The sequence below is a fragment of the Peromyscus leucopus genome, chromosome 11, assembly GCF_004664715.2.
Source record: "Peromyscus leucopus breed LL Stock chromosome 11, UCI_PerLeu_2.1, whole genome shotgun sequence".
NCBI classification, from domain to species: domain Eukaryota; kingdom Metazoa; phylum Chordata; class Mammalia; order Rodentia; family Cricetidae; genus Peromyscus; species Peromyscus leucopus.
In genome coordinates, this window is record NC_051072.1 from 36,519,177 (window position 1) to 36,663,355 (window position 144,179).

The window sequence follows — 144,179 nt, forward strand, 5'->3', positions numbered from 1 at the left end:
TGCAGCCCCGCCCCTACTTGCCCCTGGGGTAATAAATCTCATTTGTGCTGAAAATTTGGTGTCTGGTGTGTCCTGGCTGACCCCGAGAGGACCACCGCCCCTTTCACTGACATAGGTATTTTATGACTATCTTGTCTGTAGAGCCACAACTGGAGGGCTGGGCTGACTCCCCGTGACCGGCAGCTTTAGGAGAGCGGGTCCCTTGTATTCACAACAGTGGCTTCCCCACCTGGAGCGGTGTGAGCACTGGCTCTTCAGAACTGTTGGTGTGTAATTAATCTTTATTTATGGAAAAAGAATTAAAGTAAGAGAGAGGAACTGCCCCATGAGAATAAGAGATCCAATTTATGGAAGCCTGAGTGGTTTTTCCCTTTACAGCACCCTTCTTTCTGATGGTATTTTAAAATTAAAGAAGTGAGTACATACCATGTTTGTTTTTCCGAGTCTGGGTTATCTCACTTAGGATGATATTTTCTAGTTCCATCCATTTGCCTTCAAATTTCAAGATGTCATTGTTTTTTGACATCTGAGTAGTACTCCATTGTGTATATGTACCACATTTTCTTTATCCATTCTCCAGTTGAGGGGCATCTAGGTTGTTTCCAGGTTCTGGCTATTACGAATAATGCTACTATGAACATAGTTGAGAAAGTGTCCTTGTGGTATGATTGAGCATCCCTTGGGTATATGCCCAAGAGTGGTATAGCTGGGTCATGAGTAGATTGATTCCCATTTTTCTGAGAAACCGCCGTACTGATTTCCAAAGTGTCTGTACAAGAGTAAAGTCATTGGTGATGAGTAGTTTTCTTTGCCGCCAAGAGGATGCTAGCGATGGTGGAAGGACGAGCATTCACAGCTTTAGGAGGTGAATGGACATCCTTCTCTCCTCATACTTTTCAGACATTAACAAGACACATTGTCTAGATTACACTTAACGAGGAACAGGCCTTTCCTCTTATAGTCATGTGGGTAAAATTTTAAAGTCATAGAAAGCCAAAATAGTATATTCTATTAAGTTCATTTTTAATTTTAAGTGTTCTATAGTTAAATTGCAAACATTGACAATGAGACACACCTGAGAAGATTCTAGAATGTGTTGTCCTGTGCTTCTGTCATGAGAACTAGCTGTGTGTTGAAATCACAGTAGGAGAGATGGTCTGTACTCTGCGTTCCCTGGCTTTGTGGTCACATACATTCGGATATGTGATGCTCACTGCTGACTCCTCATTCCCAGGGAACTGTGTACAAAGGTGACAGATCTAGGCTTCCCCGTCCAGAGTTCATGAGATAACAACAGTATAAACAAGTGGTTAGGAAAAACAGGAACTCAAAGACCAGGCTGTTTTGCTTTATAAAAACCGTGTGAGTGTGAGTGAGAACTGGGCGGTGGCGGCGCACGTCTTTAATCCCAGCACTCAGGAGGCAGAGGCAGGTGGATCTCTGTGAGTTCCAGGCCACCTGGAACTAAAGGGTGAGGTTTAGAACAGCCTGGGCTACAGAAAGAGGCTGTGTCTCAAAAATAAAAGCAAGGTTTGAGTGACGAGAAAGTAACTCATACTCCATTAGCACGAGGAACCCGGGGCTTTTCTCCTGTGATAAGCACTGCGAAGTTGCTGCATCCTGATGCCGCTCACCCCTCTCCCCAAGCTAATCCTCAAGGGCTGAGAACGGAGGGCCCTGACCAGATTGAAGGGGGCTGGTGATGAGGCAGGTTCTCAGGACCCCTTACACCCTCACATGTTCTCAAGACTTAGGTCTCCTTTCCCATAGGCCCACTGACTCAGAACTGGTGTGCTGACCTGAGGGATCATTGAAGAAAAAAAAGAAAGAAAGAAATTATGTTGAAAGTAGGAGAGCTTTGTAATATATCTGCGAGTTCTTTGTTCCTGACAGTAAGATGACATCTGTAAGAACATTCCAGATTTGCTCACATCCTGACCATGTAACAACAACTGAAAAAGACTGTCTCTGAGCTTCAGGACCCTGAAGAGGCACAGTGTCAACAACTTGGACTGTCTCTTGAATTTGCTTCAAGTGTTGCTTACACTCAGGATTTACTTTCTCTTACAGAGTCTTTCTGAATAGCTCAAACTGATGGCTCAGACTTGCTATATAGTCCAGACTAGCCTTCTGCCTCGGTCTCCAGAGCTCTGTGATTACCTCTATGTGCCACCAATCCTAAATTATGGTCTGTTGTGTTTTCTGGGACAGGGTTCCATGTAGCACAGGCTGGCCTCCATCTCTATGTAGCCAAGGATTACCAAGAGCCTTTGTCTCTACCTCTCAAGTGCTGGGATTACAGATACATGCTACCATGCCCAGCTATATATACACAAAAGGATTCTGTGGCTGTGACTTATGGAAGAATTAAAAAGAGAGAAGCAAGTTTAGACTTGATATTTAGTTTTATTAAAAGTAATTTTATTGGTCTCAAATCACACACACCCAAAAACCCTGAGTAAAATTCATAATGTGGACCTTTTTCTCTAGTAAGTTTAGGAAAGTCCGTTATGACTGACGGACCCTTATCAATTTGTTCTTTTTCTAGTCTGTGCCCTCTTCTTGCTGCAGAGCCAAGCAGTCAGTAAATATTTGTTGAATGAGTAAATGTACAAACGTATCACAGTCATTTGTATTTTTAGCAGGAACACAGTCCAGAGTGAGAGAGAGAGACAGAGACAGAGAAAGAGAGACAGAGAGAGAGAGACGGAGACAGAGACAGAGAGAGATTCAGGAGCTTCCTGAGCGTGGTCGAACTTGCTGTAAACCTTGTATTTGGTAAACAAGGAAAACAAGTTCATAGCCAACCTGGGCTACAGACTCAAGAAACAAACTTCCTAGATCTTGGCACTGCAATGGGATCTTTGCAGCCTTCCTGACCCATTGGGTGATGTTGTGTTGGAGCCATGCAAATTAATTTTTCTTCACGGTAACAATAGCCACCATATTGCTATATCAGCTACTGACCATGCAACTGAAACCTGTCCATATCCACTTCTGTGGGAAGAATTTACATCTTGCCTGGATATATGTGGAACCTTTGCTTCCCTGAATCAGGCCATTCTCTGTCACCAACAGCATACCTGCAGACCGGGTAAACTAGTTTATTCTGGTTCACAGCTCTGAGTCCAAGGTAGGGAAGCCGCATCGCGTGAAGACCTCTCACTGGCAGTCCTGGGGCAGCCCATAGGAGACAAGGAGTGTGGGTACATGTGTGCACGCATGTGTGTGAGTGTATGTGTGTGGCCTGTGTGCCCACCTCTTCCTCTTCTTACAAAGCCGCCGCCATTACTCATCTGCAGGGACCACTACCCTGATGACCTTATCTAGCCCAGTCAGCTCCCAAAGCCCCACCTCTAAAAAGGGGATCCCTCCTTCTCCTTACTTCATCCCACGGACACACTTGAGTCACAATCCAAACCACAGAAATTCTCTTTATTCTGGAAGAACAGACTTTAAGGAAAGCACTGTGTGGGTTTGTTTCTGGATCTGCTGTTTATTTCTGAAGATAGAAGGGGATCTGAGGAGGGGCACCCAGATTTGCTTCCTGCGTGTTAATAGCGTGAGTGGGTGAGGAGAGGTCATACTGTCTAACATGGGCCATAGACATCTCTATCAAGTCCAGGCCACTCACCTCGAACAGAAAACCGGCTAAACTGAACTGTGGCTGTTCCGAGGCTTGCAGGGTACCAGGGAGAGACAGTGGTCCCCTGTGACTACTCATTAAGGTGTGTTTGGCTCATGATGAACATCCAGGGGAAGTCCCGTTCTCCGTGTAGTGCTGACTCACACACGCAAACATTGCATAGGTTCCACTAACCGCTGGATTGAGTTGTGCCCGATGAAACGTTATTATTTAATACAACAAAACCCAGGCATGTTGTTATTGCCTTTCAAATCAACTGTCTATCGTCAGAATCACCAGAGGAAAGTCTGTACATTTTGTATTTAAAAGCCAAGTGACTTGGTGCACACTTTAAACCTCAGCACTTGCCAGGCTGAGGCAGGTGGATCTCTCTGAGTTGGTCAGTGAGCCATGAGCTTCTGACCCAATGAAGAGGGAACCTGATGCTCATAGCCCATGGATGTCTTTACATTCCTGCCACCTCTTGAGCCCTGATGGACTACAGAGGAGGAGATGTGTTTGTGTCTCTAGATCCGGGAGCCCCACCACTTTGCTGCTTTTATGGGTGTGGGTATGTGTGCGTGTGTGTGTGTGTGTGTGTGTGTGTGTGTGTGTGTGTGTGTGTGGCGTGTGTGTGTGTGTGCGTGTGTGTGTGTGTGTGTGTGAATGCAGCTGTGCATATCCTGTGGAGTGCATAGGAAAGTCAGGGGACCACCTCAGGTGTCAGTATTCGGCTCCCACCTGGTTTGAGCGTCTCCGTCTCTTTGTTCTTTGCTGCTGTGAATAGAGGCTACCTGGCCTTTGAGAGACTGGACATCTCACATTCCATGTTGCTGTGAGGACTCTGGGATGACAGATACCCACTACTGTGTCCTGGCTTTTACGTGGATTCTGGGGAGCTGAACTCAGGTCCTCTATCGATTTCACTGCAAGTTCCCACCGACCCATCTCCTCAGTCCTGTGAGCCTACATTTGAGGCCAGTCTTGTTTCTCCTTTCCCTGAACGTCTGTGTAATTGATGTTCAGTGTGCCTGACCCTCCAGAGCCAGACTGAATCGAGCAAGTTTGTAAGCCATTTTTGTCTAGCCTTGGCAGGCTAGCTTCATGTCCATGTCACTGGGATACATCTCCATAGTCAGTTTCTGGTCCACTAGCACCATGGCAGTTTATAGTCTCTATGACAACCCCTAGACTGGCCAAGAATGGCCAGAGAGTGTGTGTTCATGTGAGGGGGTGGATAGGAAAAGAGAACACTTGGAGACAAAGTGGGGACTTCCTGGAAGACTCATGAATATTTAGCCTCATTCATCCGCCCACTCTTCCCTCCCCTTCTGTCCATGGATATCTTATTGCTTTTATTTGCTAGAGTTGGGGAGGGCACATTATTTCAGGGAATGGGCGTTAGTTCCCCCCTCCACCAACACTGAGCTCCTCTGTCTGAATGTTCTCCAGCGTCATATTGGCTCTGCTGGGAAGAGAGAACCCAGTGTTTTAGGGGGAAGGTCTTCTGGGTGACATGAGGTGTTAGTCAAGGAAAGTGGATCTCTTCCTGAGACTGATCCCAGGCCTTGACCTGCTCATTACAGGGGACACATCTCTGGACTCGGATCACTTCCTCATAACTGTCTGTCTATTGTCAGTGTCTAAGTAGTCAATGTTTATACTTGGCTTATCTTAAAAGCTTTTGGGGGCAGTTTTACATCACATGGATAGAGGCAATAGAAATGATGTCCTTCATTCTTCCTACTGATTGAAGCTGCTTTTGCTAAACAACAACAACAACCAAAAAAAAAACCCAAAACACTGACTTCTCACTCAGGTCCACAGGAGAACTAAATGTTGGGAGAAGAGAAGCCTGTATCTGATGCCTTACCTCTTCAGGCGGGCATGTCAGTCACTCGGGGAGTGCCTGTCTAATCTGTCTCATACACTGTCATAAACCTCTTATCTTGACTTTAAAGCAAACTAAAACTTCCGAGGACAGACAACCTGCCAGATGAGGGCAGTTATCCATGAGGGCAAGGCTACTCCCTGGAGCAGAAATAATCATCTCCTGAGAACTCTTGTCTGCTGTGGGATGGTCCTTCTATACCCTGTGAGTGTGTGCTGCTCTCATTGGTTGATAATAAAGCTGTTTGGCCAATAGCAAGGCAGGATGAAGCTAGGAGGGACAATCAAACTGAGGACTGGGATGAAGAAGAGAGACAGACGTGAGCAAACTGTCCAAGAAGCAAGATGCTAGAGGACAGGTAAAGCCACAGACACGTGGCAATACATGGACTAATAAAACCTGGTTAATTTAAATGTAAGAGCTAGTTAGTAATAAGCCTGAGCTATAGGGCCAAGCATTCTGTAATTAATATAAGCTTCTGTGTGTTTATTTGGGACGGGGCGATAGGGACAGAAAAGCTCCGCCTCTGCTTACACTTGTCCACTCAGGCAACAAAGACTTCTTCCCCCTTCTTCTTGAAGCAGTAAGTCCTTCCTTCTTTGAGTCAGTGACCAAGGGGACCACACCTTGGCCAGATTGCTTAACTGTTCTTTCCTCCTGCCCTGCCCCCAATTTCTTTCTCTATTTAAACCCAAAGCTCCTGAGAGTACCTGGAAAATGGACTTGGGGGATCTCTGGACCCCTTCATCTCTATTCACTTCTTTGGTCGTCACTGTTACTCATGTCTTTAATGGGCAGCTCAGGATGAGTAGCCCAACCTTGCTAGTTGGTGTCATTGGAAGCCAGGCTTTTACCCTGAAAACTCTGGTTACACATCCACGCTTCTGACTCAGGTAGTCCACTGTCAGTACATGCACCGGAGATACTGGTTATCTGCATCCACTATGCATGAGTGGTCAAATACTCTGCCCTGCCCCTGCCTTCCTATCTTAGAGATGAGCTCCCCCTTTAGTGTCAACGAGTTCATTCTACCTCATCTTCCTGAGCTGACTGGAATGGCTTTCTTGTAGCCTGTAGTTTGCTAGCAACTGCAAGGCGTTTCACCATTAATGAAAAAAAAATTACAGTAGGAATTTAATGATCAACAACTCATTTCCTGTTTTTCAAACATCTGTGTGAAAACGACTTTTATCCTACTAGTCACAGCTGTGTGTATAACCTGCTGACTGGAAACGCTCTAGCTTTTGATACAGTTTACTCAACTGATTTCCCAGATTTGACTTCTGAAGATATTCTGGAACCTGGTCAATCACCCAAGAAAACCAAAGTTAGACTTGAATGGAACTTACAACAGAGGGCATTTACTTTGAGAGGCTGTGTGTGGGTGTGGGTGTGTATGTGTGCTCGTGTGCGCGCACAGGCATGCACTAGGAATCTAACCCACAGACTTGTACATGCTAGGTGTCAGGTCCAGGAGTAACCCAGGACAAATGGCTAACTGTATGGCACACGGGGCCTAGGCTCACTTCATTCACCTCAGCATCCTCTCAGCTCTTCCCATCCACCCCCTGCCTAAACCTCTCCAGCCCATGGGAGTGCTTAGCTTCCCTTCCCCCAGCTTCTGATCCCTATAAAACCCTCTTGGTCCTCTGGTTCTCTCTCCCTTTGCCCTCTCTTGTCTCCTTTGCTCTCTCTCTCTTCCTCTCTCACTCCCCCCCTCTCCTTTTACCCTCTCTCTCCTCTTGACTCTCTTGTTCCGCCCCCATCTCCTCTCAATGGCCCAGTTCAGTCCACTGTGGTCTTCAGACTACTGCTTTCTTGCTCTGGACTCTTCCAGACGCCTCTGGCTGTTCTCTCCTTATATCTACAGTTAAAACTGTCTCCTCAACCACACCTTGGAGCTATCACGTCCTCATTTCATTCATCAGGCAAACCCTCTGCCACTAAGCTACAAACAAAGTTGCTTGGCCGTCTTCATCTACCAATCTTAATTAATATTTCCATGTTAATGTCTAAGAAGTATGCAATTCTAATTGAATTACTTGATTTTAAATGTGATTTTTCCTGGGATATGCTAAGAGACTAGCTCTCTATATGCAAGAGTTGCTATCACGCTCCTTTTTAAATTTTGTTCGCTTGGGCACTATATTTCACGCTAAGGTCAAATATGATGCTTTCTTAGTTACCTCATTCTGACCCTGTCTCCAAGGGGTTGTTTTCAAGGCCACCCGCCAAGTGCCAGGAAGCATTTGCTGGAAGACAAGCATGGGTTAATTTAAAAGAACAGAGGCCAAAGCAAAATTAATGATTATGTTTGTCTTCTTTCTAACCTGTTACTTAGTGGGCTTTTCTAAATCACACTGAGCGTCAAGCTGTGTTTTGGTAGAGTTAAAATAAATAGTGTAGAGTTGCAGAAATATATTTATACTGGCTTAATTCCAAGGAGGTGAGAACAATGGAGTTACGTATTTACGAGGAGAAGTGACCCCAGTTTTAAGGCAGGTGATTTCCACAGGGAACTAAGAAATAAAGAACCGTGACTTCCCACAGCCCTGAGGATTTAACACAAAGTACTCAGTTTCTGTGTACTTTCTGCAAATAGTCACAGGAGCTTCAATTTGCCTGTGCAGATGGACAGAACGGCATAAAAGTCAAGAAGGACTTTACTGCACTATGAAATGAGAATGCATTTCTGGACCAGGAAAACGATAGTCTGGGCATTCTGTATGTGGGCTGTGGGACAAAAGAAACCTTCTCGCTAAGCCTGGCTCTGCCACTTAATAGCCATAGAATTTGGGCCAAGTTTCTTAACTTCTCTTTCTGCCTCAAATTATTTGTCTTGTAAGAGAGGGGGGCGGGGAAATGACTGGACCAATCTTATATGTTACAGAGTAAGTCAGATGAAAGAGTTTGTTTACAAATGACACGTGCTGTAGAGGGAAGTTGCTCTGTGTCCCGTCTGGTCCCGCAGTCGGGATGAATCTCTCCCACCCGCAGTCCCACAGGCGCTTATAAAATAATCACTCAGAGGCTTATATTAATTACAAACTGTACGGCCTAATGGCTTCAGCTTATATTAGCTAGCTCTTTCACTTAATTCAACCCATTCCTATTCATCTATATGTTGCCATGTGGCCGTAGCATTACGGGTCTGCTGGCGTCTTGTTGCTCCTTTAGCGGCGGGCTGGCGTCTCTCCTGACTCCACCCTTCTTCATCTCGTCTTCAGTTTGAATGTCGCGCCTAACCTTATCCTGCCCCCCTGCCATAGGCCAATGCAGCTTTATTTTTTTTATCCAATGGGAGCCACACATATTCGCAGCATACAGAAAGACATCCACAGCAACATGCCTAGTAATGAAGGGAAGTGTAAGCAATGAAACAACAAATTTTAGAAGAAAAGATGGCTTGAAACTTTTGAAAAGGACTAATTGGTGATTCCCCGCCCCCCACCTCCTGTAGTGCTGGAGATTGAATACATGGCCTCATGGGCAGGAGGCGGACACTCAACCCCTGAATTGAACGCCGACCCTGGCGAATCCTTAGTGTGTTAGTGAGCTTTCCGTTACTGTCTTGACATTCCTGAGTACTCAGCTCTAAGAGGAAAGTCTTAGTTTGACTTACGGTTTGGGAGGTCTGGCTTCCTGGTCAGTTGTCCATGCTGCTTTCTGGTCCATAGGAGGCAGCACACCATTGCTTGAGAGCGCATGGTGCCTGTCCAGGATGAGGCATACAAACAGGAGGTCCCAGCCAGGGACCCCAGTGTTCCCTTCGCGGTCCCCAATGGGCAGTAGAGTTCCTAATAAGCCCCATCCCTTTTAGATTCTGCCGCTCCCTAATAGCGCCCAACCAGAGATGACGTCTTTAAACTGCGGTGCTCAACACTGGTTTTGTCAGTTAAAGGGTAGCCGGCGATCAACCTGTGCCCTAAGCCACTTCACCTCATGGCAGGAGGGCAGCTGCTCTGTTTGAAGAGGCAGCGGTGGCAGCGTAGCACATCTTTATAGCTAACAAAATTCCTGTGCCAAGTTGAGCAAAAAGCCCAACACTGGAAAGTTCTTTGTGTGCGCACCTAAGCCAACCCAGATGTTAGGGGATGGTGGCTTTATCCATAGCTGAATACATTTAAAATTCTGTTTCGATTTATCTGCTCAGTCAGGGGCCCTCTCTGTTTAGCTGTGGTCATTGTGATGATCATTTATAAATATATATTTTTTGGTTTTTCAAGACAGGGTTTCTCTATGTAGCTTTGCGCCTTTCCTGGAACTCACTTGGTAGCCCAGGCTGGCCTCGAACTCACAGAGATCCGCCTGGCTCTGCCTCCCGAGTGCTGGGATTAAAGGCGTGCGCCCCCACTGCCCGGCATAAATATTTTTAATTCCCTCTTTTCTACAAACACAGAGAGACTGAGTGTCCGTACTCCTCCCCCATTTGAGATTAGTCACACGTCCACACAGTTTGATTTGTCAAAAGAAACGTGAGAAGAAACGGTGACTCACAGCTCATTTCCTCTGCCTTGATCACCACGGAAACCACGGCGAGATGGAATCTATACTAGCTAACTCTGTCAACTGGTATGGGACATGTACTGTGGCTGAGGAACAAAATGCCTTGACCAATGAGATGTTGGGGATGTTTATTATTGGAGCAGAAGCTGGCCTACCCCGGCTAGTCTAGGCAGTACAGGGAAAGGCATTTACTAGTGGGTGAAAATGGATTCTAAAGTAGCCTGCTGAGACACTCAACAAGTTAACAGTCTGATGCTTACAAACAGGTAAGCTTCAAAGACAAAAGCTCCCCACAAACAAAACAAAAAAAAAAAAAGAAAGAAAAAGAAAAAAGAAAGAAAAGAAAAACTCCCAGAAGCTGTATCTTAAAGTTCCTTAACCCCTCTGGTTCATACAATCCCTCCTCCTTCTATTCAGCAGGATCCCTAAGCTAGGCCCAATGTTCGGCGGTGGGTCTACACCTGTTTCTATCAGGTTTGGTTCTATCCTAGATCTCTGGGCCATCCAGCCTCTGGGTCCTGGCACTCTAGGCAGTGTCAGAGGTGGGTTCACTCTTGTGACATGAGTCTCAGGCTGGATCAGTCATTGGTTGGCCACTCCCACCTAACCCCAGCCCGCCCATGAGATCTCTCCTATTTCACCTTCCCAGGGAGCTCCATGTGTCTCCCCCTCCCTCCCAATCCCAGGCCTGCCTCTTTCTGAACAGAAACCGAGGAGGAATGGATGGGGGGCAGAAGGGAGGTGGTGGTGGGGGGAAGGGGAACGGGAATAGAGGACGGAGGGGAAACTGCGCTTGGGATGTAAAATAAATAAATAAATAAATAGCTTAAAAGAAAAGGTTCCTCTGTGAGACAGGGGATTGCTCTTCCTTAGCTTCTGCTCAGTGTAGGAGGTTAAACCATCTGCTTTTGCTTTCACAGGCTCAAGTACAACCACGACTGGATGGATTCCACCTCTTATCACTTCTTACTACCCCTGCCCTTGACAACTCCCTCTCTACATCTCTACTCCCTCCCGGGGGTGTGGGGGGGGGCGGCGTGGGGGGGCAGGTGTCAGTGTTTGAGGGTGCACATCACGTCCTGTAATATGCCGCGAGAAGAAGGCTCTATATCATAACAGCAGAGTCTAGTCTCACCAGAGAATAAACCTAATATAAAGTAGTAAATGCTACACTTGCTATATTTCCAAAACCTGCAGACCCGGCAATATAACATGGAGTGACTGTCACCTAATGTGACTTTAGGCAAGGCCTCCAGCCTGAAATTCTCTCAGGCCAGGAAGCACACGCTGCTAGCTCTCATGACCCTTCTTATTACAGGGTCATCAGATGTAGCTGAACACAACAGAAGGTGGAGATAATTAAATAACAGGGACGAGACATAAACGCCATCAAGTGACTTGGGTTTAAGCCAAGAACCAACGATATCAAAATATTTTGCAGAAGATTGTGCGTTTCAAAGCCATACACTGTGACCACAATAGGAATTTAGTACTGAATTTTAATTCAGTTTTGTTGGGCCAAGGAAGGATGGAAACAAATGTGAAGAACAAGCCTAGGTTTACTTTTCTTATATATATGTATATTTTTAATTCAGCAAAGCATATACTTAAAAATTACAGAAAATCATCTAAGAAGCAAAAAAAAGAAAAGCAAAAAACAAAAAACAACTGAGACAAAACAGGAAACATGCCACAAACATTAATGAAACATCCTAAATCTTCCTGCCAGTAATGTGTTTCGTTTCTGAATTACAGTGTGTAGGGGGCCCACAGAAACCCATTGACTTGGTAACGTTTGCACACCCAAAGATTTTAAGTGCATGTTCAGCTAGTGCATTTGTTTGAAATAAGGAATCTTGAATTATAAAACTGTGAATGGCTTGTAGAACACAGCTTACTAAGTTAAGACTTTGTTCATAGAAACTAGAGTAATCTCACCCCTAGAGAGTTGAAAAATACATATCTTCTAGATTTCCACAGAGAGCGTCTGCAGTTAGTTTTCATCTTGGGTGGAATCGGCAGACGGCTCGGCCTCTTCAGGTGGTGGGCCATGTCCTCGCTGGCTTGGGATCGCTGGAAGGACTCGGTTTGTTCTCAGGGGTTCTCCAGATAGAACTGGATTGGAGAGGATAGAATGAGAGACCTTGGAGTTTGCTTCTCCCAGAGGCTACCAGGGGATGGTACAGGGAACCCTGCCATGTCTCAAGGAGGGGGAGCTTGTTCTGAGAAGCCCGTGTTGGTGGGAGCTGGACTAAGGAGAAAAGCTGTGTGCTCACATCTAATCAGGCTTCCTACACGTGAGGGATTTGAAAAATGCACAAATACAGGATTGCAACAGCTCTGATCCCACGTGACCTGGCTGTGCGTGCCTGGCAGAGAAGTTTTCTGGGCTGCAGCAGCTGAGCACACAGATCTGAACAAGCCTGGAGACATTTGCTTTCATGCAAACCTCCAAAGGCTCTCAGGTTTCTTTCAGGAACAGTTCGGCTTGTCTGATTTCTTTGCATTCAGCAAAATTGATTAGAGACCTTTGTCTTGTCTCCTGGAATTAAATTGTGAAAGCCTCTCTGGCTTTACCAGGCCACATACAAGGCCAAGGGAGCTGATAAAGGTGAGTGCAGGCTGGAGAGTCCCCAGGGAGAAAAATCAACCCCACTTGGAGCCCTCACTTTGCCCAAGTCAGTAAGGGTGGAGGGTCGGTCTGTCAAGGAGGAATCCTGGCTTTCTCTTCTAACTCCCTGACTTTGGACAGACGGCTCCAGCTCTGAGTTGACATCACCATGAAGAGATGACATTGTGCCGTGACCCCAGAGTTTACTGCTTTCACTTGGAGTCCTAGGACTCTTGGTTGGCCCCATTCAAACTCTGGGGGAGAAAGGGCATCTTGCCAACTTACTCTGTGTCAATAAAGGTGCTAAGTGTCTCAGGCATGTACGCATGTTGTCTCATGCAATCCTGACAGTCTCATCATGCTGGCCTTATTGTTGCAGCAACAGAGGGGAAAGGGTTAGGAGCCTGTCTGGAATTGTTAGGCCAGTTCCAAAATGATCTAACTCACAGATGAATGCAGAGGGGTTTTGTGTGTGTGTGTGTGTGTGTGTGTGTGTGTGTGTGTGTGTGTGTACGTGTGTGTTAAACAGGGTAGGATTGTGTACAAAGAAGAAACTAAACTGGCTTGTTTCATGAGGTAGCGGATTAGCTTTTACACTTGTTTGTTTTATTGTTTTTGTGTGTTTGTTTGTTTGTTTATTTATTTATTTATTTATTTATTTTTTAGAGAGTATCTACATCGCTCAGGCTGTACTTGAACTAGCTACGTGGCATAGGCTGCCCTCACACTCTGTCCCCTTGCTTCAGCCTTTTGAGCACTTCCACGACAGGCAGGAGGCAACAAGCTTGGCCTCTGGCTTTGTTCCCGATTGTGCTAGGTGCTACCTACGTGATGCTGGACAAGTCCTTTCTGAACTTAGTTTCCCTGCCTGCCTAGTGGGCACACACTGGGAGAAAACCTGCCTCCTAGTATGGGTGTAAGGATCTATAAACTCATCATTTCTACATGTTGGGTCCCCTGGAATAGCATGCCAGGTGATATTTGGGCTTATTCAGTTTGAAGGTTTCTGGTCTAAGAAGAGTATGTTTTACATTATGAGAGTTTTACATAAAATATTGTGACTATAAATAAACAAAGCTAACTGAATGAAAGCAAAAGAAACTAGGCATGCTGGAATGGACTGGCAACCCTACATTTGGGAGGGTGAAGCAGGAGAATTGAGATTTTAAGGCCAGATTGGGCTCCACAGTGAGACTATGTCTCAAACAAAACAGAACCAAACCAAACACGTCAAGTACTTCCTTTCTGCTTAGGAATGTTTACTTTGCAAGTAAATAACTGCTGGGTCCCACACAGTAAAGAAATCAATCATATTCAGACTCCCTGCCTTTCTGAGAGTCGTCTCACGTAGCACAAGCAGGCCTCAAATTTCATCGTTATACATCCAAGACTAGACTTGAACTTCTGATCCTCCTGAGTGCTGGAATTAAAGCCATGTCCCAACACATCTAGCTTAAAGTACATTCTTAAAGACATTAAATAATACATAGCTAATAAACTCCAGTATTGTGTTTCAAGCAAAATTCCCTGAGGGGAGAAAAGATTTTTTTTTTTAAAGTAGACATTACTAATTTCAAGGACCTTTTAGGTTGTGCACAATTATTGGCACCTGACGTTCTTTTGAAAAACAAAAAGAAAGCGCAATGCTGCTGAGTTTGTCTAGACGTGTTAATGCTTGTGGAGGAAGCTGGGGATGAGGGTGGGAGGGGGTCTGAGTACTTACATTTTTGGTCCGGCAGAGGTGCGAGGCTGTTCCGAGTGAAAGGGAGATCCCTGAACTTAGGTCTGTTTGGGGAGAGATGCTGAAGAGTTTGTCCTGGGAACAAACACATGCATATCAATCACCTGAGACTCAACGAGAAGCAAATTACAAAGTCCATGGACAAGATAGCCACAAAAGTTGTTGAAGATCCTGTAAAGTGACCGACACAATGACAATACCAATGGCCACACTCTATTATACACCACTCATGGCTTAAATGAGAAGGCATTAAAAAATGCTTTTATTAAATTTACACACCTACGGGGGGATGGTTTGGGGTGTGTGTGCACTCACGCACCCGTGTGAGTGTGGAGTTCAGTCTTCTGAGCACTAGCGTCACAGGCGTGAGCCACTACACTTGGCCTCTGCCTTTGCTCCCTGTTGTGCTAGGTGCTAAGTAGAAATCTTCCCACCACCATCCTGGGACTAGAACTCAGGTTAGGAGACTTGTTAACAAAGCACCCTTACCCACCCAGTCATCTGGCCACATCTAGAAGCCATATTTCAATGGAACTAATCTAAATAAAATGTCATCAACAAGCACAATGAGTTGCTCTCAAGAGTTAAACTTATAAAATCTGAAGTTGGGAAAACGCCAGTCATGTAGATTAGAGGTATCACTCCTATCTTGGCATCTCTACTGAGTGTGAGTGATGGCTAGGGTATCATTTTCCTAGAACAGTGTTTCTCAATCCCTGCTGCACATACCAATGTGGGGGAGTTTAGGTTAAAGTTACTGCTGTCTTGGCCACACCCTGTTGTGGGATATTTGATCACACTGTGAATCCTGAGATTTCATTAATTAAAGAAGATCAACCATGAGTCAAGAGGCGGAGCCAGCAACTAGATGACAGGAAGTAGCCATAGAGGACCAGAGGGAGTCAGGAAAACAGATGGAGAAACGAACAGGAAGTAGTAGGGAGGGACGTTGAGCAGCCCCCCCCCCCCCTGGGAGTTGGCTAAGGAGGAAGGTCAGCTGGCTGCCCCTCAGCCTCTCTGAGCTAGCAGGTTTTCACCCCAGCATCTGACTCCAGAGTCTTTATCGGTAATATGGTAAGATTGAGATTTAGTTTAAAAACAACACCCCGACTGGATTAAGTCAGAATCTTTGCAGGTGGAGCATTAGGTTTGCACCGGTGACTCAAATGTGAAGTCAGAATTAAAAAACGACTGACCTACAAAGGATGATGCACTTGGGAAATGGCTTGTCTTTTTTTGTATTTTATTTTTTGGAGCTCTGGCTGTCCTGGAACTCAATATGTAGACCAGGCTAACCTTAAACTCATCAGAGATCCGCCTGCCTCTGCCTTCCCAAGTGCTGGGATTAAAGGCATATGCCACCATGCTTGGCCAAGAAATGGCTTATCTTTAACTTGGACGCTGGGCTTTGGTGTGCTGGAGCAATGTGTGCATGAGCACCTATTTTTTCGGAGCAGATGGTTACACTGTTGGCCCTTTAGCAAGCTTTTAAGGACACTCTGGTGCTTTGTCTGTGGCCATCAAGTGGCAATATTTCCACCACAGAAATTAACAAGCACTGACTTTTGAAGGCCAGTTGTTAAAAATTCAGCACATTATCGATCTCAAGAGATGGATTTTCCAGATATCTGAGAGCACAAGAAAATATAAAAGTTACTTTTAAAGGGGTGGGGTGGCTGGAGAGAAGGCTTTGCCATTAAGAGTGTTTTGCAGCTCTTGCTGAGGAAGAGGGTTCAGTTCCTAGCACCCATATGACAGCTCATAACTGTTTGTAACTCCGGGTCCAGCACCCTCTTTGGGCCATTCTGGGCACTGTACATGTGTGATACACAAACATACAGGCAATCACTCATACACAGAGAAAGAGTTAGGGGCTGGAGAGATGGCTCAGCAGTTAAGAGCACTGGCTGTTCTTCCAGAGGACCCAGGTTCAATTCCCAGCACCACGTGGTGTGTGTGGCTCACAGCTGGCTGTAACTCCAATTCCAAGGGAAATACCCTCTTCTGGCCTCCTTGGACATCGGGCACACACTTGGTACACAGACATATATGCAGGCAAAACACCCATAGGCATACAAATAAAAAAGTGAAAAACTATGTCCATAAAAAAAGTGACTGAAGTCCATTTTAAACATTGGTGGAATAAAATGGTGACCAAGAATTCCATCTTTGAGGCCAGTGGGGTTAGCTTGTTTTCCTGCTTCACTATGCTCTCCCTGGGTGATCTTGCTGAAGTGACATAAACCTCTCTAAGCCCCGACTTCCTAATTTGTAAAGTGATGAAAATAATTATGTCTGTCTTTCCAAACGTCCTGAGACTGAATTGGAGAAGACATGGTCGGCTTTTAGTTTAGAGCAGTGTTTCTCAACCTGGGGGTCGAATGACCCTTTATGGGGGCCAATATCCTGCATATCAGATATTTACATTATGATTCATAACAGTAGCAAAATTACAGTTATGAAGTGGCAACGAAATAATTTTATGGCTGGGGGTCACCATGACATGAGGAACCGGATTAAAGGGTCGCAGCATTAGGAAGGCTGAGAACCACTGGCTTACAGGATAAAGCACTCAACCAACCTTAGCAAAGACAAAACAAATAATAACAAAATCAACAGCCCCCCTAAATGCACACACACACACCCAATTTTATCTTTCGCCTAGTAGTCTGATAAGGAACCCAATTGCAGTGGAGTTCACTGGGTTCAAGCCTTCTATTTGGACAAAGCAATCCTTAGAATGAGGAGCTGGGGTGCATGAGCAAAGACCCCATCCACTTGAGTGGCTCCAAGGGCACGCTGTGCATGGTAGTCACCTAAGCAGTACCACATGATGGAGACTGAGCGAAGATTGGTTTCTGTGGTTCGTAACTTTGCCATTATATTTCATTCCTTTAACCTTGAAAGTAAAAAAATCCCAGAATCCATTATTTAAAGAGGTAACGTTCTTGAGTAGAATTATCTTAAATCCCCAGTGGGGTCACACTTGAGAAGAAATTCGTAACTAGATACAGCTAGTTATGGATGCTTGTAGTGGGTGGCTGTCCCAGCTTTGACCTGGAAGTACTACCCCCATTGAGGCTTCCCTCACTGTCACGCCTACAAGGTGGGGCCAAGACAGGAGCCCTTAAGACCTGAGATCTAGATGTGCTGGCTCTCTTGGTTCCGGATCCTGGACTCGGGAAGCAGATCGAGCAGAGTTCTCCAGAGAACACCGCCAGACTGCGCTACACTTTTCCCGGACCCTGTAACCTATCCCTTCACTTGTAAATTACCCCACAAAGTAAACCTCCCTTTTAACTACGTGGAGTTGCCTTAATACTACAACCAATAGATGCTATTTGTTTGTTTGTTTGTTTATTTAATTTTGTTTTTGGAGACAAAGTTTCTCTGTAGCTTTGGAGCCTATCCTGGAACTCACTATGTAGACCAAGCTGGCCTCAAACTCAGAGATCTGCCTGCTCTCTGCCTCTGGGAGTGCTGAGATTAAAGGTGTGTGCTACCACCACCTAGCATGGATGCTGTTTATTAAGTACCCTCTATTGTCAGGACTGGGCAACCTGCTGTAGGCATGGTCTCATTCTGTCTTGGCAACTATTATATTTCTCATTTGCCAAATGAGGACCTTGAGGTTTGGAGACATTCTAAATATGTTCAAGGTCATTTTCTGGGAAAGGACAGAACCTAGGCTCCAGACTAGCTGTATTTGACCTTAAAACTCACATTTTCGTATCTCCCTAGGCATGGAAGAAACATTGTTTGGATGGGAGAATGGATAGTCATTTGGAAGGTTCCATGCTGGCTTTCTGCTCTGTTCTGAGGGACAGGATGGATCTGTACATAGCCCAAATCTCTTTTATTGCTATCTCAGGAACTGTCGGAAACCTTTGCGCTGGACCCACTCCTCTCATTCCAGACCTGGCCCTCAGAAAGTTCGCCACAGGTCAGCCCCTCCCCTGGGGCTCCTCAAGACCATGCCTACAGGGTATTTAAGACCTGGTCACCAGACCTGCCACGTGCTCTCTCTCTCCTGCCTTCTGGGGGTCACCTAAGAATTGCTTCGCTCTGTTTACTAAACCTGGACTTACTAATTTGGCTTAACTGGCTTATTGCATTGCTAACGGGGACATATTTTCTTGTCAGGAAACTTCAGAGAACACACCCTGTTGGGGACAATAAAATAACAAAGTCAGTAATTGCCTGCTTAGAATAAGAATCTCTTATTCTAGATCTAGTCTATGTTTACACAGGATCCTGATGTCCCTCAGGAAGTGCTGTGACCTTGTATCAGGTCACCTCAGTAGAAAGCTGTGTGTGTGTGTGTGTGTGTGTGTGTGTGTGTGTGTGTGTGTGTGTTGCATTAGCTACTTTGTGTGTCTGTGCACAATGTTTTGGAGGACATTTCAGACCTAAGCCCTACAGAAGAGATGTTCTTGAATCCTATAGGCTCGCTTATGAGTCTGTCCCTTCCTGTTAAAAGGGAAAAAAATCAGTAGCCCTCTTGAGAGACGCTCCCTCCCCGACCCCTCCTCTAAAGGTATTTGCCGACCAGCAGTTTTAGAACTGACCAGATGTTGAACTCATGGGACGATAAGGCTGGAACAATAAATCTATATATCCTAGACTTGGTAAAAAAGGACATAGGGAGTGAAAAAAATGTATGTCTCTGTAGATACCCTGCATCCTGTTAGCCACTAGTAATTTCATGCTTATAATTCAGCCAGCAACTTCAAAGGACTACCTCACCCCCAGCCCCCTCATCCAATCCTGAGATATGTAACCCTCTACACGTAAACCTTTCCTATTCAAACCCCGTAAAGTGAGTGCTCAGGGTCGTTCTCCTCCACCCACCGTGTAGAATGTTGGACACAAACAAAGCCCTGGGCTTGTTTTGTTATTAATAAGCCCCTGTGTGCTTGCATCGGATATTGGCTCTGTGGTGGTCTTGCGACTCGGGCACAGCACTGTCTAGCTCTGAGATCTTAGGCAGATGAGCTAACCTCTGAGTCTCAAGTACTTTTTCTAGAAAGTGGGAAATGGGAATAAAAATCCTTCTCTCAGTGTACCTGGTGAAAAGTGCTCAATAAGGAGGAACCACTATGTATAGGGGTCACTGTGACTTTCAAAGAGAAGATGCTTATTGACCGGTGTAGCCCAGGCTGGCCTCCAACTCAGTGCTGGAATTACAGGTGTGTACCGCTGTGCCCAGCTCGAGCTGGCTCTTAAAATATTGTAGGAATTTGTCGCACATCATAGATAGAAGCTAAAAGAATCCAGGCAAAGATGTCGCCCAATGCAAAGGTGGTAGGTTTTCAAGGAACTGAGAGTTAGTCAGGAACTGCGGAGGGTGTGTGTGTGGTAGGGCTTTGAGATGGGAGGCATGCAGCTGAGAGTGAGGCACAGGCTAGTCCACACTGTGAGGGCTGTGTTTGCCCAGGTTAGGAATTGGCCTTTGGTCCTGGGAAAGCTCCTGGTGGGTTTAAAAGCAGGGGTTTAAAAGTTGGTGCTGACCAGCCTAGCCTGAAGAATGCATTGTTGCTGGGATAATCTCGAAAGTTCTGGAGGAAGCTCTTTCTTGAGGGAAACAAGGAAGTGAGCTCTTTTCTTTTCTTGTGACGGCCTGTAAATAACCAGGCCAGCAGAGAACACCACAGACCTCTCTGTTCCATTTTCTCTGCGTGCGGCTGGCAATGAATTATGCTGAGGCTCTCCAAACTCCAACTCATTAGGCTGAGTGCTCTTCCTCATCGCTCATGCGGCCCGCTGACGGCTCTCAATAAACACGGAGCAGTCCCGGGTACAGCTGAATGTTTGGGGTTGCTGAGTAAGCTCGGGATAGCAGCTGTCAGGAACTCAGACAGCTGCACCATGAGCTCCTATTAGTGTTGCTGAACCCAGGCAGGAGAGAAGAGATCCAAAGCTAAAGGGACCATTCAACGAAAGCCAGCACCACAGAGCTAGCCAAGGGCTTCACAAACTAAGGTTTGCTGTAAAAACCTGGAAGTTTCTTGAAAATTCAACCAGCCCAAAATAAACAATTTAACCACTTCAGTGAACCCTTTAGATTTTTAAGCAAAAATCTATCCATCCATCCATCCATCCATCCATCCATCTATCTATCTATCTATCTATCTATCTATCTATCTATCTATCTATCTATCTATCTATCTACCTACCTGTCTATCTATCTATTCATCCATCCATCCATCCATCCATCCATCCATCCATCTATCTATCTATCTATCTATCTATCTATCTATCTATCTACCTACCTGTCTATCTATCTATTCATCCATCCATCCATCCATCCATCCATCCATCCATCCATCCATCCATCCACCTGTCTGTCTGTTTACCTATCATCTATCTATCTATCTATCTATCTATCTATCTATCTGTACCTGAACCCCAGCTTGTGTGTGAGGTCAGGGGACAACCTTTGGGAGTAGGTTCTCTCCTTCTACCTTGTACTTTCCAGGGACTAAACTCAGGTCACCAGGCTTGGAGGCAAGCTCCTGTACCTTCTGCGCCACCTCACTGGCCCATGCCATTTGAATTTAAGGCAAAAGACTCAGTAGTTCTAAAAACAATGTATCAAATGGTGTTAAGATGCCCACAGGAAAGGGGCGTGGTGGCACGCTTAATCCAGCACTCAGCAGAGCCAGGCGATTCTGTGAGTTCGAGAGTGCTAAAGTACTCAGAAAGCAAAAAAAAAATTAAAAAAAAAAAAAAAAAAAAAAAAAAAAAAAAAGATGCCCACAGGAATAAAGTTCAGAAGATAGGGAAGTCTGTTCATTTGGGGAAGACATAATTGATAAAGAAAATTATGATATAGAATTGGTAAGCATGTCAACGAATTCAGTGTCAATACTTGGGCTATCCCTGTGTGGGAGTGCTGGACTCAAGTTTTGAATATATCATCAGTGGGCTGGAATATCACTGAACAAATCATTTAGCTTTTTCTAGGTCATGTGAATTATGACAAGGAAGGGCCCTTATAACACAAACATGTCGCAACCCCCACGTCTTCTTGCTGGTCCTTTGGCACCGTAGTACAGAAAGACATGTCCTGCTTTGTTAATCAAAGTCCATCTAACAGAGCCCTCTAGGCCTTTCAAAGAGGGAATTTCATACAGATGTTTGTTATAATCCTAGAAAAGCTGGAAAACCAAACACAAGCCCTAGATTGAGAGGTTGTTCCAGCCCTTGCTGGAGGGGTCGTAGGAGGAGACAAAATGCTACTACAGCCCAGAAACTGAGTGGGAGTCACAGCCCCGGCCATGTCTGTGGAGGGAGCTGAAGGAGATTGTGCCTGTGGAGCACCCTGTGGGGACATTTTGCTTGTGCGCTAACAAATAAAGCTTGCCTAGAGATCAGAGTGCAGAGCTGGCCACTAGAGTCCAGGCAATGGCGGTTCACACCTTTAATCCCAGCACTTGGGAGGAGGAAACAGGAAGTGATGTGGCTGGGCAGAGAGAGGAAGTGATAAGGTGGGGTGGGGACGGGAGCTCGGCCCTTTCAGTCTGAGGATTCCTAGAGGGAAGAAGTCTTTCTGGTGGCTGGCTGCTTCTCTGAACTTTCAGCTTTCACCCTGATATCGGACTCTGGGTTTTTTATTATAAAGACCAATTAGAATTCGCGCTGACAGCTCCCACAGGAGGCAGGGTTGCCATGGAGATCCACTGGGTCTCTACTCCTCTCATCCTCCTCCTCTTCTCTCTGTGCCTCCTACTGGATGATGCGACCTTGAAGTCAGCAGGCCAGGAGCCTGGGAAACACAGCCCTGAGGGACGGAATGGAACACGCCCTGGACATGCTTTCCCACCTCCCTTTCCTTTCTCTTTTTTGGGGGTCAGAGGAGCTGCTGAGACAGGGTCTCTCTTACCCAGGCCAGCCTTTGATTCGCTGTGTAGCCAAGGATGATGCTGATCTCCTGATCCTCATGTCTGCGCCCAAGTGCTGGGATTACAGGCATGAACTAGGCATGCCTTCCTTCTGTTAATATGCTGACCCGGCCCTTGGAGCCGCCCTGTGTCCTGACGTTGAAAGCCTCTTTTAAAGGAAACTCCGCCCCTTCCTCTCTCTCTTTCTGCTTCTCTCACACAAGGTGTGCACCCTCGATGCCCCTTACTGTCTTTTCCTATCTTTCTCTTTATTCCTCATTATAATAAACCATTTCCACGTGGATGCACGCACAGGATTCCCCCCCCCCCCGCACAATAATTGATAACACCTTTCCTCCCTCCCTCCCTTCCTCCTTCCCTCCCTTCCCTCTCTCTCCCCATTTCCTCCCCCCCCCTTCTTAGGTCTCACTATGTGGCCTATGCTACATTAATAAGAAGCCTCAGCTTCCTGAGTAGTTGTGACTATACTATCCAGGCACTCCACCACACCTGGCTTAAACCTCATTATTTTTAAAATACAGGTCATTAGTAGCTTGTTTCTAACGTGTAGTGCTTAGCACAAGGACTAATCCACCTCTATAAACAAACTGGAGGCCAGGCACAGTGTCTTACTCCTATAATCCCAACACTTGGTTGCTAAGGCAGGGGATTGCTGTGAGTTCAAGGCCACCCTGAGCTGCAGACTGGGACCTTGTCTCAAAAAACAAAAAGCAAATGAACAACCCCCAAACCAAAACATAAAAACAACCAAACCAAACTAAAGCAACACTAATACCAACAGCAAAACGTATCTGTCTAGTAGCATCTGCTAGTCACGGTGTTACTTTGTCTATACCAACTCAGTCTATTTCTGTGTGTGTGTGAGTGTGAGGGTGTATGTGTTTGTGTATGTGAGACTGTGTGTGAGTGTGAGTGTACGTGTCTGTGTTTGAGTATGTGTGTGAGTATGAGAGTTGTGTGAGTGTGTGTGTATGTGAGTATATGTGTGTGAGTCAGTGTGAAGTGAGTGTGTGTGGTGTTAGTTATTTTGCATGTGTGTAGGCACTTGTATGTATATGCATGTGGTGGCTGGAGGTTGCTGTTAATAATCATACTTGATCACTTTTACTTTATTCTTTGAGGCAGGGTCTCTCAATCAAACCCAGAGCTAGTTGATATGTCTAGTTTTCCTAGGCAGCTTGCTCTTGGGGGTTCCCTGTTTCTGTTTTCCAAGGCTTCCACACCTACTTAGTATTTTCCTGGTTTCTAGGGAATCCAAGCTCAGGCTTTCACACCTTCCTATCAAGCACTGAGCATCTCCCAGGCCTTCAACTCACTTAATCCTAACAGCTACTCCCAACCCCGTGAGTCAGGGCTTGTCTCCCACTTTGCAGGTGGGAAATGCTATGGTTTGAGAATTGAAATGTCCTCCAAAGGCTCATATGTGGAAGATGTGGCTCTCCGTGCAGCAATGTGCAGTGATCAGTCTGACATGCTACACGGATGTGATAGGAACTGAGGCGGCCAGATGGAATTCAAGGGAGTGAATCCTTAGAGCCAGCTATGCCCTCAGAGACTGGATCTCGACTTTAATCCCTATTCTCTCCTTTTCCAGGCCTATCCATAAAGTTAGCTCATATCCCCCAGTATTATGCTGGGGATGGGATGGGGTGCTTGCCTGCATTCAGGAGGTCCCAAGTTCAATTGCATGATCATCCAGCAGTTGTCTCCCTTGAAGCTCATTTATGGGCCAAAGACTCTTAGGAGATTTGTGTTACCATGAATCAGTGTCCTTTTTGTTTGTTTGTTTTTTGTTGTTGTTTTTTTTTTTTTTTTTTTTTTTTTTTTTTTTTTTGAGACAGGGTTTCTCTGTGTAGCTTTTGAGCCTATCCTGGAACTCACTCTGTAGACCAGGCTGGCCTCGAACTCACAGAGATCCTCCTACCTCTGCCTTCCAAGTGCTGGGATTGAAGGTGTGCGCCACCACCGAATCAGTGTCCTTGAATGGCTCCTAGCTATAACTAGCACTAATAAGTATTGGCTAAAATAACAAATGTGTTCCTATAAGCACTGTTCACATCCCAGACTCCCTTACTGACTTTCACTTCTTTTCATAGTTCTGCAGCCCCAGGACTTCACTGGTTACTTCTCTGGGGCCCGGCCCAGAGCAATTGTATCTAACGTTCTTTTGCTCACATGATGTAGATGCTTTGGATGATACTCCAGGCAGACTCCATTAGTTCCCTTCCCAATGTCTACTCTCTTTCTTTTCCCTGAGAAGCAGAAATCTGATTTGGAGGTCAGAACAAGGCACCCAGCTATAAAGCCTCCAGTTCCCAATCCTCTTTGTGGATAGGTGTGAGCATGTGACCCCAGTTCTGGCCAGTGAAATGCAAGCAGAAGTGAGTACCATGATGCCTCAGAGCTAATCAGTTATTGTCTCGTGAGAATGTTGGCTTCGATTTCCCAAGAGAAAGTTAGACTCTTTCTGTAGATTTTTATATAAAATGTCATGTTTTAAGTATTGGGAATTAATTTATTTAAAAGCAAACCAAGGCACCATGTGAGCAGCAGTGAGCAGAATTAGGGAGTTGTTTTACCCCTTAGAGGGGCTCAGAATCCCTTATGAATCACTTTTTTTAAAAAAATAAAAATAAGAGCTGGGCAAGAAGACATAAACTTATAATCCAGCACGTGGAGGGTGAGAGCAGAAGACTAGGAGTCAAGGTTATCTTTGGCTACAAAGTAAATTCAATGCTAACCCTCTTAAAAAGCAAAATGAAACATCAAAATGCATTGCTTAAACAGCAAAATGAATTGCTTAATGTGATGCTTTATTTATAATATGGAATATTAATATATTTAATATGTAATATTTGTATGTATATAAAATGTAAGGTTTTTTTTTTTTTTTTATTTTTTTTTTTTTTTTGAGAAAGGGCCTCACTCTGTAGCTGTGGCTGTTCAGGAGCTCTCTATGTAGACGAGGCTGGGCTTGATGTACTCATAGAGATCCACCCATTTCTGCCTCCTGATTAAAGGTGTGAGCCAACATCCTCCCCCAAATTTAAGTTCTTCACTAAGATAATTATTACAAGGGGATATGTACAGAGTTCCTGTTTATTTGCAGAAATTATTCTTAAAGCTCGGGACAAGGTTATTTGAGTGTGAGAGCAAAACAGGAGGACAGAAAAGCTGAGACTCCTCGAAGCTGTCAGGAGCAGGAGTCCGGAGAAGAGGAAAGAGAGATCTCATGTTTATAAGCATAGGCCTATACCCAAATGTGTAACATGTGTCTGGAAGTATAAGCTAAAAAAATTGAATGACATTGGTAGCTTTGGGTGAGGGGAGAGGGAGAAGAACCATGCAAGCCTTTGGTGTGCAGGGAGGTATAAACCACACATGTGCGAATATGTCACATTGTTTTCTACACAGATCCAAACAAGGTATTGGCATTTTTTTCTCACCACAGGTGTTGGTGGGATAGATCTCGGGCGGAGACTGAATGATGGCTTAAAACACACAACAAACTGCACAAGAAAATTAGCATCTAGGGAATGAGAGTGCCACAGAACTCCAATAAAGAAATCACTTTTAGAGGAAACAGCAATACTCTTTTTGTTTCTGTTGCTGTTTTTCGAGAACAGCACACTTTTACCTCAGCACACTCAGGGTGGAAAAGCTGAAAAGTTTTACTTCCCAGAAATCTTCAAACATTTATTTTGTCCGGGGGAAAAAAATAAAAGCGACTGTAGTTACTATGTAATCGCCCTCGCCTGCAGGCTACTCATCTGGCAGTTACTAGCTTAACTCTACAGGAGACACTCCATGCATGAGGGAGGCCTAATTTAGGAAAGAGAAGAAGGAAGTAAGGCTGTTGTTACCTGATGAGGGATTATGTAGATGAGGAAGATGAGGTGGCCCAGAGGGCTCCTGGTGACCAGGCTGGCCAGCAAATAGCCTGTCTAGTAACTTATCGGAAGAAGACACGGTCCAAGCCTTGGAGGAGAATGCTTGATTAGTGTCCCCCTTCAAGGGATTGTCTAGTGACATCTGGCAGCCAGTTCTATTATTTAGTAAGTCCTGTTCACTCCGACTTTTCTGAGAACGTTGGGCAGGATGTTGAGGACCAGAGCTCAGGCCAGTATGGGAAGTGGCTCCATGGGAGGCTGTCAGGAGGCTTTGGCCCAGGGTGATGGGTGGGAGACTCTGTGTTCTGATTGGTGGGAGCCCCTTCCGGGCCAGAGGTTTCCTTTCTGGCAAGAGATACTTTGAATTCTCTGAGGTCTTCTTCTTAAAGACAACCATAGCCACCTGGTCACCAGGCTGATCTTGGCAGTTGGTATCCACGACGACGCTGTCGAAGGTGGTGATGATGTCATTGACTTCCGAGGTGGTGTCCTCCTTACGCCTGTCCCTGCTGTGGTCCTTGTGATTGGCTTTCTGCTCTTCTTTCTTGTGTTTGCAGAAGATTTGGTTGAGCATGCTGAATCGTCCTTCCTTCTTTTGGGGTCGACTGTTCTGGGAAGGAAGAGGCCGAGCAGGTTCTGCTCTAGAACAGAAAAGAACGAGAGTGCCATGCAAGGACAGGAAACGGGAAAGATACTGACACCCCAACCCATTCCATCTGCTTGATCAGCTTGTCTGGGCTCATCCCCAGAGGCCTGCAGTCTTCAAGCCAAGGTTTTGCTCAAGGACCCCACCTTCTGTTAATTCCTTGTAGAGGTGGTACCTCAACACCTCTCCTCTCTCTGAGATGGAGACTCTCTACGTAGTGTAGCTTCAACTCCATAATCTTTTTGCTTCAGCCTCCTGAGTGCAGTGCTTATGGGCATGTGCTACCCACATCCCTTCATTCCTCGGGTTAGAGTCTCCTCTCATTCCCCATTTTGTTGCCCTTTGACGGTATTGTACATGTATGTAATGTAATGCTATACATGCATGTAGTACCTTTTAGTCATTTCATCCCAGCTCCCCTCTCTCTTATCCGCCTCCCTCTCCTGCTGAAACTTTTTCCTTTCCAGCACTCCCACTGAGGTTAGCTAGGGTTTCTTGAGTGTGGGAGGGAAGTTTTTTACTGGAACATAAGCAACGTATCATGGTTACACCGCTAGAGAAAATGACATCCTATCCCCTTAGCGGAGAATTCCCTAGGGAGGACCCCACCCATTCATGATGAAATCTGTTGACCAGCCCAGTCTTGCACAGGTCTTATGCAGATAACCACAGCAGCGGTGAGTTCGTGAGTGCAATGCTGTGTGATGTCTAGAAGACATCTTTCTGCTGCACATCTTTCCAGCTCCTGGCTCTTCCGTTTTCTCTTTCTCTTTGTGATGTTCCCTGAGCCTTGCTGGGTGTGGCACAGCCCTCCTATTCAGGACTCTGCACTCCACTTTTGCTTATTTTTGGCTCTTTGGCCACTTGATGGGTTTCTGCATTAAGTTCCACAGGGGCTATTTTCTCTTTTCTCCCTCTCCCTCTTCCTCCCTTTCCCTCTCCTCCTCCCTGCTCCTTCCCCGTCTCCCTACATGTGGAGGCCAGAGGTTGAGGTGTGTGCCTTCCTCTGTATCTGTCAACCTTACTTATCTACTCTTTAACAATTATTTATTGTTGTTGTGAATGACAGTTCTCTGAAAGAAGCTGCATCTCCTACTGATGCTTCTGCAATGAACGGATTCAAACTTCAGGAGCGTTTGGAATGTTACAAAGCCCAGAGTCAACTTATCTCAGGTTATTTTCAGTCTTCTTAATAGCCATGTATTGTCCTCCTCTGTTGGTGACCATCAGGTAAGTCCTTTGAAGTAAACAAGCTGATACCTAGCTCCTGTCAACCCAAAGACTAAGAATGTCAGACAATGCCAGAGGCCCAGAGCAGAAATTCCCCGCTCTGTTCTAACCTGCCTACCAATTGTTTCCATCAACGTATCTGCAAGGTTTCTTGATTCACAACTGTCCTTCTTTTGTTTCTATACAAACTTCGTCTTGGATCATGAACGCTGAAGTAACCCAAATCGATGTTGCCAGGCCACTGACCACCCATATTTGGCTCCAGAATAAACCATCTCTGATTCCTTTTGAGGAGAGATTTGTGTTTTTGTGTTGAGGTTGTATGGTGTGCCTAAGTGCCGGTGCTTACATGCCAGGACATGTCTGTGGAGGTCAGAGGGCAACTCTGTGAATCTGGTTCTCTCCTTTGACCTTTCTGTCGGCTCCAAGGATAGAACTCAGGCATAGGCTTGCATGGCTAGCCCCTTTGCCTGCTGAACCATGTCTCTGGACCAACATTATTATGATGATGATTATTTGAGGCAGGGCCTCACTGAATCTGGAGCTTGCTTATTCGGCTAGGTTAGCTGGCCAGCGGGCCACAAACACCCCCTCGTCTCCATTTCCCCAAGGTTGGGATTACAGCTCTGGGCTACTATGCCTGGCTTGTACATGGGTGCTGGGGATCCAACTCAGGTCCTCGGGCTTGTGGTGCAAGCATTTACTGGCTGAACCACCCCCGGAGCCTCCAGAGGCTAGCCTTTCAATGACCTCATGGCAATCTGTTTTCAGTTATCAACTGGTTATGCTGAAAATAGCTTAAAGTGTTCCCGCTCTCTCATCTCAGTGACAGAGGCGTTAGAGAGGAAGAATAAGGTATGAGTTCTGCCTCACAGGGCAGAAGAAGGAGGGGAGCTGCAGAGGTAACTGGCTTTACGTCTGCTCTGAGTGAGAGACCCCAGGGGGTCCGGCAGCACTGACATTATGCATCCAGCATCTTACACGTTTTATAGTTTGTTCTTTGTTATTCTTTCACATCTTAAAAAAAAAAAACACCCTAAATACAGTTATGAAAAACACTCTACTAAAGGAAACAGGCAGAGAAGAATGAGATTGAGTTTGAGTTCCAGCGGAAGAGGAAGTCATGTGTGCCAGAGGTCGGGCGTGGCAGATGTGAGCAATACTCCATTCACAAGCAAACTCAACTGAAAAAAGGTTAGCGGCAGCTGTTCGGCGGGCTTGCTCAAGCTGAGGTTCCCCGAGGCGTTGTTCTGTTCCAGTTCTTTGGAAAGTGTGTACTATTCCCTTTTGAGGCCATGGTCAAGTCCATGCTTTCTGCGTTAGGAATCAACCTCAAAACTGGACCCATGTGCAGGCTGCCAAGGGGGGTGGACTGGAATATTACTCTTCGGAATGAGATACTGTAGTCTGTTTGAAAAACACCAGCACTAAATTTGGATGCAGACGATGGATGTTTTCTCACTATGAAAACAGTTTCACCACCATGTTTTCACAAGTCTCTTTGTCCATAAATATACACGTACATATTTATATGACTATATATCCATTTATACTTTTAAATTATTAATACATTTTTATCTCCCTTTCACCATGGCAATCACATGATCAATGAGGTCCCCCCCACCCAGAATGGGGACTCCCCACGTTACTCAGGTAGCTGTGTAGCAGAATGTATGAATGAGGAAACAACACAAGAGAGGCTACAGATACTTAATGAGCCTGGACAAGAAATCAAGGCTTTCAAGAGTTTGCATCGTATTTGTGGTATTATATAAGCAACCGAGAGGAGAGGAGAGGAGAGGAGAGGAGAGGAGAGGAGAGGAGAGGGAGGGGAGGGGAGGGGAGGGGAGGGGAGGGGAGGGGAGAAAGAGAAAAGCTGACTAAATTTTGTATTTATTGCCTTCACTGTTTTTTTTTTCATAATAGTTTCTGGACTGGTGCAGTGGTATTTTGTTGCTTATGGGTTTATAAATGACTTTTTAGTGCATTTAAGAATACTCCTAGTTTTCTTGGTTTGAAATCCAATGGGTGGGACAGTTTCTTGACTTGAAAGCACGCTGATTGAATGCTTGGTTGAGGCAGCTGTCAGTCAGCTTTATCAGTCTCCTTCTGCAGTGGGTGCAGCACCTAATGACTGTCTGGAGGAACAGTGCCGAAACCGAGTTTTGTTCTTGGACAGTAACCCCGTAGATCTGATGGCCTTTTGTTGCCTTGAGGTTTGATTCCCCCAAACCTCAGTAGAATTAAGACTTCTGATGTGGAAAGCTTGCATGGATTTGCACGGAACAGAGCCTAGAGTAACCTGCCGATTGATTGGTAATCAGTCCTAGTGTGAGGAGAAGAGGGGACATCTTGGTGCCATTAATTTCTCTCTTCATTGGTGTTGGGCTTTGACCGGATGAAATTTCTATACCACAGTGCAAAATTCAATCAAAGTTGGCTTAATTGTCTAATAAGAGAGAGGTATTTACCAAGAATGGAAAAAAGTGCTGCTCTTATTATTTTCCTTGTTTCGGAAAATAGCTACCTTAAATGAAGTTAACAGTTATTTATTTATTCATTTACCAACGGTGTCTCCTTACACAGACAGCCCAGACTAGCCTCAAACTCATGACCCTCCTGCTTTTGCTTCCAGAACCCCGGGATTGCAGCTACAATATTGTTTTAATTAAAATATGGTTTTTTTATTCTAACATGCAGAGAACACAAACTTACTACTCAAATATTTTATTGAAATTTTTTTAATTAAATATTTTGACACCATAATATGATGGCTGTACCTCAGATTTTTAAAAAGCTTTTTTGGCATCTTCAGAAAGTTTCGAGAGTGTGTAAGTGTCTCGAGAAGAAGTGACCTAGGCAGAAGGAGGAGGAAGAAAGGAAAGAGGAGGTACAAGTCCTATGTGCCGTAACTGATGGATTCAAGCTTGTGACTCTTATCCTGTTCCACATAATGGAGACCATTTCACTCTATGTTAGAGGACAGCTAACACACACAATTAATTAGGTAATTAAAATGTTACTTACATTACATAATTCTGATATTATTACATCACTGTGTCCACTAGATGGATCAGTGGATAAAAATGCCTGTCACCAAGCCTGATGACCTGTGTTCCAGCCCTGGACCTCACATGATGGAAGGAGAGAAACTTCTGAAAACTCTTTTCTGACCTCCACATGTTCACACACACACACACACACACACACACACACACACACACACACAGGCAATGTTGTTATTGCTGGGTTTGCATGATGGTGCTTTGGAGAAATGTTAATGTCATACATCTTTGAGAGGAAGACAGGAGATAAACTCACCGGCCTCCTTGGGAGAGGAGCCTGACGCAGGCTGTGTGGCCGCAGTACAGAGCGTAGGCCAGGGGCGTGCTCTCGTTGATGTCCCTCAGGTTGCTGTCCATGCCCAAGTCCAGCAATGACTGGACGCACTCTGCTTTCCCGGCAGCTGCAGCCCAGTGCAGGGGTGTCCTGGAGGAATACCAGAGGAGAAACACAAGGAGCTCAATCAGAACCTTACAGACAGCTTAGCCACGGTCGGCTTCCACCCAGAGTCAGGCTCAAGGAGGACACTGCTATCCACAGAATGAAATGGTGTGTGTGAACCCGGCATAGGAATCTAGGGTGTGTAAGACGCTTCCCGCCACCTCTGTGCATTCTGTCTGCTCTCCTATCTCTGCCCTTCCTGAGAATTTCTTAGAAGAGGAAGTATGAGTGGTTTTTAAGGCTCTCTGCACACAGTGCCACCCGCCTTCCAGGATCACTGACTCAGTTTACCCTCTTACAGCTGAGTCCATGCTCCTTCTTGAACACCGAGTAGATCACCATCTTTTAAATCATTGTTAATTTAGTTGGCAAAATGATACTTTGATGTTTTCCTTTGCATCTCTTTGCTTACTAGTAAGGTTAAATTTGTCATTTGAATTTCTTCATTGAAATCACTCTTAAAGCCTTTTTTTTAAAGGTAGATTCTCACTGTATAAGGACCAACCTTCAACACATACTCTTTCTGTCTCAGCTTCCCAAGTGCGGGGCTTATAGGCATGTGCCACTATGCCAGTTTCTATTGTCTATTTTTTCTATTATAATATTACCGTTTTTCTTACTAATTTGAATGGGCTCTTTGCATACTAAAGACACTGACCATTTATAGGTCATCTATACAAACTTCAAAAAAAATTTTATTCAATCTTTAAATTTTTTAGTGATTTTCTATAAAAAAAAAAAATGGAAAGCACTCACATTCAATTACGTTTCATTTTATCTCTTTCATGTTCAGAAAGTCCTTTCTTAACCAGAAGACAGATATTCGCCAATACTTAGCCATTTGTTAGATTGTAAAACCAGTGTTTTCTGAATACAATAAAGAGGAATCAGAAAACAGGAAGAAATATTTACAAACCACATGTTCAACAAAAGGCTTATAATTAGAATACATAACATTTTTCAGTACTGAGCAATAAGAAGACAGACTCACATGAAAAACAGCAAAGGATCAAGCAGCCATTTCATCAAAAAAGATGTGTGGGTGGCGAGACACTCAGGACGAGGAGCCACAGGCTCAAAACTACTTGTCAAGCCAGCGTGGTGGCACACACCTGAAGTCCTAGTACCCAGGATCTCTGTGAGTTTGAGTCCAACCTGGGCTACATAGTGAATTCCAGGCCAGTCTGCCCTGCAGAGTGAGATCCTGCATCACCAACGACAAAATTGTCATTGGAGAAATGCAAATTAAAATGGCGAGGAGATCCCACATGCCTGTAAAAATTATTCAAACAAGGCAAAACCCAACAAATCTTGATAATAGTTGATGCTGGCAAAAAATGTAGAAGACCTGGAATCTGCCTATGATCTTAGTAGGAGTTTTACAGGATTAAATATATCCTGACTATGTGACCCAGGAATCCCACTCTAGATATCTAGGTAGAGAAAAGAGAACTTACATTAACATAAATGCCTGCTCTCAAATGTTTATAGCAACTGACCATAACTTCCCCAAATGGAAGCAAACCACCATCCTTCCAGGGGTCAATGGATAAACAGTGGTTCCTCTACACTGTGGATTATGCCTCAATGACATAAGCAACAGGCTACCAGAGCGCGACAGCAGAGCTGAACCTCAAGTGTATTCTCCTATGTGACACCAGCCAGTCTCAAAGGGTCCCACAGTGACCTTCCCTCTTCTAAAAATCTGAAGCCTGAAGTTATCTGAGCACTGACATGTTGGATGTTACAAACGGAAAATTCTATATCTGACCCTGAAGTACAAGGGCACTCAACATGTTTTATAGAATTACTCCCAGGCTGCGTGTTTAAACACACTTCGTGCTTAGATTTGGCTTCATTTCAAGATGTCTTGTTACACGTATGAAAGTCTTCTCAAGTCCCAACAATTCAGAAGTCTGAAATACTTCCCATCATAGCATGGTGGCTAAGGGACGTGCAACGCACAGTCACATCTCTGTGACATTCTGAAAAGAAGAAACTATAGAGAGAGCTAATCTGTGGTTGCCAGGGCTTAGCATGGGAGTATGTGCCACTATCACAAGGCAACATGAGTTGATGTTGGAGTCAATGGCACTGTTAGGAGTTTTGTTTGTGTTGGCATATAATCTATACATGTTAAAACTTACAGATGTGCACATATGCACACACACAAAAGGAAATTTTTAGTGGATATAGATTAAAAAGAAAGTCACTATTTGGATTAAAAATAAGAAATGTGGTATGGCATGGTGCTCACATTTATAATTTCAGCATCCAGGAGCTGAGGCAGAAGGCTTACAAATTTGAGGCCAGCCTAGGTTATAGAGTAAGTTCTTATCTCTGGGTATGTGTTTTTCTAATACATGGCACACTTTTCTCAACACCATTTATTAATGTGACTGTATATTCTTTTCTTTCTTCTGTCCTCTCTTTAAAGGCATGGCTGACTTTGTACTTAGTCTTAGAGGAGAGGTGTGGCAGGGCAAATATGATAAATCATGTTTTCCTGCATCCAAAAGCCAGACTCAGAACTGGGGACAGATCGGACTCAAGGCAACATATTTAACTGTTCATGGAAAGGGAGAGGGAGTTGGCCTCCCCAACCCTGGACAGAGAATTCTTCCTCAGATGTCAAGGCAGATGTGGCATAGGGTGCTAAAGGCCTGAGAATGTCACTCTGTAGTAGAGCAGTAGAGCATTGCCTAGCATGTGCCAGGCACTGGATTTGAACCCCAGTACCATTAAAAGAGGTTGTTAAGAACACAAGGGACGCCGGGCCGGTGGTGGCACACACCTTTAATCCCAGCACTCGGGAGGCAGAGCCAGGTGGATCTCTCTGAGTTTGAGGCCAGCCTGGGCTACAGAGTGAGATCCAGGAAAGGAGCAAAGCTACACAGAGAAACCCTCTCTCAAAAAAAAAAAAAAAAAAAAAAAAAAAAAAAAAAAAAAAAAAAACCAACAACAACAACAAAAAAAACCCAACAACAACAACAAAAAGAACACAAGGGACTACCAGGCTAAACAACAATAGACACCAGAGCTCAGCTTCTTTGGTAGAACTACTGGGAGGGCGGGGCCTGTAATGTCTGAGTCACGTGACAAGCCAAGATGACCTGTAGCCTAAGATCGCGATGCTCCCAAGTAAGGCTCAGAGAGATTGAAGGCTCATCAGACCCAAGAGGACACAGACAAGCATCAAGAGGGCCACCTCCAACCTCTACTCTTAAATATTATGGTAATTGTGAAAATTCTGTAATCAGCCGAAAGAGATGGAGGTTACGTTTTTCCACGAGTCTAAATAGATGATAAAATTGGGAAACCACAGGGCCGGTGTGATAGCTCCATGGTAGCATGCTTGCCTAGCCTACTGAGGGCGTAGGTTCAATTCTAGATTTCCATACTGGGAAAAAATGATTAAATTATAGATAATAAAAAGTGTGATAATGTCTAAAAACCTTGGTTGTGACAAGGCATTGCTACTTGACATAGTGAATATTCCACTCTTTCCCTTGGATTCACTTTACATACATTTAAGAAAAAATGAGAACATTTCACTCACTGTGTTGTACCTACTGGAACTCCTACCCCCCTTAAGGGTCTCAATCCAATGATTACTGACAGGATGATTTGACAATATCACGCTCTTTATTACATCATGGACAAAACAGTTCTGGGTAACAGTGTGCTGTGATTTTTTTTCAATGCTCCATGAGAAGCAAGAATTTGGATAGTTCATTTTGATACCCTGTTCCAGGAGGTCTTTACGTGCTCCAGTGTGCATCAGACCTTTTTATCTAAAGCAGAAGTTTGAGTCTCCAGCTTAGCTAATGTGCATACAGAGTTAACCTTGGGTAGGGGTGGAGTGAGAGTGTCGTCATATCTCTGTATACACTGCAGACAGAGTGTATTCACTGTAAATAAATACTTCTCCCTTAGCCGTGGCTATGTGTTGTCCTGTGCTCATGTGGTTTCGGATGTTGTAGACTTGTAATTGCTTGGAAATGTCCATCAGATCAGAGGTGATGAGTAGCCGTGGCCCTTAGGCAGAGGTGATGAGTAGCCATGGACATTAGGCTTCTGGAAAATACCGTGTAAAGGGACCAGACACCTGAATCTGCTATAGTTTTAGTCAAGATTGGATAGGCCATATTTTGGATGATGCAATGTCACACTATCAGGTTCTGGTTTCTCCCCCCCACTCTCCTAAGAACTGGGATTAGGAAGGCAATGTGATGTCATTCCTACGAATGAGGTCTCCCTTGCAGAAAATTACCAAGCTTCCTGTTTCTCAGTCAGGAAAGGAAGCAGTTCCGGGGCAGCAAGGAAGGACACAGAATGGCAGGCCTCTCTTGGGCCTTGTTCTAGGACCTGGGCTCTTGGCAGAAGGGTATGCAGGAGAGAACCAAATAACCCTCAGGCATGGGAGCACCTGGAGGTGGGCAGAGAAGGGTCTTGGACCCAAGTATGTAGAGAGTGTCTAGGTACATTGTGTGGCCCCTTGGTCCCCACACTCAGAGTGTGTTCTCTGTGTTAACCCTCATCTCCACATTATGACACCTTAGAGGGCAATGTATCATCAATACAGTGACCTATCACACTGTGTCTGAATGTGCAGTGACCTACCACACTATGTGTCTGAATATGCAGTGACCTATCACACTGTGTATCTGAATATGCAGTGACCTATCACACTATGTGTCTGAATGTGCAGTGACCTATCACACTGTGTCTGAATGTGCAGTGACCTATCACACTGTGTCTGAATATGCAGTGACTTATCACACTGTGTCTGAATATGCAGTGACCTATCACACTGTGTCTGAATATGCAGTGACCTATCACACTGTGTATCTGAATATGCAGTGACCTATCACACTGTGTCTGAATATGCAGTGACCTATCACACTGTGTATCTGAATATGCAGTGACCTATCACACTGTGTATCCTATCACACTGTGTCTGAATATGCAGTGACCTATCACACTGTGTGTCTGAATGTGCAGTGACCTATCACACTGTGTGTCTGAATATGCAGTGACCTATCACATTGTGTATCTGAATATGCAATAACCTATCACACTGTGTCTGAATGTGCAGTGACCTATCACACTGTGTCTGAATATGCAGTGACTTTCATATGTCTGATTGTGACCTATCACACTGTGTGTCTGAATATGCAGTGACCTATCACATTGTGTATCTGAATATGCAATAACCTATCACACTGTGTCTGAATGTGCAGTGACCTATCACACTGTGTGTCTGAATATGCAGTGACCTATCACACTGTGTCTGAATGTGCAGTGACCTATCACACTGTGTCTGAATGTGCAGTGACCTATCACACTGTGTGTCTGAATATGCAGTGACCTATCATACTGTGTCTGAATGTGCAGTGACCTATCACACTGTGTGTCTGAATATGCAGTGACCTATCACATTGTGTATCTGAATATGCAATAACCTATCACACTGTGTCTGAATGTGCAGTGACCTATCACACTGTGTGTCTGAATGTGCAGTGACCTATCACACTGTGTGTCTGAATGTGCAGTGACCTATCACACTGTTTCTGAATGTGCAGTGACCTATCACACTGTGTATCTGAATGTGCAGTGACCTATCACACTGTGTCTGAATATGCAGTGACTTATCACACTGTGTCTGAATGTGCAGTGACCTATCACACCATGTATCTGAATGTGCTGTCATCTATCACACTGTATCTGAATGTTACAGGTAAGATTTGTTTCATTTTCATAAAAGAGCTCTCTAGACAATATTTTACAAGATGAGGCAACAGCAGATTATTCTCTCCATTTAGAGGAAAATTGCCAGTGAATTCAGCTGATGGAGGCTTACCAACATGCAACAATTCACTTTGAAGGTTTGTGAAATAAACCCGGCCTCACACTTGCTAAGACCAGCTGTTTTAATTCCTCTGGCCATCGTGGGAGGGGTTCAGAGAAACACGGGAACCATTGACAGCCTCTGACTTGCACACTGAGGCAAATTTGTGACATAGAGGCTGTGTTGTCTGCGCTACATTTTCTTTCCTATCTCAAGGCTGCAGGATGTCCTACAAGCTGGCCTCAGCCATCGCAATGAGGAGTGGAAGGTCAGGACCTCTGTGACTGAGCAGAGGCCAGCACTGGGTGATGAGGTGGTCCCTGCGTGGTGAGGGATGATGGGTGGAAGGGAACAGGGCTGCTCCAGCTGTCAGTACCTCAGGGTTGATTTGTGAAGCCTGTAAACATCTCAGGAGAATTGCCAGAAACATGCAGGGAGGAGAACCCAATAATAGACTGTCCTCCCTGGAGAGAAATGGGTTGTTTATGGAAGTGAATTATGATCTCATAGACTGATGAAATTTGGGACATTTAAAACATGGAGGCTACTTCTGTGTTATTTGTGATTTGGCCTTAGTCTTAGGTGAGTACCATGATGTATTATGTGACTTAGTTTTTTCCCTACATTTATTTAGTGTGTGTGGATGTGTCTGTGCATGCTTGTGTACCATGGCACTTTTGAGTAAGTTCCCTCCTTCATATATATATATGTGTGTGTGTGTGTGTGTGTGTGTGTGTATATTATATATATATACATATACCTCTATATATATGAACTCAGTTTATCGATGTGGTGGCCTTTATCTCCTGAGCCAACCTGCTGACCATTTGGGTTTGGGCTACCAAGTGAGTTGCAAAGCTACACAGGAAACCCTGTCTCGAAAAAACAAACAAACAAACAAAAAAAAAACCGGGGTGTTTTGAGACAGTCTCGTTCTATAGCCCATGCTGTATCCCATGTTAGCCTCTGACTTGTAGACCCCCCCACCTCAGCCTCCTGGGGGCTATGGTTCCAGGGTGCACCACCTTGCCGGTTCTCTGGCATCTGCTAATAGGGCAGGCTCGTTCTGCAAGCCCCTCCCCCACCTGCACACTCTCGTCTCGATCTTATTTTTCTTCTCCTCCCACAAAATCTTCCTTTGGAAAAAGGAAAAGAAAGGAAAAAGACGGGCAGAAGTCGCAGAGATGGAGATGCCCCTAAGCCTGTGATGATTCTGAACAGTTCAATTATGAACAGAAACTCTCAGTTTGATGGAAAAGCCAGAGTCTCATGTTCAACATGAGAATGCAAGACAGAGGTGTGGGAATGGCTTACCCAGGGGTTTGGGGGCGAGGGGGGGAGGCTGGGGGGGGGCTCCTAGAAACTACACTTCCCTTCTCCTCGGCCTAATGTTCTCCTCTCTGGGTTTGTTTCCTTCCCAGAAGCTCAGGAAAATGGATTTTCTTTGTTAGTTGTGTGGTTCTGCAGAATAGGGAGCTGCTTCCATAGAAGCTGCTTTTTGAATTAGGCAGACTTCCTTTCATCTCTTAATGCTACAACGTATTCCGTTCTCTTTATGGCTCTTTTACAAGAATTCTAGCCCAACATCCCCTTTCTTACCTTCTCAACAGGGTCAACATCTGCTCGTAAGAAAAAGCATACTTCAATTTTAATTAAAATCATCAGGTTAGCCACCTCCAGCTCCCAAGATCCATGTGGAAGACAAGACACCCTCCGCCCCCCCCCTACACTGAAAGAATTTCAGATATGGGGGCGGAGACACTCTTATGGGACTTCTAAGATTGTCATGCTCTCAGTTCTCCCTTTAACGGAAAATGGTGAATACACACACTCAGATAGTTTGTAATTCTTACACTTATTTTTCAACCGTTTTGCTAATCGTTATTTTTTTTCTTGCATTTCCCAAGACTCAGTGCCTAAACTAAACAAAGGTTAGTAAGCCCGTCCTCGGAGGTGATGGGTGCTACATTCACAAGACGCAGGTGCAGTCCTTTACTCCGTTACTAATGACCCCTGAGACTAATCATTTTCCCTTTCTGGACCCAGCTTCCTTTTCCAGCCAATATATCACCAATGACTGAAAAAAGAAAAAAAAAAAAAGCCTCCTTAGTAAGGCCCATGGTTTTGAATTAAAAGGCCCCTCGTCCCTTATCTCACACTCTGGATAGGAAATTGTGGGCATATGATATAACTCAGGAGAGAAGAAGGAAATACAAACTTCATTAGTCAGTTCAATAGAAAGCCTCCTGAGAACACTGCAGATGTTCAGTGAAAAGTGGAAACTCTGACAGTACGTCGTCATGACTTCTGTTCACAACAATGATTTTTCCTCCTCTTACTAAAACAGACGGAGGCTTGGTCACAGACACCCGTGTTACCAGCAGTAAGGACATAGGCGGAAAGGATGGCGCCTTCGATGTCTTTATTTTAAGATTGACATTAGGGGAAGATGACTGGAGTTCCCAACACTCTCTGAGTTGCCATGGATACCTGTCATCCATATCCAGAGCCTGCAGGTTACACTCAGGGACTTTTGCCAGATCGGTAATAATGTCGCCGAAACCCGAAGCTGCTGCGATGTGGACACAGGTCTTTCCGCTGTCGTCGTCACAGTTGATGATGGACGGTCCCTGGTGGTGACTGAGAATGATAGAGCACAGGACTCTATTTCCACTCTGAAAAAGGAGCCAGAGAAAGCCTATCATGAACAACCCTGTGCATGCATGGTGAGAGAGAGATGGGAGGAGGGATGCTTTGAAAGATGGAGGATGGCTAAAGGGAAAAAAATAGAAACAAAGAAGAAAAAAAAAGAGTGGTCATTTCCCTAGAAGATGAGGACCGAGAGACCCTTAGTTTACATCAGCTTTCCGAGTGCTTGTAGGCATGTCCAGCCCTTGGACTTTCCAGCATGACTACGTTATTGTAAGTTCACACTCTAGAATGACATAAATTATCCCCAAAAAAATTTGCAAAAAAAAAAAAAAAAAAACAATTCTCACAATGTTTTAAATAAGTTTACAGTTTTGTGATAGGCAAGGCAGGCTTGGAAGGATAAAAAGTTAAAATGGAGTGAACTTCATGATCATGTGGCAAACCACATGTGGAGAACTTTGCGATGATCTCTCTCTTTTCTCTATTTCCGCTCCCCCCCTCTGTTTGTGTGTGTGTGTGTGTGTGTGTGTGTGTGTCTGTCTGTCTGTCTGTCTGTCTGTCTGTCTGTCTGTCTCCTGGCTTCTCGGAAGTTCAAAGCTTGACTTTAGTGACATGGAGCTTAAGTGTGGTGACTCGTTTTGACTTTTGGTCTGCTCTGTTGGGGCCAGTACAGAAACCGAATCCCAAACAATGCTACCTATAATTTGTGTTTAAGTTCTTCAACAAATTTCCATTTATCTCACTTCTCTGCCAGGAGTTTTGTTTCCAGTCGGGGCTCATGTCTTCCACACCTGGTGAACTGATGGTGGACTTGATGACCAACGTCAACTGACGTCAGAGCTAGCCTGACAGATGGGTCACCTAGACAACAAATTGCTCACTAGATCTGCTCATTGACTTCCTCGTGTCACTGGACAAGGTGGCCAGGAGGATGCTTGTACACTTAGATTCAACATTAACACAACGATGAGGAGGTGCCTTGTGTCAATACACAAGGCTGCAGAGGAAAGGCCTGTTCCTCTGTCTGGCATGGTGACTTGGACTTCAAAATGCATTTTGAAGAGATCTGGAATACAGTTGAGAACAGTCAAGAGACATTTTTCTTGGAAAGTACCCGCTCCTGGAGAAGGAAAACAGAGACGAGTGCCAGCTTGGGGAATTGGTTTTGTTTACAATTTCCTGGAAGACAAAAGGCCTCCAGGTTGCCAAGGTGATTCAAAGGGCAGGACAGCTCTGTTCCGTCTCCTCCCTTTGTAGGAGAGGGGCATTAAGGGCAGATGGAAAAACAAAAGGACACACCTCACCTCTCTCTCCTTCTCCTCGCCTGACCCCTGGGAGGGTCACACAGCAGAGGCTGCAGCCTAGGATGCCTGCGTCGGCCCCTTCTGAACTCTGTCCAACTTGTCCCATGTGTCTTGGAGGCTGGAAGACCATAGGCCACCCCTCTGAACGAGGACAGGCAAGACATCGCACCTGACTTTACACTTTTCTCCCAACCTGCCACCTGTTATTGTGCGTTTTCCTGATAATTCCTTTGCCTGCTCCTGGATCTCACAGACGACATTAGCGCTTGCAGTTTCATTTTCTTTGTGAGCTTTCCTCAGAAATAATGGCGATAGCTGTGTGCATGAAGCGAAAGCTTACTGCTTAGTTCCTTCCTAAACCCCTCCGAACAACAACCAACCCTGGGAGGTAGGTCGAGAGATCAGAGAACAGAGGCTCTTAAGAGGAACTAAGGAATTTGCTCCTGGTCACAGCTCAGAATTAGCTGAGCCAGGATCGACTCTGGAGAGTTTGTACCCTTGGATCTTTGAGGAATCGACCCCGCATGTTCACACTGAGGAAGCTGAAGTGAGAACAGCTGTTCGGACCTGTCACATAAGCAATTACGATGAGCCTTGCCAACTGGGGACTGAGTTAATCAGGAGGCATTTAAAATGCCTCTCCTAGGAAGGTTGCCATGGCGTATCCTCCTGAGAATCTGAGGAACCCCAGAGGCACTGAGTTACAAGCCAAGACCAGGGACGATGACCTTTTGGTTGACACACAGCATTCCCTGCCAGCACTCTGGATGGTGTCAGGCAAAGGCAGGCTCAGACAGTGAGGGCCAGGGAGGTCACAGAGACCCTCAAGTAGGAGAGCAGAAGTAGAAATGCCCGGATGGGGCCATAAGAGGAACAGAGATTGAGTCCACATCCAGTGGGGATGCTATCACATCAGGGAGCAACAAGATCACACACAGCCTGTTCTTGAGCTCTTGGATTCTGCCCTGGGAGGCTAGATCAGGGTCGTGGACTGTATTTATTCTCTTTGCCTTTGCTGGTGGGTAATCACCATCACGTTGCCTTCACGTGCTCCAAGAACTGTTGTGTTCTAGCTGTTTTCTCTTTATCCCTTATGAGCAGGAGCACTGGAGAGGAACTTGACTCCGAAGAAGGCTTGCCAAAGAGAAAGCTGAATTAATAGATAACAGTGTTGCTATATGTAAAAACAAAACAAAACAAAACAAAAAAAAAAAAAAACCCAAAATTCGAATATCCTGACTGTGGACTCCTTTGACTTTAGATGCCCGTAGTGGTTTGAACAAGGATGGCCTCCATAGGCTCATATATTTGAATGCTTGGTCCCCAGTTGGTGGAACTGTTTTGGAGGGGTAAGAAGATGAGGACTTGTTGGAGGAGGTAGGCCACTTGGAGTAGGCTTTGAGGTTTCCAAAGCCCAAACCAGGTCCAGTCTTGTGCTCTCTCTCTGTGTCTCTGTATCTCTGTGTCTCTGTGTCTCTCTCTCTCTGCCTCATGCCTGTGGATTAGGATGTAAGCTCCTAGCTGTTGCTTCGCACCACATCTGCCTGCCTGCTGTCACGCACCCCTCCATAGCGACCCTCTGAAACTGTAAGCCAGCCCCCAATTAAATGTTTTCTTTTGTAAGAAGTGCCTTGGTCATGGTGTCTCTTCACAGCAATAGAACAGTCACCAAGGCAGGGTCCTTTGGAAGAAGTTCATTGGGAGGCTGTGTGAGCAGTTAGTTCATTATCAGCATATGTCTGGGGGCACTATAATGTCTAATCTTCGTTATCAACTTGAGTGGACAAAAAAAGTCATCAAATCGTCATGGAAACATATTTCCTGGTGTGTCTGTGACGATGCTTCCTTCCATAGAAGTTTAAGAGGATGGTAGACTCAACCTGAATGTGAGCAGCGCTATGCCATGGGTGGAGTCCCAGAACTGAATAAAAAGGAAAAAGGGGGTTGAGCACCAGCGTTCATCCCACTCTGCTTCCCGACTGCGGATGCCATGTGACCAGCTGCCTCCAGCTCCTGCCAACACGCTTCCTTTCACGAAGCACTGCATCCCCTTAAACGTCAAGCCAAAACTAACTCTTTTATCCTTAAGGTGCCTTTGTTATGGCAACAAGGATGATTACTAATGCAAAATAAGTTTTATGGCACCTTCCCTTTACCGCAAAGTCTGTTATTCGTCCTACCTTGTACGAGAGGATGTCAACATCACTCATCATGTGCTAGTGAGTGTACAAAGCAGAGGCCACTGTGCTGTGTTAGTGTCTGTGCCTTAGTCACGTCCCCTTAAAGTCTTGAGTATTTTTATGATGTGCTGTAGCCGGACAAATAAGACAGGAATGGAGATAGTGAGGCTGCAGACTAAGCACTGGAGAATGGGCTCCAGGCTAACCAGAGGGAGGAAAGAATGCACGTAGTACCGCTGAACTATTAGAATCGGAACTGTTCTCAGAGTCCTAACTACTGCAGTAAGACAGGAGAATGGAGGAAGAGGGGGATGACTGGGAAGGAAGAGCTGTAACGACTTCTTGTGTCTAACTGTGGCTGTCCAGGTAGAATATTCGAAAAGACAGATGGAACTCAAAGCCCTGAAACTAAGAAACAAATGTAACATGTTTTCAGAATATAAGACACATATTATACAACAGACAAAATTGTTTTTCTATATATTGGCAATGAACAAATAGAATTTGAAATTAGAAACTATTGTTTTGGATGTGGTTTGTCTCTGATAAAACTCATTCTGAAATTTAATTTCCAATATAATGTCATTTGTTTGTGTTTGTATGTGTGAGAGAGAAGGAGGGAGGGAGAGGGAGAGATTGAGATGATGGATGGATGGATGGATAGATAGATGGATAGATAGATGGATAGATAGATGATAGATAGATAGATAGATAGATAGATAGATAGATAGATAGACAGACAGATAGATAGATACGGAATGGATAGTGTATGCCTGTGTATGTGTACTGGGGCACACTCGTATGTGTGCATGTGGGGGTGGGACAGAGGTTGAGTGTCTTTCTCTGTCACTCTCTACCTTGTTTACTGAGACAGGGGCCTGCCTGTCATTGAACATGGAGCTCACTCATTCAGCAAGACTAGTTAGTCGGCCAGTGAGTGCCAGGTGTCTTCCTGTCTCAGCCTCCACAGACAACAGGCACGAGCATGGTGCACAGACATACATGCAGGCAAAACACCCATACACATAAAAAAAGGCCATGTATGTTAGACTCTGACATGTATGTTAGAACCATCAGCACGAGATACTTAAACTAAACAAATAGAAAGTTACTCCATGGTCATGGTTGGGAAAAACTAAGTGTTGTCAAGACCCCTTTTCCATTAAGGAAATGTGGTACATATACACAAGGGAGTATTACTCAGCAGAGAAAAACAATGACATCATGACATTTGCAGGCAAATGGATGGAACTAGAAAATATCATCCTGAGTGAGGTAACCCAGACTCAAAAGGACAAACTTAGTATGTACTCACTCATAAGTGGATACTAGATGTAAAACAAAGGATAACCAGACTACAATCCACAACTCCAGAGAAGCTAGCTAACAAGGAGGACGCAAAGTGGGACTCATGGGATCGCCCTGGGAAGGGGATATAAATGAGGTCTCCATGAGTAAACTGGGGGGTGAGGGGAGCAATGGAGGGTAGGGGATGGAGGATGAGACCATAAGGGAATGGGATGGTTGATCTGGAACAGAGATGGAGTGGGAAAGCAGTGAAATAGGTACCATGACAGAAGGAGACATCATGGGGATAGAGAGAATCCGGGTGTTAGATAAGTTCCCAGGAATCCCCAGGAATGACTCCAACTTGGACTACTAGAAATAGTGGAGAGGGTGCCTGAACTGAACTGGCTTGCCCCAGAGATCAGATCAGTGAATACCCTAACTGTCATCACAGAGCTTTTCTCCAGTGAATGATAGAAGCAGATGCAGAGATCCGCAGCCAGGCACCAGGGAGAGCTCCAGGAGTCCAGTCGGGGAGAGAGAAGTGGAATTCTGTGAGCAAGTGCATCAAGATCATAATGAGGAAACCTACAGAGATGACCAACCAAACTAGAGGGAACTCATGAAAGTTGGATCAATGGCTGTGGAGCCTGCATGGGACTGGGCTGGGCCCTCTGCATGGCGAGACAGTTGTGTAGCTTGATCTTCTTGGGGGCCCCCCTTGTGGTAGGATTAGAATCCATCCCTGGTGCATGAGGGGACTTTTTGGACCCTACTACCTATGATGGGACACCTCATGCAGCCTTGAGGCAGGGAGGGTCTTGGACTTGCCTCTATTGGATGTGCCTCCTCATGGGAGGTCTTGCCTTCTTGTGGGGGAGAGTGGGGGATGGGTTGGGAGGGGGAGCCTGGGGGTGGCGGAAGGAGGGAAGGGGAGGCTGGGGGTGGCGGAAGGAGGGAAGGGGGAATCATTGATTGGTGTGTAAAATGTTCTTCAGATTCAATGTATAAATACTGATCAATTGACTCTGAGGTTTACACGAAGAAGCAAAACACCCAGGAAAGACAACAGAACATTGAGGAATAAGAGTAAAGCTGGAGGACTGATAGCCCACTTAAAGACTTCCTGTTATCTACAATTGTCAAGGCAGTATGATGTTGGCAAGGGAACAGAAGAAAGAGATCTCCAGAAAAGAGCAGATACCCTGGAAATAGACTCCTATATGTTGTGTGAGTCAAGTCTGTCCTTGTGACAAATACATAAGAGAAACAACCTGGAGGAAGGGGCTATTTGGGCTCACATTTTTCAGAGGTTTCACTCCGTCTCACTCCACTCTGTGTGATGCTGGGGATTCCAACTCAGGTCCTCGGGCTTCCACAGCAACCACTGTGGACCACTGATACCACCCCCTAGCCTTCCACCGTTAATGCCATGGTACTGACCAGTGGGCCATTTAAGAGGTGATTAGATCAGGGGGTGTCACCCTTTGCTTGACTGTAGAGGGAGATGAGGCGGAGATGCCTGATCAGCTTACATCATCACAGGGAGGTGAGGTCTGGAGTGACACTTAGTAAGATTATCACAGACAGCAAGTAACATGCTTCTTTTAGCCCGGCTATAGCCACACGGTGATGTCTTCTAGACAGACAGGAGAATAGGAAAGAGGGTGATGGCCATTGTAGAGCATCCCTAGCTAATAAGGGACCTATAAAATAGGAACAGAAGTTGAAGCTAGTTTCTGGGCCTGATGTTTCAAATCTTTACTACTTTGGTTGTTTGGGTCGAATACAAAGGCTTAATTATTTCCAAGCGTTGTAGCTTTAAATGTGATCTCACTGTACAGGTCAAGAGGAAAGCAGGAAGTTGAGCAAAGGAATACATGACAATGAGAAGTAGACTCATTCATGCGGAAACACTTGAAAGGGAGTGCAGTGCTGGACCTGTGTAGCAAGGAGCCACTACAGACCAGCGAGGTGATGATTTCCACGGTTACTTCAGGTGTTTGCAGAGCAAGGGCAGAATACACAGCCTGGGGATTTGACTATCAATACTAACCACGTGGAAGGGAGAGGGAACACAGGTCCTCTGGAGCCAGGACTCTTTATATGTTGATCTGTCATTGAGTAATTGAAGAAAGCTGTGGACTCTTTCCTTAGAGATATGAATGCAAGCGCATACCACCTGCCCATAGAATATTGGATAGCACTGTAGGGTATTAAAGGAACCTTTATGTCATTCACTTTACTTCCAGTGCTAGAGCCAGATATGTAGTAGGTGTTCCAGAAAGTTTATTGAGTCATGATGGGGCATACGTATGAGGCATTTCATTCATGTGTACAATTGTGGTGAAAGGCAAAAACTGAAGATAAGAGTAGATGAGATATTGGCATCCATTAGCATGAGTTCTTCCACGACAGCAGCTCTTAGTCCTAGCAGTGCATTTTACTTTTCTGGGAGAAGGAAGGAGTCTTATAAATATTCATGCCTGGGCTCTACCTTAGAACAAGTGAAGGAGAACATTCTAAGAGTTGGGCCTAAGAGTCCATATTACTTAAATGTTGTTGGGTTTTTTGTTTTTTTTTTTTTTTTTTTTTTTTTTACTCTTTTGGGGGGCCTGCCACCCAGCTCCCAAATAAATTCACTCACTGAGGCTTATTCTTAATTATGTTATGAATGCCTGGCCTTAGCTTGGCTTATTTCTCGTCAGCTTTCCTTAACTTATCCCATCTATCTTTTGCCTCTGGGCTTTTCCCGTTCTCTTACTTCTGTAAATCTTACTCTTACTCCGTGGCTTGCTGGTTATGTAGCTGGGTGGCTGGGCCCTGATGTCCTCCCCTTCTCTCGTGCCTAGATCTCCCTTTCCAAATTTCTCCCTCTATTTATTCTCTCTGACTGCCAGCCCCACCTATCCTTTCTCCTGCCTTGCTACTGGCCAGTTCTTCATTAGACCATCAGGTGTTTTAGACAGGCACAGTAACACAGCTTCACAGAGTTAAACAAGCGCAACATAAACAAAAGTAACACACTTTAAAATATTCTACTACACTTAAAAGCTCTTTAGATGAGTCTCATAGTATGGCAGGCTGGGAGCAATATCGTTTACAGCACAGTCATTTAGACTCTAAATTTTAGAGAGTGGAATACTCAGTTCGTCAATCAAGTCTCTGTGAAAGTCAGAGAACATAACAAAGTCACTGTCTCTTCCAGTTCCATCACATCCCATAGCTGTCATATGCAGTTTCATTCATAGCTTCCCTCTCCCAATATATTTGGAGGTAAACTCCACAGATGTGGGGGTATCTCCTTAGATCAAATCCAGGGTTGTCATGGAAATTCAGAGTGTGTTGTTGCTCTGTCTTAGCCACACTGCCCCCTACAGGGTAGGGACAGAGATTTCATGTCCAGAGGGTCTGGGATGGAGTTCAGGAGTCTGCCATTGGGCAAGGCCTGCTGGGGAGTCATTCCATTGCAAGAGCTAATTTAGGGGCTAAACTGTGGCTGGGATGGAGGAAGGGGGAACACATGATACATGGAGGGGGTTCCAGAGGACACACAGCCCAGAAGCAGGAATCAGAGTGTGAGGGTATTGAGGGGGGATATGTAGGAAATACTTAATTCAGATATTGTTTTCATCTAAGCTCAGAACCGACATGCCCAGGGTGTTGCTTTGGCGCTGAACCAGATTCTTTGGGGGACCGTTGCTACTGAAGTCCCTAACTAGCCAGAAGCAATCACCAAGCACCCCAAACAGAGCCTGTAGGGAGGGGGAGGGCTATGATTAGATAATGAAAGTGTGTAGGAGGATGCCACAGCAGGTGAGGACGACAAAAACAAGTCGGTTCACTTTGTAATTCTGCCCAGGTCTCGCTCCGGTGCCCTCTAACCGAAGCCGAGTTGAGAGACACAAACACAGAGCAGTTTCCAAGTCGCTTCTGTTTCCCCCTTACCCAGGCACATCTGTGAGCCCTGAAAGTCCCAGGTGCTGCCTCTGCCACACAAAAACACTGAGCGAAACCATCGCTGGGTAGCGGAGATGACTTTCACAACGAGGTTGGCAGCGGTTCTGAAAGGCTCCCCTGGCCGGCCAACGGCAGGGAAGGGTGGGGATCTGGGCATCGGCATGGAGAGCCAACTTGTTGAAGGGCACCACACACCTGCTCCCCTTGAAGGAGGGACTAGGCAACTCCACTACATTGTTAGTGAGCCGTCCCCTTGGCAAGAGGACGACTTCAGAGCTGTTAGCTGTCTCCACTCTTTTCTCTCTGTCTGTTTGACTCTCCTTGCGCCCTAGAATTCACAGGCCTTCCTTTTCTGCTGTCTTTGGCTGCGTGGACTCACGGGGCTCAACTCCTGTGACAGGGATGCAGGAGGGCGAGTCACTGTCTTCACTGTTCTGTACAAAAGTCAGGATCGTCTACAGTGGCGTGGCTGTGGAGGACTGGGATGGAGGAAAGTCAGTGAGCTCTGGTCCCAAGGTTTGGAAGGGAACTGCCCAGTAATCCTCCGAGGGTTTCTCTAAGTCAATAGGAAGCATTGAGTGTGAAGAGAGAGCAATAAGGTGTGTGTGTGTGTGTGTGTGTGTGTGTGTGTGTGTGTGTGTGTGTCTGTCTGTCTGTCTGTCTGCCTGTCTGTCGAAGTGGCAGACTTGCTAGTGCCTTGGAGGGCAGAGGAACAGAGATCACCCTCCTTGCTCTCTCAGATACATTTCAAATAAATATCAGGACTGGCGTGTGTGGTAGTTCCCATTTCGTCAGTGGACCTGCTCAGGAAATCAGGAAATCAGGAATAGCACAGCTTCCCATCATTTACACTCGAGCTCTGCTCACAGCCTGCTTTCTCACCTGGGCTGCCCAATGGAGAGCTGTTTTAAAGTCCTTGTCCAAGAGGGTGGGATCTGCCCCTTTCTTCAACAGCATCTGGGTATGTTGAGGCCGGTTGTGGAAAGCAGCCCAATGGAGCGGCGTCATCCCCTGCAACATGATGATCAGAGGGGACAGAAGTGAACACCGGCTCCTAAGGGGACACAAGACCACATTCTTCCTCATGCCAGCAGGGCCATCACCCATGCCAGCCGCCCATCACCCATGCACCGACTGATGCTGCTTGTCCATTCATTCATTTATTAAACCATTTGTTCAAGAAATGGCTGATGATTAACTTTTTTGCCGAGTTAATATTTATTGAGATTGCAAAAGTGAGTAGGAGAAACAAAACCCTGCCCTTATGGGAGCTGGGCTGCGGTAGAATAAAGGAAGACAGACAATGAATGCTCATGGAGGAGCCAGGGGCTCTTCCTGATGGCCAGTGTGCACACTGGCAATTACCGGGGGAGCAAGGCCTGTTCTACACAGGCTTCTGTGAGAAGGATTGAAGGAAGAAGAATGCCAGCACCAAGCCACGTAGCTGAGGGTGTGCTCAAGGACAGCATCCGTGACAGTAACCATGCGAGAACACAGCCCCCACCAAGTCCTGGACATTGTGTGACTGTTGAGGTCCCAGTGCCTAGAACAGAAACTGTGTGCATAGCTGTGGGATGAATGCATGGATGGTGGATGGATGGATGAATGGATGAACTAGAGGACAGGAGAAATGAAATTGAAGACAGGCTGATCCTGGAAGGCTGGTTAGGAATACTGATCCTGCAAAAAATCATTTGGATTTTATTTCACATTAATGGAAACATGGTGGAGGGTTTCAAGTGGGTGTTAGAATGATCTTATTGACACTGCTAAGAGGAAATCCTTTCTCAGCATCTGGGAGGACAGAGCTAGATGGGTCTAGCTGACGAATCTCAGCTTCTCTGAGAACTGAAGGTATACAGTTAAGGAATGCCTTAATGGCAAGTGATTTTGTGCTAGGCAATGGCAGCCCCAGAGAAACATTAGTATTTGGGAGTATGCCATGAAAGATGGCCTCTCCTTCATCACTTCTCTCATCCACATGAAAACATCTGAAATGACTTGAGATGGGGATACCCACAGAGACTGCAAAGGGCTGGAGCAGCTTCATAGCTTCTCGTTTACATTTATTCCTACAGAGAGCATGAAGATGGGTAGGCCTGCTGTGCTGCAGAGGATGAGCTGGGAGGAGAAGACAGGCCTCGACCTCAAAACCCCAGAGTATTTATTGATCCAGGCTTTCCTTTTTTTAAAAAGATTTATTTATTTATTATGTATACAGAGGAGGGTGCCAGATTTCATTATAGATGGTTGTGAGCCACCATGTGGGTGCTGGGAATTGAACTCAGGATCTCTGGAAGAACAGTCAGTGCTCTTAACCTCCGAGCCATCTCTCCAGCCCAATCCAGGGTTTCATTTGAGTTCTTATAGCTATTACCTTACTTCACCCTCCAAACCACCTTCTGGAGTTAGGGCTGTGGTGAAATCTCTCCCATGTTCCCAAGCAGCTGCTTCTCCCAGAACACACAGTCCGACCACATCCTAAGCTTTCTACACCCGGTTTCAGCCATGCGACTGGGTTCTAACCATTGGAAAAAGGACAGAAGGGATTCCCTCGAGGTCTAGTCTAGAAAGCATACCTTTCTCCACACATTTTTTCCCTCCTCATCCACCACTGTGTGTGGAAGAGGACAGGGATGTAGAAGATGATGGGACCACAAAACTGCAAAGCCGGAGTCCCTAACTGAGGAGGGAGAACAAATCCATCTCATCAACCAACATTGGACCATGATGGGAACAAAAGTCCGTTTTCTTGTGCCAGGAGATTGAGATTTTCGAGTTACCACAGAAGATAGCTGACCCTGATCTATGCCATTGTCTTTTTATTTCCTAGAAGAAGAAACGGCCTCAGTGAAGTGTTCACATCACAGTGAGGATGGAACTGAGTCCAGGGTTTGAGGTCTGCAGAGAACTGGGCTCAGGATGCTAAATCCTCTCAAGCAGTTTCTGGGTTTGAATCTGTAATTTATGGCCTGCGTGGGGGTTTCAGGTTTCCTGTGTCCTCTGATACTCAGCCTCTAGACCTGTTCTTGTGGCTGTTTAACAAATTGATCCCATATGGAAAAGAATCCTGGCCTGAAGATGGTGAGGTTTGCCTACGCGGTACAGCGCTGCATTTTCTCTTGGAATACCGTCACTCCGTGAGTTTTTATATATCTTCTTCCTTTTCGCTTAGGGTTGGAAATGCAGACACAGGGAACCAGATTCTTCTTCCTTTATTTCACATTGATGACTCCCTTTCTAGTGGTGAGATCCTGTCTCAAGCACTGGCTTCATGATAGTTTCCTCTCCTCTGCCTGTCTCAACACCAAGACCTTTGGACAGTGAATGCATTGTAGGTGCTAAGAAAATACTACTTATTAAGCGAGTGAATGACCTCCCACTCTTCCTGACTGCATTTCTGGATTTTGTAAAAATTGGCTTTGCTTTTCATCGATTTTTAATTTTTGTGTGTGGTGTATGTGTGTATATGTTCATGCATGTGCTCCTGTGTGCACGTGGGCAGAGTATATGTATATGTAGACGCCAGAGGTTGATGTGCGGGGTCTCCCTTGGTTGTCCTCTACCTAATTTTTGAAATAACTGAAGTTGGAGCTCACTGAATGGGCTAGGCAGACTGGTAGGTGAGTGCTGGGGACCCACCTGTTCCTGCTTCCCAAGTTCTAGAATTAGAGGCACACACTGTGCCTGGCTTTCTATGTGGGTTCTGAGTGTCCAAACTTAGGTCCTCGTGATTGAGCAGAGGGATTTTGTTGACTGAACCACTTTTCCAGCCCCAGCTCTCCATTTTTATATACATATAAAAGAGAAGATGTAGCTGGAGTTTTCTCCAGTCCTGCCCAGCACCACGGACCCTGCAACCACTTATAAAATAATCACTCAGAAACTTCTATCAATTAAACTGCTGGGCCATTAGCTCAGGCCTACCACTGACTAGCTCTTACACTTAACTCAGCCCATTTCTGTTAATCTATATGTTGCCACGCATTCCGTTGCTTTACCTGTTGCCTTTACATGTTGCTCCCTGGATGGCAGGCTGGCGTCTCTCCCACTCTGCCTTCCTGTTCCCCCAATTCTCCTCTCTGCTAGTCCAGCTGATACTTCTTGCCTGGCTACTGGCCAATCAGCGTTTATTTATCAATCAATCATAGCAACATATTTTTACAGCATACAGGACATCCCACAGCAAGAAGATGTAGAATGAATTCTCATACAAAGTGAACTTGTTTAATGATCGCTGTTACCAATTTATCAACTCACACTTCAGAATTTTGGGGGGAGTGTTCCAAAAGACCTCACTCTTCGTAGTGCTATTGACCGAGGCGAGGCTCAGTTTGTGAAGCGCTTGGCTCCAAAGCATGAGAACCTGAGTTCGGGTCCCCAGCCGCATGTTAAAAGGCCAGGCCGAGCAGCAGGCATCGGTAACCCCAGTGCTGGAGACACGAAGGTGGGGGGATTCTAGAGGGTCACTGGCTAGTCAGTCGGCTGAAATGGTGAGCCCCGGGTTCAGGGAGAGAACCTATCTCAAAAAAATAAGGTGGGCAACAACTGAGAAAGACATCCAACTTTGTCCTTTGGCTTCCACACGTGCACACGCACACAAGAGCATGAATGTACACAACACATACACCTAAATAAATAAATAAATAAATAAATAAATAAATAAATAAATAAATAAATAAAAGGAAGCTTGCAATAGATGGCAGTGATTACATAGAACTGATGATTTACGCGTGTAAGAATTTATAGTGAAAACATGATTGTAAATTAAACTGTGGTTATGCAAGGCTAATTATCCCGTGTTCCACACAAGAAGAATATTACCAAGGTTTAAAGACATTTATTTATTTATTTAGTGTTGGGGGACGGGGAAGCACATGTGGAGGTCAGAGGACAGCTGACCTCTTGCCTGGATAGAACTCAGGTTCCTGGACTTGCTGGCAACCATCTCTTCCTGCTTAGGTATCCGCCAGCCCAGATGCTACCTTCGTGCACCTATTTGGTACCAAGAAGTCCGTATGTATTACCTCATTGAATTTTACAGTGATCCCAAGGGTATGAGTTTTAGAATCACTGTTGATGAGAGGAAGTTGAAGCAGACGGGATAAGCAACTTGCCTAAGGCCAATGGCCGAGCGAGGTAATGGTAAGGTACAAGTAATAGCAAGGGTGGAATTCAAACGCGCGTTTCTGTGGTTCTGGAGAAAAAAAGATCTTCGTCCTGTTGGTAGACGTCTATGTTTGGACAGAAGCAGTGCTGGGAAATTCTGTTTCTGTGTGTGTCATCTTAGCTGATTCAAGTCTTGTGACTTTATGCAATGGTGGTTATCACTGGGTACGGGTTGTCACCCTATGTATTAGCTCTGCTATTTGTCTCCGGGTTCCTCCTAAAAGTATAACTAGCAGTACTTTAGAAATGACTCCTTTTTTGTTGCTGCTTTCTGTGTAGGGTTTCTCTGTGTAGCCCAGGCTGTCTTGAAGCTCTCTATGTAGATCAGGCTGGCCTCAAACTCAGAGTGCCTCTGACTCTTGAGTGTTGGGATCAAAGGCCTGCGCCACCCTGCCTGCCTAGAAATGACTCTTTATGGCTATCAACAATGACCTGACTTAACTTCCCTGAATACCATTACACTGTAAACAATTTGTAAACTTTCAGTCAAGAGCAATTTCCTGTTGCTGGTTCTTTTTTCCACCCCTGCTGAACTAATGAGAAATAAAAATAAATCCTTGAGCATTAGTAAATTGAAAACCAAAGCTTTCAAAAGCTCAGGGGTAGCCATTCAGGCAGGCGAGTAACCACTGGTATTGTGCAACTCATTATTGAGGAATATTCTCCTACAACTGCTTCCTCTTTTCTTCCCCCTCTGGGGAGTCTGCAGACAGCCAGGTTGTGTGTGGTGAAGTCTGGGGACCATACACAAGCAGGCTTCAGGCTTGGAAGCTGTATGCACGAAGTGGTGGTAGACGTCACAGTGGAAATGTGTCACAGGTAAATGAAGATACTGTCTACTGTGCCAAGCACACAGCAGATGTTCGAGACTTGCTTTCTAGAAGTAGTTAATTCCAGGGAATCAAGGATCTCATGGACATGGGAAGTATGGAATCTGTTGGGTGTGAGAAAGCCTCCTTCATCTGCTTTTCCCATCATCTGTCTTCTCAGCTCCACTGAGGATTAATTAAGCTACGGAAACATTCAGGAGGTGAAAAATCTAGGAATTACAGATATGGTGCCAATAAGTACCCAGATGGCCTTGGTGACAACAGGGCTCCATTTTTTTTTTTAATGAAAAATAAACAAACATCGGTTCAAAGACTGGAGAATAATTCACATTAAGTTGGGGACATGGGATGTGTCTTGAGGTTACTGTGGGACTCTGTAGCTGCGGGGTGCGCAGGAGGGCTGTTGTGAAATGGTACTCCTGTGCAGATGAGTAATCCTGTGCCTTGAACCTGTGACGTGCCATTTCAGTTTCTGCTTAGCTGACAGGTTCGAAAAGGATCTCGGATCTCCCTCTCTGACAGCCATTGCTAAATTTTTTTTTTTGGGGGGGGTTGTTTTTGTTTTCTGAACCAGAAATCTGATTCATATGAAGCAATTTCACCACTGCTATTCAACAATGAAGGACACAGAGAACAATGTTGATGTGGCCACATGGAGGGCCTGGCTTGTCTAGGTATGCAGAGGACAGAACAATACAGCAGGGCCTGAGAGATCAGAAAAACAGCTCCACATCTGGAAGGGTCTAGAAGTGCCAAGAAGCTCAGTCTCTCCTTGGTTGACATTTAAAAACTGACATTAAAAAAAAAAAAAAGTAAAGACATAACTCTTCCTAGATGTGGGCTGAGAAGGTTTATTGTAGACAGGAGGGAGAATTCAGCTAGGGGCCTCTGGAAAAGTCCAGACTGAACATGACCAGCAGATGACCTGGGCCATGACAGCAGAGGTGGGGGGTGGGGTGGTAAGAGGCCAGGAGCATGCTGGGAGACCAAAAGGTCAAGGGACCGGATGTCCAAAACGGCCGAGTTTACATAGGAAAGAGAAGCTGGGGAGAGGGAGGGGGACCCCAGCCCCTGGGAGGAAGAAGTTTAGCGTAGAGGGCAGGGCGAGAAGGGCTGGGAGGAGCCACAGGCCCTGAGTGATGCTGGGAGAGGGAACCGGCATTAGCTTTGATGTATTGGCAGGCCCCTCAGTCGTTTGTGTGTTACTGTTATCAGTTTGCTCTTTAAAACATCCTGATAACTATAGCAAAACAACTGATTACTTTTGCAATCCTATATATTTTGTTTTGTGTAACCGGGTATTCTTCTGAGTGTGAAGGTCCACGGGCCTCACGAACAAGTGAAAGGTATTTATGCTGTAAAACATGGGTGAGAATCCCTGATCTTGAGTCTGCAGGACATTTTTGGAGGATGATAAGCAAGATAAGTGATAGAAAATCTTATTTTTGATAGTAGATGCTGGAAATAACTAACGTCACCTAGAATTGTCTGATTTGTGAATTGTATGATTGAGTTAGGTAACAAAGAGAAAAGAAAGAGTCATTAATGTAAAAAAAAAATGAATTGTGTGACTTTTTCTTGGATTAAAACTTTTGGCTTCTTTATATAATGTATATTGATATGTAATGTGTGTATATATAAGGTCTATATCATATGAATTAAGATAAATTATTTGTATATATGTACAGTATTTAAAATATTTATTATTTTAAGGTGTGTGTGTGTGTGTGTGTGTGTGTGTGTGTGTGTGTGTGTGTGAAACCTGCATGCCAGTGTTCATCCAGGCCAGGGGAATTGACTCCCCAGGAGCTGGATTTCTAGGTGATTGTAAGTCACCCTCACATGGGTGCTAGGAACTAAATTTGGGACTCCTGCAAGAGTAGTTCATGCTGCTAACCACTCAGCCATCTCTCTAGTAACACACACACACACACACACACACACACACTTTTTGATATCCACTATGTGTAAGTTACTGAGATGGAGTCAAGGAACACAAAGATGGAAGAGACATTGTCCTCAGAAACTTACGGAGTTCAAGGATCAGGGACAGAGGGAGTTCAGGGCTCTTAAGTAGTAATGACCTAACTCCACCTTGAAATATGGTCGGTTTTAGTATGAAGTTTTTGGGGTATTTAGAAGTGCTTTAGCATTTTGCCTTCTCTTAGGTGTTGAGTGTAATGTCTGGAGTCAGGAGCTACGTGTTCTGATTCTCCTTTTGAGTGCACAGTGGTTAGGGTTACACATCAGGAATTCAGAGAGTGGAGCTAGAGCCGTGAATCACGTCCAAAACCTCCCATCTGGTTTTGCAAGTTGAATTTGTTTTCTCGGAGTACTGTTATAACTGGTATTTGGATTATGAGGCCGCTCCTAAAAAGTCTACTACAATAAAATGGTGCATAAGATCCACACTGCATCCCAAATACCATGCATAATGGTGCTTCTTTGGATGGATGCACTAAAGACTGCTAACCCAGATGCCAACAGCCCATGGCCCCTCCTGATGCGGGCCTCTTCCTGTGAACGCTCAGGGAGAGCAGGAGAGGCTAGATTCCACATGCTCAGCAACTCGGTAGTTCCCTCTCCGAAAAAGACAAGCCTCTCTCCAAACCAACGATTTTTCTGAATTCCTTTTAGACTAACTCTGCAAAGGACACCTGAGACCCGTCTTGCCTTTCCCACCATGTGAAACCCGTCAGTGTGGATAGCTTCTCCAGAACTCACTCTGCAATCAAACAGCACAGTGAGAACGAAACAGGAAAAGCAAGCCAATCACTGGACTAGAACAAAGAGTTCAGAAACGAAACCACAGACAAACTAAGAGAAAATTTAGCATACTGTTATTAAGTTTCAGAGGGTACATAGGCATTCTTTAAAAAAAAAAAAAAAAAAAAAAAAAGGTGCCCAAAGCAAAATCAGTACTGGGAAAGAACAATCATTTTAAATAACTTGTATTCACAAGTTTCTGAACACGGCACGATGAATAGTTCAACAAACTGTGAAAATATATTTTAAAGCCAGCAGAGACAAAGGACCGGCCTTCAGAATATAGGAAACAACAAGAAAGGGAGGGGCACCCCTGTCATGGAAAAGAAATGTAAAGAGGCCAATTGTGAAAGTAGATACAGCAAGAATGTCAAGGGCATGGAAGAGTCTCAAGTGAGGGATGCAATTAAAGGAGGCGATAACTACTCAACACAGAGAAGAGGGCCGCTTAGGCTACTGGTGGAGCTGTAAATGGGTGTTTCGGGAAACAAGTAGGCAGTTTGTATCACACTAAAAACAAACACGCTATTACCCAGAAATTATTTTCCTAGAGCACTTCTTGTATAAGGGACTCAAGGAGACTCGGATGAGACTGCATTTTAGATTAGTGTGATGCTGGTAAGAAAACCGAGAGACAATCTGAATTCACAGGGGAGTTGGTTAAATGGACCAAAGCATTTTCAGTGTGGAACACTATGGAGCCATTAAAAGGAGTGAACCAGGCTTCTATCCATGAACATGGAGAACTGAAAAAGTAAACTCAAAGAACTACGATACCTTCTGTGTGATATGCTGTGCTTTCTATGAATGTATGGGGGGAGGTTGGGAAGGCGAAATGATTACCTGGGGTGGAATTGGTGAGAGTCTTTCTAAGGTTAGTTGTAGCACTGAAGTTACTGAACAGAAAGAAAATATGATTACATGAAAGCTGGACCGCGGAAGAATTGTTTCAGGTCACTGAACTCACATAGGACATTCTCTAAAATGATACCCATTTCCTCAACCTAGGAGCGTCACATTCTAGTTTTAGAATGAATTCAGAAGTTGATTGTTTTTCCTTTCCTCTTTTCATGACTCTTCCATCTGTGGGTTTCACATCCATGGATTCAACCAAATGAGGATTAAAAAAGAAATGTGGAAATCATACTTGTCTTAATCACGCACCGAGTTTTTTTCTTGTCATTAAACGATGCAGTATAACAACTATTCACACACTGTTTACATTGCATTAGGTATTGTAAGTAATCTAGAGAAGAGTTGAGGCCCGAGAGAAGATGTGCCAGGGTTGCTGGCAAAAACTACATTGTATTATAGAAGGCACTTGAAATTCAGATTTTTGGTACCCTAGAGAGACTAGTTCCCTATAAACACAGAATGCTGCGTCTGTATTAAACCCACCTGCTTAATATAGATACACGCAGTATGAAAAACATGGTGTTAGGAACAAATGGAACCATTTTGTGTAACTTCAAAACCATTTTGTGTGGCTTAGAATAGCCCTGGAAGCTTGCCACCAAGCAGCTCTGATAAGAGGGTGGCCTCAGAACAAGCTCTGATGTGTTAATGACCAGCCATGAAACCCCAAGGTGGCATTGTTATGTGAGTGAACTAGCTCCACACTGGCTGTGAGTGTGCGAACTCTGATAACCAAAGCCACCACCCAGTGATACAAAAAATCGGAACTTTGGTAAGGGTCTCTAGGATCTTACTGCCCTATTTCCCAGACACGGTTTCTCTGGCCTCTTGTGTTGATACTCATTACCAGAGGACCTGAGATGGGCCTGTGTGTCGCCCTGGCTTCAGTGACCTTTGAACTGCTGGCACTGTTGCCGGGCTCACACATGGCTGCCCACCTGTCAGCCCTAGCCGCTCTGGCCAGGACCTTCTAAATCTCCACCAGTGCTGTTCACCTGGCTTGCCACAACTGAAGGACTCCAATGTGGAGGAGCCCGCAAAGCTCCTGAAGCGTCCTCACAGTAGAAGAATCCCCAATTGAGTCCTGCAGCTGTATTTTCTGCTCAACCAGCTGTTCTCCGCTTGCTGATATGTCTGTTAGCATGGTATTATCGGGGATTTTGTGTGACTAAACCAAGCATATTTGGAAGCCAAATTTTGTGTGGACATCTTCCTAATCGCTGAGCAACTTACAGCCTGCAGGTCATGCTCTCTGCAACAGGGGAGCTAATTAGAGAGTGGCTTTGAATGGATGCAGACCTGCTGAGATACAGGCTGAAGAGGAAAGTGTGGCCTTGGGTAGGACACACCATCATTGAGGCTGCCACTCTCTGAGCTTAGAATTCAGTGGGTCTAAATAGTGGTGTGATAACAAGAGGAATTTTTGTTGTTGTTGTTGTTGTTTTGAGGAAGGGTCTCTATATATAGTCCTGCTGGAGCTTGATGTATAGACCAGTCTGGTCTCAAACTCACAGAGATCCTCCTTCTTCTGCTTCCTGAGTTGTACTGGGATTAAAGGCATGAGTCACTATATCCCTTGGATTTTTTTTTTTTTTATTAATTTTTTTTTCTTGGTTTTTTCGAGACAGGGTTTCTCTGCGTAGCTTTGCGCCTTTCCTGGAACTCACTTGGTAGCCCAGGCTGGCCTCGAACTCGCAGAGATCCGCCTGCCTCTGCCTCCCGAGTGCTGGGATTAAAGGCGTGCGCCACCACCGCCCGGCTTATTAATTTTTTTTTTAAACAGAGGTCACTTTGCTGGAAAAGCAGGGTGATGGGGAACTATGGCTTTGCTGGGGACACTAGATCAGCTTTAAAGTAACCAGAGTTGCAGGTCTGCAAATGGAATTTGGCTTTAGGGTACGGTTGACTGAATCACCAGTTACCTAAATCAGACCCACTTTGGGGGGCGGGGTTGAGGTGGAGGAAGCAGTTGGTAGCTGGCTTAGAGTCTAGACACCCGCTGTGGGCTGACGTAAGTGCCACCTTCCAAGCACTCTGCTTCTCATGTGGGCACAGAGTGATCAGTGCGCACATTACCCGTCTTGTCCCTGGTTCTCCTTTTCAAAGCAGAAGTCTCAGGAGGTGTGCTGCTCTGTCCCCTGAGGTCTGGCTTTGGTCACTCAAGATGTGTGGAGTGGACACAGTGTGAGACCACAACTCAGGGAGACATCCAGTCTCAAAACCAAGCTGCAAACAGGGGCTTTTTGGTGTGGTCATCATGATGGTCAGGGGGAGGCCTTTGACGAAAGGCTCCAGACAGGTGGGTACAGGGGCGCAGACCAGGGGGAAGCTGTGAGGGGCGGACTCCTATCTTAGTGCCTGGGACCAGCTGGATTTATTAAACCAGTGCAGTGTGACATCTTGTGTATGTGTGTATGTGACTAGACTTTCTCAATATCACCAGCCCTTCTTACTGAAGAGTAACTAACAAAGTATATTTTATATAGAAAGCCCACTAAGAGCCCCGGTGTTCCAATCGGATTTGGGACGATTGTAATAGAAAGAATCCATTGGCTGACAAAAATCAGTATTTGTCCTTGAACAACTTGGCATAACTATAACAAAGCCCTAAGATGCTCTGGGGCAGCACTACACAGTCTGACCTAGAACTCTGCTCAAGAATGGAGACCGATGATTTGGAAGCCTTCTGCAAGGCTGACGTAGCAACGTGAAGGGAACAGCAATTATGACTAATTAACACGGACTAGTAATGCTGCCTGGGATTCGTCTGTATGTCCTCCTAACGCAGAAAGTAGACATCTGGAGCCATGGCTTGTTATTTATGTTTGGGGGGCTTGAGAAGACAGAAGGAGGAATGCCCAGAGGGAAATTATGAAATTTCAGTCACATGATTAATACCTAAGTACTTAATGCAAGAAAGCGCCTCCCTGGTAAAAGCTGCCCACACCCAAATGACAGAGTTCTGCCTGAAGGTAGGGGCAGAGAAGCTTGCTTGGTGAGCGGGATGTACAAAGGACACCTTCTGCCTTCACATGCAGACTGTGGCGGGGGACAGCCGACTCACCTCCGTGTCCTGATGATTGATTTCCCCGGGGCTGGACTGCTGCAGCAGGACTATGAGGAGCCTGTGGGGAAGAACAAGAGTGGTTCAATAGCACTGACAGCCATGGGCGCTTAGAAAGGGCATCAAAGCTCAGCGATCGGAATACAGTCGAAGGCCTCCGAGTGAAATGAGCCTCTTCCCACCCGTCCAAGAGAAAGACCTATGGGAAGATGTGAGCCTAGAACACAGAGAAGCAAGATGGCGTCTCCAGCTTCTTGCCATCTGGTGCTGCTGGGGACTGAGGGGAGGCAGGACAGTGAGCCTTCAGCCTCACCCTCTGTCACCTACACAGTACTGCAGGAGCCAAACTCATGTGCTGTTGTGGAACACTCCTTTGCACTGTGTGAAGATGTGTCACTGTGACTGGTTTAATAAAGAGGTGAATGGCCAGTAGCTAGGCAGGAGGAGATATAGGTATGACTTCCAAACAAAGAGACCTCTGGGAAGAAGGGGAGCCGGATGGAGAGGGAGCAAGACAGGAGGAGAGGTAGAAACATGAGCCACGTGACAGCACATGGATGAATAGAAATGGGTTAATTTTAATTTAAGTTCTAAGAGCTAGTTAGAAACAAGCCTAAGCTATAGGCGGAGCTTTCCTAATTAATAATAAGTCTCCATGTCATTTTTTGGTGAGCTGGTGGGCCAAAGCAAAAGCCTGTTACAATGTGCATGTTTGACTTTTATCCCCTTTGCATAGACATCTACAGTGCTGGCATTTACACCTCCACATACTGGTAAAACAGGGACACCTGAGCAGGAGAGGACAGGATCAGTGAGAAACAGGTCAGTGATCCTCAAGTCCAAGTTCGCTGGCCTGTCCTCGGTTGGCTGAGGTCGACATTCCTTCTGTGAGGGAGAGGCAGGGAGCTGCACTGCTTCTAGGGCCAGGCTCTGGAGCCAGACCGTCTGGGCCCACATGTCAGACCCGCCAAACTCTGGGCTCTGAGGCAAGTTACTTCCCTTCTCTCTGCCTGAAGTTCCTGTCTCTGGGGATAGTAAGTCCTGGTCTCACAGCTCAGCGTGAGGATTGAGTGAGGTAATATGCACAAAGCACGTAGACTATGGCTCAAACACCAAGTGTTATTTCTAGAATCATTAATCCTAGATTTTGGAGCCTTGGCCCCAGCTTTGAACCACCAGGGGGATTTTTTTTTTCTAGACCACAAACAGCTGGATTGTACTCAATGGGTCTTGGAGGCGCCTAGTCCTTACAGCTGAAAAGCACCTTTACAGGCCAATCTGGTAAACAGCCATGTTTGGAAACCACTGAGAAAGTGCTGGTCACTGATCAATGAATTCCCACCATAAGGGCTGAGGACAGTGCAGGCAAAGAGGTTCAAATTGATTTTTATAAGAATCATTTGCAAAATGAAATTGTTTAGTTCTTTTTCCCGATCTAGTTTCCCTATCTCTGTGTGTCCTATGTGTTCATGTGTTCCTATGCATGTACACATTCCTGCCTTTGTGTGTGTGTCTGTGTGTAGGACAGGGGTGGACATCAAGTGTCTCCCTTAGCTGCTCTCCATCTCCTTGTGGAAACGGGGTCTCTCCCTGAGCATCGGGCTCACTGACTGCCTAGGCTAGCCTGTCAGCGATCCCTAGCTGATTCTGTCCCCCACCCCCACCCCAAAGCTGGGTTTAGGTTTGAGTGGCCATGATTTTCCTCGGGTCCACACTCAGGTCTTTGTGCTTGCATGGTAAGCCCTTCAGTGACAGAGCCATCATCCCAGTCTCTCGATCTGGTTGTCCCTGTGTCTCTGTTTAGATGACATCTTAAGCCCTGTGTATTAAATTACCACCCACAAGAGAGGAGAAGAGTGAAGGACCAATCCTGTGTAATAGACACGATGCAAGGAGAGCATGAATGGGGATGAGATTGTCCTCATTCGCTACAGATGGGAAATGGCTTTTGAAGCCTGGGGTTGACTCCAGTTTTTCCACTGTCTTCTGGAGGATCTAAACTGCTGCTTAGGACTTAATATTTGCCTCACGACTGAGTGACCTTCCTATGCAAAACACAGGTAGAGAGAAGGATCCAGTGACTAGACCAAGCTGAGAGTTTCTGGCACAGAGATTTGTAGGAGGCAGAGGTAGGTGGATCTCTGAGTTCAAGGCCAGCCTGGTTTATGAAGCAAGTTCCAGGACAGCTAGGGATACACAGAGAAAACCTGTCTCGAAAAACCAAAACAACAACAACAAACACACAAATACATAATTGAACTGGGGTAATACTTCTTGTTTCTAGTTGTCTTGCCTCCAGGTGTATCTTCCTTTCTGGTTGCTGTATGGGCGGAAGTGGGGCTGAACGAGTGACTATTTCTTCCCTGTGTCTCTCTCCAGTGGCTGTGTTTAATCTCTAGGGTCCCTTTGGTCTCCAGTGGGTGAGAAGTGGGAAGGGGTCACTTAGAGATGAACTAAGGCAGTGGTTCTCAACCTTCCTAATGCTATGACCCTTTAACACAGTTCCTCAGGTTGTGCTGGCCCCCAACCATAACATTATTTTGTGGCTACTTTATAACTGTAATGTTGCTACTGTTAGGAATCGTAATATAAATATCTGGTATACAGGATATCTGGGGTTATATGCAATTCATGTGAAAGGGTCATTGGATTCTGTAAAGGGTCGAGACCCACAGGTTGAGAACCACTGAGCTAAGGATGATATTACTCTCTCAGCTAGTCCCAAGTTGAATGGGCTTCTATGTACTCAGACAGGTTTTCTTTCCCCTGTGGATCCAGTAGAGAGAGATGGTTCCCAGGAAAGCGAGGCTCAGGGACGATTTCAATAGGGGCAAACAGAGAAAGATACCATGCCATAACCTGGGTGGACCCCTAAGGCTGTGGGATGAATCCATTCCTCTTTATGGGCTTCTCAAATTCTTTGTCTCTGCAGTCCCTGGCTCTCAGGCTGACCTTTGAAGATGGTATCAACCCAGACTCCACACATATGACTTTGTTGTTTAGTTAGGGAGAGCATTGCACCCCAAAGTTCATGTCCCCAAAGACCACCAAGAGACCCATCCGAATGCAAAAGCAAAGAGTCTTTAATTCTCGAGTTTAAACTCAGGCCCCTCATCCGTCCATCACAACGGTGGATTGAGAGGACCCCACACAGTAACAGGATGGGATTTTTATAGTGGTTAGGGTCAGGGGTCTAGTGGGATTCCAACTCTATATAGTTACAAGCTCAGGATGGTGCTTACTTCAGGTTAGAGACGCTTGGTTTGAACTTATGGGAGAGTTGCAGCTGCGAGGAAATTGCCATAGCCTCAAGCAGTTTATGTTATTGGATCTCTATTACCAGCAGACCCATTTCCTCTGACAGTCAGACATCTCATGTTTATCTGCAGGAAACTCATTCCCTCTGACAGCTGTGGTATACAATCTATAACAGCAGAAGACATCCCACAGGACATACCTGGTGCTTTGTTTAGTGTGCCAGTTATGTTATATCATAGCCTTTAGATTATGGCAGAAAATGTCTGGAACTTGTTTCTGTACAGTTCCTAATTGTCTGGGTCTAGGGTCGGAGGGGCAGCCCATCCTCAGGTGGGGTTTCCCAGGGCCTGCTGCCCCCTGTCTGGCCCTTCTCTAAGATGGCTGCAACCCTGTCATCCTCTCAGGAGCATCTCAGAGAGGACAGAGAGGAGGGACAAAGTCAGATTGGCTCCGGGCAATGACTCCTTGTCCTCTTTTAGGTTCAGGGGTGGTAACTAACGTCTTTCTGAGCTTTTGAAGAACATGAGGTTTTTGTTTTGTTTGCTTTTGTTTTTGTTTTAGTATCTTGATGTGTAACCCAGTCTGGCTTTGAACTCGTAGGTAGCATAGGCTGGTATCAAACCTATGATTCCCCGTTCTCTCTCAGCTTGGGATAACAGGCGTGTGCCCTTGTGCTGGGTGAGTGGAGAGCACCATCTCTCGCTTGTTTCACTGGATTTTCCTCAGTTGCTACCCTTTTGGATTCCCCTGTCTTCTCTGTCTGATGGACCAATCTGTGCTATCTAACTGTTTGGTTTTGAAGGTTTTCAGTGTTGAACACAGATATCCAGATGAAGAGCTCTGCTCCCTACCCCCGCTGGCCCACCACAGTGTTTCCGGGATTCAGCCCGCACTCGACACTAGATGTCCGCTCTGCAGCTTGGTGACCCTGGCTGTTCTGAGGCATGGAGTTAATCTGGCTCAGTCCCCTTCTGCCTCAGCTCTGGACCTCTTGCTGGCCTCAGTCTTGTCCTCCTAGAGTTCCAGTGTGACACTATGGTGGCCAGGAACATTTCTTCCACCATCTCCCCCGGAACCTGTTCAAACTGGCCTCAGGTCTCAGAGCAGCAGCTCCAGACCACTCACTACCTACCAGGTTTCAGGACAGCACACAAGGATGCCCAGCAGGTACTTCCTTCACCGGGGGTCATGATTGATTAATGAGAGTACAGAAGCTTGCTATTAGAATCCCTGCTTCTTACCAACTAGCCAGGGGCCTTGGACGAGTTATAACACTCACAGGACCTCATTTTCTTATCTGTGTAATGGAGAGCACACCGTCTCATTCCTAAAGATTTGCTATAATTTTTAGCTGAGTCAACGCTTACGAAGCACTTAGGGTAGCTTTTATGTGCCCACTCCCAACTTCTCTATCATGATTTTTAAAAACCTTTGCTGGGTCTTATCTTTTCTGGGTCGTCCCTGATCACACTCGGGTGATTCGGGTGGCAGCAGGGATCAGGAAGAGACATCATGGGAGCAGCTTACTTCTGTGGCGGTATTGTGTTCCCCCAAAATATTGCGTACCCTAATAAATTTATCTGGGGTCAGAGACAGAACAGCCACTAGATACAGAGGCTAGAAAATGGTGGCACTCACGCCTTTAATCCCAGAAAGCGAGCCTTTAATCCCAGAGAGTGGTGGTAGAAAGCAGAAAAGTATATAAGGTGTGAGGACCAGAAACTAGAAGCATTGGCTAGTTAAGCTTTCAGGCTTCTAGCAGCACAGTTCAGCTGAGAGTCATTCTGGATGAGGACACAGAGGCTTCGAGTCTGAGGAAACAAGACCAGCTGAGAAGTTGGCCAGGTGAGATTAGCTGTGGCTTGTTCTGTCTCTCTGACCATCCAGCATTTCACCCCAATAACTGGCCCCGGATTTGATTTTATTAATAAGACTCTGTAAGATTCATGATACATACTTCTATAACCTTTCCTGTTTTGTTGACTCCGCAGGCTTCCAACCCTGCAGCTCAGTGATGGCAGTGAGTGGGGATGGTCCCCCAAGCCAGCCATCTCCCTTTCCTGTCCACTAAAGCTATCTGGATGCGAGACTGTAAGGAAATATTCACATCAGGTTAGAGCATTAGTAACTCATAAAACCCCGGGGTAGCGAGCCAGGAAACCCTCTGGCTGTAGTCAAGAGCAATGCAAAATGAAGAACTGCTGGCCTTGAAAAGGGGGAAAAAAAGAAAGAAAGAAAGAAAGGAAGGAAGGAAGGAAGGAAGGAAGGGAGGAAGGAAGGAAGGAAGGAAAGGGAAAAAAAATCTACCTGTTACCATGGAGACCATGAAGAAATCGTTCAGAGAGCCCAGTGGCTTCTTTCAGAGGAAATTGCCGCTTGCCTTTCAGGACTAGTGTGTACAGGGCTGTACAAACACAACTCTGTCTCTCTGGGACTTTGTCCTAGTGATCCTGTCCCTTCTTTCACTCTGACACCCTCTGAATGTCCCGGACAAGGGCTCAAGAAAAGCTTGGGGCGCTGAAAGGGAGAAAACCTGGACCTGCTGAGAAGTGAGAGCTCGGGGCAGGCACGGGACTTGGAGGAGGAAGTCTGGGCTCCTTTGCGTTCTAGTGTATAAATCACTTATCCCTGTGTCTGCTCCAGCCCCCACTACCCTGGGCCTTAGCTGAGGATGTGGATCTGAACTGCTCAGAGTACCTGAATCTTTTCATAGGCTAAGGGCAAAAGGCGAGCGTCCCTCTGGATTATTTAAAAAGCAACTTCAGTCGGAGGCTTCCCTCTCAATAACCTCCAGTGAGTGTCCCGTGGGAGAAGCTCACTGTTTGGAAACCTGAGGGTCAGCAGATTTCTAAGCCAGTGTAAACACCTTTGCACAAGGCCTCCAGGTGGCTGTTTCTTCTGCTTACTAATATGAAGAAAACACAGATGGACCTGTGCTCACGAAAGCTGCAAAGAGGGTCTCTGGGGAACCGAATGGCTTGAGATTCGGAAGTTCCCTTGAGTCTACACAAAGGGAAGTGAGTGTTCCTATCCCAGCATCCTTTGCAATAAATGGGTATTGCATGCTGTCACAGGGCTGTGTGCACAAATAGCTGTGTGCTTGTACATACCCTTTGCAGACCGGTGTGTGCCAAGATGGCAACTGGCAGGGTGGTAATCAGTGGGTCCTATTCTTCAATGCCAGCATGTGGTATTCACATTTGTCTACTTTCTACTATCACCATTAATATCATACTCACTATTAATGTTTTCTGAACACAATGCACTCACTAGGCACCATGTTCAGTGGCTTTAATATGTGTCCCTCTCTTTCTGCCTATCTTCTTATTAAGAGGAGAACTGCATTCTCTTTACTTTCAAGAAAAGAAACTTATCTGGGCCTTCACATAGGAACTTGTCCAAGACAAAGTGGTTGGTCAGATAAGGCCAGATTCAAGTTTGGTCCGACTCCCAGTCACTCCGGACCTCATCCAACCCAACAAGGGTTTTAATTACATGAATAAAAACAAGGTGAGTGAAGCAATTAGCCAGAGAAAACAAGGGCAGAAGATGGAGGACATGATGTGCAGTCCTGTGTGTGTGCCGGAGGTGGGTTTCAAACCGAGTCTTGAATTTTCTAAGCACAGAAAGCGAGGCACGGGATGATAAACCACAGTGTTGCTATAATACCAGTTCCAACTATTTTCTCGGAGAAGCAGAGCAATCCCTCTCTTAGTGAAACTTCTTCTCTGCGGTTTCTTATATAGGATTTTAAAAGATGTTGTCATGAATAAAATATGACCTGATCGCGGGCCAGTAAATTTTGTAAGGCCGTTTCTCATAAGGCCTGGAGACACAGGCCAAGGGCTTATTGATAAAATGTGATCACTGCAGTCAACTCTGCAAGGCCCACAGGCCCACAACAGTGGCTCTCAGGGAGGCAGCAGACCCATCAGGCAGGTTTTCTTCATGTATGCATCAGTTAGTTAGCTTCCACTTGCCTCAGTTTCTCCTCTGTGAGGTGAGGATAAATATATTGTATATATAATATATGAGTGGTATATTAAATGGGACAGGACCTACGAAGCACTAAGGATTTTGTTCAGAGCACTACTTATAATAACTGATATCCACTGGGCAGTGGTGTTACACACCTTAATCCCTGTACTCGGGAGGCAGAGGCAGGGGATCTCTGAGTTCAAGGCTAGCCTGGTCTACAGAGTGAGTTCCAGGACAACTAGGAGTACACAGAGAAACCCTGTTTCAAAAAAAACTAAAATGAAAAACAAAAATTAAAAAAAAAAACCACCCTCCTTATCATCAACATCATCTTCCTCTTCTTCCTCGATGTCAATATTTGCTATTCGTTTAATTCAGACCTAAACATTGCTAGGCCAGTCTAAAGTTATACCTATGTATGAGCTGGTGAGACGTCTCAGTGAGTAAACATGCTTCCTTCCAAGTCTGAGGACCTAAGTATGATTCCTGGAACTCACGAGGGTGAAGGAGAGACAACTAACTTCTGTAAGCTACCCTCTGACTTCACACGTATGCCGTGGTGTACACTCACACATGCCTACACACACAAAGTAATGAGTTCCTTTAAAGGTTGTGTCCATTTAAGAAACTAGGCTCACGTGCCTAATGGGAGAGACTCTCTGGTTCTCATAGCCGTTGCAATGTTGAAAGATGCCTACAGAACCAGACAAAGTCTGTGTGGTAGTTTGAATGTAATTAGCCCCCAAAGGCTCATAGAGAGGAGCACTATTGGGAAGTGTAGCCAGCAGCACGTCTGCCTGCACACTGCCACGCTCCCTGTCGTGATGATAATGGACTGGACCTCTGAAACTGTAAGCAAGCCACCTCAATGAAATGTTTTCCTTATAAGAGTTGCTGTAGTCAAGGTGTCTCTTCACAACAATAGAAACCCTAACTAAGACAGTCTGTTTTCTCAGAAAGCAAGGCAAGTGTCTGATGATGCTCAAACATGGTTCATCCCACCGCTGTGACAAAGCATGGCTTCCTCAAACACCTAATGCAGATGGAACTCTGCCATAAATTCTCTTGTATAACAACCACAAAATACCTTTATTTTAAAATCAATTTATTCTCAGAAGGAAGCCTTTAGGACAAACTGCTTCCCAGAGAGTCGGCAGTTAATTCTACTAACTAATTTGTTGTCTATGGTTGTTAAGGGTTTGACCCAATCCATTTTGAAGAAGATTCGCTAACACAAAATATTGCTTTCAAAATGGTTCATCACAGCTTCAGTTTTCATTAATTGAGTAGCATTCAACTGAAGCAGGATTTTACCATTCAGAATCATCTACCCATTTACAAGAAGAAAACTGTTGTCTTTGAGACACAGAAGCGTGTTTACTTTTCTGGGTTCAACTCACCAGAGGATGTTGGCTAGGTCATTAGGTATAACATCCAGAGAAGAGGAAGCCTCAACTCTTTGCTTTCAAAGTTCCAGCTATGTGGGATGGATCCTAGAGTGTCCAGAGACATTGCTATATAAAGTAAGTCTACAGAGTGGGTGGTGGCGGCTCACACCTTTCATCCCAGCACTTGGGGTGCAGGTGGGGTAGAGACTGGTGAATCTCTGAGTTCAAGGCCAGCCTGGTCTACAGAGTAATTTCCAGGACAGTCAGAGATACACAGAGAAACCTCATCTTGAAAAAAACAAACAAACAAAAAAACAAAACAAAAAAACAAAACAAAAAAAAAAAAAAAAAAGGAAAAAAAAAAATATTCCACGGAAGAGGACACACACTTGGATTGATTTTGAACTAATCATTTCAGAGGTTGAACCTAGCTGACCTGTGTAATTTTGATTGAAAAGACTTAATTCATACCTCAGGTGTCTCTACAAATCTCATCCAAACCTGGCTTTCCCATTCATGGTTTGGAATCATGAAAGGCAGGTAGATCCTCTCACCCAGGACTGTGTGTGTTTCCTGAGGTTTGTTCTATTCAAGTGTATGCAAATGACTAGTTCTTATTATTAGAAAGAGAACAGATGTGAACTGTGATGTTTGCCTAAGGTTTTGTAAAATGAACAAGGCATCTCTGTGCTCCTCTTTGCCCATTACCAGGCCAAGTAAGGGACATTCTGTGATCATTCAGGATGCTAGTTACAAGATGGGAGATGCTTGGGTCTCTGAATCGTCATGTGGAGGGGAGCCAGCCATCACCCAGCAGCACTAACATTGGGACTTTGATATGTCTGAGAAATAAAACTGAATGTGGGGCACTCAAGCTTTGGGTTTCATTTACTGCAATAACCATAATTACCATAACTCAAGTAGGTATTTATCTTCCAGAATAAGTAGCTTTTAAAATTACTCAAGAGAAGCAGATAAAAGTCAGTTAAGTTCAGTAATCCAGACAGAATAATTCTTACAAGGTATGCTTTTTAAACTTATTTTCTCAAGATGACTCTTGCCAAAACAGTTTACTTTTGTAACTAAATATTTGTGCCAGTTGTCTTAAAAAAAAAAAAGGTCTTTCCTTCCCCTCCCTTCTCTCTCCCCCGCTCCTTCCCTCACCTCCCTTTTCCTTTTCTGAAAACAGACCGTCTCCTTACCTAGGATGTTTACTGATAGTTAATGGTCTGGGTTTGCTCTTTCATTTCCAGCTTTCCTTGCTGTATCGGGCTTGGGATAAATTCTGTTATTTCTGGATATAGTCCAAGATAGCAAGTCAGCAAGCCCGAGGGATAGTCCTGGGGTTTCCCAAGCCCTTTACTTTCTATAAAAGTGACTGAGATGAAGAAATCCTGTTATCCCCCACTGCCTAGAGAAAGTTTTCACCTCTTCAGACCCACAGAGCTTCAGGTCTCCATTCTGGCCCTGGGTGCTGAGGGTGAGGCAGACAGCAGCATATCCTCCCCCCCCCCCCCATGTTGCTGCCGGGGCCTAGGACTGGGAGATGTTCAATCACTATTAAAGGTCTGTTGTAAGCAACAGAGCGTGAAGGAAGAGGCAAGCAGCAACACTGGTGTTTGTAGTAGGAAACGTTACCATCAGTTGCTGCAAGGTCTTTTAAAATGATGGAGACAGAGGCCAATTCGACATTGAGGAATGAGGAACTCACTGGACTGGGCAAAGGTTTCCGCTTGGTTTCTCACTTGTCTTACCAAATTGTGGCCTCCTCAGTCATTGACTTCCTTTGAGTAAATCTCTTCACATGGGCTCCATGTGTGTACACCCTGGTTTTCCAGCTACTGCCCTGGACTTCTGCCTCGGGCTCCTGTGCCCCTTCAACGCCTAGACTCTAGACTCCATTTGGACATTAACCCTACTGACATGTCACGGCCGTTTTAGCTTGTATGATTTTCTGCAAAGCACTGGTCATTATTGGAAGGTATCTTGTGCCTTTGTTTGCTAGTGAGTCACTTGATTCCTTCATGACAGTGTCAGCTCTGGGACATCAGAGACTGTCTTGTTCACTGTGGCATTGTTAGGGACTAAAACTCTGCCTGGTTGGTAATAAAGTCCCAAAAATCATTACTGAGTTAATAACTGACTATTAGAACGAATGGATGGATTTATGGATTCCAATGATGAAAATGCTGTAGCCTTTCTCCTAGAATAAAAGACTATGAGGAAAGCATTTCATTGAAGACGGGAATGAGATTGGAGTTTAAGACAACTCTAGAGCATTGTATTCCTCTCTGCGTTTCAATCTTATCAGTCACAGGGGGGTGGATTCCAAGCCTTTCTCACGCAAGCTGGGTCTTTCCCGTCTGGTGTATTATGTGTTGCTTACCTCACGTCGGGCTCCGCAGTGGCAGCATGCAGTGGCAGGCGGCCATTTTTATCGGGGATGTTGTGCTTGGCACCGTTTCTGAGCAGGCTCACACAGCCTTCAAGCCAGCCCTGAAAGGCAACAGCCGTCACATCATTACATAACACAGCCTCATGTAACACAGGTCGAGAAGCTTTCTATGGCGTGCGTGCGTGCGTGCGTGCGTGTGTGCGTTGTTGCTGTTGTTGTTGTTGCTGCTGTTTTGGCCACTTCTTTGCTTCTTTGGTTTGGCTAAAAGCTTGTTTAAGTTGAAACCATTTAAAGACCACATGTGGTTCCATCTCCCACACCTCAGCAGAGAGCTGAAGTCCGAGCTTCAACGTCCCAGGTTTTCTGTATGATCGTTGCCCTCTCCCATACAGACTGAGGCAGATGCTCTCTTGCCTCTCCCTTCCATTTCCAGGACCACTCACTGGGATTCAACTGCTACAACTAGGCTGCCCCAAAGATAGCATGTGACAGGGAGCGGTCACCTGCTCTGGCGTGTGGCTTAGCTCCAAATAAGACATAGCACCTGTCTGACTTGGATGGCAACGCCCACTTCTAAAAGCTGGCTTCCTAGCCCACTTCTGAGTCCCAGCCTGCATGCTTAGCCTGTTTCCCATGTCTAAAGTGGAGGTCTTGGTTCTTCATTAGCTCATATTCTGTTTCTGATAACCCGAAGGATAGCATCTTGCTTACTTGAGTCAGCCTCTTCTCAGCACTTAGATACAAAACCGGAACACCCTGCCAATAGCTGTGACTCGAATGCTGATACCCTGCGGCTCTAATGATGACACCCTGGACCTCTAAGGTGAAGGCAACCTAACATTCTCCAAGGGATACACATTGCAAGGCTTTACACACCTACATATTTCTTGGGAGGCTGTGTGAATTCCCTGCACCCTAATTGTACCCATTGAAATTTGATATTATCACCTTGCTGGCTAGCACGTCGGTCCAGCTGGGTCATGTCTTCTATCTTACGTTAAAGGACATTAGTAGCCCGAGGCTAGCCCTGCCCATATTTACACTGCTTTCTTAATTTACACTTCTGTAGCTGACCCAACCTAGCTGATAACCAAGCTTGGTTCTCATTGCTAAGTGGAAGAGGTCTCCTACATTTATCTGCAATTCTTGGGCTACTCAGCTACTTATAAACAGCCAAACAAATAGATAAAACTCTTATTGAGCACAGTGGTGTGATAACCTTCTCTTCAAAAGCAGTTTTTAGTCTTCCTCCGTGTGTACATAGTCCAGCCTCAAGGTGTCCCAGGGAAATGACTGAGGATTCTTTCCCTTAGGACGACAGTATTGGAAGCAGCAAAACCTAAGGAGTTGATAAACTTATTGAAGAAAGAAAATAATAATATGAACAGAACCTTGTGGTTTTGAAGAGTCTAGACAACAGTTGACAGTCTAGTTTTGTGCATCAAACAAGAAACACATTTGCATGGAGATGCAAATCCCAGAATTTGAGAGGCTATCAGCAAGAGGATCAGGAGTTAAGGGTCATCCTTTGATATATAGTGACTTTGGGGCTAGCCTGAACTACATGAGACCCTGTCATAAAAATCAAAACTAAAAAACTTCATGGGCTATGGTACCAAGTAGGGCTCTATAGAATTGGCCAGCAATATCTGTCTTAAGTAGAAACAAATATTTGAGGGAGGCCTTGTCAGTATTGACTCATAGTTTACTAATGTAGTAAATCTGATTCTAGTTGCTAATGTCCAAGTCATCAAGTTCTCTTAAAAGGAAAAGTAAAAATTGATCAGGGGACCCAAAAGCAAGACATGCTGTGCAGACTTCAGAATTGCCCAAGATTTAAATATGTTTTTTGAAAAAAGCAAATCTTTTGATGGGGTAAGCTTTGAAACATCTAAAATATTTTGCAATGCTTCCTGGAACTCAATGTGTGTTTGTGGTTTTCTTCATTCCTTTTTTTCCTTCTTCTTCAGAAAAGAAATTTAAAAATCAGTGAAGATATTTGAAACCCTTGATATCATTTGGATATCAATGGAAGCAACAAACGAGCATCATACCTACTAGGTGCTAGCTGGCCTCAGCTTTTTCTACAGGTGTGATAAGCTTAGGTTACAGTTTTTACTTTACCTCAAAAATAAGGAGAGAGGCACAAAAGGGTGAAGCGATTTGCCCAAGGTCACATGTCTACAAACTTGTCTACAAATTTATTTGTACCCTGAGTCGAGACTCTGTTCTAAGCCTCTTTTGCCAAACTTCTCTTAATGATCAAATCTAGACATTGCTGGATTTCACAGTGACCCTCAGAATGCTCCTCTTCCCAGAGCCTCAGCATCCAGGGGCTGCGTCCAGACTAGGGGACTCACACAGAGGCCAGGCACGGTTAAGAAGGCCATCCAATCAGGTGTCATGTAACTACTCCCCTCATACAGCCCTTTAGACTGGGAAGGGTGGCCTGCAATGTGTCACCTCTCTATGATCTAGGTTGCCCCTCATAACTGATGTTTGGAGGAGCACTCTTTCCAGTCCTTTCAAATTTTGAATTGTAGAGTTTTAAGAGACATACAATTTGTTGCCACCATTTTATTGACTCTAATCACAGTCCGCTTCAGAAGCCATTTCCACCCCTTTGCTCTGCTCCTTAATCCAGATGTTTGCTTTTCTCCAGCTCAGACTTGAAAGAAGTTTGTAGCAAGAGCAGTTATGATGGCAGATGCTATAAGGGAGGTGACTGAGAAGGTGGTCATACATCTGTCTGAGATATGGAGTCTCGCTCAGCTAGCCCATGCAGAGCAGTGCTCTTCAAACTCAGGTGGACACAGAAGTTTCCAGGGAGGTTAGTTTATCCAGCAGACTCCCTTCCTCCCCTGCCCCCATGCTATCCAAGGAGTATCTACCTCAGAACCAGCCTTTCAAACAAGACCTCTCAGGGATATTGATCCAAGAGGCCTGCGGACCACACTTCAAAAATATCATGCCTAGATTTGTTTGTGAGTTAGAGAAAGAGTATGCAAAGAAAAAAAAAATGAAAATGTGGCCTCTGGAGAAAATCTCTGTGGGAATTGAGCAATGCATCATTGCAAGCCCTGTGAATTGTGGCAGGAAGGGGTGGGTGTGTTTGGAGAAGGAAAGTGTTTTACTTCAGTGGGGTACCCTAGGGGGCCTGCTTGGGGTGAATCCGCCACTACCAACTGGCAGCAGCAGTGAACCCAAGAGGCAGCAGATGTGGCAGAAGAGTGGCCATGTTGCTGGAAAAGAAGAAAAGCAATGAAGTGTCCCCCACGTGGTGGGTAGGGCTTGTTTCACGTAGACTTAAGCCAGCCCAGGGAGAGTCCAGAAGGATCACAAAGAGTGTCTGTGAGGAGAGGGCTAGAGGATTTTCAGTGAGTCTTAACCAAGCCTTGCTTCAATGTTGGGCAACGCTGAACTGAAGTCCCGACTATGAGGAATGACGTTACAGTTTCTAATGTGAGCACTAGCTCTGAACCGAGTCCATCACTTGGTGTTGCCCTGTGATCCTGGCATGTCCCCTATGCCCTGGTCCTCCCACTCTTCCCAGTTCTCATCGTTTCTCACGTTCTTCAGCCTGGAGCTTCCACTCAGCTAATCCCCATCTAATCCCACCCCACGGACCTTAACTGGATCTTCAAATCAGTACCACTCTCTGGGGTTATTTATGGCAGCCTTCTTAGAAATACCCAGGAGAGCCAGAAATGTCCCAAGTGAAATTCTAATGCTGAGATAGACAAGAACATTTCCCGGTGGTCACACCACCTCTACCTTAGCTTGTGAAGGATCCATGCGAGCCTTGAGGGTCATGAGTAAAGTCCAAAGTCCAATTCTCAATGGCTTTCTGCATCAGCCCATGGGCACCATTCTGTGAGTCGAATCCCCCTGACATCTTTAGGTCCCTTGCTCTGTAGCCCCATTAACAAACATAAATGCGTACCAGGTACGTTGCCAGGCATAAACTGGTGCGGCCATAGGCATCCTGGGTATTAATGTTGGCGCCCATCTTCAAGAGCAGTTTCACGTGTCCACTTGACGGCCAGAAACCGCATGCATCAAGGGCGTGCATCCTGGAATGAGACATTTCAACAGCCTTTACGAATGTTTAACTTCTGAGATTTATGAGCACACCATTTGTCTGTTCGTTTATTTGGCTTTCCTGCAGCATAAATCCAGCTGCTGGATTCTGTGGGCCTGAAGAGATGAAGATGAGAGATGACTTCTGTTGGCATAAGTGTTGGGTTTCTTGCTGACCTCCCCTACCTCAGCTGACTGTAATTCTCCCCTCTGCTCCTGCCCAGGTGTCTGTAATAGTCAGTGGATTAAAACACTTTGGGCAGATGACCAAAACTGGCTGTTGTTGCCTCAGGGATGTGACTAACTCCGGATCTACCAGGTAGATTTATCCCGACTGAACTGATGTAGTACAGAATCCAGAATGGCATTTGGTCCACCCTGGCAAACAGGTTCAACACACTTTGGGAGGTAGTGGGTGGTAAAGGTGGGTGGTAGCCTTGGGCTACACAAATTCTCAGCATCCACCTCACTGACTTCCTCTCTTTCTGAATCAATATAGCCAAAGGCATTTTGTTTTCCAGTGTGTTTACTTTCTGAATAAAAATAGAGATGAATGGACACATTTTTGTCTAACTGTGGGGCTGTTGGAACAAGCAAGGAATGCCACGTTCCTCCATCCAAGAGACCAAGCTTAGATCCAGAACTGGCACATGCTTAGATTCTGTTGAGCTGGAGACCCATGTTGAGATTAAGATTCTCCCTGGGATGAACCAAGCTGTGGTCTGCAGAGATCTAGCAGAAGGGATGAATCTCCAGACCACCTTTCTCACAGAACACGGCAGCTGGCGACCCAGCAACCCTCTTCCTGAGATCCTTTTCAGACATTCATTCTGGGTAAAGCAGCAATAAAGTGATTCTTAGAACAATGAGTGGTGAGATTGTCCTCTCTTCTTCCTTTCTCCTCCCTTCTTTCTCCTTTCCTCCTTACCCCACCCTCATCTCTTCCTCCCTCCCTCCCCACTTCCCTTCTCCCTTCTTTCCCTTACTTCCTCCCTCACTTCCTTTCTATCATATAGTTACAAGCCAGTGTGGAGGAGGCAGAGGCAGGCAGATCTCTGAGTTCGAGGCCAGCCTGGTCTACAGAGCAAGTTCCAGGACAGCCAGGGCTACACAGAGAAACTTTGTCTGGAAAAACCAAAAATAAGGAAATAAAAACTAGAAAAAAATGAAAGTGGTGGTTATGACCATCAGAGGGGAAAGGACATAACGAACAAGAAAATGAAACAATTTGTGAATCTGAGGTATTCAGGCAAATTAATTTTTGCATACTATTTTCATAAAATTACATACTCTGTCTGACTAGTTTATATCGATCCTGAGATTATACTTTCTATATAAATTTCTTCAGAGAACAAAGAACAGAAAATGATGTTAACAGATAAGATTTATTATAAAATTATGATAACTAAAACAAGAAATAGGGCTGGAGAGATGGCTTAGTGGTTAAGAGCACCTACTGCTCTTCTAGAGGTCCTGAGTTCAATTCCCAGCAACCACATGGTGGCTCACAACCATGTGTAATGAGATCTGGTGCCCTCTTCTGGCCTGCAGGGACACATGCAGGCAGAATACTGTATACATAATAAATTAATTTTAAAAAAAAGAAAGAAAGAAAGAAAGAAAGAAAGAAAGAAAGAAAGGAAAAAAATGTATTAAAAAAATAAAACAAGAAATAGCTCAACAGTTTAGAAAGGAGAGTCCAGGAAATACTCAGACTTGCATGGGCTTACTGTATAATTTAGACAGTGTACATTGGGGAGAGGGCAGAGGTATTTAATAAATATATACTGACAAACTGGCTGCACACAAGGGCCAAATTCAAATGCAGCCAGACTCCCTACCACCCATAAACACAGTCCAGATGGATTAGAGATGAGATGTAATAAGCAAAATGTAACAGTCTGAAAAGAAAATATTTACTCAGGTTCTTATAATCTTCAGGACTTGTGGAAGAAGGAAAAGCTAAAAACTGTGGAGGAAATATCTTGTTAAATTCAATTATATAAATTAAAAATTTCCATAGTACATATTATTAATCAAAATTCAAAGACTAGGTGTTCACTGGCAGAATTTTTTTGTTTTCAATTTTTAGTTAATTAACTATCTTTTTTTTTTTTTATTGAGACATGATCTTAACATGTAACCTAGGATGGCCTTGAACTAGTGATCTGCCTGCCTCAACTTCCCGACTGCGGGGATTACATGTCTGTTCTGCCATACGTAGCAGGAAAAGTTATTTTAATTTGTCAAATTAAAAGATTATTAGGTTAACTAAATAACACTTCAACCAGAAAGACACAACAATCTAAGAAGGTAAAGGAAATATAGATATACAGGCAATTCCCAAGAGAACAAACACAAACTAAACAAACAGACAAAAGATGATTTCACAGTCAGGGGATACACGTTTATGTGGCACTGAAAACTAATTGCTGTGTATTAAGTTAGTGATAATTACTAAAAGAATAAATGCTCTGTGTGGTCAAGGATTTTAAACCAAGAACAGCATCATCATTTTTGTGATCATCATCCTCATTATCCTTCTCCTCCTCCTTCTCATCATTAATAAGGGGCCTCACTACACAGCTCAGGTAGCCCAGGCTAGCCTTCCATACTGCTGTTCACTTACGCCATTCCCAAGTAGATCAATTTTCATTACTCATCTTTGTTCATCAGTACCAAAGTTTCCCTATAAAATATGCCCAGAAGTAGAATTACTTGGTCACAGGTACAAACATCTTGACATTTGTTAAATGTTGCCAATTTTATTACCCAAATGGCTGTCCAAGTCTATACTTTAACAAATAGTATGAGATTTCTTCCCCCCCCCCCCTTCCCAGGAAGTATATAGCTTTACCACCTCGGCCTCCCATGTGGAGCTTTATGGCCTCCGCCTCAGGACTGAGCACCTATCTAGGCTCTAGAACGCTTGGGTTCCAGCTCTTGTTCTTTTATTAGCTGTGGGTTTGGGCTAAGAAATTTAGCCACTACTCAAGGCTGTTTGAAGATAATCTTAGGAAAGAAAATCAGAGATGGAAGTTTGCTAAGTTGCCCTGCATAGCCTTGTACTTTAGCTTTCCAAGACATAGGATTGCAGGCTTACATCATGATGCCTGACTTCGTTCTCTGTCACATTGAGACAGCTCCTCTCCATTTCTGTTTTCTGATCTTTAAAATTATGGTTGTATATTGAATTTCATCAAATGCTTCTGTACCAATTAATATGATTATATGATTTTTCTTCTTTAACCAGCTAGTTTGGGAGACTTTATTTCTTCTTTTGCATTTATATTCATGAGAACAGTTGATATATGCAGGGATTTAAAATATTATCTTTAACTGGTATTGATGTTAATGTAATTCTAGTTATACAGCAGCTAAGAAGTATTTCCTTTTTTTCTCTTTTTGAAATGAATCATATAAAATTAGTGCTAATTATTCTTTAAACATTTATAGAGGGGCTAGAGAGATAGCTCAGTGATTAAGAACACTTGTTGCTCTTCCAGAGGACCTGAGTTTGGCTCCCAGGACCCAAATGGTAGCTCACAATCCTCTCTGTAACTCCAGTTTCAGAAGATCCGACACCCTCTTCTAACCTGGGGCACCAAGCATGTCCATGATGCACATTAAGTAAAAACACTCATACACATAAAATAAATCCAAATAACAGACAAATAAATACATTGTAGAAATCAGTAAGACCATCTAGGGCTGAATGTACTCCTCTTTAGAAATTTTTAAATTATGAATTTAATTTCCTAAATAGTTATAGAAATATTAAAATTGTCTGTTTCCTACTAGAGGAATTTATGGTAGCTTACATTAAAATTGTTCTTTAACAGCTAATAATTGTGCATATTCCTGGTGTTCATTGTAGCATGTTCATGTCCTTGGTTTATTCCTGACAGGACCAGTGATGGAGGGATTCCCTCTCTGCGGGGCCATGCATTAGTATATAGAGTTTCTTCTTAGCAGTTCTTTCATATTGTTAATCCTGGTGTTCTGCCTAGAGAATGCACATTTTCAGGGGCTTTTCTTTTGTCCGTGTCTGTTGGCATCCTATGTTGAACACCAACCTTCAACACCAACCCTGGGATATACACGGCAAAAAGACATCCAGAGAACTCTCCACCATGCCAATCCTCAGATCCAGGATTAGCCAATCTGTCATTTTCTCTTTTTTTTTTTCCAGAGTTATTTTTCATCATATCTAGACTTTGCAGTTGTATTTAGAAATAATAGAGGGGGAAATACAACCATGCTGTCCTCCCAAGAGCCAAGTTCTCTGGTCTGAAGGACTATGATAGTTACATTTTCCCCACATCCATTTCTGCTAAAGTAACCATCTCTTTTTAGACACTTGTTATAACTACAGGTGACCAGAGAGAGAGGATTCAGTCTCCAAAGACCTTGTTGTGCAATCATGAGGATCTGAGTAGGGTACCTGAAACATGCTTAAGAAAACCAGACGTGATGTTTTGTGCTTGTAATCTTAGCCCTGGGAAGATGGAGACAGGCAGATACTTGGGACTCACTGGCCAGTCAGTTTAGCCTATTGGGTAAGTTCCAAATTCCAGTGAGAAGCCCTGTCTCAAAAAATAAAGTGGATGGTACCTTAGGAATGACACCTGAGGTTGACTCCTGGCTTCCACAAGCATGTGCACACATACAACTACTTGGCCATTCCTACCAAAATACTGGAAACAAACCACCCATAATAAGAAGTGAAGTAAGATGCTGAAGGTCTGTGTCCAACACCTATGTGTAGAGAAACGCCAAGGGATGCTACATGGGCCACAGACAAGATAACCTTCAGTATCACGTGGCCAGTCCAAAAGAATTTCAATGGTGTTGCTCATCTCAAAAGACCATCTCTGAGAAGATAAAGCACTGCAGCCTGGATTTAAAAATGCACAAACAGCTCACCTTCACTGTCACAGCATTCCAGGATAGAAGGGTCCTCTCGAATCACGGCAGTCAGAGCGTTGACATCTCCATTAGATGCTGCCTGATACACCATGGTCAAGTCGACTTCCTCAGATGAGTCACCTTCGCAAATCAAACAGACACTCTGTTAGTGTGCGGTGTGAATTCACTCAAAGAATAACACAGTCCAAACTGTCACCCACGCAAGTGATTCACTCACCCTCCTACCTCAGTGCATCCGGGCAGAGGCTGAGTCAGCCTGGCCACATACTCCCTGGACACTTCTGAGGAAAAGTGACCCGCTGTGGGCCATTTGCAACCCGCCGTGTGTTGACAAGGAGCCTTGGGGTTAGACGCCCTTTGATGCGTTCTGACTCTTCAGGCATTTGGGTTTCCCAAAATTAGAGAGAGCCGAGAGAGAAGGCCCTCTTCTTGCTTCTAGTCTACTCTTCAAGATCTGAAACAGGCTACGTGGTCTCTCTTTTGTTTCTTGTTTAGAGGCAGGGTCTCGTGCCGCCCAGGTTGGCCTTGAATTTTCTATATAGCTGAGGTTGACCTCGGATTTCTGATCCTCTTACACCCACCTCTTGAGTGCTGGCATTGCAGATGTGGCTACCATGCCTGGTTTTATGCATGTGCTTGCTAGGTAAGCCTTCTACGGAGCTACATCCACCGGCCCATGGGAGCTTGGTTCACCGGTCTTTGGGAGAAGCATTATGCTCCTCCTTCTTTCTCTTCCAGAGATGCTCCACACCTAGTCCTGTCCTAATCTTTGCTGACTCTGTCTCCAGATGCCCTTACCCTCTTGCTGCATGTGCGAGGCACTGGCAGCCTGGGAAAGGGGAAGATGGGGCTATCCTTTCCTCAGCCAACTTTTCTCATGTGGAGCTGGCTCTCACTTAGCCCCTCATAACTTATCCACCACCATTGTCCTTCAGCTGTTAAGTTGGGTAATTACTCTTGGTCTCCATCTATTACATTTGTATTTGGACCTTTTGCCTCATCTTGCATTTTTGTCCTTTCCTTAAAGTCTGTTCCTTTTCTTTTCTTTCTTTCTTTTATTTTCAAGACAAGATTTCTCTGTGTAGCCCTGGCTGTCCTGGATCTCACTCTGTAGAACAGGCTGGCCTGGAACTCAGAGAATCACCTGCCTCTTCCTCCCAAGTGTTGGGATTAAAGGCGTGTGTTATGACCGCCTGGCTAAGTCTGTTCATTTTCAACCACCTGGGTTTGCATAGATGCTATTTCTAGAGGAACTAGGGTTGTATGAAACTGCTTTAAATACGGTAGCCACCTGTTTACCCCTGCACCTTTGTGAAGAATTGATTCAACAGATTTTACTGCCGAGGGTGACAACAGACAACCAGGTGAGTCCAGGATGCAGAGAAGGCTGGGAAGCAAGTTCTCCTGGGGAGACCCTGGAGGGAAGCTGTGCCAAGCCCCTCTCTTACAGCTCTCCAAGTGTAACTGATGTTCAGAGAAAGAATATCTTGCCAGTTGTAAAGTTGTGTGTTCTTCCAGTGTGGACTCGAGGCTCAAGTTTGGCTTTCCAGTTCTTTGAACTTTAGCTGGCATGAGAATAAAGTTTTGGTTTGGTTTCTCTGTCCCAGTATTTCTGAGAAAACCATTAATGATTTTTAACCAGTCACCCAGTTCCAGGGCAAGCTTGTTACTGAGGTCGGCTTGCTTAGGACAGCCTTGTTTTGTAACGTGAGCGGCTGCTTCCTAACTCGTCCAGGTTTGGTTTTGTGTCTTGTCTTTTGAAGCAGGCTCTTCTGCTCATTTGCAGGCCAGGTGAAGGGGGTCTGGGACAAATACCACTCGTGTGTGGTCGGTTGGATGACTCTGGAGCCAGATACCATTGGGACAAGCCACGCTTGTGCTAACCAGCTGCGTGCAAATGTGGGTCAGTCACCCTCACCTGGCTTAGTGTCCTTATCTGTAAAATGGAAGTGATGATGACATTGACAATCACTTCCTTTAGAAAGCTGTATAGGGTGACACTGTATTAATATTAATCCTGTGTGCCTAGGAACAGCCTGGCATTTAGTAAACATTTTACAATTTTTGCTCCACTTAAAAATTTTGGCTTATTTAGACAGCATTAGATGTCTGAGACATATGTTTAAAAGGGGCTCTTGTTGATGATAGCTATTAAGAAGCCATCTATTGCTTAGAATCCATTACAAATCCTCACATAAGTCTGGAATTTTGTTACGATGCCTCCCAGTGTCTCTGGGCATAAGAACTAGGGCCCCAACTTAAAAGATGAACCTACTTTCAGCTATACATTCAAAGATGCTAATAGTGGTACCTTGGAAGCCCGACTGAGTCAGGGAGCTGCTAAAGGTGCCAACAGAACCGTGGAGCTGGTTGGTTGTTTTTGTTTTGAGATAGGGTATCACTGTGTAGTCCTTGCTGGCCTAGAACTCATTACATAGACCAACTGGTCTCAAATGTATGGGTGATCCTACCTCTGTCTCCTCTGTGCTGAGATTACGGGTGAATGGCATCACACCAGATTCAACTGTGGGTTTTTATAGACGGTATGCTGTATGATAACATGTTCACGTGCCATTCACGACTCAGTGCGGTAAGAGACAGACAACATCTTCATCACGATGTGGAACTGCACTGCCTCCTAGAATTAGGATTCCCCAAAGTAACTGGTCAGACGGATGTGAATATCACATTTAATGTGTGACATATCTGGATCTGTAAAATGCCTGCAGGGACTCATCGACTCATCGGAAGGTGGCTGACTCCGCCCTTCCTGTTGATCAACCTCCCCTCACCCCGATGCTAGCTTTACTCTGAATGTTCTCTGATGGTCATCAACATATTCCCCTCTCAGCCAAACAGCTGTTTCAGTGCATTGACTGTGTCCTGATCGACAGGTGCAGCATGTGACCCGGAACGACGCTATTAAGAATTTACATCATTGTGGCCAAGGTGATACGTTGAGGGCTGTGACCCGATTAGAGTTTGTGAAACGCAAACATAATCTAGCTGGGATGGTTGAGAGCGCTGCTCTCTCTCCGTTTCACCACCCATGGATTGGGAAGCTTGCCGTCAGCTTCTGGATGGAAAGAAAGCCCGTCTAAGAAGAATGAAGATTAAACCAGCTGAGAAGAGCTGGGTGAAGGAAAGAGTTGTGGCCTCTCCACATCACTTACACACCCGGGTCACCACACCTCAGGCCACATTTACATGTGCCAATCAATACATTCCTTTTATTTGTTTGTGCTTGGGCTTGTCATTTTGTATTATTTTGTATTATTATAAACTTTAGTTTTCTTTTCAGTCTGTGAGAGAGTTCTAAGCAAGGACAGTTTTAGCAGAGGCACATTAGCAAAGAACAGGAGGTATTAGATGGATATTAGCACCACAGGAATTAATGTTTAATGACGAGGAGGAACTCCAGCTGATAACTGATTATAACCATATTGAGGGAGGTGTCAGGGCCCTTCCGTTCTTCCCAGATCAGTGTCGTACTGAGATCTCTAGCCTGTGGGTTAAATATGACTGGAGGAGACTGGAAACAGAGGAGGGTGGCCAGAATGAGATGCAGTGGATTTCATTTGTGCCTCGTGAATAGTTCAGGAAAGTAAGTGGGTTTGTTCTGGAGATAATTCCATGAGGTCAAGATCATGGTCTAGATGTTTGCACACACAATATACAATTTACAATTTTTAAGCACTTTTAACTGCCCAGTTCCGTGGCCTTAAGACATTCAAAGCACCATACAACCACTACCACCACCCTCCACAAGCCCTTTTCATTTCCAAAACTCTGTACCCATTAAACAGTAACCCCCATGTTTTCCTTTCTAGGCCCCGGAAAGCACTACTTTACTCTCTGTCTGTGAATCTGACTCTAGGTTTTTTTCATCTGTGGAATCAACAGTATTTGTCTGTTTGTGATTAGATTATTTCACTTAGCAGAATGTTTGTGAGGCTCATCCATGGAGGAATATGTATCTGAATATATTTTTCTTCCTTTTGAATATATTTTCCTTCCTTTTGAATGTTGAGTAATATTTTTTCCTATATATGAACCAACCATACTGTATTTATCTTTCGATGGACACATGGTTTTTCTTTCTTGGTTTTTCATGGTTGTCTTTCTCTTGGCTATTGTAACGCTGCAGTGAACAGGCGTGCACAAATTGCCTTGATATTCTGCTTTCACCTTTTCTGGGTATACCCTCAAAAGTAGAACTGCTGGATCATGTGATTATACTGTTTTCATGTTCAATTTTTTTTTTTCCAAGTCAGGGTTTCTTTGAGTAGTCCTGGAACTCATTCTGTAGACTAGGCTGGCCTTGAACTCACAGAGATCCACCTGCCTCTGCCTCTGGAGAGCTGCGATTAAAGGCGTGTGCCACCACCACCTGGCTCATGTTCAGTTTTTAACAATCCATCATATCGTTTGTGTTGGTTAGTCTTATGTCAGCTTGACCCAAGCTAGAGTCATTTGGGAAGAGGGACTTTCAACTGAGAAAATGCCTCCATAAGATTGGCTTATAGGCAAATCTATAGGGCATGTTCTTGATTGATGATTGATGTGGGAGGGCCCAGCCCACTGTGGGTGGTGTCATCCCTGTGCAGGTGGTCCTTCGTTATATAAGAAAGCAGACTGAGCAAGCCATGGGTAGCAAGTGGTAAGCCATGCTCCTCTATGGTCTCTCTTCCAGTTCTTGCTTCCAGGTTCCTGCCCTGACTTCCCTCAGTGATGGGTTGTGACCTGAGAGTTATGAGATAAACAATTTCCTCAAGTTGCTTTTGGTCATGGTATTTTAATCAGAGCAATAGAGACCCCCTGCTAAGAGATTATTTTTTTTCAAGGCAGCTTTATCATTTTATATCACCATATCTGCCCACGGGTTCTAATTTCCCACATCTCTTTGCACTTATTTATTGTGTGTGACAATGCATTACTTTTTATAACAGCCATCCTTTCGAGTAGGAAGTGGTCTTTAGCTGTGGTTTTGAATTACATTTCCCTAATGATGGGCAATGTTGCACATCTTTTTCATGTGTTGTTGACTGTCCCTCTATTTTTGGAGGAATTGTAGAGGAATGCTTTTTAGAATCCTTTGTTCACTTTGGAATAAGACTTGTTGTTTTGTGGTGTTGGCTTGTAGGGATGTATGAAGAACTCTATTATTGACAGTAACTCCAGTATCAGATGTTTGATGCACAAACATCTTCTCATACTCCATGGCTTTGCTGTTTGCACTGTTAATAGTACCTCACAATCCAATTTGTCTATGTTTCTTTTTCGTTGGCTGTGCATTTGATATCATATCCAGAAAAGCATTGCCAAATCCATTGCTAGATTCTCCTTCTTTGGGCTTTTTTCTAAGAGTTTTATGGTTCTAGGCATTGTGCTTGGGTCTTTAATATTCTACAAGGTGAGAATCTAAGCTCTTTCTTTCCTGTGACTATCTAGTTTCTCAAGCACTATATTTTGAAGACCATTACTGAGTGATCTTAGCATCCTTCTTAAAAATTAGCTAACCGTAGATGTATGGGATCATTTCTGAACTCTTAGGTCTATTCCATTGCTCCATATGACTACTACCTTCATGCCAATACCAAACTTTTTGATTATTGCAGCTTTAGAATAACTTCTAAAATTAGGGAAAGTGAAGCCTCCCTCTAATTTTGTTTTTCTTTTGTAAAACTGTCTGAAATGTCTGGGAGTTCATTTGAGATTCCACATGCATTTTTAGAATGAATTTTCTCATTTCTGGAACAATGTCATTGAGTTTTGACAGAGATTGTACTGAATCTACAGTACAATCTTTCTTTGGGAAGCAGCGACATCTTAATATGATTTTCTAACTCAAGAAGCACAGGATATCTTTTCACTTATTGCCAACTTCTTTAATTTACTTCAATAACTCATTGTGGTTTGGGGTACGCAAATCTTTTTGCCTTCTGAGTTAAGTTTATCCCTAACTACTTTATTCTTTTGTTATTATTGTGAATAGCACTGCGTTCAAAGGGCTTTTATGCAAACATTTCTACAATTAAATTGTTCTGTGACTCTAAGCAGTTAGAGGTAACAGTGAATCAGTGACAGGAAAAGTTAACTGGGTTATTGGAGCTTGACAGAGATGTTCCAGGTCACGTCCAGAGCAAACAGGCATCTTGTTATTGAAGATGGGTAGTCTTGCCTGGAAGACCATTTAGGACGTATGCTTGGAAGGACATTGGAGCGAAGCACAAAGACAGGGCAAGGGAAGATCCACAAGGCTGATTAAAATGAGCCTCAGAGTTTGCTCAGCTTAGGCTACTAAGTTATGAAACTAGTGATTAGGAACAGGAAGGCACTTCCCTAGAGCCTGTGTAGAAATGCCCAGTCTAAACCATGGTGAGTGGAGATCCCAGGCCTAACCTTGCAGTTGGTAGGAAGAATTTCTTCAGAAGTGAGAAAAGATGTTGCAGAAATAACAAGTACGAAGGAAAGAATGATAGACAGTCCTTTGGAATCTAAAATAGGGGCAGGAGTGTTTTTTTTTTTCCACAAAAGGTCACAAACCTACTTACCATCTTCCAGTAACTCTATACAATTAGACGATACACACACCTTTCTTTTCTCTATGTATCTTTCTATGTATGTATCTATCTTTAATCATCTACCTATCCAGCTCCATGAATTCATCATGTGTCTATTGTTCTTCCCAGGCAACAAGTTTTGAATGCTTCTTGCCTCTCTGTATGAAGCCTAAACAGATAGACTTTCGCACAGCTGCACGTAGATCGAGTCTAGAATTCACACAGAGGGAGGGACACTAACAGTAGAGGAAATGAGAGAGACATGGCCTGAAGGAATAGGAAGCACCATGTGAAGAAATGTTGGCTGTAAGTTTTAAAACATTTTATGTGTGTATATACATGAAATACAGAAAGATCCAGAAGAGCACAATAAAAATGTTGAATGTCTTGGACAAGTTCTGAACCTATTATATTTTCTAGACTCTCTATAGTGAATTTACATTGCTTATGCTTATCAAAGTTAACCAAGCTTTTTTTCCTCTTAAATGTTGGGAGAGATGTGTGCTTGCTACTTTACATTAGTATTTTACTTCTAAAAGGGTAGACAGAGCTTTGTACGATGATCGTTGTTAATGGTTTGGATAGAATGTGCCTCCCCGAAAGGTTCATGTATTAGGGGATTGATATCAGTGGGTGGTACCATTTTGGGAGGTTCTGAGATCATTAGGGGGGTCTAGCTAGAGGAAGTCATGTTGGGGGTGGGTCCTTGAGGGGGTCTCTTGTTCCAGGCCCCTTTGGGATTCTTTAGGATGCCTTCTTACTGTGGTGATGTGAACTGTCTTGCTTCATCATGCCTTGCCTGCACAAAGGACTCAACCCTCTGCTACGGAGTCAAAGGGAATCTTTCTTCCTTCAAGGTGCCTTTGAGTACTCAGACAGAGGTAGGCAAACACTTCAATCATTCAACAAGTAAGGGAAGATTATAGTTAAGCAAATGCTTCAATAATACAAGTAAGGAAGGTTAATAGCTATGTAAATACCTTTATAATACAACACGTAAGGAAACAGTTCCTGGAAAAGTTGACATTCTAAAAAACCAAACAACTGTATTTTTAAAATTCTGACCTTCTAATATTAAATGTATGCTATAGAGAACATAAAGAAAACATTTCTTGATTTATACACAGACAGGAAAGGTTGGCAAAGGGTAAAGCCATCCAAGAGGTTACTTCTGAGGCCATAATTGATTTCTGGGGTTTGTTCAAAGGGAGCTTTGGGTTTACTCAGGAAGTGACTAATGCCAAAACAGTTACTGTATAAAGAAAATAAAGGTAAAAATTGTAATGATCAAGGAAAACAAAAGTGTGCGGAAGCAGTACTGTTTGGTGTTGTCTGTGAACTATCTCTAGCCTGCAGTGAGGTAAGAATGCCTCAGACAGCGTGTGCTCAGAAACTGTACAACAGTTCCCCAGTAACTTCTGTTGAATCCAATAAATTGTGAACTTACAGAAGACTCTGACCTTTATAAATACTCTGGTAGGTAAAACAAAATGAAACAGGTAACTATTTTAAATGATTAATTTTTACCTAAAAAATATAAGGATAGACAGATATTTTTGGTATCATCTTTTTCTCTTTTTTCCTTTTCCTTTCTTTCTTTTTTCCTTCCTTCCTTCCTTCCTTCCTTCCTTCCTTCTTCCTTCCTTTCTTTCTTTTTCTTTCTTTCTTTCTTTCCTTTCTTGAGACAGGGTTTCTCTGTGTAGCCCTGGCTGTCCTAGAACTCGCTCTGTAGACCAGGCTGGCCTTGAACTCACAGAGATCCACCTGCCTCTGCCTCCCGAGAGCTGCGATTAAAGGCGTGCGCCATCACTTCTAGGCCTCTTTCCTTATTTTACATGCCCAAAACCTAATTGGTTTCTGGTCATATTAGAAATTGTTTATTTGATCCCGAGGGCCTAGTGCTGACCCTAGGGCTTCAGGTATACAGCTCGCTCACTCTTAGCCAAGTTTTGGGTGCTCTGAGCTCCCCAAATTTTGCATAGGTGCAGGTTCCATTTTTAGGGTTCCAATGATGGCTGTGCCCTCGGGTCACTGTGGAGTTCTTAGGAAAGTCATCTCTTACATTTGTTCCTGAGTCCATTTTGTTGAAATTGCTTCGAGGTCAGATTAACACCTGCGGAAGGGCCAGGCCAGTGTAAAGGTCGTTTTAGTTTTCAGAGTCCAAGCCAGCTGATCTGAGACACCGCCTTCAGTTTATTCTATTCTGAGGATCCCTGGGTGACTGAACTCACCATTGATTGACCCGTGACATTGGAATTCATTCTGAGCACTTACAGAGGGATCTGCAGATCTCAGATTATTCTTTCACATAGGACTGATTGCCTCTGGAGAACTGAAGTATTCAGTCATCCATGGATGCTGCATCTCCTATGGACAGCAACAGCCTGGTCGCTAAGGGGCAGAGTTTCCATCCTTTAAAATGACATAATCCAGTGGGAAGACAGATGTCTAAGTGGTGATTGAGACATCCTTGAGCTATTATGACGGGGCAATAAAATCATTTAAAGGGATGTTTCATAGGGCATTCTTCTAATTCAGATTCCTCTCTCTTTCCATACAGTTATCCCGGGTACTACGGAACAGCAGAGAAATTACATTTTGGGGCAACCTAGAAGGACCTAACTATTCATAAAGAAGTAAGGCCTTTGCACCTTTCAGGAGGTGCCAGGCTTTCACGGCACCATAATGGCTCCATGTGACAACATTGCCACCCTCTGGTGAGGAAGAATCTTTATGGTCCCTGACTGGGCTCTGGGCCAGGGGACCGCTGATGCTGTTGAATACAAGTCAGAGTTTGAAGCACCCTGCAATACAGGAACAAGTAAAGATGCCTCTCTAAAGGATACTTTTTTTTTCTTATTTTGGGGTATTTATTTATTGATTAATTAAATGATTACTCAATTTTTAAAAGAGAGCCTTGAAAGTGTTGTGCAACCTTGGCTGGTGGGAACTCCGCTGAATTCTGGCTTCGATGTACAGCGGTCCTTCCGTCTCTTTCTAGTGGGGGCTGGGATCAGAGGCATGCTTCACCATGCCTAGGGGTTGGATGTTGTGGTTTCTGTTTTGAGACAGGAGCTTGGTAAATTGCCCAGGTTTGCCTTGAACTCACTGGCTTTGAGCTGCTGGTGATTCTCCTGCCTCAGTCTACCTCATGCTAAGATTATGTGCATGCACTGCCATTCCCAACTTAGGAAACATTCACAGCATGCCTTGTCAGCAATCTAATTCTTAAAAAGATGTGTTTTTTTTTAAATTATAGAACCTTTAAAGTAGGATAATTGTATTTATCGATCGATTCAGGGTTCATTTTTCAAATGCAGATGGATTTGTCACCTGTTATATTCTTGTGGAACTCTTGATGTTAATATATTACATTAGTTCTTTGTTAATTATGCATGTATAAATTTTACATTCATTTTTATAAAGGGTGGTGTTAGCCTGGCTGGCTTTGGAAACTGAAAAATAGATAAGTATTATGTGGACTCTCCTATTGTTATTTTGAAACAACTATGTGACTGTTTTTACCATTTTCATTTTCTCAAAGTGCTAGGTGATAGAGTCAGGCTTTTACCATGTTTTGGGAGCTCTGGGAGGGGTGAGAAATGGTAAAAGAAGCAGGATTTGATTCGACTGGAAAGGAACAGATTCTGTTAAACACACAGCTGCTCTGAAATGCTGGGAAAGAGAGTTTGGCATTGTTTCCTATAGGTTCAGAATGAATTAGGTGGGCACAAACCAGAAGAGAGATTTTTGAAGAACCAGAGACATGGAAGGGTCATGTTGTGGACTAATGCTTTCCACTCTCAGCCTGTATCTCAGTAGGTTCTGAGCAAGCATATCTTGGTGATGTCCTTGAGCAGACAGCTCGCCTCTCCATTTCCTTTTCTGATTAATATTCTCTGTGTCTGCCTAACATCTGTAGAAAGACAAATATTGGGTCACCTATCATTACATGAACAAATCAAATCAAGTTGACAATAAAGATGTCTACAAGGGATTGAAATACAACAGCTTTTCATCATTGGGATAATTATTAGGTTACTTACTTGCTTCATTAAAGCAATGAATAAAACCTTACTTGGTGTATAATCATCCTCCATAGGACCTTATTAGAATACACAGCTGTTTGGGTTATATGACTTTTCATTTATTAAAGAAAAAATTCCTAAATTTTAGAAACTATGCATAAGAGTGGTATTTGATACATTGATTATATATTTGCTGATTTTATAGCATATTCTTTCCAAATTGGCAATCTGAAGAGGGGTAGACATAAGAAGTGAAGGATTATGGTTTATAACCTTTGGGCTAGAGCTGGTCAAGGTGGAAGATGGCTGCTTCTTTAAGCAATTTTAGAGGCATGCCCTTGGCATTGTAAGAGTTGAATCCACCCTCAGCCCTCACATACTGCGGGCATGTAGCTTAAGCAAAGTTGGCTTAAACCATCACATCAGAGCTCTAAGCATACGATTTCAAAATACTGAAAAAGTGACAGCAGAAACCATTTCTTAATCTGAATTTCTTTCTGAAAACCAAGCAAGTTATTTGTGTATCAATATGAGTCCAGAGTCTTTGGTAAAACAAACAAGTTAAGACATCCCTGGTTTTCAGTCCTGACTGCACATTAGGATTACCTTGGAGATTTGCAACAAAAACAAAACAAAAAATAAACAAACAACTGATGTCTGAGTCCTATTCATGGACATTTTGATTTTATTGACCTGTCATTTTACATTATTTTACTTTTTCATTTAAAAATTATGAAAATCCAGATAAAAAGAAAATATATATGCAAAGGTAATCAGCATTAAAATGTTGGTGTTGGTGGCTGGAAGTGATTAAGAGCACTGGCTGTTCTTACAAAGGACCCAGGTTCGATTCCTAGCACCCACAGGGCAGCTCACAACTGTCTCTAACTCCAGTCTTGGGGATCTGATGCCCTCTTCTGGCCTCCAAGGACAAACAGACACACATGTGGGGTGCAGACATACATGCAAACAAAATGCCCATACCCATATAAATAAATACAATTTTAAAAAAAATTTGGTGTCTTATAGATACTTATTTTACTTATAGGCCAGGAGGGGTTGTATCCATCCCCGCCCCTTCCTAGGACCCTTACTTCTACCCATTGCATGATGTTGCAGGAGGGTAAGGAGGGGGGTTAGCAGGAGGTGGGCTTGGAGGCGGGGATCTAGCTGGATCAGAGTGTGTAGTCACGAGTATCTCTCAGGTCCGTCTTCCCCTGCGACTGAGACTCTGGACTCTCTTTGGTTCTCCATCATCAACTCCAAATAAACAAGACTGAAGTCCTATTTCAGGCATTTTAAACGGGAACAGAAAAGATAAGGGATAGTCCTAAGGAACAAGCAAGGGCTTCATAGGTCCTAACAGATGTGAGGCCACAAGGCAAGGGATAGGAGAAAGAAATTTGGGGGAGGTGCTACTTCCTGAAGTCAGTGTGGCCCTCAGAGGTTAGGACAGTGACCTGTCTGAATTTGAAGCCAGGACTTCTGTCAGTCACAGGTGCAGGGCCAATTGACTAGACTAGAAACGTAGATCCCACATTTCTCTTGCATGATATTACCTCTGAGGACTGAGAGACTGTGACAGGATTGGAGAAACTGACTGAAATTCTCTGAGCTCCTGTGTGGGTTTGACTAACACTGAGGACACATTTTAAAAGGTGTTTGTATTATTTTTATCAGTGTGCGTGCGTGCGTGCGTGCGTGCGTGCGTGCGTGCGTGTGTGTGTGTGTGTGTGTGTGTGTGTGTGTGTGTGATGTGCATATATGAATAAGGGGGTGTGGGTGTGATGGTCAGAGAACAGCTTTGGGATTGGTTTCTGTCCTTTCATTTCTCGGATCAAATTTGGGCTGTCAGGGTTTTTCAGCAAGGGTTTACCCACTGGGTAGTCTTCACTGAAACCATTTTAATGTTGAAATAAACAATAGCTAACAGTTTGGAGCATATGTTACTTATAAAAGTATAACCATGCTAATAAAAATAGTTTGGAGTTTTTCTGCTTTCCATATAAACAAGATTATATAATACCAGAGTATAAACAAGTTACCATGTCAAAATATTTCAAAATATTGCTTGTAAAAATATGGCTGAAATGTGAATGATTGAACTTTAAAACAGCTAATTTGATAATTTACTTATTATTAGGCATTTAAATACTGTTTTTTCCTCAGCCCCAAGGATACTGCATATTAATAATACTCTTCATAAATTAATACTACAAAGAAAGGAGACTACTATATCATTTTTAACAGTCATTTCTTTTATTGTTCCTAAGACATTTTCATCTGTGTGGACATTTATGAATTAGCTATCTACTGTTGAACTTGACCTCTTTTTACTTCAAGGCATCAGTCTGCTGGAAGAGCTTCCTACGCAGTAGGGACCTTTACCCTTCATCCCTTAGCAATGCTGCAGCCATGGTTACCCATTCGTTTGCACTCATGTTCTCAGTCTGGCTTGGCTAAGTTTTTCTTTGGTTTTAGGAACAGGCTTTTCAGCATTTATATAGTCAAAAATCAATTCATACTGCATTTGAAAACTTTTACCATTGCATTTGTGATTACAAAGGTCTTCCTTGTTGAACTTTATACTGACTTATTTGTAAATGTTTAACTTTGCTTGACGTGATTTTTTAAAATTTATTTTTGTATAATTGACTTTAGCCAACAAGTCAATTATTGGGTAATTCCTTTTCCTCCACTAATTTATAATGGCCACCTGGTCAGATACTAAATCATCAACAGTTTCGAGGAGGGGCCTCATATAGCCCAGCAAGGAACTATGGCGTGGGAAGCAGGGACCCCTTAGAACTATCCTCTGCAGTGATTCATGCATGAGTTTGGCAATGCAGCAGGTGCCCACCACACCCACATTTCAGGCTCTCACAGGTTTTCCACGGTAAAGCCTTTTGTTGTTGCTGTTTCTTGCACAGTTTTGAGATTCTAAAACTTTTTGGGAGCACTGTTGAAGACATCAGAACGCAAAGCCAACGTTAGTGAAAACTACCTCACAAGTATTCCCGCAGACCACCTCCCAGTCACTGCAAGGGCACCCACTGCCCCATGCTACCTCGGGGCTCACAGGGTCTTTTGAGGACCCTGTCGCTGTCTCAGTAATATTTGCAATTATGAAAAACCCTCACGTAGTGCTTGGTCTAGGCCAGGCACTGTGATGAGCACTCTTTATACACCTAATCATTTAATGCTCGTTTTTGGAAGTGGGGGCTGCAATTACTTTCATTTTGTGGGTGAAGGAACCCAGATTCAGAGTGAGGAGGTGACTTAGCCAATGTTGCATGGGTGAAACTCAGCTGAAGGCTGTTAGGCCCAGATTCTACCCTCTGACCCACAGGTGCCATAGCCTGTAACTGCCCTGGCACTGTGGTCTCTAATTGCCCTCTCACCAGCATGCAAAGACCCCATACAATCCATTGAACTTTGACCTTTCTGTGGTTCAGGATGGACACCCCACATGCCCACCTTACATTCTGTCTTAGAGCAGCCTATTCCCCATTCTGCATCATTGTACAAGCTGTGGGGCCCAGAAGCGTCATCAAGTTAGAGTTTAGGCTCACGGTAGCAAAAAAACGCATCTCACAGTCAGCCCAATTGGATACGTTGGTTTGCGGATATGCATCCTCCCACTGTAGACAAAGGGTGATGAGGTAAGACCAGTAGCAACATTCTAAGATCTACCAGTGGCCTAGAGAGATTAGTTTTCTTCTGCTATGGTTTTCGGCACCTACCAATTGAAAAGAGGTGCTCTGTCATGAATCTGTTACAGAGCAGAAGATAGCTTGAACTTGGGGAGGTGGCTTGTCCAAATAACCTTAGATGAGTATAGCATGAATTGTTTAGAAGGACTTATTAATTAAACAAACCTGGAGCCAGGTATTGGGGTGAACGCTGGAAGATTAGAGAAGCAGAACAAGCCACAGCTACCTCACCTTGCCAATTCCTCAGCTGATCCTGTTTCTTCAGACTGAAAGCTTCTCAATCCTCATCCAGAATGAATCTCAGCTGAACTGTGCTGCTCAAAGCCTAAAAGCTTAACCAGCCAAAAGCTTAACCAGTCAAATGCTTCTAGTTTCTGGTTCTCATGCTTTATATACCTTTCTGTTTTCTACCATCGCTCCCTGGGATTAAAGCCTCGCTTTCTGGGATTAAAGGCGTGAGTCGCCATGCTTGGCTGTATCCTTGAACAGATGGATTTCTGCCTCTGGAATGCTAGGATTAAAGGCGTGTGCTACCACTGCCTAACCTCTATGTTTAATATTGTGGCTGTTCTGTCTCTGACCCCAGATAAGTTTATTAGGGTGCACGATATTTTGGGGAACACAATACCACCACAGATGAGTCATTTGTAATAGTCACCAGCACTTTCCAAGTCATCATTATGAGCTGGGGTGGCTCCAAGGGCTTGCATGTATTACTTAAATCTTAAGGGGATTGTTGTACCTATCTTTCAAGTCCCCACAGACTACAGTGGCACTTACTAAGCAATTCCCACGGGCCAGACACAGTTCCAGGTACTTTGAGTGTATTAATCAATTCAACCTTTGTATCACACCTTTTTTTAGCAACATCATCTTGGCTTACAAAGTGAAAAGAGCTAGGGGCCCAGACATTAAACTGCATGAGGCACCCTTATAATCGGAGTAGTCGGTGTGGCTTCAGTGACCATCCTTCCGTGTTTCAGTCTTCACATTAAAGAGGGAAGATTCTGGGGTTATAAGCTCATTAAGTTAACTTCCAACTCTAAAAGTGTGATTATTATTCATAGAAAGGGCATGACTGTGCTACCATCCCCCACACAGAAACAAACACAAGAAACAAAAGAGTGGGTGAGGATATCTAATTTAACCAAATCAATATTGAAGGAGGTTTCTTCTATGAAATACCCAAATATTTTAAAACTATAATTATTAGAATAATAAGGGTCTGCCTCAAAACTGCAGTAATTACTAAGGCAATATAAAGCTGAGGAGTTTGGATGGTACCCAAGTGTTGAAACCGCAGTTTTAGGATCCATCTTTAAATTGTTCTAGGACCAGCAGAAAGTGGATCCCTTTGCATCCGTCTCAGTTCCTCCCTGTGTTCAGTGGTCCCTACCAGTCGGCCTGCTTATGTCCAAAGCCTAGGACAATGTTTTCACACAAGCAAAGACGAAGAGCACCGTCTCAGGTGGATTTAGATGCCCCTCTCACTGATTTAAAAACCAAGATGTTAAAAAACAGCTGTGCGTTCTGATGGAAGGTGTGGTCTCAGTGATGAAATTGGCAGGACCACATCCAACCAGCAAAGGGCCAGGTTGAAAAGATTCTTCTTTGTCAGGGGCTGTGTCATGTGCCTTTGTTTATAGCACCCCGGGTCTCGGAACTGTCTTCTTGAGAAATGTCAACTTGTTGCTATACAGAACAAACTGAGAGGGGGGCTCAGAAGTTGAGGGGGGCTGGAAAGCTGGGGGGTTGGAAGCTGACGGAGGGTATGGAAGCTGAGGGGGCTCAGAAGCTTCTATGATGGAAGCTAAACCCTGTCCCCGCAAATCTTCGGGCCACCACAGGCTTCCATGCTTTACATTCCAGTGCTTCCTCTTGCTCTTTGAGCCCCTCCCCATTCCCTGGCTCACATGCTGAGGCCATTCTTTGCTCCACAGGCCAGCTTCCACGGAGAATGTTTCACCCCACCCTGGAAGAGCTTGGGCTGCCACTAGGAGCTGAGGTTTCTTGGACCATCTCTCTGCAGAGAGACGCCCAGCCCAGGGGCAGCAGATGAGAGGAAGAATCGTGCTCTGTCAAGAACTCCAGCTTTCTTAGCCTCCTGGTGCTACCTATCAGTAAAAGGCTGGTGGGGTGGACTGGCAGGAGAGACAAGGTGCCGGGACACGTAGCCTGAGTTAGCAAGGCTGCTCGGCTGTAGCAGGAATCTTTTTTTTTTTTTTTTTTTTTTTTTTTTTTTTTTTTTTGGTTTTTCGAGACAGGGTTTCTCTGTGTAGCTTTGCGCCTTTCCTGGAGCTCACTTGGTAGCCCAGGCTGGCCTCGAACTCACAGAGATCCGCCTGCCTCTGCCTCCCGAGTGCTGGGATTAAAGGCGTGCGCCACCAACGCCGGTGTAGCAGGAATCTTAAAAGTTCTTATTAATAAAATCAAATCCGGGGCCAGTTATTGGGGTGAAATGCTGGATGGTCAGAGAGACAGAACAAGCCACAGCTAACCTCACCTGGCCAACTTCTCAGCTGATCTTGTTTCCTCAGACAGGATGTTTCTGTGTCCTCATATCCGAATGGCTCTCTGCTGAATTACTGCTCCAAAGCCTGAAGCTTAACCAGGCCAAATGCTTAACCAGCCAAAATGCTTCTAGTTTCTGGTCCTCACGCCTTATATATCTTTTTGCTTTCTACCACCACTCCCTGGGATTAAAGGCTGGCTTTCTGGGATTAAAGGCGTGTGTCACCATGCTTGGCTATTTCCAATGTGGCCTTGAACTCACAGAGATCCAGAGGGATTTCTATCTCTGGAATGCTAGGATTAAAGGTGTGAGTGCCACCATTTTCTAGCCTTTGTATCTAGTGGCTGTCTGTTCTCTGACCCCAGATAAATTTATTAGAGTACACAATATTTTGGGGAACACAATACCACCACACTCAGCCCTTGTCTTGTTGGCTTGGGCAGTCCTGCAACCCTGGGTAGAGCAAACACGGAGTCTGTCTCAGAGTCTGTGGCAAGGATTAAAGGAGATGTTCGGAATGAAGATGTTTGCCACCATGCCCGAGACAGGAAATGGAGCTCTAGCTCTTACTGTAACTGTTAATAGGAGTTAACAGTCTTGGCTGGACTGGTTCTCTCTGGAAGCTGATACCCATGAGTGCTGTAGAGCCATCTTGCTACTGAGGAGTTGGGAACAGGCTGGGGTGAGGCTATGAAGAACAAAATTCTTCGCCAGATAAGGTAATACTACATTGTTGACCTGTGCTTACTCTTGTATTGCTTTGGATTTCTTTTCAAGGGAGTTCGGCCGACAGAGATAGAGCAGGACACCTATATCTTTTTCTGACCTCCCTATGACATCCCCAAGTGTGCATATATCACCCCCCCACAAGAGATTATTTTCAAATAAAAAGCTAAAAACTGATTAGAGCCCGTGCCTGCTATGTGCATACATTTTATGTTCTGAGGGCCCATTTAGAAATGGAAATGCTTCCTGCGCAGAATACGGTGACTTCTCCTTCCCCAATATAACCAATGACACAGAACAATCTAATGACCAAGTGCTAGCCTCAATTTTCACAAACAGAAACAAATGAAGGATATTTAATAGCGAGCGAGCGAGCGCACACACACACACACACACCTCTGTTAACAGAGAGTTAATCGTGGGGTGAAACTCTCATGACTTTAAAAGGCAAATCAACATCTGAGACGCAGAAGGTTCGAGACTCAATAGGATCAGTGGACACCGCACTAAATGCCCCACAGGCCTTCAGAGAATTCCGAGCACACTCAGCATGTGACAACCGCTGGAAGCAGTCTTTCCGTGAGATGGTGGCTGGTCCAGCCACATGCCCCTTTTCACACCAATCCCAGCCTCCCTGCCTCAGATCTTTGCCTTCTCACCTTGGCCCTTATCTTGTGGGTGGGTAAGAGGTTGGTTTCATCAAAATAACAGCTAGAAGTGTAGTGGTTTTCTTTTAGGTGGCAAAAACGTGGCCCCAAAGAGGGGAACCCCATAGGTAGGAAGTAACCCACAGAGACGCTCTGTCCTGCAACACTGTGGAGTTGATGAACAGAGAAGAGGGAGAACTCACAGCGTGGCGATCCAGTTCAGTCCTGCCTGAGTTGAGGCTCGGACGTCTGAAACGGATCTGGGGATGTCATGAGAAACAACAGAGTCGATACCAGAGACATGGCTACCCAAGCTGGGACTTCTTTAGTCCCTGGATACCATTCCCAGACTCCTACCCCTAGCAACAGATTTGTCCTGTGGTGAAGAATGCCGTCCCTAGCAACACACTCCTAGTGTCCAGCACCCAATCATGCCTTGTTAAGGGATGTGACCCATTAAAGGTGCTGAGTAGAGTGAAGGAGGGGGATGCTCAGGTTGCTGGAGGTGGGATCTTCTGAGGCCCTAACAGATGCAGGCCTTGGCCATCTCCGGGATGGACAGTCTCTCATAACCTGTCTCCAGAGCTGGCTGATGGGAAGAAGCAGGCAGAACAGAGAAGGAAGCAGAAGCAGCCTTGGTCTTGAGTGGCCCAGAACTTGGGTGAAGTGATTCTTCTCCCATCCCTCTTTCCCTCTGTTCTCCTTCCTTAAGCCAGAGAGGGACAAGGCTGAGCATCACCTCAGAGGCAGCAGAGACTCCGATTCTAATCCTGTGGGTAGTGATTTGCAATGCACTCCCCTTTCATCTGAATCGTCAACCATCGTCAACCATCGTCAACCATCGTCAACCATCGTCAACTATCGTCAACCATCGTCGATCAGAACACCAGCCTCCAATTCAGTCCTTCAGCCTGAAACCACCAACTGAACCCAAGAATCCTCCTCTTCGCTGCCTCCTCCGCCTCCCCTCCCTTCTCTCTCCCTCAGATCCTTTCAAATTTGCTTATTCCTCCTCTGGAGGCGTCTGACTGTGGCCCTGCAGTTTTAACTTTTGCTTTTTCAGCAAAATGCAAGCTTCTCTGTTTGCCATTACCATTTTAGATGAGAAGCTGAGCGCTGAAGTCAGCACATTTGTGTGTTGATCTAAAATACCACGGGATCGACAGCTTGATTGTAAAACAAAGTGGTTCGCCGACGTAATTTTTGGTTGTTGTTGATGCCTTAACTTTCCTGTTGGGTTTTATGGCTGCCCAATAAAACAACATGCTGTGGCAAAAAAGGACAGGGATTTGAAGAGCAACAGACTTAGGCTAGAATCCCAGCTTTGCTGTTCTACTCTGTGGTCATGTTGGGTTAGGTCACACGCTTTCTGAATTCTGCTGATAAAGGGGAATAAAAGAAAGAAGCAGACAGTAGAATTCTTTTTTTTTGGGGGGGGGGGTTGAGACAGGGTTTCTCTGTGTAGCTTTGCACCTTTCCTGGAACTCGCTTTGGAGACCAGGCTGGCCTCGAACTCACAGAGATCCGCCTGCCTCTGCCTCCCAAGTGCTGGGATTAAAGGCGTGCGCCACCACTGCCCGGCAGATAGTAGAATTCTATGAGTTGATCTAGGTGTAGTCCTTAGCACAGGGGCTGAGTGCTCAGTAGACATCAGCCCTCCCACTGTGTTATCCACACACAATGCCTGTTCAAAGCAGGCACCAAAGAGATGTACTCTCTACATGCCAACTTTCCAAATAGCATATATAAGAATGGCTTTTACCCAAAACCATGTTATGTTACGACTTTGCCTTAGGTCCTAGTTTGGTTTTCTAGCATTGGTCTGAACACCATAACCAAGAGCAACTTGAGGAAGGAAGAGTTTATGTCATCTTTGTAGCTCAGAGTCCGTCCTGAAGGGAATTCAGAGCAGGAGCTCAAAGCAACCTTGAGGTGGGAACTGCAGCAGAGGCCACGGAGAAAGGCCACTTAGTGGCTTGCTCTCTATGGCTCTCAGCCTGCTTTCTTATACAACCAGGACCACCTGCCTACGGGATGGCACTGCCCACAGTGGGCTGGGCCTTCCCACATCAACAATTAAGAAAATGCCTCCGTAGACTTGCTATAAGCCAGTCTGATAGAGGCATTTTCCTAGCTGAGGTTCCCTCTTACCCGATGACCCCAGCTTGCGTCAGGCTGACAAAACACTGCCCAGCACATCTGCTTTCTGAGAGGTCTCATTTCACGTAGATCTAGAGATGTGTTCATGTCCTAACTCCTGGAACCTACGATTATTGCTCTGTGTGGTGCATGCACATGTGCATGTGCATAGACACACAGACACACACAGATACACAGACACACACATATACACATACACACACACACACACACACGCACCTTAGATATGAAATAGTGGGGTTAAGTCACAGATTATGAGATATTTTTCCTGTACTGTCTAGAGCAGGAGTTGGAGACTTGCACCATGGACTCCATATACAGAGGAGATGCGTACACATAGCCTAATAGACAGAGAATGAGGCAGAGGCGGAAACTGGAAGAGGCCAGGATGATGCTGCCCTGAAAGTTCTAGAAGGAGTATGCTCCTGCTGACATCTTGATTTCATATGTTCTTCCAGAACTGTGGGAAAGAAGATTCCATTGTCGTAAGCGCCCCATGGATGGTGCTTCATTACAGTAGATTAAGGATACTGGTTAACTGTACCACCCTGAGCAGAGGACCGGCTCTTCCTCTCATTTTTATCGCAATGCTTCTACAAGAGACCCAGCCTGTGAGGAGCCTGTAGTCCCGAGATGACTGCACACAACCCACTCAGCCTCATCAGATCCGTTTCCCCACAGAACTGCAATAGGACCTGGCCTGCTCACTGTGGCCAACACCGGGGCTGACTAACTAGAATGAAGGAGGCCATAGAGAGTGTCTGTGTCTCCTGTTCTCTTTCTGAGGCCAGGGATTCCTTCAGGCACAGCAAAGCTTTTCTTTCTACAAGTTGGGGCAGAGGTGGAAATGCAGATTTCCCCCAGTTACGGGGCACGTCGACTGGAGCAGGAACCTCTGGGTTCTGTAGTAAATCATTTTACTACGCTTCTTTCTTGCATGTGGGCTTCGAGAGGGAAGCCAGCCAGGAGGAACACGTGGGATCAGAGCTGTTGCTATGGTGAGAACAGAAAGCACAAGACACAGGAGCAGGGAGCCTGGCAGACTCGGCCTTTCTCCCTCTAAAGTTGACAAAGCAAGCCAGGATCTGGGCCAGTCAGATAACCTGGTCCTGAAGCCCACAGAGACCTCGTAGATCTGCAAAACCATCTGCAGCGCGTGAGAGAGGAGACTGAAGCCAAAGAGAGGCGTCGGCTCAGGCGGCTAGAGGGGCTTGAGACAAGACTTTGTAGAAAAAAAAAATGTAGTCATAGAGCTTTACCTCCTTAGAGCCCTGCATGTGGCTCCCCCAGTCTCTGCACAGCCACGAGCTGAGTTCTGGGCTGTGCTTACCTCCAGCAGTTGCTAGGCCAGAGAGCTCGAGGAATTGGAAGCTTACCATTGCTTTGTTGCCTACATAAGGAGCGCCCAGGTCTGGGTCCTCTCTGTTAGGAACAGGCAGATTATTGTGATTATTGCAAGAGCTACCTCGAGCCGCTCTGTTGTGCCTCACTCATTCCTCCTGAAATGTTAGGGGGATGAACCGAGCAGTTTCCAATTTTGCTTCCTATTGGAACACCCTGGGGGTGGGGACAAAGCCATACCCATACCCGTCTGATTGAAAACTCCACAGGTGGGAGGCAGGCATCACCATTTTCAACGCCTCCCCAGCCCTCAGCCTATTTCCTGTCCAGCCAAGTTCAAGACCCAGTGGGCTGTGTAATATCCAATGTAGAACATTATCCTCTGTGCCTAATAGCTGCCATTTTCATCAGAGCAGCTGTGGATGCTTGTAGGAGACCCTCAAGATGCAGCCTGCTGACTGTGAACACTCCTTCAGGAAGGAGGGATTGGGGGGATCATTGGAGTCTTGTCTTAGATGCTGGCCACTCCCTCCCACACGTCCAGACATTTGTATGTAATTCTACCATAACTGCATGTGGTCTTGGGGGTCCTGGGAGGTACTAGAACATACAGGCTATGGTTGGTTCAGTAAAGGAGGACTCCATCTATGCAGTGATAGAGAAGTTATCATCCATGTTGGCGTGAGATATTTTGTGGTGGTGTGGCAGCTTGGGGGGGGGGTCACTCATGATCCTGCAACTCCTCATCTTTGCTCTGTAAGCAAATCCAAGAAATTCATTGGTTCTCCCAGCCCATGGTGGTCTATAAGGAGGAGGTAAACACTTATCTGCATGTCCCTAGAGAAAGTTTCCAAAACATATGTAAGCTTCTTCCAGAAGAAATGTCTTTGTCCACATATGCCCGTGAATCTGGTGCTGTTTGTCTCTGTTCTCTGATTGTTAGGATCCGTAGTAAAATCCTTCCCTCAAGTTCCACACTCAGCCCATTTTCATTTATTTATTCTTTAAGATCCCCTGAAGAGGTGTACCACTCCTGGAGATACTCCAACACCAGGCCGATGCCCAGAGTGATCGAAGCACACTCCCACTTTAATACCAGATATCAAGCTGACATGATCACACTCAGCTTTCCAGTCCTTTTACCACCGTTTGCTAAATGACTTAATAGTGAGATCTATTCAGGTTTGAAAACCTATTGGGCTCTCCCATGCTTTTAAGGTAGAGGAGGGGTCAGTGGGGTAGTAGAACTACATGGGCCTTGTTTCAGTTCATTGTCTCTCAGAACTTACTCTGAGTGGCCCCCTGCAGTTCTGAACAGTAAATGGAATGTAGCCTAGTCACCCAGCAGTGACTGAGTGCCCTGACTGAGGATGGGAACATTTAAGAGGCCAAGAGGAGGTCAAAAGAAGATCAGGTGGCACTAAACCCAGCAAGAGCAGCAGCAGTAGCAGCCATGATTTGAAAACGCAGCACCTCAGTAATCTGGCCAGCGCTCCGTAAGTATCATTTTGGATTTTTGTAATGATCCTGCTACATAAACATCATCCCCATCATTGTCCTGCTAAGGAGATGAAAGCCAAGAGAGGTTAGGTAACAGGCTAAGGTTGCAACGCTAAACTGATTTGCCATTCAGAGCGGCGACTGTAGGAGCCTCTGTTTCCATCGAGTACCAATTTCAGAGAGAAGGGAGTGAGACAGGCAGAGAGAGCAAGGAAAGGGTTAATATGATGGGACAAATCAGGTAGAGGAGCTACTGTGAATTGCACCCACAAATGAGGCTGCACGAAGAGACTCTAAACCAGCACCTAGGTATGTCCTGAGCTCACTCCAGACAGAAAGCACCACACTGGAACAGATGGCTTCATTTTGAAGGACTTGTTCTGTAATCAGTCCCTGCTCCCTCAAAATAGTCCCCCAAATAAGCCCATTGTGTGTCTGTGTGGTTCCATGGCTCAGCAGCACTGTTCTCCGGCCAGCAAACGAGCAGTTTGATTCGAAGCAGAGTTCTCATCTACTGATCAACATCAGTAGAACAAAATGTACAGGGAGGAAAAGGGGGTGGTCAGGGGAACTAGACCAAGCTCTTCCCTACAATGCCTGTCTCCAGACTCAAAGTGAATCAAGATGTTATCAAGTCTCTCTCTCTCTCTCTCTCTCTCTCTCTCTCTCTCTCTCTCTCTCTCTCTCTCTCTCTCCCTCTCTCCCTCCCCCCAAATAAGACTTGGAGAAGACTCTATCAACCAGCTGCCTCCGAAATCTAAGTTATTTGAGAACCCCACTGAGCAAACATCATTTGCTCATGAAGCCCGATATAGATCCAGGGGAGGCAATACTGGCCTGAAGCAGCGGCATTTGGGGAAAAAAAAAAGAAAGAAGAAATGGATTTTCCTAATGAGGCTTCCCCCAAGCCACCATTTCATGCTGTAGTTGAAAGAAAGACACCGTCAAAGGATCTTGAGGTGCTGAAGAATCTCCGTGTAAAGAGGGGGTTAGACGCCAGCTATTTCATAACAAGGCTGTAGAAATGTCTGTTAGATTTAAAGAGTGGAAGCCACCCCCCCCCCACCATGCACAGAAGAATTACACAGATGACCAACAGATTCGTGGAGGCACACAGCATATGCAGAATCGCACACACAGACTGAACGGCTGCATGTTGGATGACGGTTAGGACGAATTAATTTCACAGCCTACTTCTCCTGTGGAAGATGACCTCCTTTGTGCAAATGAAGGGTAAGAAAAAAAATACTCTGTCATCGCAATTAAATAATATAGTATTAAGTCACTGCACAGCCTTGAATGAGCTATTATGTGAGCATGGTCTGTCTGTGGTTCATGTCTCTCCTGGAGGGGAATCCACAGTCTCTCTCTCTCGTGAAGGCTGTAGTGACAAAATACGAGATTTACAGGCTGAAAGAGGCATGGGATGCATTCGGATATCACTTTCTCTAATATGCTTTAAGACATAGCATAAAGATGACACTATGTAGATTAGCCGGTACGCCTTAAAACCCAAGCTTTAAAATGGGGCTAGGAATATGTCAGCAAGACAGAAAGCCCATACGCTTGTTTTTTCTCTTCCTAAAAGCTTATCAAGTTAGAGGAGAACATGCTTAACAGGTTTACACACACACACACACACACACACACACACACACACACACACACACACGCTCACATCTTTCCTTACAACTGGAAATCCCGTCTGTTGTACTCAGCACCGAAAAAACGTAGTAAAGCATCATTCTACCTTTCTGCTGATCGAACACAGGTGAGGTGCTGAAATCCATGGTAGCCTGTCTCATCGTTTACCATTAGAACGGCAAAAACCACCCAGGGCTCTGGCGAGGAGAAAACACCGTCTCATGCGCTGCAGCCAACACGTCAGTCAGCTTCAGCATGGCTGGCTGAGACTCCTGTTGGAGAATTAAGTGTGCATTAGATCTGCAGGTTGCCTTCAAGGCCAACGTTGAAAAGAGATAAAAAAAAAGACTCTTCTTCTAAAAACCGTGGAGAGGAAGAGTTACTCCCAGATCCCCATTCATCATCTATACTCATGTGTGAGTATTACACACCCCTCCCCCCCAAACAGATAGAACAGTCCAAATCCTAGAATAAAACCGTCCTCGTGGGGGTGCCTACCTTGGATCTGGGCCAGGAAGACGCTGCAGGTCTCCGAGCCTCCGCGGCTGGAAGGTTGCTTTAAACCAATGGAAACCTCAATGAGTGAGTGAGGATTCTCGGGGCCAGACGGAGCATGTGCGGAGCCGCCGGCGCAGACTGCGTTCGGGCTGTTTGTTCTTGGCGCAGTGAGACCTGCATTTGGGTCACGTGAGCAGAGAGGGGGCCCTCTCAATGGAATGGGACGTAAATATTGTAGCGGGAGGCTGCAGGCCACGTGCCCTGCTGAGCAAATTATGCGCTGGCGCTGCTTTTCTGCAGGCTCCCTGCAGTGGTCTCCTCCTGACACAGGAGACTTGTGGGAGGGGAGTGGTGTTTGCAAGGTTGTAGGTCAAGGCTCCAGATTCTGTGCCGCCAACTAAAAACAGTCTGCAGTCACCAGGGTGGGTGTTACGGCACTATGCACGAAGCCGGACGGGTCACCAAATGGACACCTTTGAGAAGCAGCTGAGAAAATGGCAAATTCATCCGCGAGTCTCAAAAACCCGAGGTGGGGAAGTCTTGCTCTCTTTTGCATTCGATGGCTCTCTTTACTGCCATGTGAAAGCATCTCTACAGCTCATTTGTTTGTGTTTTTATAAAATGAGTACATTTCACGTGTGTTTTGGGCTTTGTATCTGTGTGTGTGTGCACATGGGTGTGGGTACATGTGCATGTGTGCATATGCGTGTATAGACCAGAGGTTAATCTCAGGGATCTCTCTTTGGGGACACCTTTGTTTTTCCAGATACAGTCTCTCCCTGAAACCCGTGCCTTGTCCACATGACTAGGCTGGCAGGCAGCAAGCCCCAGGATTCTCCTATCTGTCCCCCCACCCCAGTGATGGGATTGTGACATCACCTGGCATTTTATGTGTCACTGATAATGACAAACCTTTTTTTTTCTTTTTAACTAACAAATATTTGAATTTGGAAATAAATGCAGGAAATAAATCATTTTTCTCTGAGGATGGCTATATTAATCATTGTGTGTGTGTGTGTGTGTGTGTGTGTGTGTGTGTTGTGTTTATACTTTTTTTTTTTTTTTTTTTTTTTTTTTTTTTTTTTTTTTTTTTTTTTTTTTTTTTTTTTTTTTTTTTTTTTTTTTTTTTTTTTTTTTTTTTTTTTTTTTTTTTTTTTTTTTTTTTTTTTTTTTTTTTTTTTTTTTTTTTTTTTTTTTTTTTTTTTTTTTTTTTTTTTTTTTTTTTTTTTGTGTGTGTTGGGTTGTTTCGTGAGGCTATGTATGTATAAAGGGGCGCGCAAAAGACACACAACTGGCTAATCATTAAACATGAAAATAAGTGAACAAACACAAAAAAATGAAAAAAAAAAAAAAAAAAAAAATATTTAATAATACTAATTATTTTATTTTTTTTTTTTTTTTTTTTTTTTTTTTTTTTTGTTACTGTGGCATCTTGAACACAAGAAGGAATCTGTCATATGAAACTCAAAAAAGTCATGCTGCCAGGTTGACAATGTGCACATTGCATCTGCAGAACAGAGACTGATTCTTTATCAATTGTTATAGACACGAGTGATCACAATAAGTGAACAATAAAATAAAATTACAGAATCACGTAGGTGATAGGAAAAACTGCTAAAAAATTATAGTAGCAGATACCCAAGGAGGGGCAGCTTAAGTCCACTGAACCAGCAGGCATTGCTACCTCTCAACCCCTAGGAAGAGAACCATGAAGGGTTTAGATGCCCCTCCCTCGCATCGACTTGGGCATGCATTCTTTCACCACTACAGCAAGAGTGCTGAGCTCCAGTCATTGCTAGAGGCACTGAGCACACACACGTGAGCAAGACAGGAAAGGTGCATCTTCCAATGAGCTCCACGTGTGGGTGCAACTTCTGCTCTTGGCCATGCTGGAGCCACAAGGATTGGGTTTGCCTCCTGCCTTGAACCACTAGGACGATGCAGCAGCATTGCTGAAACACGTTGACAGATGAGCTAGGTGTTGCAGGGCGGTGATCCCGGGAGAAGATCAGCAGCTGACGTCAGCCTGCTGACTCTCCAGCCCATGGCCTGGAGAGATCCAGACCATTGTATGGCGTGGCTGGTGGGCTCAGTGGTCTGTGGTGCATGAAAAGATACCCGTGTTCTGCTCCTGAGAGCCCATGAACATGACCTTGTTGAGAAGGAGCCTTAGCAGCTATAATGAAGTCAAGGGGCTCAATTTGAAAGCAACCTCAGTGGTTGGTATTGTTCAAAGGGACACTCTGAGGGAAGAAGAGGAAGACATTAGGAACCCACTGTCTCCTGAACCTATGGAAGGAGTCAGGTTCTGCCAGCACCGTGACTTCAAACGTTTGGTTTCTAGACTGTGAAATAATAAGTTTTTGTTGTTGTTGGGAGCCATTATGCTTGTGATAATTGTCTTATAGCAGCTTCAAAAAATTAACACCGAGAAGGACTCTCAAAATAAAATCTCCCCAAATTAATACATTTGTATGTGAGCATTTATCGTTACACAAACCAAAGTGTTAGATATAGACATTTTCATGTTTTAAGGCGGCTGCTGTGGGCTCATTCTGAAGAAAGGCAGGCAGGTAGGTTGGGAGGGACATGGCTTGAGTCTGTGTTACATAGGTGTGGCCTGGGCAGACTGCACAACTTTTTGGAGCCCTGCATTATAATCTGTTGCATGGGAATCCCCACTCACTAATATCCCATGAGAATTCATGGTGATTATTATTCTTTCACCTTTCTAGGTTTCAAAAATGTTGGATATTTAAAAATTTGTATTTTACGATGCATTTTGAGTGAGGGCATAATGTCCCACTACAACTCACAAAAATATTTCTGTGAGTCTGAAAGTTCTCCGGCATTCCTGGCACACTAGCCCCTCCCCTGGCAAGCAGATACTCACAGCCCATTGGCTACTTTTCCTGTCACTGTAACAAAGTATCTGGCAGTTGGAAACTTAAGGGTGGAAGGATTTATTTTGGCTCACCATTTCAGCCGATCATGGTGAGAAAGATAGAGAGAGTCAGGCATGCTACTTGGGAGCTCCTGGGGTAGGGAGTGTGAGATAGTAGCTTATTCCACTGTGGCAGTTCAGGGAGCAGAGAGAACAGGACCGGAAACACGACCAGACTATAAGCCTTCATGGCCGCTCCTGAATGACCCACCCCTTCCAGCCAGCCAGGACACACGACCCCCTGGATAGTCTACCACCTAGGGTTCAACGCTATAAAGATGTGATTCACACTTCAGACTCAAACCATGGCAGCCACCCATGGCCTGTGGTGGTGCGCACCAACTCTTGTCCATACACGGGAGAGGAAAAGAGGACGCTCGGTCTGTGTGGTCATGCAAGTCCCGCTCTTTTCTTCATCTCCGGCTCATTCCTCAGCACCCTTCCACTCTGTGCCCAGCACCTGGCCATGCTGGTCTCCTTCCTGTTTCTGGAACGCCATACTCTTTCCTGTACTGAACATACTTGGTTATTCTGTGCCTTACCTGGTCTCCTTTACTCCAGCTCAGAGGTCACCGTTTCCAACAGGCTTCCCTGAGCATAACCACCCAGCCTAGAAGAGTCCTCTACTTCTGTACCAGCCACTTTCTTCCTCAGAACGCTGCTTTGTGAATTTAGAATGGAAAATGCTGCCAGGAAGACAGAGCTTTTGCCCACACTGTGATTGATAACTGTCTGGTTCAGGGTGGCTCAGACCATCCAGGGTGAAGGACCAGGTTTACAAATTCCCAAACCACTGGGGAACAACATGTTCTTAAAATGTGACTGAATAACGTGTATCCGTTGTTCACTCATAGTGTGTTTGGGTGCTATTATAGTGTGTGGTCATACACAGTATCCCCTAGCCACATATGGCTGTTTAAGTTAAAATTAAATTTAAAAACTCAGTTCTTCAACCTCAATAACAACTGTGATTCGACAGTGTCATAGTTAAGACCAATTGCTCCGTGAGAGGTGGGGAAGTGTTAGGAGGCAAGCCCGGCGGTGGGGGGATAGAGCCAGTGGACAACCAAGCAACTCAGTGCTTCATGGGAGGAACAACCTAGGTTCTAAAGGACAGAGAGTTAGTTTATTTTGCTTTGTACTGTTTTTTAAGCATACCTTCATCATAACATATATTTTGTAATGACGCTTTAATTTGTGTAATTGTGGACTTTGATCATAGTCACATCTGTTTCTCTCTTGTCCTCCTTTCCTCCTTGATGCCTTTCCTCTTTCCAGAGATAGTGTCCTTCTCCTTTCCTGTCACATACACGTGAGTGCACATACACACACACACACACACATTTACACATGCACATACACATAAAACACACATGTTCACACCTGTACAGACACACACATACACTTGTGCATGCACATGTATACCATACACATGCATGGACACACATATGCACATATGCATACATACACACATGCACACACACATAGATACACACATGCACATACATATACATTCACATTCACACCTGTGCATACACATACATGCACATGTGCACACACATGTATACACACATATGCACACACACATACATTTACACATGCACACACATAGTACACATGTACACACACACATGCACACACGCACCACACACAAACATTCACACATGCACATATGCAAACATACACACATAGACTCACATACGTGCACATACACATACGTCCTGTAGTTGAGAGGAGGAGATATGTTGTTTGTCTTTCTGAGTCTGGTTTATTTCATTGAGGGATGGATGTTAGGGCATGATGCTGTCAAAGAAACCAGAGAGAAAGGACCACATGCTGAGATCCCCTCTATAAAGCACTCTTGGCAAAAACCATGCAGACAGAGACTTCATGAGTGCTTTCCAGAGAGCGGGATGAGCTACAGGGGCGTGAGGGCTTGTGGAAATAGTCAATAGTCATCTTGACGGTGGCGAGGGGCACATACCTCGTATTCACAAGCTCACAGGACCTGGCACTTCAAAGGGTGAATGTACAAACATCACACTTTAAAGACCTGAAGAAATAAACAACATAATCTGTAACTTATCTCACAATGTCAACCCAAGTTTCAAAGCAAGTTTGTTAAAAGTAGAAATGATTGAAATGATCAGGTTTTAAAAAATGAACACATGATCACTTTACTCAGATGCTTATAATTTATAGGGTATGTTTATAGTTGGCAAACTAACTTTAAAATAGTAGCTGCTGTCCTGTCTATGGCTTTTCACACCAGCTTGACCTTGCTCGAGTCTACGGCCATCCACCCTGAACGTGCCCAGTCTCCTCTGACCTTGTTCAAGTTGATTTTATCCACGGTGAGATAAACCTGTCGTTTGAGATTTAGGGGTTGCTGCGATGTTGTATCGCTGTAACTGTGTCTAAATAGCATCCTTGTCTTAGGGCCAGCCTCCGAGGATAAGCAAATGGTACTCTGCAGGTAATTTCATCACTAAGGAGATGGACACAGGAGGATCAGGAGTTCAAGGCTGTTCTTAGCTGTCTAGTGAATTCAAGATCAGTCTGGGCTACTTGAGATTCTAAAAATAAAACAAACAAAAATCCAAATGGCACTTCTCCACCAGAGGGTAAACTCCACACAGGCCTTTGCATCTCTGTCTACCCCATGTCTCTGTAGCACACACAGAGAGGGAATCAGGGGAGATTCACTGAGTGACAGAATGTCTCTGAAGGGCTTTCCACACCTAAGCTGAGGTCTCCTTCATTGATGAAATGACATGAAACCCATTAACTACCGGCCACTGGAAAAACCCACAGCCAGGACTTTCTGACGTCATCCTTGCAATCTCACAATGTGAACAAGAGGATTGAGAATTGAGGGGTTCGGACGTGCTGGTGTGTGTGAACTGTAGTCTGACCATGTGGCCACCACAGGCCAACTGACACAGGTTTTCAGAGGTCCCATGCTTTACCCCGATGAAACCAGAGCACAAGCAATGTGCTCACGTAGAGGACGTGTGAGCTGTGTCGGATGAGTCTGTATAGTGCCTGAGTGTGAGAGCCGCACAACTGAGGGCGGAAGTCTCTGGTGAAGTCAGCTGTTTCCTGATCCAGTTACTTTAGCTATAAATGAGTCACAAAATAGTATCAATTGTATGAAATAGTCATTCCATTGGGGCTGTTACAATGTACGTGAAGTGCTACCACAAAAGCGGAGTTTGCATTGGTCTTAAAGAAATCTTGTGACTATCTATTTAATTAAAAAAAGAAAAGAAAAGAAGAAGCCTGTGCATTTGTTACTGGTTTTAGAAGGATATGGCAATTATCTACCCATCTGTCCTTGTTTATGAAAAGCAGACTCAAATGAACTCATTGGGTAGGTCAATGATTTACAACACTACCAAGAAAGATCCATCTCTTCTAATAGACGAAGCTACAACTTAAATGAACAAATGAAGTTCTCTTCTGGAAACTTTTCTAAGTCTTTAACTTCTGAGAATGAATGAAAAGACTTTGAAGCTATTGATGCAGACATTTCAGAGTGATATCTCTTGTTCCTTCTTTAATAAGTACACACAACTTTAGAAGGCATGGGTTACAATAAGAATGCATTACATTCTATGGTAACAGGCAAATATTGTTTTTTTTGCTAAACTTTTAAATTTTATGTGAACAAAAGCTAATAGCTACCTGGCACTTTGGTAAACATTTGGTTAATACTTGGGTCAACATGTCTTTATTTAAAACTTATCATTGAGGTTTATGAAGCATAATTTTAATTATATTTCTAATGAATGTTGAGTGTGTTCGTCAGCTCTCTGACACTGACAAAATGCCTGAGGTAGACACCAGTGAAGAGGAAAGGTCTATGCTGTCTCATAGTTTCAGAGGTTTTGATCCATGGTCAGTTGGTGCCTTGGTTTGGGGGCCTAGGGTGATGCAGGAAAAAGTGTGAGAGAATGCTGCTCATCTCATGGACACCAGGAAACAAAGAGAAAGGGAAAAGCTGAATCCCAGTGATGTGACTTCTAACCAGCAGGCCTCACATCCTAAGGATCCCACTACCTTCCAGCAGGACACAAGCTGGTGACTAACTCTTCCATGTATGACCCCCCCCCCATACATTTTTTTGGCTAGCCTACCATGCCTGGATGAAATATGGACACAAGGTTATGATAGTTGGATGTAAGTAGGTTCACACTGGCTGGTGGACTTTTCCTGTTACCATAGTATCGGTTTTCAATTTTTTTCATTCTCTGAAGTTTCATTAGATTCCCATGGAAGCCTTAGGGATTTGCATCCATTTATGTCTGGATTGTTGGCACTTCCTCAGCAAGCCAATAGATTCGAGGGGAACACAGGAAACAAATGTGAGAAAAACAAACAAACCCAACCCACAGCACATCTGGAGACCTATGTGGAACGTGAATTTGCTGAACCCCCCCTCCCCCCAAGTGTTTGTAAGAAGTTCTAACTTGGACACACATCCTCTACTTCTACGTTTAGCTTGGTATTGACTGGTCAAGTTCAAATGAAGTCTTGTGGTGTGAATTAAGTTAGCATTGTGTAGAGGGATGGTTCCAGCAACGTCACTCTCTGACTCTGTCCCTTTTTGGCAGTGTTAGGGTCCTGGAGAAGTCCCACAAAAGACTACCTGACACGATGCGATCAGCAAGAGCACTTATATCTCGAGAAGGTACCAGCATGCTGGGGCCATGAATATAACACAAAGGCAAGAATGGTGACCCCAAGAGATGCTTGCAGGTTCTTTTATACACATCGAAAGGAATTCTAAAAGCAATGAGATCATTCTACCTAGGACTGGCTTACCCAAGTGGCAATCACATTAGTACATTTCTGATTGGTTAGGGCTAGCAGGGGTGGGCTAAGGCTGTAGCTTTTCCATTCTTGGGCAAGTCTAGACAAGTCCCAGGCCCTGTCCTTATTTGGTTATTGCCTTGAGGTACCTGGGGTGGGGGGGGGGAGGTTGGCCCAAGCCTAGTATGTGCAATTCTCCCCTCTGTTACTGTCAGGGGCGTTGGTGATTGGTTGCCCTTTGTTTGTGGACGGAGGCCTTGTTTTTAACTGAGTCATTAGAGGGCCTGTCATGATATTCGCCTGATCCTCTCAGCAGCTCTGAAATATCCAGAACAATATTTTGTCCTCCAGTTAATTTTTTTGAGAGGAAGCCCTTGAAAGGAATGCAATTGAATTTCACTCTCCAAAGTTTCTTGTGGAGTTAGGGAAGTGAATTTGGGGCCTGCTAAGGGTAATGGACCAGGAGCTCGTGGGACTCCGATGATTGATGTAGTTGCTAAGGGGACAAAGTCTTACTCTGTGGACTTAGACTCTGCCCTGTAGAGTTGCTGGGTCTTGTGGTTACAGACTGGGGGGTCTCTACTTAGGGTCTGAAATATATGGTTGGGCATTGTGTGTTTTAAACACACTTCCTTCTCAATAATTCTTTTTAAGAAACAGTAGACGTGGTTGAGTCTCCAAACTGGAGGCTGCGGGATGTGCGAACATTTGCCAGAACCCAGTTGTTAGCTCGACTACATCTGTATTCTTGGTTGTCAACCTGACTACATCTGGAATTAACTAAAGCCCAAATGACCGGGCACACCTGTGTGGGGTTTTTTTCTTAATTAAATGCTTTCAAGTGGGAAGACTTACTTCTAAACTAGATTTTTGAAGTGGGAAGATCCACCTTTAACCTGGGTCACACCTTCTGCTGGTAGTCTTTATAAAGGGCACGGATGAAGGAAGCTTGCTCTCTTTTTGTCTGCTTGCTCTCGCCCTCACTGGCAAGACCATCCCTTCACAGGCATTGGAGCCTACTTCTTCAGGATTCCAGCATGTACTGAAGAGCAGCTGAGACATCCAGCCTCACGGACTGAACAACCACTGGGTTTTTTGTACCTCCTGTTAATAGACAGCCATTGTTGGACTAACTGGACCACAGCCTGTAAGTCATTCTCATGAAACCCCTTTCTAGATATCTCCATAGATATACAGACTCGTTCTGTAAATTCTGTTCTTCTGGAGAAGCCTGGCTAACACACCCAGTCTAGAACCGGTCAGTGATTTGCTCTTTCACGTCTCCTAGGAACACGAAGCACAGCCACAGTTCTTTGGGGTTCATTGCTCCGTTGGCTTTGAGCCCCTCCACCGGAAGCATCAGACTCCCAAGCTGTGCGGTCTCAGGATAGACCCACTTCTCCTTGGCGTAAACATATGTTCGCACCATTCAGCCTCAGAGACATACCCAAACAAAGCTGGACCATTTCTTCAAAAGTTCACACCGTAGCAGGCATGCCAGGATCTGTGAGTGGTGGAACTGAATACCCACACTTGCTGCTAAATTGGTCTGGGCCCTTCACACATCTGCCTACACAGTTGTAACTGGTACATTAATTGGAAGACACCAGCTGCTCTAGCAAGTAGGGAGGTAATGCTTTTCTGAGTGTCTGTACTGACTGCAGGGTTTACTCTCCGGATCATAAGGGACCTTAAGTCTTGTCAGGTCCAAAGGAAACTCCCTTTTCCCCAAATTCCGGCACTTAGACAGAAGCCGGCATTCCTCAGGAGCTTGGGAAGCCTGTTCCTCTCTACCAAAGGAGCCTTTTTCCCTATCACTGGCAGGACGGACAGAAGGCTACCTGTGGTGCCTATTAGCACACCAAGGCACATGCTGGCCTCCAGGCTCCCTCAGGATCACACCTGTTACATGTTTCAGAGTCCATGTTGGCACCTGGCTCTTCTCACCTCCTCCTCTGCTCTAAACTTCTTTGGCTCGCAGACTTCCCTCTCCACAGCTACTCATTCTCCTTATAACCCTGCTATGCTCCCGTTTTTTGTCTTCCTGTCTTGACTGCTCCATTTCCCCTCTCTCCCTCCTCCCCCTCTCTCAGCTCTTCTGCATTCTGCCTCTCTCAACATCGTCCCCCCCCCACTACCACCAACACACACTTCTTGGCTTGGCTCCTGCTTCTCTCATGACCAGGTCCAGTCTGCTGGCCATGTTCAGTCGTCTACTTTCTCTCTCCACTCTGGACCCTTCTAGATGCCCCTGGCTGTTCCTTCTCTCATATCTACAATTAAAACCTTACCCTTAAGCGTCTCATGGAGCTGTCATGTTGTCACAAGCCTCACTATCCAAGGTCCGTGACCTCCAATAGTCTTCCTTGTTCCTCTGTATTTTCCTCTTATTGCCCTTAGACTTTCTTCAGTGCCTTCTGCTAGAGATAAATGTGTGTGTCTTTTCTTCTTCAGGACCCTGTGCCATTATTTGTGTGCCTCATTCTACTCAAAAGCTTTCCCCCAGAGGGGCTGATGTGCCCCACTGTTGAGAACCTGGGTTCTGAATGATCTGGGTCCTATTTTCAGTGTTGGGACTTAACATTGTGTGACCTCTCTCTTACTTTCCTCATCTGTATAATCAGAATAATATTAGAGTCTTTTCATGAGGTTAATGGGGGGGTATTATTTCTAATGGGAGGAGTCTTTAAAGAAAGAGAGGCACAGAGGCAGGCAACTTTGATCTCAACAGGTTGCTTTATTGACAGTGAAGGGCCTTAGTGGGGCTGAGAACATATCTACACACACACACACACACACACACACACACACACACACACACACACACTTAAGTAGCTACCAGGAAGTTGCAGCTGTTGTTTTGTGGCTTTGCTGGAAGCTGGGGTGGGGGTGGAGGGTTGCTTTCAATACCTGGGCATATTGCTCTTGCAGGTAGAGTGGAATGGTCAGGCTGGGGCCAAGCAATTCTTATGACTAGGAGCTATTGCTCTGGACAGCCTGACTCAATTCCTCGTGACACGAGGCTATTACCCAACAGGGTCTCCTATGTAGATCAAACTGGCCTCGACCTGTTATCTTTCTGCCTCCACCTCCTGAGTGCTGGGACAATAGTCAAGTACCACCATGTCCAGGGCACAAGGTTCTTGAGTGAAGTAAACTGACTTACGCATGTCAAGTTCTCAGAGAAATGCTTTCTACGGCAATTTTTACATGTATTTACTACTGTGACTTCCACTAATTATTCTATTACTTTTCTACCTTTGTCCTGATTCTTTTTTAAGAAACTTCCCTCTAGCTTAAGCATGTGTTCACATCTTTCAGCCTTAAAAACATCAAAATAAAAACCAGAACATTTCTTTAAATTGATATATCTCTCCTTTCTCAATAGAGTCTCAGAAAAGCAAGCAAAAACGATGTGTTCTTATGTCTTCCAGAAACACCCAGACTCTTCTTGATTCACTGCAGCCTGACCTTGGTTCCATGGCTGCTGGAAGGAGACTCTGCTGTCAACACCGATAGGCAACCAATCTGACGGGTCTATGTCAGAGTTAGGTTGTTGAATTGCGATAGGTGGGCTATGAAAACCAGGCAGGCCCAAATCGTGTTTTTTTTCTACAAAGCCTAAGGCTTTCACCGTGTGTGTCTTCAGTGGTTTGGGGGCAGCGTAGTGTGATGGGAATGAACTCAGCTTCATGAACTCCACCTCAAATCTCCGAGCCTCTGTACTGCTCTGCGAATGGTAGATGCTCAATTAAGACGAGTTTCTTTGCTCAGAAACTCACTGGACTTACGAAAACACAGAAGCTATCCTGGTTCGGTCCAATGCCGGGAGAGCCCGAACAGGGTAGGTATCTAAACCTTTAACCAACGTGTCTTTCTGTAGAAGAAGTCTGGGAAGGATTTCTCTCTGCAGAAAGACGAAGGCAGGGATGTAAAGGGCTCATGAAATGATGCTGGACCCAGACCTGACCCTTTAGTTAGGAAAGTGGGGTTCTGCAGAAACCGGAAACCGTAGCTGTCTTGAAACTAGTCTTGTGTTTCTCAGTATTATCTATTTATCTCTTCTCTCTCTAGCTCTGCCCCAGGCTGCCTTCTCCTCTCAGGAGACTCTTAACTGTTGAATACTTCTTGTCATATGAAAAAGTTTCCAAGATTCACAGAATTTTAAGCTATATGAAGAAAGAGGTGTCTTAAGCACCTTGATTTTACAAGCAGATCCAGAGGGGAGTGGAGAGTTAAAGCAATAATCATCGAAGGAAAACGATTTCATCTCTAGGGTGAAAAACAAGGTTATTGTTTAGCTGGTTGAAGAGATACTCCCCCTGTATCAAAATTTAATAATGTCGGGGGACTCAGTTTCCTTCACGCGGTGACAAATAGGGTACTTCACAGGTGGCTGTGCCAGAATACAGTTTCAGAGTGCCGAGAGAACTCTTTTCCTGTTTATTTCCCCCATCTCTTTTTTAAAGAGAGTTGTTCAAAACTGTTTCCTTCTCCCTGGAAACACAGCGAACAGCTCTCCATTGAGTTCACAGCACAGAAAGTCGGTTACACCACAGTGCAGATGGTTTGGTTTACCTTATGCAGCGTAGCTGGTTTGATTGACGGCCCAAGGTGGCAGTCCTGGGCTTTGGGCTTCTTGGTGAAACGGTGACTAATTGTTTCTTTAGCATACTAGGTTCTATTTGTTGACGAAAGGTTTCATGTCTACGTGTAGCACCGGAATTAGGCAAGTTAGCTTGAGGGAACATGTCACGTAGGTACAGTCACAGCGTTCAGGAATTCATATTCTGACATGTTTTCCTTCTTTTCCTCATGGAAGGAAATTCCACTGTTGAATTCAAATTGAAAAATTGAGGGGGAAATGAGGTCTCAATCTGCAGAGTGAACAATTTGGCAAAACCGGGTTTAGTGAAATAAAGAAGTAACTTTCAATAGCTAAATCTGAATTCATCTCTGAGTCTTCAAATGACAGATTCAAAGTTTCTTTCACTTGTTAGGTAAATAAGAAATTGAAATGACAGTCTCCAGCCTGTGCACATACTTAGCATTAATTATAACATCCCCATAACACATACATTATAATATAATAATCTGAGGTACAAAGAATATACTGGAAGTATTCAGTTTGGTTGATAAGCTAAGATACGATTTTCAATATCAAGCTAGTAATAATATGACTGGGGAACCAGGTATATTATGATGATCCCTGAGTTCTCTTTTGATAGGGAGAGAGCCTATATGGGAAATCAGCTTAAAGAAATGTGTTATTCTGCTTGATTAGGACAGACTTCTGTGTATTAAATCTTATGGTTTCAGGCATACATAGAAATCCAAACCAGAAGCCTTATTTCCACTTAGTGAAAAACCTAACGTTGAGTTCAGATTGTGGATTAGATCGCTTCCCTGTGACTGTTGGTGAAAGGTGTATATGCTCGGTGCTCACTGAGTGCCCACCAGATGTTAGGTGCCCAAACTGGTTATGCCTTCTCTCAGGTCTGGTTCACTCGTCACCCCCGAAACCAACACCCAAACCTTTTGGCTGGCAGAAACTACCAACTGACAGAAACTCCTCCTCTCCTCATCAGAAACAGCCGAACATGGCAGATTCTCATTTCACCAAATCCAACACTCAGTTGTCATTTTAAAGTAACACGAAAATCATGACATGAACTCTGTTCTGAGACAATTTCCCCCACAAATATGCCAAAGAGTTAGCATTTTAAGTATTTAAAGACAATATATTATAATTAGGAAATTATCGATTCCAACAAGAAAACAGGTACAAATAAAAAGTTTGTAAAGAAAAGAATACCAATTACTAAAATAAAAGATTGACATTTCTTTATTCACTTTAGTCTACCCTATAGCATTCACTGAATAAATATATATCAAATAAATGAAGGAATTAATTAATAGAGAAAAATATTCAATAATGGTAGAAGTAAAAAATATTAATGAAAATATCTTGCCCATCAAACTAGTATGTCAGTCTAGAAATGATAGAAATTAAACCATCAATTTACTAGGGAAGTTAAACATAAAAGAGTAGCTATAAGAATCTATAATCAATGGTGCCCTAGAGCTAAGGGAGAGTGCCCGATAGGGACGAGCCTCAGTGGAGAAAGTTAGTCACGTGACACAACAGTGAAATTTGCTAGTTTGTCCAACCTGTTTCCGGTCAGCAGGCACTGGGCACGCAGGAGACAGCAGGCAGAGTGCAGGAGGGGTAATGTCTTCAGCAAGCGATGGCATGTGTTGTATTCTGACCCACCCCTTGGAGACCTGCCCAGCGTCCTGACATCATCTTACGTTAAAGCCCCCTTAAGAGGAAAAACCTTTTCCACCTTTCCCTCCTTCTTCTTGCCAGAGGTGGCGGGCATTTCTCTGTCTCAGTCTCTCTCTCTCTTTCTCTCTCTCCCCTATCTCTCCCCTCTCTCTCCCCTCTCTCCCCTCTCTCTTCCCTCTCCTCCCTCCCCTCCCCTCCCCTCCCCTCCCCTCCCCTCCCTCTCCTCTCCTCTCCTCTCCTCTCCTCTCTCTGTCCCTCTCTCCCTCCCTCCCTGCCCCCCTCTCTCTTCCCCTCCTTTCCTCCATTCCCTCTCCCCAACACCAAAATAAACATGCCATGTGGACGATGCATCTGCTGTCTGAGTAACTTGCTGCCGTCCGCTGCACCCACATGGCATGTCTCACCTACAGCAAGGCACCTTGGTCCAAAACCTCCCAAAGCTTCCCATGCACTGTGCACTGTATCTTTACAACATGGACCTGTGGGGTTGGGAGACATCCTTAGGCTACAGATCTGAATGGTTAGCATGTCCAGGAGTCCTACAATGTTGGTTTCCATATTCAGTGGGCCAGAGAAAATCCTTTACAGGCTGAGGTTACAAAGATGCCTAGGCTGTCTGGGTTTTCTGGGCCCAAGGTTGGGGCAGAGTTCCACATATGTTTGCTTCACTGTTAATGATGACTCCTAGGCCACAGCTAGGAGCCTTGAGAGAGGCTCCTTCACCCTGTGGTGTTCCTGCAGTACCTACTTGAAAGATTTACTTTTATGTGTGCAGGTGCTTTGCCAACATGTTTGTTTGTGTATCAAGTGCATGCAGTATTCATGGCGGCCAGAAGAAGGCCTCAGATTTTCCAGGACTGGATTTATAGATGGTTGTGAGCACCATGTAGGTGCTGGGAATTGAACCTGGGTCCTCAGGAAGAGTAGCCAGTGCAGTGTTTTAACTGCTGGGCCACCTCTGCAAACCCATGTAGTGAGTATTTAATGTAGTGGCCCCCGGAGCCCCAAGATCAGGATGCTCCATTTAGAGTCTGATGATGCTGGCCATCTTGGTGTAGCCCCAAGTGGTCATAGAGCAGAGGAGAGGGAACTCTGTCCTCTCTCAGAAGGCCCCATCTCCTGGCACCATTGCTCTGGGATGACATTTTCTTTGGCTCCATATATTAAATAGAAATGCTTACAACAATTCTGCCTATTGTCACAGAACATTCAAGGATAAATACACTTTGATCTTGGAGGTCACAAACTGATCTTTGACAAGGTTAATGACTGTTCAATAAAGAATATACCCATAAAAAGCTGTGTTGTTCTAAGTAAGGCTGGTAACTACCAAAGAAAGAAAGAAACAAACAAACAAAAAAGATAAATTATTTGCAATGGTCACATGGAAAAACTCTTCCACATAAGCTGAGCCTGTCAGAACATCCCAGAAGCTCAGAGTCGGTAACCTTGGCTACACAAAGGAAAAAACCAAGACCCACAGAGTCCTTCGCCTGGATTCAGAATCTGCCTCGGCTCCCAGCTGCGCTGTGCTATGTGCCTGAAACTTACTACTGGATTATTACCAGAGGGACCTCTAGGGAAGATTTCTCAGCCAAGGATCTGCAGGTTAGAGAGTTAGGCAACATGAGAGATCGGGTAGCATCAGTTATGCCTTTCAACACTTAACACACACATTCCACGAGAAGTGCATCAACCCTGTGGCCTTACAGATCAGTTTGGTCCCTCAGAGCTGAATGCTCCTTGAAGAAGTCACCCACTCCTGTATTGCCTCTTTTCTGTGGCCCTACATGCTACCTTGTCCCCAGTATTTCACTCAAAACTCTCATGAATGTATTCATAATTAACAGATAGTGCCCAGGAATCCGCTATGGAAAAGAGACCATGCTAGGCTCTTAACTATCCTCACCCATCCTCCCTTAATTCTTAGAGCAGCTTGTTGAGAAAGATAAGAGTTAATGGTTCCATCTTTAGTGTCTTGGTCTATTTTACTCTGCTACAAGGCAATGCCTGGTAATGGTAATTTATAAAGAGCAGAGATTTGTTCCTCAGGGTTCCGGAGGATGGAGCTCCAAGATGAAAATGCTCCATTTAGTGTCTTAGGATGTAGGCCACTCAAATGATCCAAGGGCAGAGGACTGTGAACTTTGTCAGCTCTCAGAAGGTCCCATCTCCCGACACCATAGCACCGGGTTAAATTTTCTTCGGACCCATATATCAGAGAAGAAATTCAAACGGAAGCTCAAGGACAAATTATTAGTTTAACAGAAACACTCCCTGGGACAGGCAAGCTGTCAATCCCACAGCTGCGATGAAGCAGGAGGAGAATGGACCAAAGAGCTATGCTGTTTGAGACAAGCTGGCTTGGGGGTCAGCCATGTGATGGGGTGGGGTGGGGCTTTAGAAAAAGAATTAGAAAGCCCCAAACTTTAGGGAGTTTAAAGCATACCTAGGCTCTGGCCAGCATCCGAGAGAAAAGACAGAAGAAAAGGGAATCGTTATACCCTTCTGAGTCAGGATTCAGAAAAGCCAGCGGTCCCCAGCGAACCTCATGGCAGCTGGTGGGGGGCTGTGCTAGCGGTGAGAATTCTGGAAGGAAAAGAACATTATTTAAGGTCAATTTGCCTTCCTGGGGGTGGTTCCTTAGCCAGGTCCCTGACCTGCCCAGCCTGATTAACCCTAAACTAGCCGACAAGGTCATGGCTCCCTCTAGAGGGGAATTCTCTTCCTTACTGGGATTGCAGACCTGAGCCAGCACGTGTTCAGAAAACCAGAAAACCAGAGTCCAGAGGGATTTCGGGAGTTGTAAACATCCATGTTCAAGCCCCAAGATTCAGTTTCTCTTCTTCTTCTTCTTCTTCTTCTTCTTCTTCTTCTTCTTCTTCTTCTTCTTCTTCTTCTTCTTCTTCTTCTTCTTCTTCTTCCTCTTCCTCTTCCTCCTCCTCTTCCTCCTCCTCCTCCTTCTCCTCCTCCTCTTCCTCCTTCTTCCCCTTCCCCTCCTCCTCCTTCCTCTTCCTCTCCTCCTCCTTCTTCCTCTTCTCCTCCTTCTTTTCTCTTACTGACTATTTGATCGGGTCTTTACTCAAATAAACTGTCCCAAATTATTTGATCTTTGTGGAAGAAAACAGTTTAATGGTTTCCTTTCCACTCTCGGCTTCTTGGTATCCACAGCCTTTCCACCAAGGCGTCTTCGGTTTCCCCCTCCACAGCCTTCTTTGCTGTCTTCCTCTCCCCAGCTTTCCTGTCCCCACTCCCCGTTCTGTAGCCTCCTTCCGATCTGACTTGGCCGCCAGTGTGACCCTGCTGCTGTTGCTCTCTTTGCTCCCATTTTCCAGTGTCTGGCCCGACGGGGGTCACGTCCCCCCCTGTTTTTTCCGTGGATTCTTCAGATCGCTGCAGTGAATCTCTGGGTGAGCGGAGTGCTAACCGAGCTTCTCAAGGTTCTGCTGCGGTCTGTGTAGATCGTCTTGTTCATGGAATGAGCCCGGATGCTCCCGAGGGAAGCAGCTTTTACAGCTCTTCTGTAAGTTCACGGTACAACTCACCTGCCTTTCCAAAAACTGCGTTCCACCTAAAGGCCCTAATGTCCGTATGCCCACCCGCAGCCTGTCCTAAATGTTCGGCTTGCGTCCATTAAACAGGGTGATCTCGGGAACCCTTCTAAAAGCTTCCATGACAACGTTGTCTCTGTTGTAGACAATGTAGGGTCCCTCCCTGCCCTGGATATGATGACAGCTTATTTTGCCATTGACGGCTCTCATTCACTGGAAACCATAGACCTTTCGGACGCCATTAAGTCTCCTGAGAGCAAATCAGCTATGGAACGGGAATTCTTTCTTACCTCTATATTGCTTCTGGAAGGAGAGGGTTAGTTACCATAACTCTGAGCCTCTCTCGGCCCTGCCACTGACTGTGGTCAATCTCATCTGAGCAAGTCACTACTACATGGTCAAGTGGACCCCGGTCTAATACAGGACAAAGGTGCAAGCCTTGGCTGGATTAAGCACACACACAGACAAAATATATGTATAATATATGCCCATCTATAGATATATATGGTTCTTATCATAGGCAATTTCTTAGAGCTTCGATTTTTAAAGCATGTGTGTATATCGTGTTTCTCTTTTCTTCACTTAATTAGTCTAGAATCCTATACAGAAAGGTGCTGTTTACTGGGATAATCTGAAAGTCTGTCAGAGGGACAATCAAAGCCTCACTCTTCTAGAAGGGGGAAGAATAAACTATGGACGTGTTTTTTGAGGCAATCTCAGCATGGTGTGTGTGTGTGTGTGTGTGTGTGATACAGAGTACCAGAAGTGGACTCAGAAACGATGTGATGCCACGCAGTACGATGTGCTATGCTGGCTCGAACTCCATCTTGTCTGTTTTTCCTGTTACTGTGACAAGTGCCCAGCAGATGCAACTTGAGTGAGGAGCAGTGCATGGAGGCTTGCAGTTTCAGAGGCCGGCCCACGGCAGGGAGAGCATGCAGGCTGGCGTGCTTGGCGTTTGCGTCTCGGTTGACCAGAAAGCAGAGCATGGGACCAAAAGTTGGTGGGCCTCAGCTGTAACCCCCCAAAACCCATTCTTAGTAACCCACCTCTGCCAGCCATGCCTTCTGTCTCGAAGGTTCCACAGTTCCCCAAAGCAATGTCACTAGGTTGGGACCAAGTGTTCAAACCTGTGGGAAACATTCCTGGCCATAGCATCCGCAATGAGAGAAATGGCCAGGTGTCTGCTTTTGACACGTGACTTCCCTGGAGGGTTTTGAGGAGATGTTTCATGGAGGGAAGAGAGAAGGGATGTGAGTTTTCAGTTCTCTCTCATCTCCTGTTTTGTACTAGTCAAGGCTAAGTCCAAGGAAAGCTAAGTCCTTACATTTGGGGGTAAAGTCTCCTGGCCCTTCCTCGGGTGCTTAGGGAGCAGCTACTGTACCTCGCTGTGGAGCATGTTATTGATTGCAGCAGAGTAAAAAACCAACTCATTGAAGAAAGTAATGGGGCAGTCTGAAAATAAAATAAAGTAAGATGATTGTCCAGTAAAGAGAGTGAGCCCTTTTGCACTTAGTGTGACAAGACTCATGGATAATAGCGTCCTAGACTAGATAGGTCATTTGTAAGTTTGGCTTTCAGATCACAATAGGATGCAATTAATTCGCCAAAATAGTATGGTTCTAATGACGAGAGTTTTCAGCTCACAGGAAGACAGTCGTGGCAATATTTTGGGACCATCCAGCACTCAGCTTAATGGATGGATGCTTATGAATATGTGCTTGGATCAGAGGGAGGGTGTGTGGCTGGCCTCGCTGGAATTTAAACACTATATTCTGGAAACATAAGGAGTAAAAGGACAAAATTATAGACTCTCGTAACTGCAGAAGATCTGAATCTTCTCATTCTTTATCATGAAGAGTTTCACAAAACCTCCTGTTTCCCTCTTCCTCCTCTTCCTGCCTAAGGGGTAAGCAGGAGAAGCCCCTCACTCAAACACTGGCCCACATTCCAGTAGACATGGGCAAATGTCCCAGACAGAACCACCAGTGAGAAAATCATGCACCCATCTCTCTTGTACAAGGATTGGGGAATATACATGTCCAAGCTCTCCCATCTTGGGGCATCACTATCACCCACACTGGTTGGAAATAAACACTGGTAACCCAGCAGAGGGGCCTGTGACCACATCTGTCTACCCTAGACCCTTTGAAACAGTTGACGGAGGGTGCCCCCTAGGGACCTTTTCTGAATCAGTAAAAATGCAGGTTGCACACCCATGACCCCGACTCTGGAAGTGGTAGTTACCATTGCTGGGTTTTGTGTCTTGCTACTAGAGTTTCAGGGAATAAGGCACAAAAGGAGATAGCCTGTCCCCAGTGTGGGGCTTGAGCCTTTGGTAAACTGATGTGGAAGACTCTAGAACATTGTTCAGGGTATGTTTTTGTGTGCTGATGTCAAAAGCCTGAGTAGTCTGGTGTGTGTGTGTGTGTGTGTTCTTATGAAAACATTACTCTGTTCTCTCTATAACCTGTGATCTTATCAATGGCTGGACTTAGGGTGTGGTCTTTGGAGGCCAGCATGGAACACTAGCCTTATGTTTATGTGGGAAAGGAATGGAGGTAGATAACAGGCAGAACTATAATTTCCCTGGGCTGGAGACCAGCTTGAGTAAACCAAGCTCTGCTGAAGTTTAATGTTAGGGAGGATCAAGAGAGCACAGGTTCCCCCAGTCTGTGCACGTAAGCACAATACCTCTACTTAGAAGAAAAGCAGGAAGCTGGGTGTATTAGTTACCCATCTTATTGCTGTAAAAAAATAAATAAATAAAATAAAGATAAAAATAAAACACCCAACAGAAGAAACCTAAGGAAGGAGAGGCGTATTTGGGGTCGTGTTTAAGCAGGAATGCTGTACATCTTGGCTATAGGCATGGTGGTGGGAAGGTGAGGCATCCAGGCAGGAAGCTGGTGCTCAGCCCCTCCCCTTATATTCAGGACCACAAGCCGTGGGGCAAGAGGTTCTTTCCTCCTCTGTGGACTCACAGAATATCATGGTTCACTTTAGAGAGGTCCATGTAAGAACCCTGGGCAATGGCTATGAGCAGGTAGGCTACCATTTCCAGTCTGAGATAGCGACACAGAAAGACATTCTGGAAGCCGACAGGATACATGGCAGTCATAGACCGCTCTTCAGTCTTTAACAGGGGCAGGAGGATCCTCTGCCAGCCAGTACTGAGCATGAAGGAGCTAGACATTAAACGGTGCTGTGTCAAGCCATTACAATTTGATGATTATATCGCCCCTGCACTGTGGTCTGTCTGACCCTGACCAACAGAAGCACCGTGCCCCATGCTCTGCATTTGGATTCTCTCTCATCATACCCGTCTATTTTAGAGTGAGCCATGTATCCATCCACAATAGGCTATGTTCTTTTAAAAAGGATCCTCTAGTATTCTTCTGAGTACAAAATAATTTATTTTAATACTCCAGTCTTGTTCTGCTCTGGCCCACAATCGGCCTCAGTAATGCAAATGTAGTGTAGAACTTTTTTTTTTTGCAAGGAATGGGGGAATCTCCTAATGTTTCCTGGGTGCCTTCTTTAGATAATATTGATTCAACCAACGTCTGGGAGGGGAGAACCTCACTACAAAAGGTGGGGGAGGGGCTACCCACCATCCCCACATTTCCCCAGAGTGCTTGAGTAGGAGCAGCAGGAAATACTAGATAGAAGGATTTAGTGGGGGAGATAAAGATAGAAAATACAGGATAGCCTCGAGAGGGCCTGGAACCTATTCCATTGGGCCCTGTCTCTGCCCCAGGGTTTTTATAGAGACGCCAAGGGTGGAGCAAAAGACTCATCCCCCAGCACAGCCAAGTGCAGACCATCTCAGACACCTGCACTCAGGCCCGTGGTCCAATCATCCTCTATGCAGACCTGCTGGGTAAAGCCACGAGGAACCTGAAAACGGGCTCCCACAAAGGGGGAACAAGAAGATGCCGAATTACTATGCTTTCAGAGTGAACTGTGCTGGAGATGAAGGCTTGGCAATGCCTGATTGCTCTTCTAACCAGTGAGAGCGGGGCAAAAATTACATCTAAAATGTTAGCCTTGATAACTGAACCAAATTCAGGCTGGTTCGCATCACATTCACGGCTGGGGGAGGCCGGGGAGAGTGTGTGTGTGTGCTGGTGCTGTAGCTCAATGGTAAGCGCTCAATGCCCAGGGTTTGAGTCCCACCCACACACACACACACACACACACACACACACACACACACACTTTCTGCTACAATTTAAAAAAGTATACAGTCCTAAGCTGGGCAGTGGTGGCGCACGCCTTTAATCCCAGCACTCGGGAGGCAGAGCCAGGTGGATCTCTGTGAGTTCGAGCCAGCCTGACTACCAAGTGAGCCCAGGAAAGCGCAAAGCTACACAGAGAAACCCTGTCTCGAAAAACCAAAAAAAAAAAAAAAAAAAAAAAAAAAAACAAAAAACAAGTATAGTATACCTTTATTATTTTGTCTAGGAAGGCTCACAGTGCTTGTGATATTTAATCTTGCTTGTGAAGCTGGGTGGAGTGAGAAACGCCTCGGCTGATGAAGCATCCCTTTGGATGTGTCTGTGATGGTGTGCACAGGCTCTGAGCTAGTGAGTGGGTTAACCCCTTTGTGTACCCAAAACTGGAATAGACTATTGAGAGGGGATGCGACTGTGGAAGGTGAGGTCTGGTTGGAAGAAGTGGGTTCCTGGAGATGTGCCTTGGGGTCTTCTGTCTGTGATGCTTCAAAGTGCCCCACCCGCCATGAAAACTGAAACTCCTGCCGCCACGAGCAAAGACAGCCCCTCCCCTTACGTTGTTCCTCTCGGGTGTTTTATCTCGATGATTAAACTGACTATGCGGTGCTCAGCCATGGCATAAAGGAAAAGCAGGTGTAACCGTGTCCTAAAACTCTGAAATCAAGTAATAAGAGACAACGAGCCCTTGAGAATTCAGAGGCCTGACAGGAAAGTGATGGGCAGTGCAGGGAGAAGGAAGCGAAGAAGAAAGGACCGGGTGGGAAATCCGTAAGGAAGCGGGTTTCAGTCTGGAAGAGCCCTGGTAGTGGGAGCCAGGGCCGCCTGGGGACGGTGTGTCTGACCTCGTCCCCTTGCGTTTGGTGACCCTCCTGAGCAACCGAGGGTCCAGGTAAAATGCTCAAGTTTCCCACCCTGTATTTTCAGGCCAGAGGACCAGAGCTGAGATGTGGAGGTGAGGCGAGAGGGCAGGCTGGCTAATACCTAGTTCTGTCATTTCTTAGGTGTGTGGCGGTCTCTGAATTTCCACTAAGAAGCCTTTGAAAGCAAGTAGCAGAAACTACAACCCCCAGAGTAACTTTCATTTGTTACAAAGTCTACCCAGAAGTTCTCCAGGGCCGACAACCAGTCTCAGCATCAAGAAGATCCCAGGTCCTGACCGTCTTTCTACTCTATCTTCAATGTCTCAGTGACATTATTAGCTTCTCATTTCCCCCCAAGTCACACCCAGATAGGAGGTCTGATGAAAGAAAAAAAAAAAATTCTTCCCTGCTTTTCCTCTCTCTCATGAGCCAGTGTGACCTTTCTCCAGAGAGTGCGCCCCATCCCCCAGCTGACTTCTCTTAAGAACAGTTGAACCACTTGGCTTCCACCTAAGCCAGGGAGAATGGAATTCCTCTCCGGGTTTCCCAAATCTGCTTGTAAACCAGACCCACTTGGGGTGGGATGGGCAGGTGATTCCATGAAATTGAGCTTGGCTGACGCAAAAGGAGGGTATTAGGCACACAATCACCAGGTGTCTTCTCCACTCAAGTTTGTCGAATCTCACTTTTCTTATCCACAACCCAGTGATAATAATGTCTGATCCACATGACTGCGGACCCACACCGCTGTTAGGAGAGGAAACGCAACAACGCCCGAAAGGCACCTAGCCTACGTGACGCTCACCGCTGCCACAGTTGTCCTCAGAGTATGCTCCTGCAGAGTATCAGGGTCCATTCAAGAAAATTACCTCAAAACTTGCCTCTAAAAGCCTCGAGCATCTCATCCGTATGTGCAAGTGGGCAGCTGGTCCCTCCTCGGTGGCCAGATGGGTAGAACGGCCTCTTCCGTGTTGATGACAGGCATGTTACGTACATATCTCAGTGGTGTAGAAACTGAACGGGTCCCAGTTTATATAAACCCAAGAAAGGGGATTGTGAAGTTTTTGTTTCATTTTTCTCTCACCAATCACTTTATGAAGAGAAATACTAGATTATTCAGACACACTATTCACATTCGCTAGAGAAATACTAGATTATTTAGACACACTATTCACACTGGCTTACTTGTGATTCTGTGCTGTGTACCACAGCAAATGCTTTGCATGTTTTTTTTTTTTTTTTTCCTAATCCTACTCAGAAAAATGCATCCATGCAACCCGTTCCTTCAGCCATTGGATGTAGATCCAGGTTCGAGTCTGAGGTTTCGGGAGAGTTTTGGTACTTTACCACGGGCCGGTTATGACTTGCGCTTAGGACTCCGGCGCCGCTGCCTCCAAATCCTTCATAACATCTTCTCTTAAAAATCTTCCTTTGTGTTTGATTTCATCAGCCTTCGCTCATTAAACGTGGGGCTGGCTGTGAGCGGTGACTGGGTGTTTGTACGTTTACGATAGCAGCGTTAGATACCCCGTTCACGGAATCTGGCGTCAGTTCTGCTTAGCGCCAGCAGGTGGCAGGCTTGTATCAGTCAGCGCTCCTACAAAGCGCAAGGAATTATTTTAATGGCAAACTGTGGAAATCATCACTCACTCATCCCGTTGGGGCGCGTTTTGAAGGACTGACAGCTGACCTTGTTCAGTCACCCTCATGCAAGGAGTGAGAAATGAAATAAGCTGCCTTTGAACTGACTTCTTTCTCTTGAAAATGGCTCTTGGATGTCTTATACGCACTCACTCACTCCATTACGAATGTTAAGACAGTCAGCACAGGTACTGTTGACACCTACATTTATCACCTCTATTAAGTTTCTCCTTGCCGTCTCTATGAATTCCCCAGAGTGGTGGCTGCAAGTCATGTAGCTTTGAGTCCCTATCGCCTGGCACAATGCTTGGTATGTGTGACCACTCAGCTGCTGTTTGCAGAATACAATAGTGAACACCAGGACAAGATAATCCGGGTTTGAACTTGGACTTGGTGATATTTGAGAAGCTTCTGTAAAGCCATGTAGGGAGCAGTGCTGGGAGCACTCAGTGATGGAGTACAAGCCTAGTGCGGTGGTTTGAACGTAATTGGCCCCCATCACCTCACAGGGAGTGGCGGCACTATTAGATGTGGTTTTAATGGAGTGGGCGTGGCCTTGTTGGAGGAAGTGTGCCACTGTGAGGGCGAGCTTTGAGGTTCCCTATGCTCAGGATACCGCCCAGTGTCTCGGTTGACTTCCTGCTGTCTACAAGATGTAGGACTCTCAGCTACTACGCCAGCACCATGTCTGCCTGCATGCCGCCATGCTGCCCCCATGGTGACAGTGGACTGAACCTCTGCAATGTAAGCTGCCACCCCAATTAAATGTTTTCCTTTATAAGAGTTGCCGTGGTCATGGTGTCTCTTCACAGCAATAGAAACCCTAACTAAGACACCTAGCATGTGTGAAGCCTTAGGTCCAATACTCAGCACCCCTGAACCTCCATTTCCCCATCTGTAACACAGCTGTGGTTGATGATGGTGATGGTAATGATGGTTCCTACGCTCACTTATGAGGATGAAAGCCAAATGGAAAGGACTTTGTATAGGATTTACCCAAGATGGTCATTTTAGATGACTGGTCCAAAGTCGAAAAACTCCTTAGTGTTTGATAGTCCCTGATAAGGACTACATTGTAAGATACTCAGGGCTAGAGTTTAGCCAGTTCCCAGGAAACTTTCTCACTTTTTATTGGAATTTCTTGCCCATAGCTTAACTTCATGCCTTGTAACCTCTTACAGAGAACCATTGAAACGAATCAGCTTATATTTTACATTCCATGACGCCAGTCTCTAGGGGTGATTTTTCAGGGTAACCACCCCAGTGAGCTGACTTCAACTTGGTTTTACTAATGACCACTGGTACTTGCCAACTAGTGTCCCTGCAGGAAGGGTCTGCAGCAGGCAGCAGGTCCACTCTTGGAACCCAGGTGACCCATGATTCTCACTTGCCAGCCACGCATGTTCTCAGTTTCTCTTTCCCCAGAAGACTTCTCCTTTCTCCAGCCAGGAGCCGCATCTACTCTCCAGTTCTAAGCATGCTCCGCTGACCCATGCTGTGAGCTTCCTGGCAAGGCAGATCTCCTGATGTTTAAGGGCAGGATCTGGTTTCACTTCGAAATGAAATCCTGACAAGTTGTTTAAACTTTGTATAGGTTTCCACATCCCTGCGATGAGAATAATAATAGTCTCAACCTCATAAGGATACTCTAGGGATTTAAAGAGATAAAGTTTAGAAAGCACTTGGTACAGAGGATGGGACAAAATAAACGCCCAGCACTCAGCAGCTAACGTTAGCATCCAACAGATTTTGTGATACTTTTTTTTATGGCTTTTGATTATGCTTCTTCTTTCTGAGTGGGTAGTCAACTTTAGGATTCAGAGCTCATGCTTAATGCTGTTGAAAGTCTTTGTACTGCCTTGTAGGTCTCTAAACATGACAGATACACCATGCTATCTTTTTTTTTAAACCATATTAACCATTCTTTCTTAGCATTATAAAGTAAAATTCACCTTCAAGATTTAAATTTTTTAAATAGCGGATCTACCTAGACACTGGCTGAGGGTCACATAGCCATGTGCCAAGAAATGATAAAGCTGTCCATTCACTACTACTCACTAGACAGGGTTCCATTCAGAGTAGTTTGTTGGTGCTAACAGATATTTGTTGAGGCAGAATTTATTTTCTACACTGTAGCATGAATCTTCAAAGTTCTTATTAATAAAAGCAAACCTGAGGCCAGTTATTGGGTTGAAATGCTTGGAAGATCAGAGAGACAGAATAAGCCACAGCTTCCTCACCTGAATTCCTCAGCTGATCTTGTTTCCTCAATCTGGAAGCCTCTTTGTCCTCATATCCAAATGGCTCTCAGCTGAACTGTGTTGCTAGAAGTCTGAAAGCTTAACCAGTCAAATGCTTCTAGTTTCTGGTCTTCATGCCTTATATACCTTTCTACTTTCTACCCTCACTCCCTGGGATTAAAAGCTCGCTTTCTGGGATTAACGTCCTGTTTCTGTTCTGCCTTCTCATTAGTTGTAAACCCAACCACATGACCTCCTAGTCACTGCCTGTCTGTACAGACCTCCAGGTCTTCTATGGTTGGTGTTGAGATTAAAGGCGTGTGTCTCCATGCTGGCTGTATCCTTGAACACACAGAGATCCGCTTAGCTCTGCCTCCCAAGAACTGGGATTAAAGGCGTGCACCATCACCTCCCAGCTTCTGCTAAGGCTTGCTATTAGCTCTGACCTCTTGGCTTTCATCTCTGTATTGGCTCTGTGTTTCTTATTTAATAAGATGGTTGGTTACATCTACACTACACTTTGGATATTACAGGCTAGGAAGCAACAAGACAAGCAGAGGAATGCTCAAAAGACAAAATAATATTGATGGAGAAAAATAGGACATTTGTAAAGTTTTTCAACTGAGAGAATATAATGAACACAAGTTGGTTTGAATTCCTCCTCTCCACCCAGCCCTGGCTCACTGTCAGATTAGTGAGCTTTCATGTGGGGTAAGCAACTAAGAGGGAGGTAGCTTTAATTAAGGAGTGAGAAGTAAGCTCCTGGTTTCAGAGGGCTTTGTCTATGTCTGCTTGGCCTCATGCACTTGGGCTAAACATCATGGTAGTGGAAGATCTTTTCACTGAGGACAGGGAAAGAGGAAGGAGATTAGGGCAGATACAGTTCCAGAGGACATACTCTCAGTGACCTAGTTCCTTTGAGTAGGCCCTACCTTCTGCCTTATGCTATCTCTTGATAATGCTGCTGTATAATGAATCCTTCAAGGGATTCATCTATTGACTACAAGAGAACCCTCATGATCTAAGGGTCTGGAAATGCCATCACAGACACACTCTGTGTGATGCTTGTCTGAGGGGTGCTTCTCTACCCGCCCCCCAGGTTTTTCTTGATCCAATCAGGTTAAACATAAAAATAGCAATCACAGATACCAACACTGGATAATTCAGTAATTGCTCTCTCTTTCTTCTTCTTCTTCTTCTTCTTCTTCTTCTTCTTCTTCTTCTCTCTGTCCTCCTCCTCCTCCTCCTCCTCCTCCTCTCTTTAGTTTTCTCTATTCTCAAAAGAATCAACACAGCTTTCTTCCTTCCTGCCAGGGGTGGATATGGTTGCAAATATCTTCTCTACCCCAAAAGAAGATGAGGGCACCTGTGGTCCCTGGAGACCAGCTGCGGTTCTCAAGTCTTTTGTGTGTGCACTGGGAAGCCTGGGGGTTAAATGTCACCTCTCTAAGAAAGTCATGCCTCTTTCACCATACCGAATAGCCTAATCCCACACTTTGTCTGAGCAATGCCCTGGGGTTCCCAGCCGTGAGAAACAGGAGCAGCAAGCGGTTCTTAAGAAGAAAGCCTGGATTTTATGGCTGAAAACTGACACCCAGAGACGCAAGAAGATCCTGGTTCAGTAAAGAGGAGTCTCAGTCAGGCCATGATGGGAAATGATGAAAGATGCTAGGTGTGATGTTGGAGGCCTGTGATCCCAGCACTTAGGAGGCAGAGGCAGGAGAACTGAGATTAACCAGCACAGTAAGTACTAAGGATGTGATGAGATTGATGACTTGAGACAATAGCATGAAGATGCGTAGTAGAATTGAGTGCAATCAGACTCTGAGCACACCCATAGGTGGAGCATCCTAACTGTCTCCAGGACTCTGGCTCCAGGCTTCACCGACTGCTTTCACTCCCTGTGGAGATCCAGTGCCCGGCCCAGGCTTGTTTGGTTGCTATGTTTAGTGCTTTGGCTCTACCATGGACATTACGAGCGAGCACGTGCCGTGGGTGACAATGCCACCACAGACTCGGTGGTGGAGGGACATGTCTTATTTAATCTTTGAAAAAGTGTATACATGTGTCCAGTGTACTGTAGTCATATCCGCTCCTTACTCCCTCTCTCAAACTCCCTCGGGACACTACCAACCCACCTTCCTCCCAATTTCATGTCATCTTTTATTATGAGTGACAATGTTACTAATAACTCCCTAAGTTCAATTTGCGCCTAAGAATGTGGACGTAAAGTAGGGCATGGACAACAACACACTAGTGGCTACATTCCTCCCAAGAAGTGACTGTCCCTCAACAACCGTCAGCTGTCAGCAGCTCCGGTGTTAGGAATGTGTCCTTGTAAGCTGCTCTCTATCCACGTTGCAGTTTTGATTGGCTCGATCTTGTACAGGTCTTGTGTAGGCAGCCCGAACTGCTGTGCAGTTGAAGGAGGGGTAGGGTTGATGTAGATGATCCATCTACTGCTGAACTCCCGTGGTCACTTGATCTCAGCACTTGGACCAGGTTTAAGTCTTTGAATCAATTTACTGCCCACTGCAAAGAAAGAAACTTCTCTGACCTAGGTTGAGAGCAGCACCAATCTATGAGTCTACACATAAATAATGAGAAGGCAGCTGGACACATGACCCTGTAGAGAAACACCAGTAAGTCTCCCTCTAGAACCTACGATCTCCCTAGTCATTGGCTTTTGACGAGGTTTCAGTACCAGACATGAAATCCCTCCAAAGGAACAGATCTCAAATCCAACCAGAAAGTCATTGGTTACCTCCATCCCTGCTGGGACACTACTGTTCCTGTGGGCACAACTCGCTAGCAGGTTGTTATTGTAACACACAGGGTCTGGTACTGAGTAAGACCACTGATGTGTTTCCTTTCTCCCCGCCAGTTACACAACATCCTCCGGCACTATGAAAGGTAGCCGGCGGGGAGAGAATATCCTGATCAGTTTGAGGTTGATTTCACAATGAAAGTGGATGGGGTCTTCAGCAATAGAGTTTCCCATTCAGTTATGTTGGCAACCAGTATCGATGGCAATAGTTCTTGTTGTTTGGGGCACCTCCAGGGCCTCCCTGACTAATAAGTTGATGGGCAAAATTCCATATCTGGCACTGAAATCTTCAGGGAGGTCTTAAACAAGGGAGTGGGCCCTGAGGTTTCACCAGCAAAAGAATCAGAGAGTGGAAAATGAAAACCAACCACACATGTAAAACCTTCGGACTTTCTCTAGGCCCATTTTCTGTTCAAATGAATTCTGTCCACTATATAGTGACAGTAGAATTACCTACCACCCCAGAGGAGAAATACAACAACAACAACAACAACAACAACAACAACAACAGTCAAGAGGAGCACTAGGTAGGTCCAGACCTTTGGCTGGAAAAAAGTTATATGCTGAGACTTGGTCATCTAGAGATGCAATGCACTCCAACAGCCAGTAGGGGTCAGAGGTGCTTCATCTCAGAGAGCATCCAGGCCTCTGTGTCTTTAAGCCAATGTCAATTCTTTTGGAGTTCTCTCACCAGGTAGAGTAGATACTTAGAAAGAGAGAAGGCATGGGATCTCATGGCCCTTAGCAAGGACATTGGCTTTGACTTCAAAACACTGGGAGCACCCATGTTTTTGCCGACTCATTCTCTTCCTATCCCACTTTCCTCCAGTGATAAGACCTCTGTAGGTAGTGGATTTAGGGCTTTCATGGACACAGAAGTCATGGATGCAGGAAAGTCATCTCCTTGGCTTAGCATGTAAACACCTGGAATTGAGGACTCTAACCTAACTTCTTGAATCCCTATCTCCTTGATATATCCACTTCCTTTTTCAGTCTGTGGCAATCTGAACACATTGCTTAAGTGATAGGTGTGTACATCTGTTCACAGATATACATAAACATCCAGGTCAGAGGCAGCTTGTGAGAGTCAGCTGTATATATCTCATTCTGTAGCCTACTTAAGTGTTATCACATGGATAGTTAGAGAGGAGCCATTGTTAGGATAATCAGTGCCATAAAAATGGGCAAATGCCCATTTCCCCTGTTACCAGTTTCCCATTACTACAACAAAATACCCGAGACAATCAAGTTTAAAAAGAAGAAAGGTTCACGTTGGCTCATGGTGTTGGAGGTGTCACATGGTGTTGGAGGTGTTCGTTCATGCTGGTTGGTCCTGTTGCATGTGAACTTGTATAGCAAGACAAGGCAGAAGCATCATGGTGAAGCAAACCATTGACCACATGGCCAGGATATGTTAGAAGTGGGAGAAGAAGAGTCCAGGGCTCCACTATCCCCTCTGAGGGCATGTCCCCAGGGACTACACAACCTCCTACTAGGCCTCTCCTCTTAAAAGTTTCAACCATGTCCTAACAATGTCAGACTGAGGGTTAAACCTCAGTACATGGGCCTCTGTGTGTACGTGTGGAGGGGGCACTCCAGATCCACACTGCAGTGTGACTCCTGAAAGCTGGTTGCAAAACACCTGGGTGCACATTAATGATCGCACACGTCAGCTGCTCAGGCCAGAATGCATCTGTGAAGGAGGAAGGGACAGTCTCTGAGAGCTGAGAGGATCTTCCAGTATGTTCTAGAAACGATAGTCAAGAATCCCAGAAAGTGCTTTTCCAGTCAACGGCAAGGAAGACACCAAGTCAAAATGTCCTGTAGAATTTTTAATGGCCGGATGACGATGCTAAGTGGTCCACAAAGCCATGGCCCTCTTTCCCTTCCTAATCTTGGGCCTTGAGAAAAAGTCATACCTCTTTAGAAAGAAGCATTTTATTGTTTCTACAAAGTGTGTGTGTGTGTGTGTGTGTGTGTGTGTGTGTGGTGGGGTTGGAGTGGGGGATACCATCGAAAGGAAACAGTGGCTAACTTTCTCTTTTGTGCCACATCAGGAATCATTGAATAAAGTGTGTTTGCTCATGTCACATGATTGTACAACTCAAGAATTTAAACCCACAAAGTCAGCTTTGCTTAGGGAGGACAGGTTCACAGGCACAGATGCAAGCACCAGCCAGTCCCTCAAAGTTGCTGGGAGACGTGGGTAAAGAGTATGCTGGATGGAAACGTTTGGAGCATCTTCTGCACAGGAAGCATTTTAATCTGCATTTTTATTGTTGTAATGATGTCATTTGAAAGAGGTTATGGTCCTGATGGTGTTCTGGCTGTTTAGGGAAGATGGCTAAAGAGGGGTGGCGACTCACTGGGTTTGGGAAATAAGTCCAAACCAGTGGATGTGGGGATGGGCGACCCCAAGTCACTGTTGCAAAGTGAGGCAAAGGCAGGCTTCTCACTGTAAGAGGAGAGAGTAAAATATGCAGATAAGGAGAATTCTAGAATAAGTCCTGTGTTGGGATTAGAAGAAGTTTTGATTCATCAAAACTTAGAAGAAGCCGGGCGGTGGTGGCGCACGCCTTTAATCCCAGCACTCGGGAGGCAGAGCCAGGCGGATCTCTGTGAGTTCGAGGCCAGCCTGGGCTACCAGGTGAGTTCCAGGAAAGGTGCAAAGCTACACAGAGAAACCCTGTCTCGAAAAACCAAAAAAAAAAAAAAAAAAAAAAAAAAACTTAGAAGAAACTTAGAGCTTTCAACAGGTAGAATTAGATACAGAAATAAAACACTAATATGTGTATGCATATACCTGTATCTTCATACATATAGACACATGTACTAACACACATATTGCTCATGCACTGATTTAGATATTGGTAAAGGTCACATAACATTGTAAACATACTAATAACCAGTAAGCTATGGTTTTTATTCATTTGTTTGTTTGATTGATTTTTTGTTTGAGACAGGGTCTCTTTTTGTAGTCCTGATTGGCCTAGAACTCACTATGTAGACCAGGCTGTCCTTTAACTTACAGAGATCCATATGCATCAACCTCCTGAGTGCTGGGGTTAAAGGCGTGTGTGATGATGCCTGAGCTGTGCACTTTAAAATGATTTATGTGGTTTGAAGTTAGCTTTAGAGGAAAAAAAAAATGACAAAGAAATCCATGACCAGTGAGAGCCTGGGGAAACGGAAGTCAGGAGGTGGAGTTAGGAGAACGCTGTTGATCTGAGGATGACCCAGGGCTGAACGAAGCTCTCTGGCACCACCGGCCTGCTGCTGGCTCCTCAGAAGGCCATGGAAAGGCTGATTCTGGGGTCTCTGAAAGCTGGAGTCAGCTCCAGAATGCTGGGATCACACTCACAGGAAGTGCACCACACAGGAAGTTGGGTCCCCTTCCTTCCTGCCACCTGCCTTCACACACGAAGACTCCTGTTGATAGGGGTCTCATGGGAAGCCCAGGGCAGCCCTTGTGTGGCCCAGCATGCTAATAGGCAAAGGCCAGAAAGTTAGATTTGGAGTTGAGCAGCCGCGAATGAACCATCAGCGCACAGGGAAGGTGTGGGTTCTCCTAAGACTGTTTTATTATATCCCAAGCTAAATGTTCCTAATGTGGGAGAATTTGTACAAGTAACTTTACAAACCAGAAACAAAAATCTCACTATCCCTTTATGCATGCTAAAGGCATAAAAAATGTCTTCACCTTACACTGCTTCCCTTGGCGATTGGTATAGTGGCAGGAATTCTGCTGTCCAACATGTGTGTGTGTGTGTGTGTGTGTGTGTGTGTGTGTGTGTTCCCACCTTGCCCTTCACTCAGAACAGTGCCTTCACTCAGAACAGTGTCTCAACTGGAGGCTGCTCTCTCCTCTTCTGGGGCTAAGTTCTATTCTTCAATCATAAAATCTTTTCCGCCATCAGCCTGTTTCCACTGCTCATATGACAAAAGCCCTAGGCTGCACCCGAAGGCTGACTGCGTTGAGTTATTGGCTAGCTTTCCATATGTATAAATTGAATGTGTGTGTGTGTGTGTGTGTGTGTGTGTGTGTGTGCGCCTGCCTGAAAGAGTGCCAAGGCATCACCATTCCACTCAATTTGAATGAGTTTAACTTTTTCTTTTTCAACTTTTGGAGACAGAGTCTATTTAGCCCAGGCTGGTCTTGAACCACGGTATCCTCCTGCCTCAGCCTCGAAAGTACTGCGGTTTACAGAGTCTGTCGCCAGGCCTGGGTGAACATTCCAAATGTGAGTCATATGGTACCTATCTTTCTGTGTCCGGTTTATTTCACTTAGCTCAAGGATCTCTGTTTTCACCTACGTTGTTGTAAATGACAAGATTTCCTTATCTGTACGGCTGAATTGCTTTTCATAGTGCGTATTTATTCTGCTTTCTCGGCTATTATGAGCAGTGCTGTAGTGAACAACCGTGTGAAGTTGCTTCTTTGAGGCACTGGTTTCATTTCCTTTGATTATCGATGTAGCAGTAGGGGTCGCAGGACCAGTTTGTAGTTCTCTTTCCAACTTTCTGATGGGCCCACCACACTGCTCTGCGCAATATCTTATTGACATTTCTACCCACACTATACACAAGTACTCTTTTCTTCCACACCTTTGCGGTACCGGTTTGTTATCGTTATCTTTTTGATAAGGACTGTTTTTACTGGGTGAAGTGGTATCTCTGGTTGGTTTGATAGGTCCCTCCCGAGAAGTGATATTGAATGTTCCCCACCTATCTGTTCATAATTTGTGTACTTTTTTTTTTTTTTGAGAAATGCCTACCTACACGAATCAGCCCTTACCCTCATTTTTCTTATGTGCGTGTGTTTTGAAAGTTCCTTACATATTCTGCACACTAGCCTCTTGACAGAAGTACAGCTTACAAATATTTTGCCCCTCTTGTTTTTTAAATCTCTGCAATATTAGCGATGGCTTAATGTTTAGGGCTATTTTGGTACCTTCATGTTTTCCGCCTGGGGCCGTTCTCTCTCTTTATCGGCATTCGCTATCATTTCCATCCCTTCATATTTTACTTTATATGATTATTTTCTCTCTGAGATACTCAAACCGAAAAGTAACCACTTTATATATTTTTATATATCCAGGAGAACAAGCAGGTACCACATGAATGCGTGGCCTAAGTGTGAGACCCTGGGAACCAAGGCGGCTGTAGAAAACTGAATCCACACCCTGTATCGAAAGTCAGATTTGGGGCTGGTGAACACAGCTTGGTTGGCGAGGCGCTTGCTACAGAAGCGTGTGGAAGCTTGGTGGTGGAGCATGCCTTTAATCCCAACCCACGGGAGGCAGTAAGTTGAAGGCCAGCCTGGTCTACAGAGCGAGTTCCAGTACAGCCAGGGCTACACAGAGAAACCCTGTTTCAAAAAACCTAAAGGGGGGGGGAGGGCAACATGTGGACCTGAATTTGATCCCTAGCACCACGTCTCACACACACACACACACACACACACACACACGCACACGCACACGCACACGCACACGCACGTGCATGCACACGCGCACACATCAAACCAAAACAACCGCTGGATTTGGTGGCTCAGGCTTGTAACTAGCACCCGGAGGTGGAGACAGATGATCCCCGGGGCTTCCTGGCCAGCCAGCCCAGCCTACTTTGTGAGCTTCAGGTCGCAGGGAGAGATCCTGTCTCCAGAGGATTCATCTGTTACCATCTTCTGCTGCTTCTGCATCTAATCTTATCCCCGCACCCCCCCACCCCAGTTCCTGTGTTGGCTCCTGATCTGAATTTGGGAAATTATCCTCGTGTTCTGCGCCTTTGGTCAGAAACCCCTCTTTCCGCCCCTCCTTCCTCCTTCGGTACCTGAATCCCTTTCTGAATTTGTGAACTTTTGGAAAGAATTCCTTGCTACACCGGTGGTTAAAATTCATTCACTATTTGCTTGTGAATTACCACCGGGAACCCATATGGACCAGCGTATTCCAGACATTGAAGAGACAACAGAGAATAAAGATGAGTATTCCGGCCTCGGCGTGAGGCACCTTCTGCTGATGGGGAGGAAAGACAATAAGGTAGACAGGGACGTACAATGTACCAGCGGGCAAATGTGGAGAGTGACAGGGCTTGGCTGGAGGAGCAGAGCAGCTGTGAGGGTGAGTTCTGAGTGAAACTGGCGGGGCTGATGTACCCAGTGATTTGATCTAATGCTAACCCGGATGTTGCTGTAAAGGGATTAGTGGATGTGATGAACATCACAATTAGTAGACTTTAAATAAAACAGACTTCTCTCCACAGTGTGGTCAGCTCATCTACTGAACAAGCAAACACTGATGTTCCCTGAGAAGGACAAATTCTACACAGGACTACACACACACACACACACACACACACACACGCACGCACGCACGCACGCACGCACACACACATATGCACACACAAATAAATGCACACACATATGCACATATTCCTCCCCTACATGCACACACATATGCACACACTCCTCTCCCACATGCATACACTCCCTCCCACACACATGCATATACACACATTCAATATACATACACACAGATGCCCATCACACATTGCCACTTATATTTCTCTGGAGAACTCTGCCAGTAACAATTTTGGATTCAGAGTCTTTTTGTAGATCTGTTTGCTAATTTCAAGTCTGCTCAAATGTCTCAGAGAATGCTGCTCCGATCACTCCATCAAAAAGGAATGCAGGGGCTGTGGCTGCGGCTCAGATGGCAGAGTTTCTGCCTAGCATGCATGAGGCCCTGGATTCAACTTCCTGTGGGTGGGTCAAGGAAGGACTGTCTGTGATCCCAGCACTCAGGAGGTGGAGGCAGGAAGAACGGAAGTTCAAGGTCATCCTTGGCTACATAATAAGTTTGAGGCCAGGCATGTGATCATTGCACAAAACAAACAAACAAACAAATAAACAAAATTAAGAAAATAAAGTTATGAAAATTAATCAGCCTCCATTCGGTATTTGGAATCCCCTCATCCTGCTCCAGCTTTCCTGACAGCCATGTCGCGTTTCACACACTGTGATTATTTGTTTTGTTTATTTTCTTTCTCCTCAAGTACGCACACTTCACGATGGCAGGCGTTTCAGGACAAGTTCCCGGGGAACAGCTCTCGGAGTTGGAGATTTGTTCACAGAAGGCTTACTTGGAGCAGGGCTGTTCCCGGGGACTGGAGCCAAAAAAGTCAGGGCGGAGGAGCTGGTAGCGATGGGAGGTGGACTGTGATGTAACTGTGACAGGGACCTAGATGCCTAAGAGCCTAAAAGTTTAGACACTGCTTCAGGGGACAGTGTCTAATTCAGCAAGACAAAGAGGCCCGGGCCTACAGAGGTACAGACCTCTACATCAACCAGGCCTTGGAGGCTGGCTGTCCCAAGAAGAGACATTTCCCCAAGGGACAGAGTTCTCTTTGGCTACCAGGCCTTGGAGGCTGGCTGTCCCAAGAAGAGACATTTCCCCAAGGGACAGAGTTCTCTTTGGCTACCAGGCCTTGGAGGCTGGCTGTCCCAAGAAGAGACATTTCCCCAAGGGACAGAGTTCTCTTTGGCCAAGGACAACTCCTAGGGAGAACTCAGTTGTGAGTCACCAGCCAACAGCATTCCTGTCAGCTGGGGACAGAGTAGCTTGGCCTGGAGCCGGGATGAGGGTAGTGTCCCGAACTATCAGCCAGTTTTTTCAACTATTGCTGGGCTCTTAACTCTATAACAGGGCCGAAGATCGTTGAGTAAATGGGTGAATGAACAAATGAATGAATGGATTCTTTTCAGAATGGTTGGTAAGCACAAACAGGATGTAGCAACCGTTTTTGAGCGTGGAATTAGAAAACAGGCTAATGTGACCCACAAAACAAAGCTTGAAGGCAGTTCTGTAAAGCCCGGAACTTAATATAG

General features: G+C 45.0%; 1 protein-coding gene and 1 long non-coding RNA gene across 2 annotated transcripts; one reads left to right on the forward strand and one right to left on the reverse strand.

Annotated features, from left to right (window-relative positions):
* Positions 1–11,503: 11,503 nt before the first annotated feature.
* Positions 11,504–107,139, reverse strand: Ankrd55 (ankyrin repeat domain 55). Its single transcript, XM_028884426.2, is given in 13 exon segments — positions 11,504–12,137; positions 14,357–14,449; positions 26,142–26,809; positions 31,366–31,533; positions 39,890–40,074; positions 49,665–49,793; positions 61,527–61,587; positions 72,537–72,646; positions 76,489–76,571; positions 76,574–76,618; positions 81,552–81,674; positions 106,495–106,660; positions 106,887–107,139. Coding segments are annotated over 12 exon segments (1,842 nt in total). The 5' UTR covers positions 106,550–106,660; positions 106,887–107,139; the 3' UTR covers positions 11,504–12,015.
* Positions 51,269–57,655, forward strand: LOC119088719. Its single transcript, XR_005092421.1, has 2 exons — positions 51,269–51,922; positions 57,419–57,655. It is a non-coding gene; the product is annotated as an uncharacterized LOC119088719 (long non-coding RNA).
* Positions 107,140–144,179: the final 37,040 nt, after the last annotated feature.